Source organism: Panicum hallii, chromosome 2 (genome assembly GCF_002211085.1).
Source record: "Panicum hallii strain FIL2 chromosome 2, PHallii_v3.1, whole genome shotgun sequence".
Classification (NCBI taxonomy): domain Eukaryota; kingdom Viridiplantae; phylum Streptophyta; class Magnoliopsida; order Poales; family Poaceae; genus Panicum; species Panicum hallii.
In genome coordinates this window covers 42,877,286-43,015,159 of record NC_038043.1, presented here as the reverse complement: position 1 = coordinate 43,015,159, position 137,874 = coordinate 42,877,286, and the positions used below count along the sequence as shown (strand labels likewise).

General features: G+C 48.0%; 14 protein-coding genes and 1 long non-coding RNA gene across 22 annotated transcripts; 7 read left to right on the top strand and 8 right to left on the bottom strand.

Moving 5' to 3' along the window:
* Window positions 1-6,124: 6,124 nt before the first annotated feature.
* LOC112879535 (glycine, alanine and asparagine-rich protein-like) lies at window positions 6,125-9,564 on the top strand. The gene is made up of 7 exons (XM_025943812.1): window positions 6,125-6,770; window positions 6,882-6,965; window positions 7,074-7,241; window positions 7,557-7,622; window positions 8,232-8,297; window positions 8,399-8,467; window positions 8,816-9,564. Exons 1-7 carry the CDS (start codon window positions 6,258-6,260, stop codon window positions 9,221-9,223), a joined length of 1,374 nt encoding a protein of 457 aa, XP_025799597.1. The 5' UTR covers window positions 6,125-6,257; the 3' UTR covers window positions 9,224-9,564.
* A 5,799-nt stretch (window positions 9,565-15,363) lies between these two features.
* On the top strand, window positions 15,364-18,786 carry LOC112883082 (motile sperm domain-containing protein 2). Its single transcript, XM_025948308.1, has 7 exons — window positions 15,364-15,662; window positions 15,884-16,036; window positions 16,980-17,126; window positions 17,329-17,481; window positions 17,832-17,954; window positions 18,037-18,178; window positions 18,333-18,786. The coding sequence occupies exons 1-6, from the start codon at window positions 15,534-15,536 to the stop codon at window positions 18,112-18,114; spliced, it is 783 nt and encodes a 260-aa protein (XP_025804093.1). The 5' UTR covers window positions 15,364-15,533; the 3' UTR covers window positions 18,115-18,178; window positions 18,333-18,786.
* A 3,182-nt stretch (window positions 18,787-21,968) lies between these two features.
* Window positions 21,969-25,255, bottom strand: LOC112882395 (U-box domain-containing protein 45-like). 2 transcript variants are annotated; one of them, XM_025947448.1, is made up of 3 exons: window positions 24,703-25,255; window positions 23,640-24,584; window positions 21,969-22,823 (listed from the first exon to the last, which is right to left on the bottom strand). In XM_025947448.1, exons 1-2 carry the CDS (start codon window positions 25,236-25,238, stop codon window positions 23,678-23,680), a joined length of 1,443 nt encoding a protein of 480 aa, XP_025803233.1. In that variant the 5' UTR covers window positions 25,239-25,255; the 3' UTR covers window positions 21,969-22,823; window positions 23,640-23,677. The 2 variants fall into 2 exon arrangements, with proteins under 2 accessions (XP_025803233.1, XP_025803234.1); XM_025947449.1 differs by having other exon boundaries at window positions 21,969-22,820.
* Window positions 25,256-35,456: 10,201 nt separating this feature from the next.
* LOC112881082 lies at window positions 35,457-36,017 on the top strand. The gene has a single exon (XM_025945786.1). The coding sequence runs from the start codon at window positions 35,457-35,459 to the stop codon at window positions 36,015-36,017; it is 561 nt and encodes a 186-aa protein (XP_025801571.1).
* An 8,223-nt stretch (window positions 36,018-44,240) lies between these two features.
* LOC112882645 (probable CCR4-associated factor 1 homolog 7) lies at window positions 44,241-45,290 on the bottom strand. The gene has a single exon (XM_025947740.1). It carries the CDS (start codon window positions 45,152-45,154, stop codon window positions 44,315-44,317), a length of 840 nt encoding a protein of 279 aa, XP_025803525.1. The 5' UTR covers window positions 45,155-45,290; the 3' UTR covers window positions 44,241-44,314.
* A 4,084-nt stretch (window positions 45,291-49,374) lies between these two features.
* Window positions 49,375-53,860, top strand: LOC112879323 (Golgi SNAP receptor complex member 1-1-like). The gene is made up of 5 exons (XM_025943549.1): window positions 49,375-49,705; window positions 50,453-50,680; window positions 50,809-50,973; window positions 53,429-53,542; window positions 53,622-53,860. Exons 1-5 carry the CDS (start codon window positions 49,670-49,672, stop codon window positions 53,733-53,735), a joined length of 657 nt encoding a protein of 218 aa, XP_025799334.1. The 5' UTR covers window positions 49,375-49,669; the 3' UTR covers window positions 53,736-53,860.
* A 2,585-nt stretch (window positions 53,861-56,445) lies between these two features.
* On the bottom strand, window positions 56,446-58,057 carry LOC112879602. Its single transcript, XM_025943941.1, has one exon. The coding sequence runs from the start codon at window positions 57,922-57,924 to the stop codon at window positions 56,662-56,664; it is 1,263 nt and encodes a 420-aa protein (XP_025799726.1). The 5' UTR covers window positions 57,925-58,057; the 3' UTR covers window positions 56,446-56,661.
* Window positions 58,058-62,724: 4,667 nt separating this feature from the next.
* Window positions 62,725-64,446, bottom strand: LOC112879675. Its single transcript, XR_003226133.1, has 2 exons — window positions 64,319-64,446; window positions 62,725-63,423 (listed from the first exon to the last, which is right to left on the bottom strand). It is a non-coding gene; the product is annotated as an uncharacterized LOC112879675 (long non-coding RNA).
* On the top strand, window positions 64,371-68,975 carry LOC112879674 (phosphatidylinositol N-acetylglucosaminyltransferase subunit A-like). Its single transcript, XM_025944036.1, is given in 12 exon segments — window positions 64,371-65,054; window positions 65,712-65,840; window positions 65,959-66,440; window positions 66,442-66,529; window positions 66,812-66,874; window positions 66,876-66,967; window positions 67,393-67,483; window positions 67,620-67,736; window positions 67,883-67,989; window positions 68,182-68,273; window positions 68,345-68,431; window positions 68,539-68,975. Coding segments are annotated over 10 exon segments (1,257 nt in total). The 5' UTR covers window positions 64,371-65,054; window positions 65,712-65,723; the 3' UTR covers window positions 68,353-68,431; window positions 68,539-68,975.
* Window positions 68,976-69,482: 507 nt separating this feature from the next.
* On the bottom strand, window positions 69,483-73,248 carry LOC112882045 (endoribonuclease Dicer homolog 4-like). 3 transcript variants are annotated; one of them, XM_025947016.1, is made up of 6 exons: window positions 72,997-73,248; window positions 72,693-72,813; window positions 71,484-71,589; window positions 71,117-71,339; window positions 70,811-70,913; window positions 69,483-69,961 (listed from the first exon to the last, which is right to left on the bottom strand). In XM_025947016.1, the coding sequence occupies exons 3-6, from the start codon at window positions 71,562-71,564 to the stop codon at window positions 69,751-69,753; spliced, it is 618 nt and encodes a 205-aa protein (XP_025802801.1). In that variant the 5' UTR covers window positions 71,565-71,589; window positions 72,693-72,813; window positions 72,997-73,248; the 3' UTR covers window positions 69,483-69,750. The 3 variants fall into 3 exon arrangements, with proteins under 3 accessions (XP_025802801.1, XP_025802800.1, XP_025802799.1); XM_025947015.1 differs by having other exon boundaries at window positions 72,693-72,804; window positions 72,997-73,238; XM_025947014.1 differs by lacking the exon at window positions 72,693-72,813 and having other exon boundaries at window positions 72,997-73,238.
* Window positions 73,249-76,859: 3,611 nt separating this feature from the next.
* LOC112880704 (sugar transport protein 7) lies at window positions 76,860-80,751 on the bottom strand. The gene is made up of 4 exons (XM_025945447.1): window positions 80,197-80,751; window positions 78,282-78,601; window positions 77,588-78,214; window positions 76,860-77,497 (listed from the first exon to the last, which is right to left on the bottom strand). Exons 1-4 carry the CDS (start codon window positions 80,339-80,341, stop codon window positions 77,021-77,023), a joined length of 1,569 nt encoding a protein of 522 aa, XP_025801232.1. The 5' UTR covers window positions 80,342-80,751; the 3' UTR covers window positions 76,860-77,020.
* A 6,128-nt stretch (window positions 80,752-86,879) lies between these two features.
* LOC112883359 (ATP-dependent 6-phosphofructokinase 5, chloroplastic-like) lies at window positions 86,880-92,364 on the top strand. Of its 3 annotated transcripts, none has more exons than XM_025948647.1 (14): window positions 86,880-87,031; window positions 87,469-87,800; window positions 87,913-87,994; window positions 88,135-88,231; window positions 88,580-88,677; window positions 89,301-89,396; window positions 89,482-89,583; window positions 89,663-89,737; window positions 90,203-90,343; window positions 90,452-90,568; window positions 90,648-90,752; window positions 90,856-90,936; window positions 91,628-91,756; window positions 91,872-92,364. In XM_025948647.1, the coding sequence occupies exons 2-14, from the start codon at window positions 87,493-87,495 to the stop codon at window positions 92,037-92,039; spliced, it is 1,599 nt and encodes a 532-aa protein (XP_025804432.1). In that variant the 5' UTR covers window positions 86,880-87,031; window positions 87,469-87,492; the 3' UTR covers window positions 92,040-92,364. The 3 variants fall into 3 exon arrangements, with proteins under 3 accessions (XP_025804432.1, XP_025804435.1, XP_025804433.1); XM_025948650.1 differs by having other exon boundaries at window positions 86,885-87,031; window positions 88,135-88,208; window positions 88,566-88,677; XM_025948648.1 differs by having other exon boundaries at window positions 86,903-87,031; window positions 87,474-87,800.
* A 27,579-nt stretch (window positions 92,365-119,943) lies between these two features.
* On the top strand, window positions 119,944-124,353 carry LOC112883178 (putative F-box/FBD/LRR-repeat protein At3g49030). Of its 2 annotated transcripts, none has more exons than XM_025948434.1 (4): window positions 119,944-120,065; window positions 122,614-123,417; window positions 123,511-123,663; window positions 123,745-124,320. In XM_025948434.1, exons 1-4 carry the CDS (start codon window positions 119,982-119,984, stop codon window positions 124,114-124,116), a joined length of 1,413 nt encoding a protein of 470 aa, XP_025804219.1. In that variant the 5' UTR covers window positions 119,944-119,981; the 3' UTR covers window positions 124,117-124,320. The 2 variants fall into 2 exon arrangements, with proteins under 2 accessions (XP_025804219.1, XP_025804220.1); XM_025948435.1 differs by lacking the exon at window positions 119,944-120,065 and adding an exon at window positions 120,249-121,601 and having other exon boundaries at window positions 123,745-124,353.
* A 345-nt stretch (window positions 124,354-124,698) lies between these two features.
* Window positions 124,699-128,235, bottom strand: LOC112882769 (probable methyltransferase PMT2). Of its 2 annotated transcripts, XR_003226707.1 has the most exons (8): window positions 127,885-128,235; window positions 126,824-127,476; window positions 126,530-126,740; window positions 126,107-126,401; window positions 125,621-126,010; window positions 125,457-125,534; window positions 125,006-125,366; window positions 124,699-124,856 (listed from the first exon to the last, which is right to left on the bottom strand). XR_003226707.1 is itself a non-coding variant. In XM_025947917.1 (7 exons), exons 2-7 carry the CDS (start codon window positions 127,466-127,468, stop codon window positions 125,138-125,140), a joined length of 1,848 nt encoding a protein of 615 aa, XP_025803702.1. In that variant the 5' UTR covers window positions 127,469-127,476; window positions 127,885-128,235; the 3' UTR covers window positions 124,872-125,137. The 2 variants fall into 2 exon arrangements, 1 of the variants encoding a protein (XP_025803702.1); XM_025947917.1 differs by lacking the exon at window positions 124,699-124,856 and having other exon boundaries at window positions 124,872-125,366.
* A 4,651-nt stretch (window positions 128,236-132,886) lies between these two features.
* LOC112882665 (gibberellin-regulated protein 6-like) lies at window positions 132,887-133,838 on the bottom strand. The gene is made up of 4 exons (XM_025947772.1): window positions 133,696-133,838; window positions 133,535-133,588; window positions 133,373-133,400; window positions 132,887-133,210 (listed from the first exon to the last, which is right to left on the bottom strand). The coding sequence occupies exons 1-4, from the start codon at window positions 133,768-133,770 to the stop codon at window positions 133,029-133,031; spliced, it is 339 nt and encodes a 112-aa protein (XP_025803557.1). The 5' UTR covers window positions 133,771-133,838; the 3' UTR covers window positions 132,887-133,028.
* Window positions 133,839-137,874: the final 4,036 nt, after the last annotated feature.

Below are 137,874 nucleotides of genomic sequence, written 5' to 3'. Positions count from 1 at the left end.
TAGGGTGGTGAGGCATCTTGTCGCCTAGACGCGTCTGGAAAAAAGAGCTCTGGTTGGGTGGCCAAGCCTTTAGGCACACTGTAGCACAGTGCTGCGTCCGTGCAGCCCCCCAGTCTACTTTCACTTCACAGTTCACACACAGTTGATGATTGCTGTTGCGTGCACTCGACCAGCACCTACACATGCAGTGTGGAGATACCAACGAGTTCTAAATCTCCTGCTATAGTTTTCACTATAGCCGCTATAGCCCTTTGAGGCACGGTATAACTATTTAAACTCATATACAATTTAGCCGCTATAGGCTGATATAGTCTCATTTAGCCTAGCTGTTCTTAGAGTCTAGCCGTTAAACCTCTTAGAGCATCTTCTTAGAGCATCTTCAAAAATCTTTCTAAAATCTACTTTCTAAATCAATCATTTAGTGAGTCATTTGAGTAAAATGCTGAAATTTTAGTGGGCTTGGTCCATTAAAAAATTTAGAAATTCTAATAAATCTCAAAGGCCCATATGTGCAAAAGGTAGTGATATAAATTTAGTTCTACCTTACTAGTGAAGGAGTGGGATGACCATATATAAATATGGAGATTGTCTCCACTCCTACAAACTATGTGATGGAGGAGAGAAGATAAAACACCACACGCGCGCGGATGCCACGCCTCTCTCCTCGCCGGGCCGGGCCGGGCAAAGGGCGCGGGCGGGCGGCACCTGCGTGAATGGTCCGTCGAAATCCGACCCCTCGCCTTGCGGGAGCGCAGCTTTCTTTTGCAGTTTTAATTTTTGGTGACTTGATTCCTAATTCTGCAAAATATGGAAGTCTAAACCCGGTTTAGATCCCGATCACAATGGGATGTCGGTTTGACTTCCCTATGACTCATCGGCCTCCACCAAAGACACACCAAAATTTAGGATTTATGCCTCTTCTCGTTGCTGCGCCGCCACCGTAGTCTTCTTCATCCCGAGCGCCAGCGTGCACCGGCGAACAGGAGAGCAGGTCTCCGGAACACTTCGCCTTTTGGATCATGCACCGGGAGAGGGCGAATAAGATTATTGGGAAGCGCTTTTGCGCGACTGCTCAAGATCTTCACCACGGCTCATCTTCTGCTCAACTCTGTCGCCTCATGGGCCAACCGCCTTCGTCGTATCCAGCAGCGGCGATTCGTCGTCGTCAATCCTCCAGCCAAAACTCAGTACGTGTTCTGCGATCTGATCTGTTCCTTAAACATGTATCCTGAGTTTCTGACTATACTGTTTATGCTGACTAGTATGTTAGACTTATGCATGCTACTTCCTGTGTTCATCGTAATTTATTTGATACAGAATTTAATATTGCATCTGCCTATATTCTCAATATAAAAATCATTCTCTGTATCTTTGTACTCTCCAACAGCTTTTCTATATCTTGTGCGTAATCTAGAGAGCAATTCTCGCTCTCTATCTTTAGCTTGCGAGAAATCCGAAATAGAGAATGTCTATATTTAGATATCCAATTGAAGAAACTGTTGGAGGTTAAATTTCTAACAAAATCTCTATCTAAAGATATAAAGATATAAAAAAAATTTTGGAGATATTCTTATCCCGCTATTTTGAACATACCACCCCACGCCCGGCCAAGAAGCATATCGCTTTCCCGTCCCGTCCTGCTGCATCTGAGGCCATCTGCGAGCAGAAATACCCGCCAACCCTACGCCCCGCCGCCGCCCCCCGCCCGCGGTGAAAAGGAAACGGAGTTGAAGTAGTAGCGTAGAGTCTGCTCGCCAGTTTTCGGCGCGTTGGATGGGACGGGCTCGATCGCTCTATCACGGGCGCACGCACTGTCGATCACTGGCTCGCTTTCGCCGGCTTTTTTGCACGCCTAACTCCGCTGCCCGCTCGGACGACTGGGCACGGCAGGTCGATCGATCCCCGGCCAAGTTCGGCACAGGTACAGGGCTTAGGCCGGGAGGGGTCAGCGGATCCCTCATATAGTTGCTACTACTAGCTTCGTAACGAACCTGGTCAGATGCTCTCGCCTCGCTCTAATCTATAATATAGGTCACGAGATGGACTATGCGTCCTGTGTTTATTAGTGCCCTGCAGCTGCAGGGGGATAACTCATAAGAGTGTGCCGACAAGGCCGGCCTTGTTTGCATCACCACTACTCGCTCTCTGTTTCTTATTTCCGTTGTTGCATCCATGATCCATCCATGCATTCGACGACCGACCATGCTGGCAGGTTGACATATTCTCCTCTCGCTCCCTGCCAAAAAAGGCTGCACCGTTGACCTGTGACGCGTCCGTCCACCAGCACAGCAGCCTAATAGCTCAAGTCGGCCAATGATGATACAGATGCAGTAGTGCGCGGTGGCAAGACACGGTCAAGGACTCAAGGTCAACCTAGTTGCATTCGGCCGTATGCTTATTGTTTTCCACGTTGGTACGACAGGACGTGGACCGCAGGAACGTTGTTTGCATCGCATCGGCCTGCTTAGCCCTACCACTACCATGACGGGCAATTGGACAGGGATATATACGGACAACCACAAGTACTAACCGCTCGATCCGTCAGCCTAACTGCATTGGCGTACATGCTCTCAAAATTAAAATGTCTTAGCAGCAGCACTGCACAAGAAAAGGTCTGGCTGCCCGATCGAGAGATGGATCTTGGATAAGGGGAAAAAAAAAAGAACGAACGCGACGCGATGCCTTGTTTACAAGATTGAATAAACTGAGGGTTCAAACCCGTGTGTGCACACCTCAGCTATGGATCGCTAGCAAGGGCGGATCTTAGGGAGGGAGCTAGGGGGACTCAAGCCCCTCTACCTTCCCAAGATTAATGGATATCTTCTAAATTTTCCTCCATATTTGGAAAAAAGAATGAAGAAGAGGAGGGTCGAAGAAGAGAAGGGAGATGAGCCCCCTCTTAACTTCCTAACTGGATTCGTCAATGATCACTAGCTAGCTATGGATCACTAGATAAATCCTCGGTAATGTTTAGTAAGAATGCTAAGGCACCTGACAAACATCAGCTGATGGTAGGTCTGGACATCAGCTTTTTTAAGTGCAAATTTGTTCGTAAATGTTGGCAACTGATGAAACTTGAATACATGAGGTTGAAGCTAGTAGATTCCAAAACCGCAAGTGAGGTAACAAACTGTATACTTTCTATGGAGGAGAATAGAAAATATGAGACCATCATCCTAATGTAGTCTTGGTGGGATGCAAGAAACAAAGCAAATGCTGGTGAAAAGAGAAGAACGGTAGAAGTAGTAGTGCATCAAGCAAGGAACATGTTTTGGGAGGTAAGTGCTAGGCTAAAGAAACCAATTGAGAAGAACCACATAAAAAAGCGAAGAAATGGAATCCACCACCTGAAGCTCTCAAAGTTAATATTGATGGTGCTTTCTTGATGGAGAAAAAATCTGGTCGATGGGGTTTCACTGTAAGAGATAAGAATGGGGCTGCGGTAATGGCTAGAGCAGGGAGATTAGATTCAGTTCATGATGCTTTCTGTGCTGAAGCTCAAGCTTGCCTAACGGCTTTAACAGCTATCTCGGCTCAAGGTATGACAAGAATTCAGCTGGAAAGCGACTCGCCTAACTTAGTCTCTGCACTGAAGTCAAGTGCCTTTGATCAATCATCGGCTGGTTTTTTGCTTAGGAAGGCAAGGCAAGACAAGTTATCCATTTAGATTTTGTGGATGTTGAGGTTTTGTTTACTCCAAGATCTGGTAATTTGTGTGCACATGGGTTAGCTCGCATGAGTTTGAGTTGGGACTTGGATCAGCCGTGTGTTTGGCTTGATTCCCTCCCAGAGTTTGTAACCTCTTTAATGGCTTGTGATTTTTTTGAACCTCAAGCTGGTGATTAATAAAGCAAACAGTTTTACTCAAAAAAATAAAGCTAGGACTACTAGTGGAGTATAGTAGAAGTGCACTGCCCTTGGCTGTGGCAGAGCTCCATAACCACAACGTTAACCTTGTGCGCGTCCCGGCGGACAAGTACGCGTGCTCAATTTCTCCTTTATTTGCAGTTCCACTGCCAACGTACCGCCAGCTGCCGTGCGGCGAGGCTGACAGCGCAAAGAGGGACATTGCAACGCCGGCCTACGGAGAAGACAAGCAGCTTTCGGCCTGTTGCTCTCCTCGTTATGTAATCTAGCTTGAGGTCCAAGAATAAAATGGTAAAATGTTATCTGATATTTGAACAATAATCTGATTCAGATTAGCTTATTCAGATTATTTCAATAATCTAGAATGATCTTTTGTCATGGTAAAAGTGGTAAAAGTATACAGCAGACCATAAAAAAAACTGAAATAAATTGTGTACCTTATTTCAAATTATTTTTTAGTCCAAAGTGGCATTTTAATATTTTATCATACTGTTATTGGACCATAAGCTAGATTATATAATCTAGGAGGCAAATAAATATAGGCTCCCCTCTTTGTCTTGTACCAATCTATATATCTTCAACATATATGTATTTTAATTCAATTTAATCAGTATTTTGATTTTTCAAATTGTTGCTCGATTACCTCGACAAAAGAGATATACTTCCTCTATTCCAAGTATATTTTGGTTTGTTCCAAGTCAAACTCCTTTGACTTTGACTAAGTTTATAGAAAATTTGTTAACATCTAGAATGCTAAATAACTAAATTATGAAGACATATATCCATGTTGGATCTTTTTGCACTAGTATGATGGTGTAGATGTTAGTGTATTATTTTCTATACGGTTGGCCAAAGATAAAGATGTTTAACTTAGAACAAAATAAAGCGATTTAAATTTTGGAACGAAGGGAGTCTTAATCATATGCTAAGAATATATATGTGTAGTTTGTGTAGCTTATATGTATTAGTTAGGAGTACAAAGACGATTGTAATGCTAAACACAGGGGTTGTGCTTCAGAGTTTTATAGGGTAACTTAAGTTAGCGTAGCTAGTTACAAAAATGTGGGTATAAGCCATCATATCTTTTAGTACTTTTCCTTTGCCTCTATTCTTGTGTTTCCTTGCATAATAAGCCTAAAAAATAACCAAGCATGGTATGAAGAGAAGTTGTTGTGTCGTAACCAAAAACTCTAGCGCCCAAGCCTGAACATGCACCACGATAGTTTAGGAATATAATAATTCGTTGGGTTGCCATAGCACTGTATGTAGTTCGGCTCACAAAAATGGACCTCGAACTCATCACTACACGTATCTTATATATATGAGTCTTAAAGTGAAAATAGTAAATTAGTTGGCACCACTGATCTACCCACTCCAATTTCTAAACGCATGAAAAACACTAATAATTAACATTTTTCCTCTCCCATGCTTCCTCTGTCATAACCACATCCACATCTTTTTATATAAAATCCTCAAATCAAGTTCAATTCAAAACTCTCTTGGAACCAAGTTTTCTAGAATCAACCCGAAAGATTCCATATCCAACTTGAAATTTCTAAATCGAATGATTATACTCTATTCCAAGTTTCCATCTTAGATGAAATTTTGCATTGACTTGAAAATTCTAATAATGATGCCCCCAATTTGGCTTGGGCACGAGCAAGCCCATGCTTGTAATCAGCTGCCAAGATTAGACGACCCTTGTAACTTCAACATGCAAAATAGTTCCTCCATCCTAAAATGTTTAAGCCAAAAGCAAGTCGGTCCATCACCTCTATTTATACATTTACATAGTATTTCAAGTTGCGAGGCCCTCGGTTCATTTCTTTCAACCTAAATATGCTGTCAAGTCCCGTCTACTGCAATTAGCAGCCATATGGGCAGGCGGAATCTTGGCTGGGCCCGGGCCTGAGCCTGGTTCTCTTGATCTGCTTGAAACTATGGCTTGGTTCTAACAGGGATGCAATTAATTAGCTAGTCTGCACAGAAGATCCACCCGTTGTATCAGGATGACTACTGTCAACCACATGACACGGTACAAGTTGCAGTCATTTTACTCTCACAACACGCTGAATCAGACACTTGATAAAGAATTGAAGAACATGATTAGTCACAGTGTCACACACTAGTCGATTGGTCATAGCCGTCTCAGAGCAGCTGATCATCATCCATTCCATTCCGTCCTGTTCCATCCGGTGGAGTCGTAAAACAAATAGCCGCCGCCCCCGTTATAAATAGCCGGCGACACCAACCCGGCGTGCTCCTGGTTCTCTTTCTCTTCTCCCTTGGAGCCACCAACCTTTCCTCAGCTTGGCCAGCCAGCCAGCTTCCCTAGTTCCCTGTAACCCTAGCCGCCCGCCCGGCTCGTAAACCCTAGCGACCAGCAAGGGATGCAGCCCACGACGCGGGAAATGCAGGCCATGGCCGCCGCCGGCCAGATCTCCCTCGACGACCTCCGCGCGGCCGGCGGCGTGCACGACGACTTCCTCGACCAGATGCTGGGAGGCCTGCCGCCGTCGGCCTGGCCGGAACTGGCATCCGCGGCGGGAGCCAAGGCGCCGGAGGGCGGAGCGGAGGCGGAGGGGATGCACCAGCAGCACCACCAGCAGCAGCAGCAACAGTTCGGTGGGGGGTTGTACGACGAGTCCGCGCTGCTGGCGTCGCGGCTCCGGCAGCACCAGATCAGCGGCGGCGGCGGCGCGGAGTCCGCGGCGGCGGCGAAGCAGATGGTGCTGCAGCAGCTGGCTGATCTGAGGCACGGCCACCACATGCTGCTCCAGGGCATGGGCCGCTCGACGGGCGGCGGCGGCGGGGACGGCGGCGTGCTCCTCCCGCTCTCCCTCGGCAGCGGCGGATCGGGAGGCGATGTGCAGGCGCTACTCAAAGCCGCCGCCAATTCCGCCGTACTCATCCATCGCCTTCTTGCCTCAAATCCACTTGCTGCCTTTTTCCGCCCCGTCAAGAATCTAGAATCTTTTGCAAAAGTTCGCGTTTTTATTCGGTGTTCGTTCCAGGGAGGAGAGGCCAGCGGCGTCTTCGGCGGCGCCTTCGCCGGATCGCTCCAGCAGCAGCAGCAACATTTCCAGCCGCATCCACAGGTTCGCAAGATCAAGGAGCCACATGCGTACATGGCTTAATGCTTTAAGCAACACATGGGCCGCCTCTCTAGTCTCTAGTAAGCACGGTTCTTTGATTCTCGCTTGCAGTCCCAGCAGCAAACAGCGCCGTTGCCGGGCCAGGGCTTCGGTGGAGGCGGCGGGGGCGCGTCGCAGCCTCAGGCCGGGGCTTCTGGCGGGGGCGCGGCGGCGCCACCCAGGCAGCGCGTGCGGGCGCGGCGCGGCCAGGCCACCGACCCCCACAGCATCGCGGAGCGGGTGAGCTACGCGACGACGCTCCTCCCCCCACCCCACCCCAATTGCCGCTCTGCCTTTACTATCAATCACGTCGGCCAGCAGTACTTAATTCTTAATTTGGCGAATAAATCCGCGGCGGCGGTTGCTAATCAGCCGGCTGTCTGTTGTTGCTTCCTGGATTTGGATTGTTCTCCCTCCGTTCCGGCTCCCGCCGAAACCCAACCGCTGCCATTCCTTTGTCCGTTTCTTCGTTCTCATATTCGTCTTCGCCATGGTGTTCACATGTTTATCGGTCTCACCTGATGCTCCAATCGTGTCGTCGTCCCCGTTTCGCAGCTCCGGAGGGAGAGGATCGCGGAGAGGATGAAGGCCCTGCAGGAGCTGGTGCCCAACGCCAACAAGGTACGTACGGTGAGCATAAAGCTCGATTGCATACTACAACACGCTTTGAGAGAAGAGAGGGAGATTGCCAAGGCCTAGGGTTTTGGTTGTTGGAAGATGATGCTGGCAATAAAAGGTTTCCCCAATCACTCGTAGCGAGTTTGTGCCGAGGAAAACGGGGGGACTGGACTAAACAATGGAGAAGAAGCTAGACAGCAGCTTTACTAGAGTTCAATGGGCATGGAGAGCTGTAGGACGGATGGAGTCGTCAGCCATCAGCGGATTGATGTAGCTGCTGCTGTGCCTGTGCGGAGGCGTGGCCGGTGGTGGGCGCGCGTGCGGGGCACATTTACCCGCACGTCGGCCTACTTGACCAGCACCGTGCTCCCTTGGCGACCGCGCGGGGACGAAGAGGGGCGTGGCATGGCTTTTTCCCCGCCTAGAATTCCTGCCCATGTCGCGCGCGGCGCCGCTTCCGAAGAGGGGGAGAGAGGCTGCTCTAGCTTTAGCGCGCGCGCTCTTTTCAGCTGTCTGTCCATCCTCCTTTTTGTTCTTTGCGCTTGGCTTGCATTGCATCCTCACCGCTGCGTGTTTTCTGTTCTGAAAATATTATGGATATGATGCGTGCAGACGGACAAGGCGTCGATGCTGGACGAGATCATCGACTACGTCAAGTTCCTGCAGCTCCAAGTCAAGGCAAGCATGAAATGTACTAGTATTAGTGTAGGTGTAGCACCATTGATGCCGTTGATGGAGGTGCTGACATGTATGTGATCTGCGTTTACCAACCCACGCAGGTGCTGAGCATGAGCCGGCTAGGTGGCGCCGCTGCCGTCGCGCCGCTCGTGGCCGACATGTCCTCGGAGGTGACTATCTCTCTCTCTATCTTTCTCTCTCCCACTTGCAGTCGAGTCGATCGAGTGGCATGCAGCTTCTCTCTCTAGCTTTCTCCTGCTGCCGTGCCAAGTTTCGTCCCCCTCTCTCTCCTCCCCCCAACTTTTCCCGCACTCGAAAGAATCAGCGGGATGTGAACAAACTTTTCAGCGCCACGGCTGATGGCTACTGCCATCGCCACAGTGCCTCGCGTGCCGCCGCGCGAAATGACGCGGCTGCCCCCGCGCGAGCGGCGAGCACCACCACTTCGTAATCGTAAGTTCGTATTCGTCGTACACGCGTGCCTGAATAATCTCCGGGGCCACGTGTTCTGCGTGCAGGGTCAAGGCGGCGCGCCGCCGGCCGCGGCGGGGAGCGACGGCCTGGCGGTGACGGAGCAGCAGGTGGCCAAGCTGATGGAGGAGGACATGGGCACCGCCATGCAGTACCTGCAGGGGAAGGGCCTGTGCCTGATGCCCGTCTCCCTCGCCTCCGCCATATCCTCCGCGACGTGCCACATGCGCCCGCCAGTAGGGGGGCTCGGGGTCGCCGCCGCCGCGCACCACATGGCCGCCATGCGCTTGCCGCCCGGCATGAACGGCGGCGCCGACGCGGCTGCCGTGCCGGCCTCCCCGAGCATGTCCGTGCTCACGGCGCAGTCGGCCATGGCCAACGGCGCCGGCGGGGCCGACGGCGAGGGCTCGCACTCGCAGCAGCCCAAGGACGCCGCGTCCGTGTCCAAGCCATGATCCCGGCCGGCCTCGAGAAGACAACAGCCGCCGTTTCACTAACGGCGAAACCCTGACACTCCTGACCTGACGGCGTCGGCCTCCAGTTACGGACTTCCCCATCCGCGGGTCTCGCTCGGCTTGGACTCCTGGGAACCGCGGGCTCCCTGACGGGCCCATCCGCGCCCCTGCGGGCCCACGGGCTCTCGGCACTGCAGCCGCGCAGCGCAGCAGCCCTCAGAGTCACCTTTTTATTTTTCTTTTCTTTTTCCTCCTTAGCCTCACCATTATTTTCTTTTCTGTTTAATATTAATTCCTGTATTCTGCTGTTTTTTTCCAGTAAATATTAATTAATTAATCCAGGGCTGGTTCTCCTGCTGCTGGCTTTGTGCCAGCTTTACCCCTTTCCTTTCCCGCCATCCGCATCAACTTTCCCCCCTCCTTTTCTGTTTCCTGCCCTAGCTTTGCCTGGCCCCACTTCCAGTCTAATTTACGCACAAGTTTGTCCTTTGCGGTTGGACGGGGAATTTGGTCTCCCAGCTTTGGCTGCAAACCCTTTCTTTTTCGAATTTATTGCGTTTTTTTTATTCCCAAGTGTATCCTGCTATATTTTCTGCACTACTCTATCTTGGGGTTGTTCTCCGGCCCCACCAGCGAAGAACAAAATGTGCTGGTATTCTAGCCTGGTAGGGACTTGGAATCTTAGGCTGGGGATTAATTGTTTGTTTAAGTGATCGTTTGTTCATGGCTTAATCCCCAAAAGTCTGTTGGACTCGGAACGTTCCCGAAAGGACCTATGGGGGCAGCAAGGAATCGAGAAACAAGCGGGGGAGGATGTGCAACTAGATACGGTAATTTGCTGACTCAAAGCCACACACCAGGGGTGGCTATAGTTCACCTACCTACTACGGCCTGAGCCACTTGCTCAAGAAATTTAAATTCTATCTCCTTTCCTGCAAGAAGAGTGATGTGTCTTGATGCTGTTTTCAATCCGGATGGGGAGGAGTGCCCATGAAAATTGCGGAGGGGAATATTTCTAGTAGTGTTAAGTGAACTCATGAAAACACGTTTACCCACTAACTCGCCGTTATCCGGCCGTGTAGGGAAGAAGGGCAGCTAGTTTGGAATTTCATTAGAGAATGGCTATGATTTTTTTTTTGTAATTTACCCTTTCTTTTTTTATATTTTTGTTGGTTTCCTTCGTCCCCCAAATTCTGCCCTAGCTGTTGGCCTCCTTAGGATTCAATTGGAAGCATCGCGCGATCAAAATTCCCCAAAGGTTATTAACACCTTTTTAGTTAACGGAACTAATTCACGAAAGATCTCACCTCCATGACAACTTACAGGTAATAAATCATTGGAGAATACAACTTTAGTTTCTATAAATAAGACTTACACTCCTACATAGCTAAAGCTATCTTTGGATATTATCAACACGCTCCTCGATCCGCCCCGGATCAATTTCAGACCAGATGCAGCATCACGTACGTGTCCTGACGAATCATATCAGGCTACCTAGATTATTGTTGACGAGATTGCACCACTTGTCCCGTTGACGTTCTTGTTCCGGCAAACAATATCCGGCCATGTTGTTGACTCCGGGAGGAGCCAGCGTTTGCTAGCTAGATTCACATGCTCCGCCAGCATTATTTCTACGTTGAAACTCACGCGATGACACGACACCATCATCGCACTAACGCACGGCTAGGCAGCTGGTAAAGCTACCGGCCGAGACGTGTGGTCGATCGCTCAACTGCGCCGGAGTCAAGTCAATTACATGCATGGCACGCCTGCACGTACGTCCCATTTCGGTATACGTCGACCGGGTGCGATGTGGAAAAGAAGGCAAGGGTATTTACGCCTAAGATTCAGAGAATTCATTTGCAGTATAAGTGAGCATGAGGTCCAACCTCATGTTCTCTATTTTTGTGCCTTAGGCTGTCTCCAACGGTATCCTCTAAGATTCCGTTCTCTATTGCTCCAGCAGCGTTCTCTAAATGGTCCTCTAAAATAGAGAACGCTACAGGTTTCCTCTATACATAGAGATTCTCTCTCCTCTTCTCTATTTTTTCTTTACGTTTTAAACACTGAATTAAATAAAAATAAAATATGTCCATAGCATTTGAGGTGTGATAAATACGTACGTATAAAAATTTGGAACAAAATACGTTTCTAATATAGCGTTTAATGTATAGAGAACGAGATTTAGAGAACGTTGTTGGAGAGAAATGAGATATAGAGGAGAGAATCTTATAGAGAATTCTGTAAATGAAGGATATAGAGAAGGATATAAAGAACGACGGTTGGAGATAGCCTTAGTAATAATCCTGTGTTCTTCCAGTAGTGTAGCATCTAAACACATTTTTGTAACTTTTCCGCGTTTTGGATTCTTGTAGGATTTCAATTGCGTATGTATTCTAATCCTGTGTTCTTCCTATTCCTATGTTTTAGGAATAATCCTGCGTTCCAAAGAGGCCCTACAAGATGAGGCTAAAATTACCAAATTACTAGGTTGCCACTGATGGCAAAGTACCAGTGATCCCGAACCTAGCATGACATCACACGTAAATGTGTTGTCATAAAAATTTCCAAAATGATCAAACGATGTAGAGCGGTGAACGTCGCCATATGCTTCACATTAAAATTCAGCTCAAACAACTATTTTAGACATCACCATGTTATGGTTTCCTTAGATGCCTCTTCTTCCCTTCTTTTTCAGGCTCAAGTCGTTGTTCGGATTGAAATTTTTGCAGAATGTTTGATGTCTTTTTTAGGTAATGAAGGGAGTAGAACTTCCATGCTTTGCACTAACCAGATATTTTCCCTGTCGACAACGAGCAGCTCTCTTCTCCCCGCGATCAAGTTCTCAGTTTAGAGTAAGCCCTCCTGTCCCTGCCCGTTGACCAACCCACTTATTTACGGCCACAGAAGATCACCGGCCAAGGCTGCCATGCATTGCCAAAGGCTGCAATCATGACACTACATATGGAGCGCGGAGAAAGTCAGTCGTCAGTCGGCTCCGCTAGATAGATAGTGGGGTTGCGTAAGTCGTACTGCTCCGCACGCTGTCGATACTCACCTTAATCTCGCGACAACGCCAGAAAACGACCGATTAGAGCCAGGATTAGCTTGGCTATAAATCTTGCTAATCGCAGACCCATGGACATGGAGCTAGCGAGTACCCAAGCAAATTAAAGCAAGCGAGCACGCTCCCGGCTTTCTCAGCTGGACTAGCTTGTTAGTGTTTGCCGATGACGTCGACGTGCATTGCTGTTCTAGTATTTTCCAAAAGCTTCGCCGATGATGCATGCAAGACAGCAGAGAGGACCCAGCCACCAGCACGGCGTCTCGAGTGCCCGGAGTCAACCATGCAGATTACCAGATTCGCCGCCGGTAATGCGCACGCATTTGCTCAGCTAATCAGCCGTTAAACAAAATGTTTTCACCGATCCGGGAGATCAAGCGAGGAGCGAGGACGGCGACCGGCCGCGATTGATAGCCTAATAATGCAGCAGGGGCGCGTGATGGATCGGATCAGCTTTGGTCGACGTCGCTACCGGCGCGATCGCAGTCGCAGGTGCAGGCCTGGGAGAGCCTTTTTCTGCCGCGGGAAATGGTGATGGCGACGGCCGGCGAGGGCGATGCGGTCTCTGTGCGGACAGCTTTCAGGCTCTCGCATCAGCTAGCCCGCCCCCATTAGCCCCCGTTCGGCTAATCCCCTTTTCCTACACCGGTGGCCCTCCTCGCCGAATCTCTCTCTCGATCACGCGCGAGAGATCTGCCGCAGCGCCGGCCGGCGTGCCAACACCTGGACCACGACCACGAGTGGCACTCAGGCTTCCGCGATCAGCTGGGCAAGCGAGCTGAGGTTGGTGAGGTGAGCGGGTGGGGCGAGTGGCTTGGGTTTCACACACTGGTTTTATTTTCTGCTACCCTGTGGGCGGCTGGGGATCGGGTTGGGGAAAGATGAGATCAGCCTAAGATCAGCATCGGCCGGCCGGCTCGATTGCTAATTTAATTATTGTGTACAAGCGAAGTCAATCTTGACTTGGATTGTTATCTTGTGCGTCCAGCTTTGTCCGGCATGCATGCGTGCTCTTAGCTGGCTTGTTCAATTTAGAACTAGATTTGTTTAGAGATGGTGACAACCAATGTCAAACCTAGCTGCTCGTACAGCCCGATCCATTGGGTTGGGCAATTTGTTATCGCTAGCTATGGCTGGGCATGCACCAGGGCTAGGAACCCTAGCTCCGTGCCAAGGCGAGTCCAGTCAGCCCGCAATATGCACCGCGTGCGCGCGTATGCAGGAGTAACAGTGTGCAGGCCACCGCGTGTGGTTTCTTTTCGCCTATCTGAATGAACCGGATATTCGCTCTGTAGCCTGTATCTGTTTGCTACTGTCGGAAAATACAGGTTCATGTTTTAGTTTCAAACTTCACTATTCACATACATGGTACAGCCTGCAATCTGAATTTACGCTTGAGATTGTTTTTCTTTGCCTTTAGTTGCAAGGAACCTCTGTTAGTAACAGATAGTCGAGCGCATGTCTTGAACAGATCGAGGCTGGAATAAAGAATTCGTCATCTTCTACGCAGGTCTGCACATAGTACATGCATGATCTCGTTTGCTCGTACGACAGCGAGCTTTCAGTCCCTGGCTGGCTGGCTGGCTGGCTAGCTTTGCGTCCGCCGCGCCGCCCAGGGAAACTTTTCAGTCCTCTGCGGCCGCGGGAAGTGACCACCGCCTCCTGGCGTGTGGCGGGGATGGCACCGGCCACCACCGTCTACCGTCTCCGCGCAATACGTGACCGCCCGCCTCCCGTGCACCGCCGCACCGGCCGCCCTAGCCCTGGTACATGCATGCTGCCGAGTCGCGGGCGCCGTCCCGAAGCAGAGCTCGGCGCCGCGTTGACGTCGAGAGAGGCAGAGGAGGTCTAAGGTGCGTTCGATTCCTAGAGTCTAAAGGTTAGAGGTGTCGCGTTAAAGAGAATCTTTTCATTTAGAAGTATTAAATAAAGTCTAATTATAAAACTAATTGCAGAATCTCAGGGCTAATTCACGAGACGAATCTAATAGGTATATTAGTCCATGATTAATTACTGTAGCATCACTGTGGCAAATTATGGATTAATTAGACTCATTAAATTTGTCTCGCGAATTAGCACCTATCTATGCAAAAAGTTTTATAAACAGATTTTATTTAATATTTCTAGATAGCAAGATTCTCTTTGATGTGATGAGTCTAAACTTTAGACGAGAGGAAACGAACGCAGCCTGAGGCCTCCAAGCGCCGAGCACACAGATGCCACTCTAGTGGGACCTGCGCGTTCTGGGTCACCGGTCGCGGCACGGTCGACCGCTGGGCGATGGGCGATGGTGCGTTTGGAGCGAGCGGTGGGAAGCACGGAGCCGTGGCCTCGCGACGATGTGACCCGACGGAAAATCCTCGGACTCGGCCGACGCGAGTCTCGCAATCTCACAAGTCAGCGACACCCAAGTCTACTACGGTACTAGACTACCGTTTCAAAAAAAAGTCTACTACTGCTCCTCGGCGGCGTTCGCATCGCAACTGCGCATGGGCGGTGCTACGTGAGTTGTTGGCAGATTTGTTACCCCAGCTCAAGATCACACCTTTTTTCTTTGCGTGGCCCAACCCAAGTCCTGCCGGTTCTGTGGCTCGGCCCAACATCTTCCCATTTCTTTGCGTGCCAGAATTCCCTTCGGGCCCACTCGACTGCGCTGCCCGCGTGACCGCGTCAAATGATGCGGCCGGCTTGACGGGAGCCACCGGGCTGGAGTAGTGATCGGTAAGTTGGGCTAGCCCAACCCTGGCTAGGAGAGTAGAGCAAAGCAGGCATATGCCAGCCATTTAGCCCAAAACCTAACCCAGCTAACGACTGCAAATGCCAACAATGTTGCATCCCTACGCGTGCAGTTGGTCCTCCTGTTCTCGCACAGTATGTTGCATCTTCTCCAGTTTTGCTGAGCATCATGTAAGAGACAAGCTGAAATACGTTGAGAAACAGATGCTAGAGCCTAGGCAATGAACGAGCAAGTTTCCCAAAAAAGAAAATAGATAAAAATGGACGGTCTCCGGCGCTCCTGGACGTACACGACGCGCCATCGAGCCGCCGCCATCAGCTCGGCCTTCAGCGTGCGGGCCGCGCGAGCCAAGGCGAGAACGGACAGGATAGGACGCGCTGGGGCGTGGCCGCCCGCGGGACGTTGGCCTTGCGCTCCCCCTCTTCCGTCGATCCGGTTGCCCCTTGCTGCTCCCAGCCCCCCACAATCCGGCGTCGCAGGGTCCGAAAATCGCGGGATCCCGACGGAAGATGGCTGCCTCCTGCTCCTTCCGCTCCGTCGTCCGTGCTCCTCCGCTGTCCCGGAGCCTCGGCAGGAGCGCGGTGCGCTGCCGCAGCGCCGCCACGCCGGGGGCCGGTGGTGCCGCCTCCACCTCCAAGGTAACCAACCCAGTGTACGTTCGCAGGCACCACGCTGCCCCCTCGCCTCTTGACACTTCGAAGATTCCTGATCATCCCCCCCCCCCCACCCCACCCTCTGCTGCGATGATTGGCGTCTCTTCACACGCTACCTCGAGCCATCAGCTGTGGGATGGGGTGTGTAGCTGAGACTATCTGTTCACCTGTTTATCTGGCGTTTGTTGCTTGCTTCGCGTGTGAAGCTTGTCCTCGAGGTGAAAGAACGGCTGGAGAGGGAGCACCCGGGCCTCCCCACGGGCAGGAACGGGAGGGACGATGATGACATGATCCTCTGGTTCTTGAAGGACCGCAAGTTCTCCGTCGACGAAGCTGTCTCCAAGCTCACCAAGGCCATTGTATCCTATGAATTATGTTCAGCAGAAACATTTATGGTTTTCTTTCATTACAATTCTCATCTTAGCTTTTCTCTGCGCTTGAAACTGTGTGTGCTAAATCCATTATCCATGATACTTGGTTCTGAAAGTGTGGTACAATTTTCTATAGATAATTCTTTTAAGCAGCAGCTTGTAACATATCACCAAAAGCAACTGATTAACTCAGAAGGCTTTCCCAAGCAACTTCTATAAGTTCATTGTGCAAACATTTTGCTATTTGTTACTTTTTGAGTCATTAGTGCATCTTGAGCTGTGCTGAGTTCCGACGGTCGATTCACTGAAAGTAAGTAGCATTAAGTTCTGGAGAAAATTGGGCTTAAGATTGGCACAGCTGAACTATAACTATTTATTCCCTTCTAGGGTTGATTATAGCATAGGAAAATGGAAAGCACTGGAATTGGCAAAGGATAGATATGAATGTCAAAGAAAAACAAAGAAATGAAAGAAGTAGGAAAATTATAGGAATGGCGTTTTTGGATAATTTTCAGAGATACACAGAAGTTTAAAGATTAGTATGTATGTTAGAATGATGGATAGATTACAATTTCCCAAGCCCAACTTATTTCTTTGGACTTAGCAGCTTCTTACACAAAGGATAGGAACTAGGCACAGTTGAACATACAATCTTCATCTCTTCTACTTATACAGACTTGTCAAATTTCCATACTCATGTTCCAATTTATTTGCTTGTTATCACTTATCTTTGTTACAGGGGTTTCCCATCCTTGACCTTTGAACCTGGATTTTGTTCCAAAATGTAATGTTGATCTGAAATGATACCCTTGACACCTCAAGATTTATGTTTTGCAATATCATGGAAAGCCTAGCAAACTCATTAAATTCCTGTCATGTGAAAATTTTATTTATGCATTTTATACCTTAAGCTTTCTTACATCTGCATTAGAAATGGCGTCAGGACTTTGGTGTATCAGAATTATCAGAAGAATCGGTGAAAGGCTTGTACCAAACTGGCAAGGCATATGTACATGATTCTTTGGACATTTATGGCAGACCTGTGCTAGTTGTAGTAGCAGCCAAACATTTTCCTTCGGTGCGCTTCTTTTGTTCTCAATCTTGATTTGGAAATGCTTAACAAGGATAGTGGCTAAATTGTTTCCAATTGTTAAAATAGCACAAAGAACAAAGGACAGCAGTATGATATGGCAAACTATCAGGATTTTTTCATATTGGCTCCAAAACCACTTGTCTTAGCTAGTTTTATTCTCAACAATATTCTGAATATGCTTCTGCAGACACAAGATCCAGTTGAAAACGAGAAGCTATGTGCCTATTTGGTCGAGAAAGCAATAAACAGACTTCCATCAGGAGCAGAGAATATACTTGGAATCTTTGATCTGCGAGGCTTCCGTGTTGAAAATGGTGATCTCCAGTTCTTAAAGTTTTTGGTAAGTTGATAGCTTATAGACTTAACTAAGCATCTCTGATTACCATTTTTGCTGTTTAGACTATGGAGGTATGCATGCTTACTTTGATTTCTGATGATATAAAAGGATGTCAAAAGTGGGCAGCGGTGCCGCATTAGTGATTCATGTAATGTATACATCTGTTGCAAGAAGTAATTTCTGATGAATAAAACGAGAAACTTTTCTGCATATAAGGCACATCAGCTCAGAAAGACATAAATGATGCTGGAGTAATTCAGAAATGGATTTTTTTTTCTGTATGCCCAGCTAATGTTAACATGTAAACATGATATTTTGTGCATGCATTGCAATTAACTCCATCCCATTCCCAGATTGACGTTTTCTACTATTACTATCCGAAGCGGCTTGGCCAAGTTCTTTTTGTAGATGCTCCATTTGTTTTCCAACCAATGTGGCAGGTTGTTAAACCTCTTTTGAAATCATATGCCTCACTGGTATGCTCTCCCCCTCCTCCCTCCTCAGAGCTTTTCATCAAATGATACAGGTAATCTTACCCTCTATTGCTATTATTGTCAGGTGAGATTTTGCGACTCTGAGACTGTGAGGAAAGAATACTTCACAGAAGAAACCGTGCCTCCTGATTTCCGCTGTTAGGTGTCTTGATTTCTTCAGTAGCAAATCACTATCCAGGAATGGCTCTGACCGGTTTTGGTTGCAGGTCAGTGCGGATTTTCCCTTGCCTGCATTTGTTCTGAATTGATGTTTCTCTTATCAGTTGAAAGCTTTAAGCACTGAACTGTGTGCAAAATATTTTTAGTGCTTTGAGTCTCCTAAAAAACTAAGTTGCAGAGATATTGTCGGTGGTTGCTCAGGTTTGGCCTTGTTTGCTTGTCGGAATGACACATGAAGCACCTCCATTCCTCCAATTAGGAAGTGTCAAGGGACGCCATCAGTTTTTCAGTCTCATCGCTTTGTGCCCAGGAAATAGAAGACGCAACTGAAGATTGTGAAGACAGAGCCCCACCTGGTGCCACGAGAATGTCTGGATGAAAGAATGAATCGAATCTCCAATGGGTGAAGAACGTTTTGCCAGCAGTTCAAGAAGGCTCTAGAGTAGAGGTCATGGTGAGAATCCAGAGCGCTGCATTGCTGTTTGCCTGCAGCTGTCCTTCTATGACATAAGTATATAAACACACTGTCTTGGGTACTTTTTTGGTAACAAATCTTAAAGCACGAGGATGGTTTTTGCCCGAGAATAAAACAAGGAAAACGAAGATAGCTTCAGAGGTCCTCCATTCTGAACATGCATTGTGTTGTTCTCGAGCACAGACGGCTCCATGCTTCGTCACTCTATTCTGTCATCCTTAGTTGATTCTGCTCTGAAGCCATCCTCCCCGTGTAGAATTCAGCAGGTCATATCATATAGTGACACAAAATCTCTTTTGCTATTGTAACATCAACTTTCACGAGGTCAAAGTAAATTATCTGTACAAGTTTAAGATAAGAAATGTCTGCTCTGCACGCCGGTAAATGATACTGCTGGTTGACCACAGCGTCAGATACCGTGTTCCCCCGACTCACTCATCATGAGCCCGAAGCAATGAGCGCTCGCGGTCGCGGTCGCGGGTGTTGGCATTCCCTCCTCTCCCGGCCGCCCCCCGCCTCCCTTCCAACAACAGCAAGTCAGCAGCCCATGCAGGCTGGGAGAAGCAGGCTTGGCAGAAAGCGGCAAGGCAGGTGCCGATCGGTGCGACGCGACCGTCGAGGTGTAATGTAACCCTGGAAAAAGGGTGCGGCAGCAGCACGCGCGCATACTGTGAGTTTCTGAGACGCGCACGCCCGACCGGCGCTCCAGCCCGGCAGTATTCGCAGGCGTAGCGTAAAGGCCCTCTTCCGTTGCACCCGCCTGCGACTGCGAGGACTGCAGGACCGGCGAGCGCCGGCTGTACTGCGAATACTGCCGGTCGATACGCGGCCGGCACCGCTGGCCGCTGCTAATGCAGACGAATGCCGTTCGGGCACAGCGTGGCTGAGATCCGAGGTACAGCGACACCAGTTCTTGGAGCGAAGATAAAATCCTGAGGCCCTCGCAGGACGAGACGATGCGCGCCAGGCTCAGATCATGCATTTTACACTCTGCTCCCGTCCCCGTCCCCGTCCCCGTCCCCGTCCCCGGCGGCGGCGGCGGCGTACGGTACGACGGGTGCTGCGTCGGTTTCTCGCCGTACACGTTTGTCTGCTGACATGCGTGCTACTCTGATCAGCAGGCTGGCACGACGATGGCATTGGCATCCATGCGTTAGGCTACGGGGCGCCCCGCCCCACGATAGCTGGAGCATAATAATTGTGCGGACGCCGCACTCCCTTAGCGCCCTCGCGCTAGCGCCAAGCACGTTTTACAGGGCCGGCCAACCACAACCAACCAAAGGGCAAAGGCGATGACACCGAGCCCGGCCGGCCGGCGGCCAGCGGAGACGTAGGGACGGCGAGGATACGATACGACGATCCCGTGCGGCCGTGCGCGGTGGACAAACGAGTGACTACGCGCACCAAGAATCCCGGGCTCCCGGCCCGCCGCTACCTTCTACTCTATATGCGTGGCCAACGAATCCTACTGCTACTGCGACGCACGGACGCATGCCGGTGGAGCTGTCCCTGCCGTGCCGGCTGGCCCGGGGGCCCCTTCCTTCCCGCGAGCCGCCTGGATCTATCGGCGCTAGCCCCCGTCCCCTCGCGGCGTCGCCCCAGATTCCCACGGCCCCGACGCCGCCATTGCCCACCAACCGCACCGACCGCACGGCCGATCGGCAACGAGAAAAGCCTATGCGCTATTTACGAGCCTGCCGCGCGCGGTCCATGATTGCTCGACCCGTCCGTCCGCACCTACGGCCCTACGCGTACAACCAGGACGTCCCGTCCCAATCCCAATCCAAGAGCTAAGGTAGCTAGAGTGAGCGAGCGATCTCACTGGCGTCCACCACGATCTGCCGGGCACAGGGTACTGGAGGGGACAACGAACGGACTCCATGCTCAGGCTCAGAGCTGCCGGTGATCAGCCCGCTGTGCGCTCTTCTGTTGACGCCCTTATGGTCCGCATGCAGGCGCTGTGCGTTTAGCTAGCCTCGGTTCGATCCAGCTCGATTCAACAAAAACACAGCTCTGATGTGCTAGTTAGTTATACGTCATGTTCTTGTTTTATATTCCTTTCGTATCAAAATATTTATATTTCCTCCATATCAAAATATTTATTATTATTAATTTTTTTTATAACTTTGATATTCATCTTATTCAAAAATTTATTACAAGCATACAAAAAGTTAAGTTTTTTGAATAAGATGAATGGTTAAAGTTATAAAAAAATTAATGACGATAAATATTTTTATACGGAGAGAGAGCAGTAGGAAAGGAAGATCTTTCCCCACTTCTCATACAGGGGTGTCGATGTGCTCGCACGCGGGACCATGTGAGCGGCAATATAATGCGGAACAGGAGGAGGATTGAGGGAGGCAGGCAGGCCGCGGCTGGGCGATACCACATTATTACTCGTCCATCGCGGCAGCATCTTCTTTCCGGTGTGTGTGTGCGCCTCTCTGGTCCCGTCGTCGAGGCTACCCGATCACCCACCCCTTCAATCATCCGAGACCGCCCACCCCCCACCACATGATGATTACTACGACACTACTACTCGCTCCTGGCTACATAGTAAGAACCAGAGCATGGGCCGCGCGCGAGCGTGTTTAGGCTGTACAGTGTGCGCGTGTCTTCTTCTGTTTGTCAACAGTGTTTTGACAACACCAGAGATTAGCCGATTGGTTTAACACTAGCTATGCAATGAATCTTGCCGTAAAACCAGTATCAGTGGAAGTTTTATAAGAGTTTTATGAGCATTAAATATCAGCAAATTTATTGATATGATATGATCATTTATACGATACGAGGAGGGAGAGTTTCATGAGATGAAGGAAGAATTTCATCCCCATGACATTTGTCCAGCTCGGTTACCAAGTTCTCAGTTTTGGTAGTTATACAATAAAACTATACACTAAGACTGGCCTTAGAGCAAGTGTTATAGCAGGCTAGTAGGCTCAATAATGATGTGGAGGAGAGAGGAGAGGAAAGAGAGAAGAAGTGGACCGTAAGCTTGCAACCGGCTTTAACATAAAATTAAGGAACTTTGTGAGATAGTTTGTGAGATAGATAAGTAGGTTGTATATTAATGGTGAAGAGCTAAATATTTTTACGATAGTTATGAGTGGGCTAAGAGATTGGCTGCAAAGATATTTACGTGTGGCAGCCAGTTGTATGGTTAACCTTGCTTAACGACGGAGTTCTGCGTCGTGGAGAGATAGCTGGACAAAACATCATGCTCTAAAGCCACATCGCATCAAGTTATAAAAAAAAAAGTAACCCTATTTTTCCCCTTTTAACAAACCGAGACACTGTCCAAGCGACCAGCAGGATCATGACTAAAATGGAGTGAGGAATGTGAATGAGCATGGACCGACTCATTTCCCAAATCAAACACCTCTCAAGTCGTCTCCACGGCAAAACTGGAAACCCTATGATACACTCAAGTTGTCCGTTTGGATTACAATTGTTTCCAAAACCCCTCAAGGCTAGAAAGGTGTGCAAAGTTATGATTCTTCAACTTGGTGCAAGGTGCCACGAATGATTAGACCTGATGCAAAGTGACCGTATGACTCCCAAAGCATCATGTTCTGTGAAATCTGCCCTTAACCCTTGTTAGGGTAAGCTGCAGCTGCCGTCATGATAGCGGTATGAGGCTTCAACTAACCTTAAAATGCCCAACGCCGCACATGAAGAAAGCTGATGAAGCAGGTGACCGTTTTCAGGTCGGCAAAGACGAAATGATGAATGAGCCAGCATTAAAATACGAAAACTTCTACGACCTCTTTCTGGTTCTTCTAAAACTCCCCACTACCCTATCACACACCCCAACACGAGAACATGTGCACACATCTAAAAGAGCAACGCTGACCGCTAGATGTATGACTAGACTACTTAACCTATTCCCATTTACAAAAGCGAAAGAAGAACAATCGAAGCGATTAACAAAAGGGAAAAAAAAGCAATTCGGAGAACAACATCTCAAAGCCAGCTCCTGTCCGTCGCCTGAATTCGAATCGATCCATCCGAGCACGTGGTCACCATCAGCAGGCACGAGAAAAGGTGCGACGAGCAAGCGAGCAGCCGATAAACAAAGTGCTTAGGCTAGCCCATCTTCTAATCACTCCGCTCTGCAGGCGCTGCAAAGATTCCCGGTCTCCGACGCATGCAGTGGAATGCAGTGCGGAGGGCAGCAAAGTCTCCTCCTCATCACTCTCCTGGCCTCTTCTTCCCTGCTGCAAGAAAAAAAAAACAGGTTCAGAGAGAATTTTTTACTGTCTGGCCCATCATCAGAGCAGTAGTACAGTTCAGCAGGAGGTAGAATAATCGAGGCATAAACTATGCCATGGGTTCGAGAGCTGGCTTGCAGGAAAAAGGAACAGGGATACTGACAGTGGATTAGTCGTAACTTGTCTTACAAGCTCCAAAGCGAGGGTAATGATGTCCTGTCTCCAGCTTTTGGGTAGGGACGACAACAATGGCTTGGCCTAAACTGTTGGGGATCGAGCTTTGCTTTGCCACAAAGCAACAAAGCTGCTGTTAATGGCCATGGCAACCCCCAAGGTCGAGGTGAAGCGAGGCGCTGACCGATGCTGCCGAGGAGGAGATGATGAAGAATAGAGAGAGCTTCTTGACCTTCTTGCAAGCCGGTTTCCAAGGTGGGAAATGGCTGATGTTGCAGTTCAGGACGGTTCCAAAGCTAAACTCCCCTTGTGGTTGTTGTACTTGCTGGTAGTGGTAGAGTGGTCAAGAATTAAACAAACTGAGGAAATGTGTTTGGAAAGTTTGTGGAAACGTGTTTGCAAGGGACAAATGGAAATTTCCGTCGCTGATTAGACCGCTTGTTTACTAGTAGCCTTTTGTGAGATAATGAGACAACGGTTCAGTCAGTGACTGTAATGGCAGACAAAATGCTAGATCAGTGTTGATATGGTAGTTGAGCGATCAACTGAAGATGCAACGACATGCTCGAATGCGGTCATTGCTCAAAGTTACTAGCGTTGTGCAGCTGTTAAGGGACGGCATCATCAGGGCAATGGCTAGTTTTTTACCTGTGTTTTTAGTTCCGGTGGGGGCTTGGCATGATCTCCTAGAACGGCAGGCTCTTGGAGGTTGAGGACGCCGTGAGGGCCTTGAGGCTCTCGGCCGACGCCGGCGCGAGGTCCTGCGGCAGCCGCGCGCGGCGCACGATTCGGCGCATATTGCTCTGTAGGCTCTGCTGCACCAGCTGCCTCACGGCGCGCTTCTCCGCGCTCATGCACGCGTCCGCGGGCTCCCCGTCCACCGCCTCCTCCCCGCGGCACCCGCGCTCCTGCGGCGCCGACACCGTCGCCACGACGCCCGAGGCGTCGTCGGCCACCTGCTTGCCCTTGTCGGCGCGGAGGATCTCCAGGATCCTGGACGCGCGCTTCTGCGCCAGCGCCGTGCCCACGAGCGTGAGCTCCAGGAGCGCGGACGTGGCGCCGGCCTCGGCCATGGCCGCGCGGTCGCCGTAGCTCCGGTGCGCCAGGACCATCAGCACGTAGGCCGCCTTCTCCTGGCACCCGGGCTCGTCGGCCCAGTTGAGCACGTCGACGAGGGACGGCACCGCGTCGGGGGCGCGGCTCACCGCGCGGCGGCCCTCGGGGCAGGCCGCCACGATGTTGCAGAGCGCGGCGAGCGCGCGATCCGTGATGGGCGCGTCCCCGATGGACGCCACTAGCGCCGGCGCGAGCCCGGCCGCCAGCAGGTGCGGCGCGTTGGCGGGCGCGATGGAGAGGTTCAGGAGCGCGCGCAGCGCGTCGTGGCGCGCCTGCTCGGTGGAGCACGCGCCCTGGAACGCGCGCACGAGGAACGGCGCGGCGCCGGACGCGCCGATGACGGGCTTGTTGGCGTCGAGCGCGCTGAGGCAGAGGAAGTTGGCGACGACGGCCTCCGTGAGCGCGGCGGACGCGCCGGCCTCCGCAATGCGGAGCACCTTGTGCACGGCGCCGGCCTGCACGATCGCCGCCTTGTTCCTGAAAATCATAGCGAGCAACTCAACGAATCAGAAACCAACCAAACACCCAGATGGCCAGATCTGACCACGAAGCAGAGGAACAGAGTAGCACGAGAAGGAAAACGCGAGAGGCTCACGTGTCATTGCCGATCCCCAAGTTGAGCAGCGCGTAGAGCGCGGCGGCCGTGACTTCCTCCCCGCCGTCGCCGCCCTCGTCCAGCATCGCGACGAGCGGCGGGATGGCGCCGAGCATCGCGAGCATCTCCCTCGCGGCGGCGTCGTCCTTGGCCTTCCTCCGCACGGCCGCCGCCGCCTCGACGCGGGACATGCACGCCTCGCCCCCGGCGGCCTGGAGCGCCCCCACGACGCCCTTGAGCTCCTCGAGCGCCTCCACCTTCCTGGCCGCCGCGTCGGCCTCGTCGTCTTCGCCGCCGCACTCGGAGGGCTCCTCCGCCCTGAGCAGCTCCGCGAGCCTGTCCGAGCGCGGGCGCGGCCTCGGCATCCGCTGCGGCGACCGGTACGGCGTCCGCCCGCGGCAGGAGCCGCCCCCATCCCTGCCGCCGCCTCCGCCGCACGTGAGGACCTCCAGCACCTTCCTACGCAGCGCGGCGGCCGAGAAGATCGGCCAGAGCCGGAACCCGCCGGCGTCGGCGTGCGCGCACCTCGCCACCATCGATCGCGTCACGTTCCTGCCGCGGCGCGAGCGAGCTCCGTCCGCAAGTCACATTGGCCGGCCGGCTGGTCGGAGGCGGGCGGGCGAGACACCTGGCTGCGCTCGGCCGCTCGCGACTGGCGTCCGGAGGAAGCCGTGGCGCGGCGGGGTGAGCTGGGGGTTTATACGCGTGGAGGGGTGACCGAAGGGGCCGTGTGGTCAGCGGGGTGGGGTGATTTTTTCTTTAGAGGAATAGAATAAAGGCTAATAAATGGTGTGAGATTTGAGCCGAGGACCTCGAGCTATTGTTAATGGCGTGCTTTACTGGATTGGCTTGTTTGTGGTTGTGGGCATACGGCGGCACAGTGTGCTACCAGTGAGGCAGGCCTAATTACAGTTGGATCTTCCAGGGGAAGGAAGACGATGAGGAGCCTGATAAAGAATTGTTGGCAGCGCTGTCAACTTGGCTGCAACCAGGTCGGCGAGTGACCCTTAGTTAAGTAAGACCTTGCACGCGACGCTCCAACTTGAACTTGATGGTTTGGCCGGTCGCTGGTTTGGCAGGGCAGCTTGCACCCCATGTGTCCACGCATCGCACTGTCAAATTAGCGAAGGCTAGTTTCCCCGACGATCTAATCCACCGCCGATGCCCCGTCCCTGCACGTCGCAGCCGAAATCACGGGCATCCAAAGGGGGGCTCGTCAGTCGTCATGCTTGCTGCGTGTTCCTGATTTCCTCGTACCAACTGGCCCGCCGCGAGACGCGCTCTTGAGCTTTAGCCCGAACATCCCGGCGCGGCACGGCATGGCGAGCGCGGGAGGCATGCGCCGTGTGTTGACGACCGCTCACGGAAGAGATGGACCTCACGAAGTCACGAGCCGCGCATACGCTCGTGCCGGGCGCCGGCCGTCCATGGTTCGCCAGCCCCAGCCTGATCTCCATTGATGGAGAGCGCAGAAGCTCGCGGTAAGTAATAAGGAGGCATGGCGGCCACGGCTCACGGTTTCGACTTTCAAGCGTACACAGTGTCACTTTTGACTGCAGGCTCATGGAGCACAAGCACTACGAGTCTACGACCACTGCAGCATTATTCATCTGCTGTGACCATGAGGTAGCAGGGATTTTTTTTTCAAAAATAAGTAGCAGGGATTATAAATAGGTCAGCGCAAGGAGCAGGCGAGCGGCACAACCATGGGAAGCAGCAGCATGCCGATCTGGCGCTATGAACGGCATGCGCTCGCCACCGACGCAAGTCACCTCCGGTCAATGCGCGCGCATCAAAACCAGCTGCATCCAGGAACGGCATCGGCAACGCAGCCGCATCGGATTGTGGAACAGCTCGAGCGGTGGCACTGGCAGTCGTACTGCCGTCCAGGTCGCCAGGAGGACCTGTGTCTGCAGTTCTGCACTGGCCGGTACCGGCTCATCCAGCGCCGATCGTGTCGTACGGCTGATCAGCTTTTTCACTCCGGGCGGCAGCAGGCAGCGCCCAGTAGCCAGCCAGCCATCCGGAGTACGAGATCGCGCAGCTGGTTGCGGGGGCGATCGTCGAGTGAGACGACGGCCGTACGGCCCCGCGTCCGCCACCGCCACCGACGCTCGCAGCATTTAAGGCGGCAGCGGTCGCCGGTCGGTGGCGACGAGCCGAGCGGCACGAGGCTGGCGCGACGTGAGCGATACCATCTCCCGCGTGCGGCGACGAGGCCAGCCAGAAAGATACCGGCGCACAGGACTCCTGCGTCGCGTAGGGCTTGTCAGGATGAGGATTCCTGTCCCAAATCCTTGGAGATCCGGACGATAGAACGCATGAGCATGGGCGCATGGCTGCTGCACCCCTGCCTTCCACGGCGACGTCCACCGGTTCGCCGTCGCCGTCGCCGTCAGGCCGGGCACCGCGGCCGGGAGAGCACAGCAGGCGCGGGCGCGGGGTGAACCGTGAACGTGGCGGCGGTCGTCCACACTTCACAGGAGCCGGAGGCCGCCGGAGCGGGGGCGGGTATTGAATTGGTCGGCGTACGTGATGGGTGGCGGCTTTAAATTGGCTGGTGGGTGCACAGGAGCGGAGCGGAGCGGCGCAGCGACGCCACGGGGCCGTGCGATCGAGACCACCCGGAAGGAGCCGCACGAGAGCGACGCGTACGGCCTGTCGGGGGCAGGGATGAAAACGGTGTCAAAGGATCGATCAGACCATCAGAGAAACGTGATAGATCTCTCAGGATCCCCTAACCGTCAATTAGCTCGGTAATTAACTAACTAAACAACAATGTTTGACTGATCTAGATAGAAATCGAGAGAGAGAGAGAATGACGTACCCCCAGTGGACGAACCGGCTTCGCTGGTGTTGGCCATGGGGTTGAGGAAGTCGTGCCGGAGTCGTGGACGAGGATGAGCGAGCGGAGGCGATGCCGTGCAGCGGCGGCGGCACTTGGTGCAGTGGCGGCGACGTGGATGCAGAGGCGGCGGCGGTGCTCGGCGTAGAGGCGACGGTGGCACTTCCCGTCGCTTCAGCACCTCCCCTTGGATCGGGTCGCTAGGATTTTAGGTGGGGATTAGGCACGGCGACGAACTTCGTGTGTCGTGCCCCGGCCCCCACCTCTCTATTTATTTTGGCGCTGCGCGACGGGGGCCCACCCGCCATTGGGTTGGCGGAGCGTCCCCGATCAGGGCGCGTAACAGACTCCGGATCGGTCGTTAGACCGATCCGGAGTTTGAGATCAAACTAACATTCTCCCCTTTGATCTCAACTTACTCACTCACTTCTTACGTCCGATTTCATTCAGATCAGTGCATCGAGCATGCCTCGTCTCAACAGTTATTACCGCTGGATTAACAGCCACAACACACTTTTCTGTTTGAAATAGAACCGTACTTTTGGGCCCTTACTGTCCAGGAATCATAGGCTTTCCCGTAAACCCATGCCGGCTAAGTGTTCTCTGAACACATTGGGTGGTAAGCCTTTTGTGAGCGGATCCGCTAACATTTTCTTTGTGCTCAAATACTCAAGACTGATTGTATGATCCTGGATTTGCTCTTTAACAACATAAAACTTTATGTCGATGTGTTTGGCAGCTCCACTCGACTTGTTGTTATGAGCATAAAATACTGCAGGCTCATTGTCGCAGTACATCTTTAGTGGTTTTTCTATGCTGTCAACCACTCTTAGTCCGGGTATAAATTTCTTTAGCCATTTAACCTGCCTCGATGCCTCGTAACAAGCTATAAATTCTGCATACATCGTAGATGATGCAGTTACTGTCTGTTTGGAGCTTTTCCACGATATAGCTCCACCTGCGAGAGTAAACACATAGCCTGACGTGGATTTTCTATCATCCTTATCTCCCGCAAAGTCTGAGTCTGAATATCCCTCTATCACTAGAGATTCAGATCTCCTGTATGTTAGCATGAGGTCTTTCGTTCCTTGCACATAACGCAAGGCTTTCTTAACAATTTTCCAGTGTTCTATCCCTGAATTGCTTTGGAATCTGCCAAGTATCCCGGTGACAAAAGCTAAGTCAGGGCGCGTACATACTTGAGCATACTGTAGGCTTCCGACAGCTGAAACATATGGTACCGCTTTCATCTGATCGATTTCGTACTGATTTCTGAGACACTGAAATTTCCCATAACAATCGCCCTTGACTATAGGAGCAGGTGTTGGCTTACTCGCATGCATACCGTACTTCTTTAGTACCTTTTCTAGGTATGCTTTCTGCGATAATCCTAAAATCCCCTTGTTTCTGTCTCGGTGAATCTCAATTCCTAAAACGAATGAGGCTTCACCTAAATCTTTCATATCGAACTTTGAGCACAAAAATTTCTTTGTCTCTAATAGCAGATCAATATCGCTGCTAGCAAGCAGGATATCATCCACATATAAAATGAGGAAAACAAATTTTCCATTCTTAAATTTCGCATAAATGCAGTTGTCCTCCTCATTTTCTTTGAAACCAAATTTTCTTACGGTTTCATCGAATTTTAAATACCACTGTCTGGAGGCTTGCTTTAATCCATAAATGGATTTCTTTAGACGACATCCCATCTTTTCTTTTCCTTCCACGACAAAACCTTTCGGCTGTGCCATGTAAACGTTCTCATAAAGATCCCCGTTGAGGAACGCCGTCTTTACATCCATCTGATGTAATTCTAAATTATAATGTGCCACTAACGCCATTATAATCCTGAAGGAATCCTTGCATGAAACAGGCGAAAATGTTTCATTATAATCTATCCCTTCTCTTTGCGTGAAACCTTTCGCCACAAGTCGCGCTTTATATCTTTCTATATTCCCTTTGGAGTCACATTTTGTCTTGTAGACCCATTTGCAGCCTACTGTTTTGGCTCGTTTAGGAATTTCTTCTAGATCCCAAACATCGTGGGTACTCATCGATTTCATTTCGTCTTTCATGGCTTCCAACCACTCAGACGAATGAACGCTTCTCATGGCTTCTTCAAACGAAGTGGGGTTACCCTCCATCTGTATTTCCTCGCTATTATAGATTTGATAATCACTCGAAATAGCGGGCTTTCTTATTCTTTGAGATCTTCTCGGTGCCTCAGCTATCGGCACTTCTTCCACTTGGGGCTGCTGCTGCTCCCCTGATGCGCGGCTATCGGTTTTGTCGGATCCTGAAGGACAGGTTCCTGGTTCTGACTCGTCGCCGCAGCTGGAGAACTAGCAGCAGGTGCTGGCACCGTAGGTGACGCAGCAACTGGTGAAAAATTAGCAGCAGCAACAGGCAACACGAAAAATGGATCTTGGATCATCGGAGTAGGTACGAAAACCCGCTTCTCCTCAAGATCAATCTTCCGAGCTACCGTGCTCCCCCTCATCATCTGATCCTCCAAAAAGACAGCGTGTCTCGTTTCTACGAACTTTGTATATCCGTTAGGACAGTAGAAACGATAACCTTTCGACTTTTCTGGATAGCCAATAAAATGGCAACTTACTGTCTTAGGGTCTAACTTTCCGATATTTGGATTAAATACTTTCGCCTCAGCTGGACAGCCCCACACGTGTAAATAGTTCAGTGTAGGTTTTCTCCCTGTCCATAACTCGTACGGTGTTTTAGGCACCGACTTACTCGGTACGCGATTAAGAATATGAATAGCGGTTTTTAACGCCTCCATTCACAAATTAATCGGTAACGTAGAGTAGCTTAGCATACTTCTCACCATATCCATTAGGGTACGGTTACGTCTTTCAGCGACTCCATTTTGCTGAGGCTCGCCCGGTGTAGAGTACTGGGCTACTATTCCATTTTCCTGTAGAAACCTTGCAAAAGGTCCAGAAACTTGGCCATACGGGGTGTGACGACCGTAGTACTCACCTCCACGGTCAGATCTTACTATTTTTATTTTAAGATTTTGCTGATTCTCTACTTCAGCCTTAAAAATCTTAAATTTATCTAACGCTTCCGATCTTTCTTTGATTGGATAAATATATCCATAACGCGAATAGTCATCCGTAAACGTTATGAACGAATCATAACCATCCACGGACTTTATGGGAAATGGACCACAGATATCTGTGTGCACTATCTCCAAAACCCCTGAACTGCGTTTAGCTCCTTTCTTTATTTTCTTAACGTACTTTCCTTTAACGCAATCGATGCAATATTCTTCATTTGAAAAATCTAACGGATGGAGAATATTTTCTTTAATTAATCTCTCAATTCTCCCCCTCGAAATATGGCCTAAACGACAGTGCCATAATTTCGCTGAATTTTCGTTGTCGCATCGTTTGCGCTTATGACTTGCGTCGTTAGACGTGCGTTCAATACTTGTGGTATTGCTTACAGAATTTACAGTCTCATGCATAGGCAACATATAAAGTTTGTCTTGTCGGATGGCAAGACCAACACACTGACTTTCAAATAAAATCTCACATTGTTCTTTGCCAAAATGACACTTATAACCATCATCTGCCAAACATGATACTGAAATTAAATTCCTAGACAAAGAGGGTACATAAAGAACATTATGTAACTGGAGTTTAAAGCCGTTCTCTAATTCTAACGTGAGTTGACAAACTGCTTCAACGTCGGCTCTAACTCCATTGGCGACTTTCAGCCATCTATCCCCTCTTTGTAGCATCGCCTTTGTACTTATACCCTGCAAAGAATTAGCAACATGAACAGTTGCACCTGAGTCAATCCACCAAGTAGATTTAGAATAACTTACGTACAGGGTCTCATCGATAAATGTGATAACATCCTCACCTTTCTTAATTAAATGCCGTAGAAAATCTGGGCAATCTTTCTTGTAATGTCCCGTCTTGTGACACCACATGCATTGATCTTTTTCAATATATGGTTGATCTTTCTTTCCACTCTTGCCTGGGTGAGTCGAAGAAGAAGAAGAAGTGGAACCTCGTTTGAACTGAGGTTTCCCTTGTGGCCTCGTATATTTATCTGAAGAGTTATTTCTTTTATTATGCCTAACATAGTTGAGCGTGTCACTATGCGAGGCTTTGAGTCTTTCCTCTTCTTGCACACACATCGCAATGAGCTTCTCTAAGTCCCATGTGTCTGGGCTGATGTTGTAGTTAACAACAAAAGTCTCAAACTCTTTCGGCAGAGAAGCCAGAACTAAATGGACAACAAAAGCATGAGGAAGCTCCATGTCCATAAGTTTTAGCTTAGATGCCATATTGCTCATTTTCAGTATGTGCTCTCTCACACCACCGCCAGTGTACTTATCATTAACTAACCTCTGAATCAGAGTCTGAGCATAAGCTTTTGAAGAGCCAACAAATTGACTCTCCACTTTCTTTAAGTACTCAACTGCGGTGGGGCAATCTGGGATTGCTCCCCTGATACTGTCTATGATGGAACTTTTGATAACCATCAAACACTTTCTGTTGGAAGAGATCCATTTTGCTTTCTCAAGATCAAATTTCATTTGAACACTTGCATGTTCTCTCTGACGAGCCTGCCAAGCGGCAGTCGTCTCTTCCGGGTCCCTCACCAGTTCCGCAGGACAAACGGGAAACGGTGAGGTGATGGCGAAATCGATTTCTGACAATGCGAGAGCCACTTCTAGCTTCTGTGCCCACATCCCGTAGTTGGAACCATCCAACGGCGGTATAGCATTAATGAAGGTCATGGCATTAGATCCTGAAATTTAAATCAAGAAGGGTGAGAACTGCTTTTTATGAAATAATAATTGCATATCTCAATTTTAACGTTGGTCAATATTAAGATATTCAATTAACTAGCTGCATTAATTCTAAAACACCGTTGGGCAGAATTAGAGCAAATGCATGGAAAACTTACTTAAAAGATTATAATACTGCTATTATCAACGTTGGTCAGAAAATAACAATATTATAACTATAGAAAACTGAAAACTGACTTGAAAATTGTAATATTGCTATTATCAACGTTGGTCAGAAAATAACAATATTATAACTGAAGAAAAAAAATCTGAAAACTGACTCCTTTAATTATAATATCTCGTTGGGTCTAAAATAATTAAAGGATATAACTTAATTAAATTGGCAGCGGAAAAAAAAAATAAATAGTTCTAACTTTCAGAAACATTCTTACTTCTTTCTCTCTATAGAAATTATCACGTTGGTGAAATTAAAATAGAGATTAAATCATGCATTAAGTGATTAAAAAACGTTTCTGAGAAAATAACGAAAAGTCTTACTGTGCAACTGACCCAATACGCCAAAATTGGGCCCAAAACGGCCCATCGCGGCCCGGCCCAGCAAGGCCAACGCGCGCTCGCGGGCGCTTCCCCGCGCACCAGGCCGCAACCTGGGCCTGGGCCGGGAAAGCGGCTTCCCGCCTGGGCCGAAAGTGGCCCGCGCGCCCGTCCTCCCTCTGCAGCCGTCGGATCAAATCCGACGGCCGTCCGGCCGTCGCGGCCCGATCAAAACCGTCGCGCGGCTCCTCTCCCCTCAAACCCTAGCTCATTTCTGCCTCCTCCCTCGCCCGCGCCTCCCCGGCCACTCCCCTTTCCTCTTCCTCGCGACGGCGACCGAGGCGACGGCGCCGCCGCGGGCCTCCTCGCCGGCGAGCGCGCTCGCCTGTGTGTGAGCGCGCCGCCGTCGAGTGGGCCCTAGGTGGTCAGCTCGCCCGCGCGCTAGGCACGGTGAAGGACAGGAGCTCGAGAAGCTCGGGATGGTGCGGCTCGGGTTGAATCCCGGAGCTGCAGTGGAGGCGGCGGCTCTTGCCCGTGGAGTAGGAGCTCCCGGTGGCGAGGTAGGTACCCTCCTCCTTCTTTCTTGCTTGATTGGGGATAAGGCTAGGGTTAGGGTTAGCACGGGGTTAGGGTTTTTGGGCTCGGGGTGCAAGGGATCTTTCACCCGAGGGGTTTGGATCTTGCTTTTGTTGTTGTTCCCTTGCAATTTCTCTCGGATTAATTCAAATCCTCTCCTTCTAATTGCTTTTCTTACTGACCCGAGGCTAACTACGATTAGATAGGCTAAACTGATACCATTGATAGATCTCTCAGGATCCCCTAACCGTCAATTAGCTCGGTAATTAACTAACTAGACAACAATGTTTGACTGATCTAGATAGAAATCGAGAGAGAGAGAGAGAATGCCGTACCCCCAGTGGACGAACCGGCTTCGCTGGTGTTGGCCATGGGGTTGAGGAAGTCGTGCCGGAGTCGTGGAAGAGGATGAGCGAGCGGAGGCGATGCCGTGCAGCGGCGGCGGCACTTGGTGCAGTGGCGGCGACGTGGATGCAGAGGCGGCGGCGGTGCTCGGCGTAGAGGCGACGGTGGCACTTCCCGTCGCTTCAGCACCTCCCCTTGGATCGGGTCGCTAGGGTTTTAGGTGGGGATTAGGCACGGCGACGAACTTCGTGTGTCGTGCCCCGGCCCCCACCTCTCTATTTATTTTGGCGCTGCGCGACGGGGGCCCACCCGCCATTGGGTTGGCGGTGCGCCCCCGATCGGGGCGCGTAACAGACTCCGGATAGACCGATCCGGAGTTTGAGATCAAACTAACAAAACGGTCTAAGACTGACTTCAACGGGCCTCATGCAAATGCATTTGCAAAAGACACTGTGCGTACCGTATACAGTGAATGCATGCGGCATGCAAAAATGAGGAGCTCCAACGGGGGACATGCATCGGGCTCCGTCAGTTGACTCCCGCGTAAACAAAAAATCACCCTGGTCGATTGGCGGGAAGTGAGCCAAGTAAATATATAGAATGGCGGGAAACTTGGCCCGGCGCTCGGGCACTGTCCAGTATCCACTGCTCCACGCTTCGACCCGTGTGTACGAGTTGCAGCATCCCCGTCCCCTCTCCGGCCAGATGCGACAATGAAAGCGGGCTCCGGCGAACTTCTCGTGGTCCCAACAAGTCATTAGCTCCGGCGACGATACAACGTAGCGTGCAGGTTAGTCCCATGGACTCCCACCATCAGGTTATCCCGGCAATAGATTATTACTTTAAGCATAGGATCAAACAAATGTTTAATACTCAGGTTATCTCAGTGATGGCCTCGAGGTACATTCGTCTGTCGTGTTATGGAAGTAATGTTGATCCGAGGGATGATGACGATGAGATCTCTGCGGCCGTTGCTCTATCGCTGGTTCCACGAAAGCGCAAGTGGGGAGGCTCTGTTCCGGGCCACAGGGTATATAAACGTGATAGAGCTGGGGCAGACAAAATATTAATGGCTGATTACTTCGTTCCACGCCCTTTGTACAACGAGGATCACTTTAGGAGAAGGTAATTTCTAAATTTTTATTGGGTTTGTCATTAATTGTTTATTCTCACAATATGTCAGAATGTAGGTTTCGGATGAAGCAAGATTTGTTTCTTGAAGTTGTTAATCGTATTGCTGCTGCCAATCCGTACTTTCAAAAGAAACCTGATTGTGTTGGTGTGGAAGGTTTCACTCCTATCCACAAGTGCACGGTGGCCATCAAGATGCTAGCAAATGGAGGTCCAGCTGATTGTTTAGACGATCATTTGAAAATGGGTGAAAGCACTGTCCTAGAAACCGTGAAGAAGTTTGTTGAAACTGTCATTGAAGTGTTTGGAGATGAGTGGCTCTGACCTCCAACAGATGAGGAAGTGCAGCACATTCTTCAGGTGAATGCAGCTCGAGGATTTCCAGGGATGTTGGGTAGTATAGATTGTATGCATTGGGAGTGGGCTAATTGTCCAACATCTCATCATGGCATGTACAAGGGGCACAAAGGAAAACCAACTGTTATATTAGAAGCTGCGGCAACAGAAGATCTCCGAATCTGGCATGCTTTCTTCGGAATGCCTGGTTCGCATAATGATATCAACGTGCTGCAACGGTCACCTGTGTTTGATGATTTGGCTAACGGAAGAGCTCCTGAAGTGGAGTTCGATGTCAACGGCAACACTTACAGTTTAGGATACTATCTAGCAGATGGAATATATCCAGATTGGGCTACCTTGGTTAAGTCTTTTGGTGCTCCAGTAAACAACAAACACATGACCTTTTCAGAAAGACAGGAATCCTGCAGGAAAGATGTTGAGCGCGCCTTTGGTGTCCTCCAAGCAAGATGGAAGATAATTCGTTATGCTGCAAGGTTGTGGAGTCAACTTGATCTAAATGCTATCATGAAGGCTTGCATAATTTTGCACAACATGATTCTTGCTGATGAAAGAAACTCAAACTTGCCTCACATTGCCAATGAGGACTGGCCTGGACCAAGAGATCCACCAGTTAACAATGTAGCCGAGATGATGGATGCTTACACATACATTAAAAACAAAGATACTTGTTTCCAGCTTCGAGATGACCTTGTGGAGCACATCTGGCAGATGAAGGGAACGGCCGGATGGGATGACTGATCACATCTGGGAGCTTTAATTGAATGGCACCATCATTGTATTTTGTGACTGGTAGCCTGAATGACATTGCCCATGTATTTTGTGACTGACAGCTTGTATTTTGTAGATTCTAAGACTAGTATTTGGTGAACTGGTAGCAATAGATTCTAAGACTAGTAGCCTGAATGACCATGCTATTGTATTTTGTGATTGCTATTGTAATAGCCTCAATGTCAAAAATATTTCTATTATAGACCATACTTGAACAAACAGATTTTTTCGCAGCAGTTAGAAGAATCCATACAACACAACATAAAAGTTTCAGGGTACATGACATACAAATTAAACTAATGAATTCGAAATTAAGTAGTACATAAGTGCAGAGTAATGGAAAACACAATTGTTCAAGTAGGCAACATGTTGCCGTCAAGCATTATTGCTGCTGGAAGATTTAAATCCGCGACGTTCCATAATTTCTCGCTGCATGCCGATGTAATAATCCTTGAGATGTGGTGCGACTTTTTCCAGATCAACTGCCATGATGCCTGCTTCAGCTGTGAGCAGTTGAGCCTCGTTTTGCTTGGCCAACAGCTCGTGTTCCTGCTTCCGAAGCAACAAAATGCTCCTCTCTTGCTTGTTTTTTCAACTCTATGGCATCCTTCTGGAGTTTGACCACCTCTCTTTGTAGGTTCAACTTCTCATCTTTCCTGTTTAAAATCTGTTGTAGTTGTTCCTCTTCTTTGAGCTGGTTCTTCTCTCTGCTGTCATGTATGCGCTGCAGGACTTCAAATGCAGTGCTGGAAGATGATTCAGATTCCCTTCTATTTCTACGTTTGGCAGAATTTCGACCCTCTGGCCTATCATGCACATTGTTTTCAGATGGAAGTTGGCCCTCGCAACCTGGTCCATCGACATTGTCTTCATTGGTTTTCCCTCCACTGTTGTTGAGCTCCAGTAGCTTGTTGTTCCATTTTGCTTGGTCCCTCAAAATTTTCCAACAGTGAAGGAACTGGAATGGTTCCTCTTTTTCGTACATGTTGATTTCATCCTCAATCTAAAGATACGTTGAAGGTTCAAAATTTTAACAGGTCACAAAAATATAAAGAATTTGTTGGAAAATCATTTACATTTAGAAAAGGTTCACATACCCTGTCTGCTTCGTTCTTACCACTCTCATGCCTCCGATCAATAATAGACTTTATGCCACAGAATTTGTTAACACATTTTTGGATCAACAACCATCTGTTCTGTATAGCATTTTGACTTCTTGTGCTACCCTGTGGCTTGTTCGCATTGAAATACTCATGCATCCTTTTGTAGAAACCGCCTTGACTCTGTCCAGTACCTACCCATTCAAAAATGTTACATGTTAGGTTCAAAATCAATTAGGAAGGTTTATTAAATACACTAATAATTTTACCTATTATGGGATCCATACTGATGTTCAACCAGGCAGAGCATAAGACAACATCCTCTTCCTTGGAAAAATTAGTACCCCTTCGAGGAACTTCCTTTTCCTTGCCCTTTCTTTTGGTTGTTGGACGGCGAACTTCCTCTATGTCCTAATCATTGCCTCCAGCAGTTCCATAATACGCTTGTGTAGGGCATGGTAATGGTTGCGTTGGCATAACAAAATTGTACTGTGAAGAATTTTGCACCTCCTGACTGCCAGGATACTCATAATTCTATTGGGATGTAGCAAACTGACGTAGAAATTGATCAGAAACATAAAAGGGCTGTCTCTGAGAGCCTTGTCCGGCGAAATTATTGAGGTATTGACGGTCCATATTGTAAATTACATGTATGCATAAACATCAGTTGGAACACAATTAAAATTTTAAGTACTAAACAAGTATGATTGTAACTCAAGGATGCAAAAGCAGCAAGAGAAGCGCTCTGCCATGCTCGGTATTGCAGCAAAAGCGGCATCATTGACCAATCCCCGAATCAGCAAAAGAAAATAAAAAAAGGCAAATGAGGGAAAAAAAACATAGCGCATCTAGATCTAAAGCAATGGTGAGCTAAAATAAAAGTGAATCTACCGATGGATCTTGCTGTCCCCTAAATCCTATCGAAGCTGTACGATTGGGTACACCTAAAATATATCTGCAACCGATGGATCTTATTTTGCTCCACAATTGGAAATAGAAAGCGGTGTACCTTGGCTCTTCAGGATCCGGCAAAGCGGCAGCAGCTGTGCTGGTAGTTGATCTTGTCGCCGGCCGTCGGACAACCGCGTCGTATTGACTACTCTCCCCGAAGCGAACTAGATTCACTCTTTTCGCCAGGCCGGAGTCGTCTTCCGCTTCTTGACGGTTGGTGTGTGCAGAGATGCGTTGAGGAGAGAGATGATGTATTTTTACATTCCCTCTCTCCACAAGTGCAAAATATGTGTCAGATATGCATGCTCCTTTGGAGATTCGTTTTGCAATGCACAGTGTCCAGCGTCATGCATTTTATGATATTATATTGCTTCATATGCATTTGCATGTTGCCCATTGAAGTTAGTCTAAGATGTGTTTCTGAGTTCATAGTTTTCCTCGAAAATGAAATAGCATAGTACCACACAATGGCAAATGAACACGGCAAGTTATCGATATTTGACAAATCATGCTTCATACTCTCTCGACTCTCGACTAATTCGGTTTGAATGTTTGGTGAAGGAGTTCGATTACACGGCTTGTAATGGTGAACAATGGATATGTTCCAGTGATCTTAGCCATCAGCTCGTCTGCGTTACGAAGCTTTGCTGTACTGTAGCGCGTACGCACGCCACTTTGACTAGTAAAATCGGAGAATGATACTGTGCCAGGCAGAGTGTCTCTCTCCTCTGCTAATCCTTGAGGTCGAAGGCTTAAAGCAGAGGAGCGGCTCAGACCTGCTTCAAAGGAGCTGAGTCACCTAGCTCGTAACTATGCGAGTTTCTTTTTTATTTAGAAGATAGTCTCGTACACATATATCAACCTAATCCAGTAAACATCTCTAAGGTTGATACAGTACGTGGGAAGATAGCTACCGCACATCCACCGAGGAATGGGCAACTCCTGCTGCATACCGGACTTTTGAGGTACCACCGTACCAAACTACCAGTACACCAGCAGCATTGCAGCGTCCTGTCCCGAAGAAAAAGGATCGATGTTAGTCTGTGTGCAGTGGCGTCTCGCCCCGCGCGTTCAGCTTCAGCACGACCGTAACGGTGGATCGCGTTCAGCCCAGCGGCACCGCCACCGACACCGACACCGGCGAACGGTCGGCCCCCCAACAGTTAACAGCAGCAGCGCGAATGCTCTGCTCCGAGTCCTCCTCCTCTCCTCTCTCCATGTGCTGGGACCGAGCGCCTCGCCGACACGAGTGCGTATGGAGGAGACGGCGGCGATGCGATTGTTACTGAAAGTGTGTACCCGCGGTGGGACTTGGGAGCACCCGTCCTGAACCTTGATGAGGTCATGAGGATTTTTGGGATCCCAAATCATTGGGGAGCCGAGGGCGCGGCCGCGGCCACCAACCCGGCGCGTGACCCATATATGCCCGCGCCGTGGAGGGCGACGCCCAGCGGCGCGGGGACGGGCGGGCGTAATGGCAGACGCGCCTCCGCTTGCCGACCGGGAGGGTATTGAATGGGGGCGGCCTCGAATCCGAAACCAGGCTGGTGGAGCGCCACGCACAACGACGCCACCGCTCGGCCACGAACGAGGGTGAGGGCATGCACGCCATCCTCGCACTCCGTGGTCAGGAGTATATAGTCGGGCACAAATGCTCGATGGGGAAGGTCACTGGTGTCGACAGATGACAAGAAGATCCATGGGTCCGGCACTTTGGGCATGTGGGTATACGGGCAGGCTGTGAAACATATGGTATCATGTTCTGGATTAAAAATAAGTTCTCGTCTTATCGGATGGTTGGACACTAATTAGAAGTATTTAATATAGATTAATTATAAAAATAATTGCATAAATAGAGGCTAATTCGCGATACGAATCTATTAACCTAATTAATCCATCATTAGCATAACATTATCAAATTATAAATTAATTAGATTTAATAGATTCGTCTCGTAAATTAGTCTCAATTTATATAATTAGTTTTATAGTTAGATTATATTTAATCCTATAAATTGGCATAGACATCACATGTGACGCTGCCTAAGATAAGATAAGTCACTGGATTGAAACACCCCTCAAACGTGCTGACTGAGCAGGTGAAGTGAAGGCAGGTCAGGTCAGATCATATCGGCTGGGCGACAATAATCCCTAGGCAGCAGCATTCTAGGGCCCGTTTAGATTGCAAGTTTTTATAACTTTTGGAATTTTTTGATACTGTAGCACTTTCGTTTGTATTTGACAAATTTTATCTAATTATGGACTAACTAGGCTTAAAAGATTCGTCTCGTGATGTACAATTAAACTGTGCAATTAGTTATTTTTTTACATACATTTACTGCTCCATGCATGTGTCCCAAAATTGATGTGACGGAGAGAGAGTGTAAAAAGTTGGAACTTTGAAGGGATCTGAGGCCTAGAACCACAACTACTGTGGGACGGGGGGTGAAACACTGAAACCGAAAGCACACCAGGACCCCGGCATGTGCTGCCCTCTGGCCTCTGCTCCCCGCACCTACTGAAGATGTGGGACGGGGCGTGCGTGGAAGTAAGAACCGTCTCGCTGACCGGATCCATCCCGGGGCACAGGGGATGGACGCATTACGTGAAACAGTCACGAAACTACGGAGACAGCAAGGACGTGATCAGCACACACGGAATCAAAGTAACATGATCGGTGGGAGGCTGGTTTTGACTTGCAGGCAGGCCTCCGAAAACAAGGGGATCAGGCTTGGCGTGTACTATCCTCAGCAGGAAGAGGCCATGTCGCCTCTCATGTTGCTCAACTCCTCAGCTTGTTCCACCCAGCCATGGGAGCCCAGCACCTGTGGGCCGAGTTGCTGGCCCAGCAGCTCGTTGCGGCAGCAATCCAACTCCACTGGCAGGCGTCGATCCCGCAAATGGTCCAAGCGAAACATAATTTCAAATCAACCGGCTTCAGAAAGATGCTACCAGTTGTTTTACACATTCAGAAGATACAGCTGATCGGCACGAGTGATTCAAAGGAGATACTGTACCACATAGACATGCAAAAAAAAAAGTGCAGCAAAGGTTTCAGGATAACTGAACACAAAGGCAGGGTGCTAGAGATAGTAAATAACCTTATTCCTAGTCGCTGATACCAATTTCTATTGTTTTCCATCACTTACAGAGTTCAGAGCAACGAAACAGCCAGTACCAATGTCTCAGCGGGAAGCCTAAAAAGCCTTCAGAGTGGCGCAATTCACCAAAATCACAGGTCCCCATCATCAAAAAAATAATAATAAAACAATCACATGTCCCCGAATTGTAACATTCATCCTGGACAAGTTCAGATGCATATCTCGTCGGACGCCGTACAGGTAATGCTAGCTCAATTGACAGGATACATGGAATGTCTAGAAAAGTGAAGCTTTTAATTTCAATAGCATGCAACCTAAAACTAGTAAGGCATGCATCATGATAATGTTCTTTTCAGACGGTAAAAGCGACTTTACCCTGAAAATAGGTGGCACTTGCCAATAAATAAACAAAATCTACTGATAATGAAGAGCTCGTAGTCATGGAAATGACAAATCACCAACACCATCATAACGGAAGACCATAGAGAGAGCTATATACTCAAAGACATACTCATGAAACAGCTATATGATAATCATAATCAAACATGTCCTAACAGTTTGGGGGGTTTTCTTCTCTCTTCTTTTTTTTTTCTTTCGGTGATGTTTTAAACAGTGTTTCAGGATGTACTCAACCATATCTAGGGAAGTATAAAAAAAATATCACAACATGAGATCTAGTAAACAAGGCCCATAGACCATAGTAGCACTAGAACAGCACAGTGTAGACAAAGACGCTACAATACGAGTTCAAGAAAAGCAAACAGAATGGTGAACTGATCGCATTGAGCATAGCAAAACCAAACACAATGGGTGTCAAAACCTCGTTCAAAAAGGATGTTCATATTTAAGTTACTATAGAAGGATTTCCTTTGGCCAATTTCTAAGATCATACCAAAAGACCTACATAGAGTCACCATCTAGCCGGTACAGAACCAGTTTATAATTGATATGCACCACCTCCACAGGCAACGAATGACAATACACATATTTTTTAGATTCAGTTGGCCGTTAGTTGGTACCAGGAATTTTCACCTGATGCCAATAGCACTGTTTAGTTCATCTCACTGCTATTTGAATCTTGTGTTCTTTTGATTGGTGGAACTCCAAAAAGATGGACAACAACAGCCACTGGATGCAATGCAGGGCATTGGGTTAAATGATGTGGGATTATAAATTGCGTATAGATACAAATTCCATGTCTCCATCGAAAGTCAAGTGTAAACATGAAGTTCCATTAAAGAGTACATGTGAGTGTAAGCTCCATCCAAAAGTTGATGTAGATTTTGTGAACCAACAGATAATAAGTGACATTAAAACACTGAAATGTCTTCACCTTTAGGAAAGGGTATAGAAGTGATAATAGTGAGTCCATAACTCCATATACCAACCTTCAGTGTTGCTCCATGATCATGTCAACCTAGATTCCATAAGATTCATATAGACAAAGTAATTGTTTCTTTTGATTTGAAAATGTCACTGCAGCACTTGAATTGGTGCAAAGTATTACCACCAAGTTGCTCCAGTACATTCCATCAAATTCACAAAGTAAAATCAGATAACAGAAACTCTCACACCTAACCTAAATACGAGTTTTATGGGTAGTCACAATTGAAGAGAAGATTTTATCCTATTTGGTGGCAAGCAGAAGGAAATCACCAAACACACAAGCATCAAACAAAATTATCCAATATTCATAAATAATTAAATTTATTCAGTAATCCATGCTCCGTGAACACTGGTAATATCTAATATCAGTTCAAATGAAGTGAAATGATACATCAGAGGACTAATGCAGCAAAGTTTTTAAAAATTTATTAACAAGAGAACTGCCATCTAAATCCATAAGGCAAACATCAAGAGAAGATTTGATTCAGTCAGAAAAAGAAAACTAATTCTCCATGGATTATATGCAGTAAAGACTAAAGAGGTGGTAACTGCTAGATATAAAAAAGAAGGTTAACAAATTGGCAATACCAACAAAACTATGCAGATGTATACCATCCATACTTTGGCATACTGTTTAAGCAACAGCTTTCTAAGACAGTGCATAATCGAGCTCTGATTAAACAGTTTGGCAATGACCATGATGCACTCACACAGTTAAAATTATAAAATATAGACAAAATGCTGGCAGCAAATGATGAGATCTACTACAATGGACAACATGCCCCCATAATGAAATTCAAACTTTAAAGTACACAATTTACAGCAGCCAAGACAGTACTATATGGATTCAGGAAAAATAAAAAGGAACACAATAAATCGGTTACCTGGCTATTTGCAGGATTAAATATTAGATAATTCACATAATTCTTTTTCAAGATGTCCAAACTGAAACTTTCAGAGAATGGATTTTTTATGAACAATATAACGCATGCGACATCACCTTGTCACCTTATGTGAAATGTTTTTTTGCTCTTGGCACTGTGTAGTTATTCACTGCTATTTGGATATGAGCCTTTTTGGCCAGTGGAATCCTAAACTGATGTAGCGATGTGTATAGTTCAATTCATTAGTTGGTTCATGTCGCCCACTAAGCTCCCAAAATTATGCAAAACAACAGAGGTGTATAGTGCACAGTTTTTGTGGTGTGGGAACTAGGGACTGCAAAACTACAGTCATATTGCCTCCACAAAAAGAGAATGTAAATTGGCTGTTATAGAAGGGTATAGAAATCAGAATAGTGCCTATAAACACCCACGATTCAAGGGTAACTCAGAAACCATGTAACTCATGGGCTTTATATATCAAAGGACAAGTTAAAGTGTTCCTTTTGCTACTGCACAATGTTTGACACTGCAGATGATGACTTGGTATAATTAATTACCATAGCATTGTAGACTTCGATAATGTTTTGAGTCTTCAGTTGGTGAATTGGTGATTACTGTGGCATTATAAACCTCAAAGAGCAGTCAACAGCACATTCCATCAAACCACAAAGCTAAGTCATACAGTACAAACCACCTTAGCAGCCTAGCTGAAGGTAGTTTGATGCGGAAATCACAATTCAGTGAAAAGCCATACCTATCCAGGGCAAGCAAAAGGAAATCATCAGAGTCACCAAACAGATTTCTCCATTCCCATAAATAGTTCATCTTTTTATTTAACTATCCATTGCTCAGTGAGCAGAGGTGGTCTCCCCACCCTCAAAGCCAAGCCCATACAACACACCAGCATATTTCTCGGTTAACCCGTTGAAGTATGCCTCCTTGAGCTTCTTGAAGGAAAGCGCAGTCAGAAGCGAATCGGACCCTGCCTGGTGGCAGATTCCAACCCGGGCGACGTCGAGCAGCTCAGCAAGCTTGTTCAGCCCGCCATGGAGGCTATTGCAGAATCTCATGAGGTGTTTGATGTCGTAGATCACAGGGAAGTAAATCTTGATGAGATCGAAGAATCCCGAAATCGTGTCAGGCAGGTTTGTGCCGGTGAGCAGCTTGAGCAAGTAGCCGAAGTCGTAGCCGCTGTGAAACGTTACCCAACGCACATCGGAATTCATCACGACACCGGAGGACATAAGCAGCTCCGCGAAGCGGCGAGCATCGGCTCCATCCGCACCATGGCGGGCGAAGTCGATCCCACTGCGGCGGAGCAGATCGATGGAGTCCGCGGCGGCGACGTCGGTCCGTGGGTCGAACCCTCGGAAGTTGAACTGCCAGACGCAGGGTCGGCCGCCTGGGCCGAGCGCCGGCAGCCCTCCATGCTCGTCGGAGAAGGTGAGCCCGAGCTGAATAAGCTTAAGCATGTCGACGTTGGCCTTGAGGGTGGCGTAGTTGAACTCGGCGGGGGATTTGTAGGTGCCGAGCGGGCGGCACACCACGCCGGGGAACTCCGTGTCCATGGCGACGTAGGGGTAGTCGTCGACGATGTCGCGGATCACGGCGAACTCGGCCTCGAGGTTGTCCGCCCAGACCTCGCGGATCTCCACATCGTCGGGCTTCTCTGCAGCGGGCGTCGCCATCGGCTCGGGCGCATCCAAGATTCGAGCTTTATTCTCCTCTCCTCTTCAGTCGCCGGAGCTCTTTCGGCAACAACAGCTAGGGTTCGCGTGGTGGAGCGGGAGCGGGAGCGGGGGCGGGGGTGGGAGGGGGAGGACGGAGGAGGGGGACGTGGAGCCCACGGGTCAGCGGCGAGGGGTGGGGGCTCCCATGGGCGGGGCGGATGGGGGTGGGGATGGTGAGATCCGGCAAGGAGAGGAGAGTCCGATTGGGGAATTCGGGGGGAAGAAGAAGAGCGTAGACTCGAATGGGGAAAGTGGGTGCCGTGCGCCGCCGGCTCACGATTGGTGCCACGTGGCGGGGCCCGTTTTGCGGGACCCGCGGGCATGATTGCCCGGCCGGGGCCGCCGGGCGTGCCGACCTGCGGCTTGGCCGATCGGCCCTCCCCCATATATCTAGAGCTGTTTCTTTGCATAGTCAAACCGAACTTGTTGACACGTCATATTAAGAAGAATTTAACTTTTACTTTTTTCTAATTTTTGGAGGATAATCAGGACATTATCAGAGTAAAGACTTTTATTCATTTAGTTTCGACTTGAAAAACTATAATTATTAACTGCCAGAAAAAAGGAAACTTTACTCGCATGGTGCTTTATAAATTTTAATTATGGTGAACTTATATAAATTTCAATACCTAGATAAGAAAAGATTACCTCCTAACATAAGTGTTCATTGGTATACCTATGCTGGGTTTGATAGATTTGAACTAACATAGCATAACATAAATGCATACAATTTTAAACTAACATAACACAAATATATGTATATAGATAATTTATAAATTTAAAAAACATGAATGTATGAATGCTTTAGAAAATATAACACGATGCATTTAAAATTACTTAGAAATATTTAAATTCATAAATTCTAAAGGAGGAGAAATGCCTAGTAAAAAATTATCCTAACTCAAGCATCAAAAGTTTGTTCTTGTAGAAACAAGACGCTAAATAGGATTATTTTATTTTGAACACCTCAAATAAATTACTCAAACTCAAGGAACAAACTTTATTCAGGTGAAAAAATATTGTGCAAAAGAAACAAAACTTAAAACATCACTAACAAAGCATCCAAACTAGATGAAGAAAATTTGTTCAAGTAGAACAAAACGTTGTACAAGAAGAAACAAAATTCGAGTAGAATGAAATGTTGAAATGAGAAACAAAATTATGAACGTACAACAAATCATTCAAATTAAAGGAACACAATTTTTTTTCAAATGTAACAGAAAATTGTACAAGAGAAACAAAAATTTGTACAATAAAAATATTTATCTACACTAGGAAATTAAAATTTCATGCAAGCAACAAATCGCTATACATATGGAACAAATAATCCAAACTCAAAAAATAAAAAAATATTTAATTGAATGAAACTTATAAAAAAGAATAAAAATAAATATATATAAATCATTCATAAAGAATAAAGAAAGTCTCTTTAGGGACAATACAACAAAAATAATTCAAAACAATACTATGCACTAGAAAAACATGAATGAAGAGAAAACCCTCATAAGTGTGGAAAAATAAGAAGAAGATTAGCAAACTAAGCAATGTGGAAGAAGTATTAAAATCATCCATATGATTATTCGGCACATGATCTATCAAAAAGTGTATCACACGTCTCTGCATACCGGAAACAATGTACTGCACGTGTTATCCTCCTATGCTGCAAGTGGATTGATCAAAATCTTTAGTTGTGCTTTGCATATATGTCTGGATGTAATCAACTTGTGTTCTTATGGTTCATCTTAATGTTAGGTTTGTCTTATATATGTAATCAATGCTTCATGTTAGGATTCATATGATAGAAAACCTTAGCTAGTTTCGCTGCCGATCCATGCAGTGATAACTTGGACGGATGCAATAAAAGAAAAACTATGATTGTCCATCATTACAATATTTGATGTGTTTCAATGGCATCAAGTATATGTCCATAGCCGGTAGGCACTTGCTCTCTTGTTTTATACAAAGCTGGCTCCAGTTGAGGCCGTTGTGTCACGACATGAAAAATTTAATTTTGCTTCTCCATCGTCGGAGGGGGAGTGCGACTAGCGCATCGCGAGACTGAAGGGTTTTTACTCATCTACCAAATTGTCACTAGTTTCATTTGTGATGCATTAAGAACAGTCGTACCACACCATATTTGAGTAATCACATTGCTCCGGAGTTTCCTCAGATTAGTGAATTGAAATGGAACACTAAAGAAAGTAAGATGCATCATTAACCATTTTTTTTAGGGTCAGGGGAGCATCCCCACCTGAATTTCATTTCAAGAGCCTTTTGAAAGCCAAAAGTCTTACAACATGGATCTTCAGCAACATAGGGAAAATAGATATATGGGAATACAATAGGAAAAGAGATACACAACTCGCTAACTAACCAAAGGAAATTCATATCACAAGCCGAAAAACGACCACCGATTGTCGATTAGCACCACCACCGAGCAACATACTTACTAGCTACGCTGTGGCCATTGTAGCTACGCCGCTCCACTACCGCCTTCCATATGAGGGACCACCCAGTGGAATGAGGACTAAGAGTGGTGAAGATCACACAAACCACAATTTACAGGACACAACGACCTCCTTTGAATTTGATGGCGACACCTACAGCACATCCAAGCTCCACATACAGCCATCTAGTGCCATCCAAGGTGAGGAACCCATGAAAGAGAATGACGGAAGCGGTGGAAACACCACCCGACAAATAATTTACTGGCACCACCAAGGAGAACGCCAACGAAGCAGAGGTGCTAGAGGAGGACACTTGCCGAACTATGATGGCAGCCAACAGCCAGTGCTAGTCTCACCGATGAGGAGTTAGGAGAAGGTAAAGCATGTGTACCAGCAGCAGGCGGCAGACCTCCAAAGACAGTGCCTACAAGTAGGATGCTACATTGACGATGCCACCACCGTTTGCTCAGAAGAGCAGGATTTTCACCCAGAGATCTTGCAGGAGGAGCATGACAACACCTTTAAAAAGGTAAGCGGCGCAAACGGTGTTGTCGTTGTCAACCTGGAGAGGCGGGCGTAGCTTTCACCAAGCTCTCTTGCCCTGCATGCTGCAAGCAGCTATGCCATCACACCAGCACCTGCCCAGCGCCGCTGGGCAGCGCTGGGCAGGAGGGGGCTGACTCTGCGAGAGTGGTGGCTAGAGTGGGGGGCTACCGCTCCATGGCGAGCACCCTGACTGACAGCCAGCGCGGCTCAAGGAAGCAAGACTGGGCGCCATGCGTGCGCAGGGACGCTGTCCATGGCCAGACCCGTGCTAGACGTCGTCGGTCCCGGAAGCCCCTCGTCATTGTCGGTCCCCGTGCAGGTCCAGAAGGACCGGATCCGCCCTTCAAAAGCCCGATCCGCGCTCCACCGGGGAAGACCATGGCCGCCGGCGAGCCCAAGGAGCAGGATGTGGATGCAGAAGAGAGGAAACTGCAAGAGGGGGAAGGGGCAGATCCGGTCGGGCGCGGTGTGGATCTGCCTTGCACCAACGCATAATGCCAGCCGCCGGCACTGTAGCTCTCCGGGCACCAAGCTTGTCTTCGGGTTGAGGGAGGAAAAAGACCATGAGAAAACGGCTCGTGGGCGGAGGCCCTGCCGCCGCCGTTCTTGAGCCTGGGCGTACGTCTGCATGGAGAGCTCTCCGACCGGTGGCGTGGTGGAGCGAGGGAGGGGGACGGCCTGTGGGCGGCGACGGTCCGCCTAGGTCGCCCTTTAGGCAACGCGGGCGCCGAGACGTGGTTTATTGGCTCGAAATGTTATAGTCTGAATGACCAGTTCGAACCATCATTAATTATTTAGGATAAGGGTTTAGACATGGTAGAAAACTACCCTTATCAATATTCATTGTATGAGGATCATCTTTTTTATTTAATTGCTATTATCCTCTATTAATCTTAAGATAATTTTATTGGACAGTTATGACTTTTATATTGTGTTTTACAAAGAAAAACTCATAATTAATTGATCATTCTGAAATACATAAACTGATCAAAAGTTTAAAAAATAGCCCGCGGATTGTTCTAAAAATAAATAATGTTACACGGATGGATCTCCTCTACGGTACTGTTGAAGGATTACTTTCACATCACACACCCATCAAACTATCCTCCTGTAATCGGTAATCCTGTGGAAACCCCGTCACTGTCACGGCTAGTAAGAACATCCCACTGCATCGCGACGGCTCGGCACTTCGGCAGCGGAGCGAGCCCGGGCCGGGCGCACCCGACCGGTTGACCCCGCCACCCGACCTCGCCAAACACATCGGCGCATCGTGCTCGGGCACGCATCACCAACCACCCCTTGCGCCCGTCCTCTCCCCCTCACCGGCCCTTCCACCGATTCGCTCGCTCGCCGCCCGCCCGCCCGTGCGCGCGCGAGATCCAGACCAGACGCCGCCGCCGCGCGCCGACGGGATCTCTGTCCAACCGACGGGACGAACCGGTAGGACGGCGCCGAAGAGGACGAGGAGGAAGCGGGGGCCATGGAGGCGTCTTCCTGGGACGCCCTTCGCAAGCAGGTGACCCGCCCCTCGAATCCCACGCGCGCGTTCTTTCCCGTTGCAGTCGCACGGATCCTTTCGGTCCTGCTCTTGCGGCCGCGTAGCCCCGCGGGTCCCTCTCTCCACCTGGAGAAATTTGGGATTCTGTCATTACCTGGGATCTGGCTCCTGTCAATTCCGTGATAGGGTGGGGACTGGGATCCATGGGCGCAGAAGTGAGGAGGGACGAGTTAGAGGAGGGTACTCTGTTAGTCGTTGAATCCTTAGGCTATTCGTGCACGGAGCGAATGCTGAGCCCAGAAAAGTTGAATTGGATTTAATATTTTTGTTTCGACAGTCCTCTAGTCTAGCTGTTCACTTGTAACGCCGTTTAGCGTTTTTTTGTTGGCCTAAGTGAAGCGGTAATCTGTAGCAATGTGCCACTGATTGCATACTATACTGTCTAGATTTTGTGTCATGCAGTGCTTAATGAACCAGTTAATGACTTGCTCTATCCTCATGACGGGAACATGCTATTTACTGGTAATATGATTGTAGAGGATCTTGATCAATCTACCTGCAGTGGCACTGGCCTGTTTTTTCCAGTTCTATGTCTTTGATTTCTAGTTTAAAAGTGTTGCGGTAGCCCACGATGCTGTACTGTATTAGTTCAATTATTTATTCCTTTATAGTTTTATGATGTAGGCTAATCCAGTTTTCTGTCATGTCTGGTTATTGATGTGTAAGGTTTACTGTGGTTTAAATGTTGTATATCTCTCCTTGCAGGCGAGGAGGTTGGAAGCTCAATTAGATGACCAAATGATCGCATACCGTAAATTGGTTTCTATGAAATCGGATGGTTCAGAGAACGATATCGAGTCAGATATAGAAAGATCATTGAAGCAATTACAGCAAGTAAATTCGCAAATGCAAACTTGGGTATCATCAGGAGGTTCTGAAGTTCTTTCTCATACTCTGACTCGTCATATGGAGATTTTGCAAGACCTTACTCAGGTTCTGGTTGCCTCATAGACTACCTACTTTCATTCATCATAATTATTTTCAGTGTATGGTTTAAGAAAGCACCAAACATGACACGACTGGACTTCCACTGACACAATGATTTGGTTCTTCTGATATAGGAATTCTATCGGCTTCGATCAAGCCTCAGAGTGAAACAACAACATGCTTCTCTCCTTGACTTGAGAGATTTTGATAGAGCGAAGTTTGATGTTGAAGAGGCATCAGACTCAGCTGATCAAGCTCTTCTCAGGGAACAAGCTGCAATTAGCAGGAGTACTGGGCAGGTATGAATACCCTCCTGTTCAGGCATCCTTCAATTGTTTCTCCTATGTCTTCTTGGGAGAACAATATGGAAAACCAAACTTTTGGACTAGAACCTGCATTTTTCTTCCTATTGGGAGATGATTTCATGGCATAGGATCAAATAAAGGAATTCACTACATAAAGTTGAAGAATCATGCACTACCACTTCTTGGAAAGTGGTAGAAATGGAGCCTTTTACACTTGTGATGAACAATTTATGTGTTTTGAATGAACTTGTTTGACATATCAATATCTTTGACGAGTAATTCTTCAACCTGACTATGATATTTAAACAGCACTTGGTTGTTGCCTAGTTTCTAGTATCTTTCTGTATAATATAAGAGCTTTGTTTTTCGAATTAGTTTTTTCATCCAACTTCCCTCATGTGTGATAGTTTGTACTTCGGTGGAAACAAGTAGAAAACTTCAGAATCACTCTGTATTATTGTTGAGAGGGAAACACCTACGAGTTCTTGACTAGTTTCTGGACATACCTAAAAACTTTAACAAAATGGTGAACATAACATAACGACTTATGGTTGCCAATTGGACCCTTAAAGGCTGATTGATTGCATTGTTCAGTATAAGTTTCTAGTTTAGTGAGTTCTCAGGTCAGGATGTAGGAGATTGACCCACTTGTGTGCTCAGGTCAGGACATAGGAGATTAATGATTTTTACCATGAACTAAAAAACTAACAAGCATGGAATAGATTAATTCATGACACGTGGCTATGGAACAATTTTGATGGAGTTCAAGCACAAGTAAAATTCATGTTATATAGCTATATTGATGGCCGCTCCTGCTTACTGGTTCGCAAATCCTATTTTCAGCATGTTGGCATTCTCTGTTCTTCTTGTCAACACTTGAAAGGGCAATTCTTTTGTGAGAAGCTGACAACTAAATGCCACTTGTACATACCATTAACGTTTCCTGTCTAAAATTATACATCCAACAGAAAATCAAGCATGCTTAACTGTTGAGGATATAGTTGGGGTGGAATATGATTGAAATATGTCCCTTTTAAATATTCTTCTCTGTTCTGTTCGAAGCTGAAACTGCCATGAAAAATGTTGTGATGTGGAAGCTTCAAAGGATAGTTGGAGTTACATACCACGTGTTGTGGGTAGTAGGAGCTAAGACCCCGTCAAAATCTTGTAGTGTCTGAACATGAATGGCCTATCTACAAAATCCAAAGATTCTGCACACTTGGCTTACAGCCTGCTATTAATGTATGTAATGATGTTGTCCTGGGTTCCTAGCCAGGTTGTTTAGGTGGCCTCAGTAGCACTCCTCATGTCCTGGGTTCGACTCCCGGTGGGAGCGAATTTCAGGCTGGGGTTAAAAAAATCTTCTCGCCTGCCTATACGCCAAAGCACATGGAAGTGGATCGGCCCGGTATTGACCCGCTCTCACACGGGGAATCGGTTAGGGCTACGGTCCCCTATGTAAGGGTGGGGCAGGGGTTCGGGGATTTTCTCGGTCTGCGTGAGCAGACCATCTTCTTACTTTAATGCTCAGGGGGCGGTTTGCTCCTCGCAGGCTGAGTTTTTTGTTTGTTATGTAGTGATGTTGTTTATCAAGTTGTAAGTATCCTCATAGTTGGACTAGTAGGAGTTCTGTCTGTTGAGATAAATATGATACCCTAGGAGTTTCTGCAGTTCTTCTTGCAAATATTTGCTAATTAGCTGACCGAAGACGCTTCTTGTTGCACTACCCATTGTTGGGGCTCAAACTTATGTGTGACAGTGTGAGTTGCTTCATTGACTCGGTACCCTGCGTATTGCAGTGGGACTTGCAATTCCCATGAACAAATGTGCATGATGGAATAGGCTACAATGAATAGAAGTTGTAGTTTATATGGGACCTGAAAATTGTATGGTTAAGATGCAAAAAGTGAAGTAATCAAGTAGCTATAAAAATTGTGAGTGATGTGGAAAACCTAGCAGCTATAAAAAAGTTGCTGGTATTGGGAATCAATTGTCTACTGACCCGGAAGATTTTGTTTGTCTTCACATTTATTGAGGCTACTCTCCAGTGTGCGACCGAACGGCTTTATTGTTATTGTCACATTTATTGACCTTACTAATCTCCTCTGTACTTATTAATCACCCACTTACCTCTTACCACCTCAAATTGTTAACTAATAAAATTATTACTCTGTTATTCAAGTGAGAAGTAAACCTGAAACCACAAGTTATATACTTATCCAGGAACAGTCAAAAGGCACACATTGGCCTCAAACAATTGTGTCAGTTCATTTAAAGTATCTCATTTGAGCTTAGAAATCACTTGCTAGATAGCAAACCCGCCAGTTTAATTGCTTCAGGGAAAGCCTTCTATTCAACTTTTGTCTAGAAGGATATACTTGTTTTTTCAACTTCAGAATGGTGAATACTATCGTTTGTATGCCTGAAAAGTTATATTTTATGATATCAGATGGATAACGTGATATCACAAGCTCAAGCGACGCTAGGCTCTCTCATGACTCAACGGTCAACATTTGGCAGCATCACTTCAAAGATAAGCAACGTCAGCAGCCGGCTTCCGACGGTATGTGTCACATATCCTATGACCAAAACAGCTCAATCCGTGTTGTGTACATCTCACAAATTTCCACTCAACCCGACAGATTAACCACGTCCTCTCGTCCATCAGAAGGAAGAAATCCATGGACACCATCATTCTTTCGCTCGTCGCCTCCGTCTGCGCCTTCCTCATCTTCATCTACTGGTTGTCTAAGTAGTTTTGCCAGAGCAAAAGGTATTACAGTGTTGTACGTTTGGGATCACACTACCGGTACAGATAATCTTGATTGGTGTTTGTACAATATTGGTTGATTCAATGCTATTACGATTCGGGCGTGCTGTAGCCACCGTGTCTCCTGCTATGCAACTGCAAACCCTAGTCTGAACAGAAATGTGCCTCGTTTACTTCAAAGGTTTGGTCGAATGCAAGAGCTCGGAATAGCTGGCGTCGCTTGGCTAGTCCCATGTTGCACAGATCTGGGATTAAAGGTGGATCTTGACCTGTGGCTGCTGGCCGCTACCCTGCTGCTTTTAGTTCGACGGTGCTATTGGCTTATTGCACAAAAAGGCATGAAATGGGTTTTATAGTGAGCAAACTATTTTCAGATTGGATCTTCGAACCAAAAACGGGAACACCTCATGTAAGTCATGTCCCATTCTGGCCTGCAGGGTTTTGTCCAAGCCAAGGTCAGGTCAGCCTGGTTCCCATCAGACGACAACCTACACGGTGTCGCTGTATGCTGCAAACAGGGACGCCCAGGACTGTCTCGTGTCTACACCCTTCCGAAACTATACCTTCCTTTCCCCAAGGGCGATGATGGTTGACGAGAGATCTCACTCAGCTCAGAACCAAGCTAGGCGACGCCACCACGCCGGGAACGTGGAGGCGTTCGTTCGCAAGAGGCCAAAGCGGTTTTTAGCAAAACAGGCGACTAGGCTCGTCGGCGGCCGCCGGCAGGCCCGGCGCCACCCCCCCCATGCGGCGTCCCCGGTGCCATCCCATCCGGCCGTGCGCTTTGGGGGGCACACGGGTTCCAGGCTTCCAGCTCGCGCCCACGGGAAAGGACACCGCGCGCGGGTTTGGGCTGAGCTGACGGCCGCTTCCACTCCCTGCCGGCCCGGCCGGCGGCCGCAGATCCCGGCGCCAGCGCCGGCGTGGCCGCGCCAGGTCGTACCGGGCCTCGAACTTTCGATGACGGCATCTCGCGCGAATACCCCAACATGTTACATGCGCTTGTGCGTGATGGTGGCTGGCCCGCCGCTGATTGTTTACTAGCAACGCTGGCCGGAGCGGTCGACCATGTGGCCCAACAGTCCCGAATCCGTTCAGCTGTCCCGACCCTGCCGCGGCGGATCGCCGGCGCTGTTGCTCGACCTCAAAAAAACGTGGCGGTGTGGGCACTTCGAACATACGCGTGCTTCCAGCTACAGCCGCAGACGCTCGCTTGGCTTGGCTTGGGTTCCTTCTCCTTCCACCCACGAGGCCCGCCAGAACTGCATGCAAAGGGAGCTGAATTTGGAGAGCGGTTGCTCCCGTGACAGCCACACGATGCTCGGTTCCTTCCTTCCAGGATGGAGTCGATGGACACTACTAATACTAGCAGCCTGACCCCGTGATCCGGGTCAACCATTGCGTGCTGATCGTCCAGGACGACGAGATGCCTGTGGGGCTGCCGTGCTCGATGCGTCACACGGATGGAGATGGGTGCTGCGCTGATCCGGAAACGGGGATAACCGGTCGCAGCCGGCCGGGGCTCCCGGTCAAAGGGCGGCGCGCCGGTCAGAATTTTCTCAGTAGAGTAGTTTGCACCGGTCCATGGTGTTTCCCTCCCTTGCAAGGCGCCGGGGCTCTCGACGTCGTCCAGCTGGGTTCCAAGCTCCTTGCAAATTGCGATTTGTGGCCACTCTGAGGTGTTTCCGGACGCCAGGTTTCTCTACTTGTTATACGGCCGTGCACGTCTGAATCTGGGCTGCCGCTAGTTAGAAAAGCCCTAGTTTTGTCAGCTTCAGCTACTTAAAAGGGGGGGAAGGTCTGAATCCGAGCAGCTTCTGCATTTGTATATCTGGTAGCCCATTGACAGTGCAGCATCACTTTGTGTTCTTTAACAGGAGAGAAACAAAACTGTACTTCAATACCATCAACCTCTTCCTACGGAGGAACAGCGATTCATCAAACCCTTCTCAAAGGCCTTCCGAGCAAGCTCTGATCAACTAGAGAATGTTCTACGTCAACTCACTGTCGTTGGGTCTTTGTAACAAAACCGAAAGCGCAGCACTTGGTGCACTTTTCACGAAAAAGGAAGTGGGGAGCCGTCAGCGCAGTTCCCTCGATTTAAATTGACACCAGGACCCCAAAGCCCCAACCTCCAACTACGAGGGCATTTCAAAGTACCATCAGCCAATTCGCCAATGCTGACGCCCCGTGACAGCCGACCGAGAATCGCATCCATAGCACTCTCTTCCGGCTGCAGGTAGCACTCATGGCACTATGGGGGAGCCGCCACCGAATTGTCATTGTTTAAGCAGGCCTTAACCACCAGCCGGAGACACTTAAGCAAGAGAATAACTGACAACCACAATCCCAGCGAGGCAGCACTCCAGCAGCAAGCATGTGGACGTCGCGATCCGAACAGCCCGGCTCTTGTCACCTATCAGCCCATGATTGGGGATTAAGCTCGCGACTGCCAATAATAGCCGAGCAATCCAATCTTTTCCAGCAAGTGGCACGGGAGACATGGAAAACAAAGCGCGGCAGCTGGCTATTCTTCTCACCCAGGAGATCTAGTCATCCAACCACTAAGGCTAACCACTTATTTTAACTCTAAGTTAAGATGCTATTCGAAGTCCACAATGCGCTACCTAATGCAGAGAACGAGCCAATGATCTGCAGGATTCGAAGAGAGCGAACCGATGATCACGCACACAGTATTGTTTCTCACTTTCTCTAGATGTTCATTTCTATGGAGATTTGTAAAAAATGGTTTGGTCAGTGGAGCAAGCACTCAAAACTGCACAAGAACAATGCCCGGTGAACAATTGCAACTTACAACAATGGGAAGAAGAAATCCTCACTGAATCGAGGACCAATCATCAATCGAAACAATGCCGGCGAGCCGCTTCCGCCGCCGCCGCTAGCCCACCACACTAGTTCTTCCAGGCGTAGACGAGGAGGGAGAAGCCGTCGCCGCGCTGCAGCTCGGCGTCCTCGGGGCTGCCCCAGTCCATGACCGTGGAGCCACTCGCCCACGACGCGGAGGAGGACGCCACTGACGCCGACGAAGAGGAGCTCGCCTTTGCCAGCCTGCGGGCCTGCCCCCTCTTCCTCCGCTTCTCGCCATTGCTGCTGCTCTCGCTCCAGTCCCCTCTCCCCCACCTGCCAACGTAGCCCGCCCAGCCGCCTCTCCCGGCCTTGTCTGGCAGCTCCTTCTCGCTGGCGTCGGCCGAGTCGCGCTCCTCGCCGCTGCCGCCGTCCGCGAGCTCGAAGCGGAAGACGAAGACGGCGTGCGCGGGCGGGGCAGCGGCCGCGGCGAGCGCTGCTGCTGCTGCGGCGGCGTCGGGGGGCGAGGCGTCGCGCGCGGGGAAGAGCCAGTTGTGGAGGTCCCAGGAGACGAGGACGCGGTCGCCGCCGCCGAGGTCCACCTTCTCGGATCCGCGGAACTTCCAGCGCAGGCGACGGACGTGGAGCACGCGCTCGCCGTCCACGGAGACCGACATGCCGACCTCGGCCCTGTCCCGCTGCTCCCTGGGCTGCCCCTGGCCCTGGACGCGCGAGACGAGATCCACCGAGATCTCCCGCTCCTTGCCGCGCACGAGGACGCAGGTCCGGTGGCCGCGGCCGGCGCCCGCGTCGCGCATGGACACGTGCTCGCGCCTCGAGACGAGGACGGCCCCCGGCCCCGGCGGGCGGCGCGCCCTGGTCTTCCTGTACGCCTCCTCCGCCATGTCCCCCGCCACGACCGCCATCTCGCCGTCCACGACGACGGCGACGAAGTAGCCCGACGAGGGCTCGGGGGAGCCCGAGGGCGGGAACCGCGCGCGCGACAGGTCCCAGGCCAGGTCCACCCGGCGGTCCCGCACGCGGAAGCGCTTGGACCCGCGCCGCCGCCACAGCAGCCACGGGCGCACGCGCACGGCCACGGTCGCCTCCTCCCCGTCGTCGTCGTCCCCGTACTCCACCCCGTCGTCGCACCCGTAGCCGGAGGACGGCGAGGCGCCGGCGGAGACGCGGAGCACGGCGCGGAGGCTGAGCCCGAGCGCGGCGCGCGACCAGGACAGCGCGGCCAGGCCGAGGCGCGTCTCGTAGACGGACGTGGCGAGGCTGGTCCCCGCCCCCGAGGAGGCGGACCCGGACCCCGACGGCGCCGCGGCCGCCGCGCCGCGGAAGCAGGCCGGTATCGCGTCGGGCATCGCGTCGCTTGGCTTGGCTGGCCCTTTGGAGGGGAACGGAAATGGGTGAGCGAATCGCAGCGAGAACCACGAGATTTTGGGCTTTTTTTTTTCCCTCTCCCCGGGGCGCGGCCGGCTGGGTTCGCCTCGCCCCCTCGAGCAGCAGGTTGGACTTTGGACCGGGCGCGGCGAGTACATATAACTCCGCCGCGGTGGGGCGGTGTCGCGTTGGACTGGACCCAGCTGGGGTGCGAGCGCGACACCTGCGGCGCGGCGCGCGAGTGCGATGCCGCCACCACCACCACCACCACCACCACCGGCGCAGAGCTTGCTGGCTGGCTGGCTGTCGCGTGGGTTCTGAGCTCGTCTCTCCTCGTTGCTAACTAATTTTGATTTTTTTTTGACAAGGGCGCGACCGAATAAGGCCGTGTTCATATTACCGGGGGCGATGGCAACGGAGTTGTTTGTTTAATTTACTCGGGCTGGTTGCGACGGGCGAGTTATTCAATCAGGTGCTGGGCCGAGTCTTAGATGGGAGCTTACAAACAAACAAACAAAAAAATTGGTTACAGAGCTCAATCTTAAACTTAGAAAAAAAACGCAAGTCGCTTATCCGTGGGTTTGACGTGCAAAGATGGCTCCTTTCTAGATACGAGCCGATATTTCAAGAACGAGGATGATATCAAGTTAGCAGCTTGACTTGAGAACTTGAAACTAAATAGGTAGGATTGGAGGAAGATAGCTATCAGATAGCGTCATGCCATTAGGAAAACCGTTTGGTATTTTCCAATAAAAATGCAGAGATGGCCATCCTTTTTCTCTGTAACATTGGCTAGGCCAGCTACACGGTGAAAGAGCTACACAGCCCTGTGCCACGGCGCATAGTATATACCTCACTATGAGATGGAACAGGACGGCAAAGCTTGACTCGAGAACTTAATGAAACTAAACAAGTAGAATTGGAGCAAGATAGCTACCAAATAGCGTCATGCCATTTGGGAAACCGTTTGGTATTTTTCAATAGAGATTCAGAGATGGTCATTTTTTTTTTAACATTGGCTAGGCCACCTAGATGGTGAAAAGAGCTACGGCCATGCGCCACGGCACATTGTATAACTGTGAGAATGGAACAAGATGACAAGCATAGACTTACCCTGTATGATTGCAGCACCTATGGTGGCGTCGATGCTGGGAGCTGCAGCGCAAAAGTTCTACACCAAACTCGTGGCGAGAAAATCTCAAAGAAATCAAACCATTGGTAGCCGCATAGCTTTTTTTTAATGGCGTGCCAAAGCTTTTTAATCAATTTAATAGGGGCCTGCCATCCCGCAGGTGCGGCATGACGAGAGGTATGACCGTAGAATGTAGAGTACGTGTGTGTCTGTCCTATGCAGTTATGCCTGCTCCAGGTCGAGAAAACGAACATCTGAACATCTATAGAGGCAGAATTCATGCGCTTTGAATGTTTTGCCGTTTTGGGCTAGGAGCGTCTCGAGTCTGACCAAGCCATTTCAAGTTAGGTCAACTCCACTACCGTCACCTAACTCCATCTACTAACCCCCTGAACATGACGGAGGCGTGTGCGTGCTTGTGCTGCCGGGCAACGACGAGTTGCAAGCTCCGTTTCACGGGCCATAGGAGAGCACACGCGTACATTGTTCCATATGCGGCAGTTTCTTTTTATAACACATGCATCCTCGTGGCACACTGATTTTCTCGAAGTCGAAGGCACGCCACGTACGACTTCGCTGCGACCTCGCGAGCCAAATCGCAAAGCCGAGAACTTTGCGCACCAACTCTCTGCACTCGGCCGGCGGCGTGCATCATTTGAAAGGGCGCTCCTTTTTACTGGTTGCCAGGCTCCATGCCTTCGCCGCCCCCCCCCCCCCCAAAAAAACAAAAAAGGAGGAGAAAAAAACTGATCATGAGGGCGAGACCGACCTCATCATGCGACACGGTACACACGGTCAGCCGGCCGGACCCTCGATATGATCCGTCTGTGCTGGATGCGCTCGTGGAGTCGGATTGCACGCGTGTCGGTCGCGACATGCATGCACGGAACATGGTCGATCGAGCCAAAAAGATGCGCCAACTGGAAGTCTCAAAAGGTAGGAAAAGGGACACGAAGCGCTGCGAGAAAGAAGCGACCATGGGGAGGTGCAGCGAAACGAGCCGCGCGCATCGACGCCGCCGCCCGCCCCGCTAGTAGAGAGCGGAGCGCGTGAGAGCTCAACGTGCGCCCGTGCTTAATTCAGCGCTGATTCTTCGTTGCCCGTGGACCGGGCCCGATCGTCGTCGGACCGCCACCGCGCCAGGTAAGACCGGGGAACGGAGCACGGAGCGAGACGGACCGAGAGGAAGAAGCGCCGAACGGTCGTCAACCCTCCCGCCCCGCCCACCACCGCGGACAGGAGATCTCGCGGTGGTTTTCTTGGGACCCGGCGCCTCCGAGTGTCCCGCGATCCGTGTGCCGCCGGTGGCGCGCCGTGCGCGTGGACGGAACCAGGTGTGGCCCGCGCCCCGGGCCGGCTATCGGCTTGGCTGCAGGAGGGGGCGACGACCATCGCCAGTTCCCCTCACCACCCGTCGATTTGACCACCGCTCGCGTGCCGGCCGTGGTTTCCTCGGAGGAACGGCGGCATCGCGGACCCTCCCTGTGCCTGCAACTGCATGCCGTGGTCCGGATGCCGCGGGCGTCTTGTGGTCGAATGTTGGACCGAGCCGGAGCGCCAGCCGGGGGCCCGCCGGGAGATGGGATGACTTAGACCGTGTCAGCTCTCTCCTGTGTTCACCAGCTCGGCTCCGTCCACCTGCTTTCAATTCAAGATGGAGACGGCCGACGACGACGAGTACGTGTTTAAGAAGCCCGTCTCGTCGGCCCCACTGTTCCATCATCTGAAGCTGCTGGAATGAATGCCGTGCCATGCCCTCAGTCACCGGGAACGTGGGGAACGTGGTACAGTGCCACGTTACCGTACCGGGAACGCGGGAAGATGGGTATATTTTTGTTACAGTAGTGTTAAAATTACGCTTGAGCAACGTACCACGTTCCACGTTTTTTATCCATCGATCCGGAAATTTTTATAACTGTGACCATGCCATGCCATTCTGCTATCGCAACGCACGGCCGTTCTCGACACGCCCAGGCCAGCACGGACGGACGGCAGACGAGTGGTCGCCAAGTACAGCGCGCCAGCCTGTGCCCGGCCGGCGCGGCCGCGCTGTGCCGCGACAGGAGCCCCACGGTGCCATACCACCGCCGGGCACTCCCACTCCCCCATGGTCGCGGACAGCGACCCGCGCGAACCGACGGGCCTGGAAGTGGCGCGGATCGATGGCCCCGCGGCTCGGGTGCCGGTGCGCGACCAGCCGGCAGGGGCGTAATCGCAAACGCCAGGGCAGGCCGCTCGCCGGTGCCTGGCCCCAGACGGTGGCGCCCGAGCCGGCAGCCGTCGTGCGCGCGAGGATGCGCATCTGCCACCACGGCCCGGGGCTCTGACAGAGAACTGGTCGATGGGATGGTGTATTCGCGACATTGACCGAAACGAGATGGCGGAGATCTGCAGAAGCACGGATGCATCCGGTTCAGGTTGAAACCTGGGTGTTTGGCCTGAGCTGCTGTTGATACGATCGAGCTCTGAAGAAGCGCTGCACCGATCGCGACCAAATCACCCGCCGGATTCAGATCCTGTTACCAAGCATTTGGTTTGAGTTTGACCGGATGCAGCACTACTGATTGACAAAGTCGACGAGACATATATGCATCGAGCTGTGACATCCTTTTTGCTCCTTGTTCGGAAGAACCTGTGTCTGTGTGATGGGTCCGTGACAGCATTCGAGTTTCTGGGTGTTTAAGTTAGTGTAAATGGATTTGTAAATGATAGTCTTGTTAATGATTAATGAACAGTGATTATATATATATATATATATATATGGGCTCAAAGGAACCGACGCGCCGATTCGGAAGGGACACGCCCCTTCCGAACAGGCCTCTCTTAACGGACGCATCCTGTCCTGCTAATAACGGGATTAACTGACTAAACAACATGTTAATATGTTAATCGTGTGCTTAACGCTAATTGACCATACACACTAATTATTTCTAACACTGGGAAGATTACTATAGCTCGTACTGCTAAGCTCGAGGTTCAGAAACAAGTAAGTGGCTGAATGGGTACCCAGAATTGCGAGGATAATTGTTGGGTAGCAGATGGTGCACGATCATCACCTCATCTTCACGCTGAAAACATATCTGACCATGTCAAAGCACAAACGACGACTGATGCACGCATTGAAGCTGCAAATGAATAAAATAAAACGCCAGGGAAATAAAATCAGCGAGTTGACGCGGAAGCGGAACCACACAACAATCTGCCATGACACATGATTACGCTATCACCACACTGCTCGACTGAACAGCCGTACTACGCACATGCTTGACAATTTATATCACGTTAATCAGCTGTTTATCCTGTTTAGATTATCATTTATCCTATCCAAAATGTTGTATAGCTAGGGTAAACGACTAAACGATGGAAGTTTAACTGTTTAGGGTTTAAACCGAACACAAACTATTGTATACAAGGGCTTTTTCTATACGCCGTATAAACGATGTGTTCTCTCTTGCCCTTCATCCCACCACCTCCTCTCTTTACATTTTTTTAAAATAAAACAGGGAGAAGAGTTGCCAATTTTAATAAAAAGAAGAATAAATCTAGACCGTGCAAACAACAAAAAATAACACCGGCCAGTTGGATTGGGATATTAACTCGTGCCGTACCACGGCAACTTAACTCAAACACTCAACAGCCACTCTCAACATAAAAAAAAATACCGATCGATTGGATTGGAACATCAACGCGACCACACCACTTCACTCGACAACACCACTCCACTCGACAGCGGCAGCAAGATCAAGACTAAACACCGGCCCCACCAGCAATCACACTCTTAAAAAGCTGCCTTCGCGTCAACAGGGACCCAGAAAAAAAATAGACCGCACCGTCCTCTCTTTACATCTTGATGCTCAATTGCTTGACGTCCCATCTTGTCCTTCCACTCTTGTCTCCGTCTCTCTGAGACTCCGAGAACTCCTCGATACCACATTCCATAGCCTTAATTAGTTTCATAAAAATGCTGACGCTCCTGCCTCTGGGCGTGTTTACTTTTGAGTCCACAAAAATCTTACAAAAATGTGTCTGTAAAAATTGGCAGTCCTTCAATAGAATCTAAGAGTTTGAGACCAAGTATACTTAAATGACAATAAGTCTTAAACCATATATCCGATTTGCAAATTGATTGTACCAAAATATTCGTAGCAGTTAGATCTAGAAAACCACATATCATTTGAATTTATTTTAATAAACAATAAATTATTAGCATATGGCCCCGCACATCATATGTAGAGTTTTGGCTAGTTTTAGTATGGCCACGATCTAAACTTGTTTTCACCCTTTTCTGCTGGGAAAAGTTCGGTTTACACTCTTGAACTGTCAAGAAAGTCTGATTTTCAACCCTCAACTGCAAAATCAAATAACATAGGTCATCCAACTAATACAACCGTGCAAATTAAAAATATATAATTTTAAACTAAAAATTTATTGTTTAAAAATAAATTAAAAATTTATTTATTTTGTGAAAATTAAAAATATACAATTTTAAACTAAAAATTTATAAGTAATTCATTTTAAATAAAAAATATAATGGGTATAATTTTTTTTCTAAAAATATAACCTATCTATTAACACTCTACTTGTCAGTTGTTTGGATCCAATTTTTTATGTTCGTAATATTTGGTTACTTGTTTATTATTTTTAATAAATAAATTTTAAATAGAGCAATAATAGATATGTTACATTGAGCTATGGACCACCTGTCATCCCTGCTGATGCGACCTCAACACCACCATCTTCTTGTGCGTCTCCCTAAAGCCCCATTTGGCACCGCTACGGCTATGGCTTCTTCGAAAACAAGCTCCAACTTCGACTCGTCTGGTGGAGCGGTTTTTTTGGTGAAGCTAAAGCATTTTAAAAAATATTTGGTAAACGGCTTCTCCTAATTGTTTAAAATGCACAGAAAAGATGAAATATCCATAATACCCTTAATTTAATTTTTACTTTTTTATCTTTCCTTCTTTTTTATCTTCCTATTTTTATTGCCCTTCTCTCCAACCTTATCCGCTCACGTCTACCACCTCCATCTTCGCACCCGTCGCCCGCCCCATCGGAGAAAATTGTATATTTAGGACTCCAAACATCACGCTTCGCAGTCTTGCCATTACTAACATTGACTTTGTAAAATTGAGATTCCAAACATGTGCAACTTGATTCTACTGCTATTAGGTGTATTTTCTCTCTTTTTTAATTTTCTTTTCATGTATTTGGCATGTGAATTGGCCATTTTACCCTTCACTTACATGGATGTTAACGGGAGTGGTGTGCCTTCTTGCTGCCTTGCCACCGCTGCCCTGTGCAGGCAGGCAGGCTGGCTGGCCGCCGCCACTCTGGGCAAGCAGGCAGGCTGGCAGGCCGCCGCTGCCTGGACACTACTCGGCAGAGCAATTGTGCATTAGAGCCCCTAAAATCTCAATCTTTGCGGTGAAGCACCCTACAGCTGCGTCCCCTCACCTCGACAAGGAAGCTGGACGGCGCATCGTTGCGGCCAGGCAGAGCGCGGGCGCATCGGCAGCATCCGTAACGAAGCGCGCGCCGACTCCGAGCGGCCAGTTGCCGGGGCCCACCACGGAGAGCGTCCCGGATGGGGCCAGCTCCACGACCGTCCGCGCTACCTCCGCCGCCGACAGCCGTGCCCGCGATGCCGCAGACACCAGCGCCACTGCGGCCGCCGCGGCTGCCACCACCCTAACCCCGCGCCTCGCGGTTCTGGAGGGGGCGGCACGCAGGGACGCCGGCTTCTTGGAGAGGACGGTCGCCGGGGTTGGGAGCGTCGAGGAGAGGAGGGATGACGAAGACGACGACATGGCGTAAGATTGGAGGTTGAGATTTGGTGGGGGATTTTTGACGGCTGCTGCCCAAGCGGCTGTGTTGACCTGCCAGCGTGCCTGCACAGGCGGCGATGGCGGCTTGCAGCCTGCTTGCCTGCAAAGGGCGGCTGCGCCAAGGCAGCAAGAAGGCATGCGACGCTTAACATAAGTGAGGGTAAAATGGTCAATTCATATGCCAAATAAAATTAGAAAAGAGAAAATACACAAATCAAGTTGCACATGTTTAGAGTTCCAATTTTGCGATGTTGACGTTGGTAATGGCACACTGCTAGTGAAACAACATAGTAAAGAGATCATAGTGGTAGTTTGGATGAATCCAAAATGTTGCTAAATGCTAAACTTATCATCTGTTCTAACTTATATTTATGTGGATTTTGGTGTTGATCCATGTAATAAGGTGTTGACTACTAGTACTTCTTTGTAAAGAAATCATGGTTGGCATTGCAAGGTAGGAAGCAGTTATGTAGCTATGACACTGTGCTTTCTCTGGAATGGGGATTTTTTTCCAGCACTTTTAATCTCCATTCTCTTTTCAATTTTCATTATTTATTAAGTTTGAGATGCATGCCATGATATTTGTAAGCTGATGTAGTAATTTACGGATCACCTTTCATGGTTTGTTTTACACAAACAAGTATGATTATCCGACTATTAAGCTTTATTTTATTAATAGGATGGTATGGGTTTGATTATATGGTTCACTATCTTTTGCTTTTCTCCAGTGTCACTTCCCCTTTGTAAACCCCCTCCTATTGTCTATTTGTCTTGCATCATGGTATGCTTTTTTTTTTGTTTTGAATTTCAGATTTCAAACGCAATGGATTGGCAAAAGCACAGGATACTGATGGTGTCCGACTTTTTCTTCCCAAACTTTGGTGGTGTTGAAAGCCACATCTACTATCTGTCGCAATGCCTGCTTAAGCTTGGCCATAAGGTCCTAATTTTCCTCATGAACTGTTTTACTTGGATCAAATAATAGGAACTATATAAACAGTCAATTAAAAGCTATCTTTTTCTTGAAAAATATAAGACAGTTTTGTTTGGTTTCCTAGGTTGTTGTCATGACACATGCGTATGGAAACCGATCTGGAGTACGTTATGTCACAAATGGTTTAAAGGTTTATTATGTACCATGGAGACCATTCCTGATGCAGAATACACTACCTACATTATTCTTGACATTTCCAGTTGTAAGAACCATTATTATACGTGAGAGGATTTCTGTCGTGCACGGACATCAGGCTTTTTCTACATTGTGCCATGAAGCATTGATGCATGCCAGGACGATGGGGTACAAAGTTGTCTTCACAGATCACTCACTTTATGGTTTTGCTGATGCTGGAAGCATTCACATGAATAAGGTGCTGCAGTTTACTCTTGCAGATATTGATCAAGCAATATGTGTTTCTCGTACAAGCAAAGAGAATACTGTACTGAGGTCTGGGATATCTCCGGAGAAAGTTTTTATGGTTCCTAATGCCGTTGATACTGCAATGTTTACTCCCTCCCCTGAGCGCCTAAGCTGTGATGAAATATATTGTAGTGATCAGTAAGTTAGTGTACCGAAAAGGTGCAGATCTTCTTGTGGAAGTAATTCCAGAAGTATGTCGTCTATTTCCAAAGGTGAGTCGTAGCTACATCACTCTGAATCAAAATACTATAGGTTAGTGCATGCATATATACTAGGGGAGAAGCCTTTGTTATGGAGGATATAAATACAGACTGTCTTAATATTAAAAATTTGTCAATTTTTGCACCATTAAAACCAAGTGTATGTCGTCATTGGACTTTAATGTCCAGCTGTCCTCGTCTAGTCTTCTTGCATCATTACTTTCTTGATGTATGCAATGTGTTGGATCTGATCAGGTGCCTGTATTTTGTAAATAAACAACTCCATGGACTCAGGTTCGCTTTATCATTGGAGGTGATGGTCCAAAACGTGTGCGACTTGAAGAGATGAGGGAGAAGTTTTGCCCTTCAGGATAGAGTTGAAATGTTAGGAGCTGTGCCTCATGCTCAAGTACGGTCAGTTCTGATCTCTGGTCATATATTTTTAAACAGGTAAATTTTCTAAATTTTCATCATTTCCTATTAATATATGGTTTCTACCTTTTATAGTGCGTTTGTCCCTCATTTTCTCATTGTATACAGGTCTTGAACCATTTTGAATATCGGATATCTTTTCTGCACTTGCAGTAGAATTTTGACATTCTTATATCAGATTAATGAAGTGCTTTATGATCATGTGGGCTGTCAACATATATTTGACAAATGATTTAGTGTCTGGGAAGTGTTTTTAGGAGTTTGGAATTTACATTAGATGGATCATGGGTAAACAGAAGTAGAGCTATTTTCCTCATCTTTTATATTCTAACCTCTTTGAGAGAAAACTAGATTGTTCATGTGCCACAGATGAAAGAAGTGCGACCTGTATGTGGATAAACCACAGTAATAGTGAAACATAAACTTTTTTTTTTTACTTTCAGTTCACTTACGGAGGCATTTTGCATCGCCATTTTAGAAGCAGCTAGCTGTGGACTGCTGACTGTAAGCACTAGAGTTGGAGGTGTCCCAGAGGTATGTGCTTTATGATACTCCCTCCAATTTTAAATACATGACATTTAGGACTGTTGACAGTAAGGTTCTCATTTATAGAGAATGACTTTAGTCAGATGATTTCAGAGTTTCCTGCAAACCATTCTTTCTTTTTCAGGTTCTTCCAGATGACATGATAGTACTTGCAGAACCAGCTCCAGAAGATATGGTAAGAGCTGTTACGAAAGCTATTGACATGCTGCCTGGAATAAATCCTCAAGTTATGCATCTTCAGGTGAAGTTTAACTCTCAGATCTCTACACATTGTATAAATTCATCATTGTACCATGTCACTTGTGAGCATTTTACAGGAGCTTTTAAAATCAGAGATCAATTTGCAAGTTTTCTGATATTCATTCAATTGTCTCTAATGTGGATTAGATGAAAAAAAAACTTTATAGTTGGGATGATGTGGCCAAAAGAACAGAGATTGTTTATGATCGTGCAGTGCGATCCTTGACAACAAATTTGCTAGACCGCCTTCCCCAGTGAGTAAACATAAACTGTCAAAAACTCACCTTGTTTACAACAGCAAAATTATTTTGTATCATTTTCTGCTGTTCCAATTCTAAATCCTGCCAGATAATTTTTGGGTTTAGGCCTAGGCAATGTCACCACATATTTGCACTGACACCAAAATTGATATATAACTCATTCATGCACCTCTGTAATGGTATTAGATATCTCACTTGTGGAGTTTGGGCGGGAAAATTGTTTTGCCTGGTTATATTAATCAATTACCTACTATGGTGCCTTCTAAGAATTCTTACAGGTAATTGTGTACCCACGCTATTTTTTCTTTTTGAGATTTGAAGGAATCCTTATATGAGTTTCCCTCCACAGCCTGCTGAAGGTATTGAAGAAGTCCCAGATATAGGGCCACTACATGCTCATTTAGATTCAAGAGATGATTTATGAAGTTTGGAGAAAGTGAGTTAAGAAGCAAGATGTGATCCTACTCAGAAATTTCTTTCAATGTTTCTAAAAGAGAGGACACCATTCCTCATTTGTTTTTGTTTTTTTTTCATGCTGGTTAGAGCCTCGGAAGCAGACATATCTGAATATATAGTTGGGTTGGCTAGTTAACTCTATCAGCCATGCATGAGCACGAATCGGAACTGTGTCTAAAGTTCAATTGCAACATATCAACCCAGCTGTGCATTGGTGCCAATGTTGAAATGAGCAACATCATTTAGGAGCGCAAGTTCTCATTTACAAGCAAGCCCTACCATCAATTGCGGCTGGGAGTTTATGCTAAACTAGCTATTGGCAGATATGATCATTGCTTTGTAATTGCCTAAGCTATCTTGGGCGCTGAAGTTACGGCTGATCTCTTCAGAAAAAGGGTATTGCACTGCTATTAACCTATATGTAGAATCTTGTTCCGTCACCTCAGAAAAGACAGGAAAATTCGGTCGTGTAAACATGCTACTCGAGAAATATTTAACTACATTCAATCTATTTGCCGTTGCTATATTGACATGTTCCTCTGGTGATCTGGTCAGTACGAGTTGGACGTAAGATAATAAGAAAATTGCCCAATTTTCATACCTTTTATGTGAGCACACATTACTTCTTTGGGGGTGATGAGCGGCAACACAAAGTTAGTCGCTTACAAGTAGCCAAGTAGGAAGTAGGAACTGAATGAAGGGATTTACCTATCCATCTCATGTAAATGAAGAGCGATCGGCGATCTATGGTACTGACAATATCTTTTTCCTTTGAAAAATGGAAATAAAAAGAAGTGTGGCTTTTGGAGGTTGAACTCAAAGCTTCGACGAGCTCAATTGTTGAGGCCTCGTTTTGCGCGCACACAAGACTGCTCTATGGGAGGCTGCTGATGCATCTTCTGAGCTGGAGGCGCGTCCCTCTGCTGGCTGTTGCTCCCCTAGGCTTGTGGTTCCAGGCAGCTGCAGGTAGCCTGCCAGTCGGAGGTCAAGGAGCCATGGCTCCAGATTCAAAAACTAGCAAATGCAGATGCTGGTACTCACTGCAAGGATAACTGGAAAATCAATGTGCCCCAACAATCATCACAGCATGATATGCACCCCAGGAATGAAGTTTAACCATGTACAAACCAAAAATGACTAATCACGGGGAGGGATCCACAGGCCGATGCTGATGTTTTGCCACCACACGGCAACATGATCAAGATTCAAGCACGGCTAAGCACCAACGAAAGACTAATTATACCACCTGACCCTAGGTTAAAAGAGCCATGTACATATTGCAACGGAAGCAAGGGTTGGTTAGAGCAGCATAAGGGCTGGCGGACGCTCTCCTTGGGATGATGCATATGCATCCGAAGATTGCTTGATATGTCGAAAGCACTCAAGGCACCACAATGCCCCTTGAGCAGCATGGTCTTGTGCGGCTTTCTTCTTAGGCTTGGGGTCACCGAAGCACTCTATGACAGTGTTGACGAGTCCCTCTAAGCGGACCGTCACCTTGCAAGTGAACCTGCAGAGTTAACGTGAAAGCAGTCATTGCCATTTCAAACCATAATTGTGAGTCTAATGGACAATCATGAATTATTCTATCACACAGATGACAAATGATGACCGCTAACCGAATTTCAGCCACTTTACAGGTGCTACTTAAGGAATTAAAGGTAAACATCATGATTAGAATACTGGCTAAAAAAGAAAAGGAGGAAAAAAAATGTCCCCATTGCCGTTTCCTATAACCAGAAATTTTGGAAAAGTTAGACAATTCTCCATTTAATACTTTTTGAACTGATTATATTGTTATTTCTCATACATACTAACAATGATTTGGTTGTTTTATTCTCAGAAACAATGCTGCTTTCTTTTCACCTTTGTTTGTTCCTTCAGCCATATAGATTGGAAAGAGCTTTATAGTGTTTACATGCCACTAAATTTCCTGTGATATAAGACAAAAACTTGCAGGTACCCTCTACTTATGGAACTTCAGCTATTTTCCCGGTTCTGGACTACTCTTGTGTATGTGAATTTATGCAGCAAGAGTAATTTTCATGCATTTGCAGTGATCATATTCCAGCATTCGCATTATAATATCTCCCAATAAAATCCAACATAAAAGGATATTGTATACAATGTTATGGTTCATCTCTCTCTCTCTCTCTCTCTCTCTCTCTCTCTCTCTCTTGGGGGGGGGCCAGAAACTACTCAGGATATTAGGCTGTTTCTATAGCATTTTTTGGTAGCATAATACACAACAATGTTATACACATGGAAAGCGCATGAACATTAAATTTAACATTCACCAGTTAATAGGAAAGCACATGAACATTAAATTTAACATTCATCAGTTAATAGGAAAACTCACAATATGCTGTGAGGAGGTCCTTGTTCTTTAAAGTCAAATGATGGTTCTTTCCAGCCAATTGCAGCACATATTTTTGGCAGTCTCAACCTTGCTGGTTCATTACCTGTATAACCTTTGAATTTCAGTAAAACAATAGTTTTCAGGAGAAGAAGAAGTGTGGCTTTAGATATCTGATGAAGGAAGAAGCAAGAACGCTGATGCATATACACTCAAGTGCATGCCATAGCTCCTCGCCAACTTTCAAGAATGAAAGAAACTAATGCACATAAAGCCCAATCGTATCAATTGTCATGTAGTACCAATCACCTGTAAATGAGATACTACGAACGCGCCCCTCACTGCGACCATTTGCTTTACCAGAGCTTTGCAGTGCACAATCAGTGAGTACATCCATGGGATCATCGCCAGTAGAAACTTCAACTGGAAGACCATCAGGAATATTGTTCTCCATGTCAGAGACTTCAATTTCCTGTTGTGGTTGGACAATGGACCCTGAAAATCCAGTCCTCCTGCGCTTGACTAACTCAGCCTACAAGGACAGCAATTGATAACATCAGAATACAAACATATAGATTTAATCTGCTGAGATTAAAAAAAATAAACTCAAGCATGCTGCAGAGAATTCGAAAGGAAGATGGGAAAATGGATGCAAGAGATTTTGGCGATCTTTTACATTTCTATCTCGGAACTCCACTTCCTCCTCTGAAGTGTTGATTGGCACGGCACTGGGCTTATGCTTCATGGGAGGCTCCATAACCACTGAACTGAGAGGAGTGATCCTGATAAAAGGCTGGTTAGTTATATGCCATTGTTGCAACAGAAGTGTATTGAAATTTGAACATCGTAAAGGTCAGTGGTACAAACAGCAATTGTTCTTCTAATGAAAATTTATCCAAAGACATAAGTCATTATTGAAACTGTTTACAATCTAACAAGAGAATCATATTTTGTCACAGTAACGATACCTCATCAACACAGACTAGAATAATTGTACGTTCAGTAGCAGATGGTACAGAACTAACCCTACGGAAAACATTTTGCCCCTGGTGATCATGCACCAAAAACATAATAACCATTGCAAATTCCACACCACCACTATGAGGTATGGTTAATGTCATTTGGTGTATCATTTATCAACAGAACTAGTACAAAAGTTTCTTGTTCAGAGTGTGTGAAACTTTTGTGAGGATTTCAGCAAAAAGAATAGGTCTTTCATGAATCAAATTAAATTTGAAGGAGCTTTGTCAACTTTATAATCCATGTGATAAAAAAATTAGAAAAGGTTATGCGCGCGTGTGGTGAGGGAAGGGAGTTAGTACTGACATTATTGCACTACAGACTACTAGTAACAGTAATGACGACAGAACAACTTGCACTAAATAACAAAAAGACAGCCACACTAACACAGCAGCCACACTAACACAGCCGACCGTTGACAATCCTGATAAGATTCGACCGTTGTAATCTCTATTGGACGAAATACTGCACTGAGCGGGTGATGACAAAATACTGCATGTGCGGGCAATTAAAGATTTGGTTCCTGCTTGTTATAGAACAAATGCCATTTCTGGTAACCCAGTTGCACTTATTCACAACCTTCAACCCCCCACCACACACACACACACACACACACACACACAAAGTTTTCCAACCTAGAAACCATCAAGCTGTCTGCTCGTTGTCATACCGTCTTACATCAACAAATAGACAGTAATCTTGATATTGCAAAAGAATTGTAGTCACTCACAATAAAGATGCAGAGGCATGTATCGAACTATGAATCGGGATTTTATTTTACCCCGAGCAAATATGAAATGGTATCTTTTTAACAAATACTATGAATTAAGAAGATTTTTTTTGGTACGAATTAAGAAGAATTTACCATCAGAAAAAGATGCATCAAACGTAGGGAGAGGAAATGTCTCCAAGGATGGACGAAGATCCTGATCCTTCTTCAAACCCAAGGGGATTGATGTCGCGCGCTGAAGTGGAACCTAATCGAACTACGGGCGGTTAGGTTGGACTAGTGGGGGCGCACCACGCAGCACACAAATCATCCACAACCAACTGATATGGTGAGAAAGAAAGGGTTTCGGATCCCATTTCTTAGAGTCAGAGCAAAGAATACGTCCAATCCTGGAACGAAACCCTAGACCAACCCATCCAGGCGAGCTTGGGTTGCTTACCGGCGAAAGTAGAGATCGATCCGACTTCGGAATGACGGATCTCCACCCGCGCGGGTAGAGGAAGTTGGAGACGCCGCCCGGCGGAGGACGATTTCGGTGGAAGAAGGGCCTGGTTTGCCGCGCCGCGCCGCCGGCGTTGAGGTCGCCGACGTCGAGGCGCGAGACGGGACGGGAGAAGAGTGTGAGCGGGGCTATTTAACTATTTGCCGTCCTTACCATGGCGCTCTCTTATTTTGCTTTCTACTTGTACGAGTCTACCTATTTGCCTATTCGTCCGATGTGATACGCTCTGGATCGACCATGCAAAAAGACATCAGTGCCCCTAACTTATCTAAGTATGCAACACTCTCTCTCCTTCTATCTCTATGACTAGTGGGCCCACTCATTTCTTCCACCTCCGTCATCTTCTTCCTCAAAAATCCTCCTCTCACAGCCGCAGCCGCCTGAGCCCACCACCACTAGCACCAAAGATGGCCGGCAACGGGCGCTCTCCCACCGGCCGCAGCGTTGTGCTGTTCCCCTTCCTGTCTGGGAGCCCCACCACCTCGATGCTCCAGCTCGCGGTGCTCCTCCACGTGCGGGGCCTCGGCGTCACCATGCTCCACGCGGAATTCAACGCGCCCGACCCCGCGCGGCACCCGGAACTCGGCTTCGTCTCCATCCACGAGTCCCTCCCTGATGAGGTTGCCGCCAGCCCCGGCCTGGTCGAGCCCGCGAGGCGCCGTTCCAGGCGGCGCTCGAGGAGCTGGTGCGCCGCGGCGGCGCGTGGGCCTCGAGCTGCTCCGCGTGCGAGACCTGATCCGCGTCGACGGCAGCGATGGCGACACGGTGCTCCGCTTCACCGCCTCCATCGCCGGCGCCGTGCGGGACGCCTCGTCGGCGTCGTGCTCAACACGTCAACGCCATCGAGGGGCCGGAGCTGGCGAGGATCCGGCGCGAGCTGTCCCGCCCGGTGTTCGCCATCGAGCCGTTCCTGTGGGTGCTTCCCCCAGCTCTGGCGGCGGCGGCACGGAGGAGCTCCACGAGACGGTGAGGCGGAGGGGCAAGGTGGTCGCGTGGTCTCCAAAGCACTGTGGCTCTGACACCAACAGCGAGTCGCCCTCCACGATGGCGTGCGGCTGCGGCGTGGCAGAGCCGTATGCGACCATTGATGAGCAACCGGCGACGCCGATTTGTAATTGAACTATTATTTAACTACCGGTCAATTGTACAGGCTTCAGAGGAGTTCTTTGATTTTGATTTTGTACGGTCCAGCCACGCCTCCCGCGCCGCACCACCGTGAAGCTTCTCCGCCGCCGCTGCTAGTGCTGCTACCTCACCCGCCACGCAGAGGAACCGCGTCCACTGCTTTTCGCCTGGACGAAGAGAACGGAGGTGGAAGAAATGAGTGGGCCCACTAGTAAGAGATAGAAGGACAGAGAGTTTTGCATACTGAGATAAGGCAGGGGTAACAAGATCTTTTCGCATGGTCGATCCACACTAGTTCAGTGAGTTGATACGCTACGTTGGATAAATTGGCAAATATGTAGACTCGCACGAAGAGAAACGGTAAATACATAGAAGCCGAATAAGAATGATTTTTGAAGAAGTATCGTCCGTAAGAATGTTAAATAGTTAAATATTTCGACTGGGGGAGAGCGGAGTCTTCAGCGCACGTCCAACGGACCTGATAGCAGGTTGCGTTAAAAGATCCACGTAGAAAAAATTGTCGATAGATCAAGCAACTCTTGGATAGCACGCTCCTCCACGACAGCGGGTGAAATCGTGAGAGGAGCGCGGGGAAGGCAAGCTCGGCCGGGAAGAAGGCAGGGCCCTGGCACGGCCGCCGTCGCGCGGACGAGCCGTGGTGCAACGAGGAAGGAGCGTGGCGGGGGCTGATGGGCGGCGTGGAGCTCGGTGGAGCTCGAGCGCGCCCGGAGGGAGAACGCTGCCGCCAGTGCTGGGGAAGCGGGAGTGCAGGCCGCCAGGGCCGCGAGCGAGCGGGGCGGGCGAGGTGGCACAGGGAGCGGGAGCGGAGGAGCAGCGCCGCCGCTGGTAGGGTCCAACGAATCCCCTTCCAATCCCTCAGATTTTCTCTTTCCGGTTTTGCCCCTGGGCCTAGGCCCACGCGACCCCGCAGGACCACGCGGTGGACCCTAGTCCGACTCGAAGTTCGGTTCCGGTTCCAACGCACCGTGCCGCCGTCTCACCGGTATATACCCCCACGCCGCCTCCACCACGATTTCGTTCGCTTGTCGAGCTCGGCGCCGGTGACACACGAGGCGAAGCCGATCGTCCGTCCCCTCGTGCACCGGCGGCAAACCTCAAACCCAAGTGAATCACAGCTCCGCACGCCCGGTACCCCCCGTGTCGCCATGGCAACATTGTTCGCCCGGCCCGCGGACTGCTTCGCTTGCAGTGCGTTCTTCAAGCCTCCTCTCCGGCTCATGCAGCAGCGGAAGTCTCAGGCCACGGCTTCCCGGCCTGTGCCCGGGCAGTCGCAGCCGGCGCGCGGACGGGCGAACAACAGACGACAGCGCAGGCGCCAATCTCCTCCGGTGGCCGGGGCCGGCTCACCGCCGCACGAGCGCGCCATGGTGAACGTCGTGATCCTGAAGCGTGGGGAGCAGATCCTGCCTGTGCCCATGGAGGCGTCGACGGCAGCCACCCCGGCTTAGGGGCCGGGCTTCGCGCATGCGAAGAAGGTTGAGACTGCGCTGGCGGGGAAGGATCACCGCGGCGTGCACGCGAAGCAGAGCAGCACAGAGCGCGGGGAAGGAAGAGCCGGTGGCTGTGGCTGCCGCAGAGCGCCACGGCGCCGATGCCACGAAGGCAGAGGCCATGGTGGCCGCCGCGCGACGGACCCTTCCACAGGCGGAGGAGGCCGAGCAGGCACCCTTGTTAGACGCGACCGCTCAGCCGGCTCCGTACGCGGGCGCGTCATTCCTCGTGGCCGCGCCCGACCCAAGTGCCCTGCTCATCCCGGTGCTCTTGTTGAAAGCCCGCGGCAGGGGCGCTCGGCCTCGGGTCCGTGCGCCTGTCGACGAGCGCGCACGGTGCCGTCGGCTGCGGCAGCATGAGCTTCGAGCAAGCCGGGAGACGAGTCGTAGGGCTTCCGAACTCCCAAGAATGCATGTAGATTTAGAAATTTAGAGCATATTTAGGATCGTCCTAAAGCGACACTTTTATACTCTGTATGTGATTTCAGAACAAGTTCATGTGTCACCTATGTGATCCTTCAAATTCCTACTCTGTATGTGAATTTTTCTTTCAATTTAAAGATTGAATTGACAAAATCATCAAGGCTTGAAGAGCCTTTTTGCCTTGTTTCCTATGGCAGCAAGATACGCATACGATGTCTATCTATGCCCCTGCAACTATGGTAATATAGACTCGCGAGGCAACACCCCCCTACACCCCCGTGTCGCTCTCCTGGCGACTCGGGGAGCGACCGTCACGCTGCCGCCCGGCCCTCGCCGTCTGCCTCCGGTGGCCGCCGCCACCGCCGCCGGCGACCGTCCGGGCGGCGACGGCGGCGGCCGGCAGCTGAGCTGAAGCCGGCTTAGCTCGCCTCCTCTCCCCTCACTTCTTCCCCCGCCTCCCTTCCCCCAACCTCCAAACCTTGACGTTGAAGCTCCGCCGCCGGCCAGGCCAGATCCGGCCTCCTCCTCGCCAGATCCGGGGTCCGCCGGGCCGAATCTGGCCATCCCCGGCCGGTGTTGCAGCCTTGCCCCCCGCTCCGGCCGGCCCTGCTTCTCGGCGCGGGCATGGTCTTCGAGGTCGCAGGTGGCCGTGGGGCGCGGCTGTGCCGGCGCTCACCCCCGCGGGTGGCCGTGCTGCTGCCACGCACAGGCATGCACACCACCATAAAAACTATGGTAATATAGGTGAGGAGAAAAAGAATAACTGAAGACGTTTGCACTTTTACCGCTGTCGCCACGCACAAGCATGCACACCACCATAAAAACTACAAACAACTTTTCACATAAGCTGGATACAGTAAACATCCTCCTAAAACTCACTCTGCCTCGTCATCTAGTGGTTTTCACTTGTGATTCTTGCTGGCAGGCGCAGCGTTGCCCTCGGCTGCGCCCCAGCCGTCCTCGAGCGGCATCTCCGGCATGACCTTCTTCCAGAACCAGTGCTTGCGCCAGAGCAGCACCATCTCCTCGATGGGCACGCCCTTGGTCTCGGGGAGGAAGACGTACACGAAGACGGTCATGACGGTGATCCACCCGGCGAAGAAGAGGAAGATGCCGAACTTGAAGGCGCACAGCATCGACAGGAACGCCTGCGCGATGGCGAAGGTGAAGAGCAGGTTCACGGCCACCGTGATGCTCTGCCCCGCCGACCGCGTCTCCAGCGGGAAGATCTCGCTCGGCACCGTCCACCCTAGAGGCCCCCACGACCACCCGAACGCCAGCACGAACAGGCAGATCACCACCACCACTGCGATCGAGTAGCTCCGGGACAGCTGCTTGTCCACCCCGAACTTCACGCCCAGGATCACCGCAACGATCACCTGCATTTGTAGAACTCTTTAGCTCATGCTACGCAAACGATGTGCATTGTGATTGATTGCGATGCGTAACGCAGCGAGATATAGTCAAACCTGGCAGACGATCATCTGGATCCCGCCGCTGATGAGGAGCTTCCGGCGGCCGAGGCGGTCGACGGTGCCGATGGAGATGAGCGTGGAGGAGAAGAGCACGGCGCCGGTGAGCACGGAGGAGTAGAGGGACGCGTTCCCGCCGAAGCCCATGCTCTGGAACAGGACCGGCGCGTAGAAGAGGATGGAGTTGATGCCCGTCAGGATCTGGAACGCCGGCATGCACACGGCCATCACCAGCTGCGGCCGGTTGCGCCGCTCCAGGATGTTCCGGAACGGGTGCTCGATGGTGTTGGCCAGCTCGCTCGCCTCCACCATGTCCGTGAACTCGGCGTCCACGTCGGCGGTGCCGCGGATGCGCTCCAGCACGCGCCGGCCCTCCTCGACGCGCCCGCGCTCGATGAGGCTGTTGGGCGTCTCCGGGAGGAGCAGCCCGCCCAGGGTCATCAGCAGCGCCGGCGCCGCGGCCAGCCCGAGCGACAGGCGCCACCCCCACGGCTTGATGTTCTGCGTGCCGTAGTTGATCAGGTTCGCCGTGAAGATGCCCAGCGTCGTCGCGAGCTGGAACATCATGTTCAGCCCGCCGCGGAGGTGCGCCGGCGCCATCTCCGACAGGTACAGCGGCACAGCCTGCGCCACCAAGAGCGCACTGTTACTCGGAGCCAACCAAGCGATCAGAAGCTCGTCGAGTCCGCACCTGGTTGCCGAAACCGATGCCGACGCCGAGCATGATGCGGCCGAGGATGAGCATGGCCAGGTTCACGGCGGCGACGTTGAGCGTGGCGCCGACGAGGAAGCTGACGCCGCCGCAGACAATGCTGGCTTTGCGGCCGTAGTTCCTGGTGACGGGGGACGCCGCGAGGGACGCGACGAGGCCGGCGAGGTAGAGCGAGGAGGTGAACGCCGCCAGGCCCTGGTTGTCGTACTTGCAGTAGTTGTTCTGGCTGCCGGAGTTCTTCCTCCGGAACACCGCCGGGAAGAACTTCTCCAGAAATGGGTCCATGGAGGTCACTCCCCCTGCAGCATTCGGTCAGTCAGATTGGCAGAACTTCAGAGTTCACAAATGTGTCCCCATGGTACGTGGAAAAACTATCAGCGGCCCGACGCGCTTAATTCTTCAAGAAAAGTGTTGGTGTCTCATCTTTTTGTCATTTTTGGGTCGTATTTGGAACAGAGGGGAAAAACAGAAAACTAATTTTTTTCCCCCCTATCCATACATTTGGAGAATCTTGCATGCCAAAAGGCCATTCTATCAAAAATGCGGTCTAACATGTGGATCATAGAATTGTAACTACGTGGTACTAGTAAGCATCTTCAGTATCATGTGCCAGACTTTCCGTTTCCACACCACTAGCTGGACTTAACAGAGTGTTCACCCGATGAACTCAACTGTTCCCGCATCTCCTCAAAAAAAAAAAAAAAACTGTTCCTGCATCTTCAGAGTACTATTGATTTTATTGTTCTTTTCCAACAGTGAACACCTCTTCTACTTATTGTAGATAATATCCATTGACGATAAATATTATTCTTATAATCACACGGAGCTGGTGGCCATGTATGCTGATCTCGAGGATATTTCGTATCTGTAGTTGCGATACGATAGAGTAGTTATCACCGAGTCAACTGGGTCCTGAATGCGCATGTGACGATGTATTGACTTCATATACAACATTCTTTTTTTTTAACAAGAAACATGGTACTTTCTAGCAATAGGATTTTTTTTTTTGCAGGTTTTGTCCTCGCCTGAGCAGCGATGGCTCCAGTCAATGGACGGACTCTCCAACCACTCCCGGATGTAAAAAAGTTCACAAACGCGCGGGCATGTCGTCTCTGCATCTCTTCCCCGTTCCCTACCGTGCATCATCTGCACTCGTGTTATTTGGACCAACGACTCAGTGGTACTACGACTGACCAGTGGGGCCGCTGGTCGGTCTCAGACATCTGGTCCTCGGTTCTGACGAGGCGCAACCGATGCTCGTAGCTTCAACAGGGGTTCGTGAAGCGCGAGCGCTCATGAAACACGAGCTGAAAACACCTTTTCGAGGTCAGGTCAAATAATCGGGCATGCAGGTACAGAGCGCGTGCGTGTACGGTATGGAATATGGATCATGGGAGCGGACAGCAGAAGCGAGACGCGCCGGGGCAGGCGGGCAGGCAGAACGCGCGGCCGCCAGCTCGGACGGCAAAGCTTTGCAGCGTCCGCGTGTCGCCTTCCCTGCGGCCTTGTTCCTCACTCCTCCTCCTAGACCTACCCCCAAATTCTACCCGAACCCAATCATCCGGCCGCGGCAGTGGGGAAATCCAAAAGGGCCGCGCGACGGGGCGCTGATGCGTGGACAGCGCAGTACGTGCCAAACTGCTGCGGGAGCGAGAGAGACGGGCACCTCGCACCTGGCCTCCGCCGCGGGGCCAGCCCAGGCGCGACGCCGCTGGGCTGGTGGCCGGTGCTTTGCGCGCGGCCAACAAATCCGAGCGAGCGGGGCTGCTAGAATGATTGCGGAGCCGGCTGCCGGCGGTGGTGGTCCGGCCGGGCCGTCCTTTCACAGCTGAGAATTAAGCAGAGCGCGGCGCGGGCGGACGCAGACAGTCGGCGGGGGGAGAAACGTACGTACCGGAGATGCCGATGTCGTAGCCGAAGATGGCGCCCCCGACGGCGGCGACGAGGCTGGTCATGGCGACGGCGAGCGTCATGCGGCCCTTGTACTGCGCCGCGCGCTCCGTGTGCACCCCCAGCGCCGCCACCCCTCCGCCTGCCATCGCTCCCCGCCGCTCAGCTCCTCCTCCTCTGCTCGATCTCCTCCGAGGACCGGCTGGAGTGGGCCGAGAACGAAGAACGAACCGAGCTGCAGCCACCCACCGCGCCCACGCCACACCGAAGCAGTGGTCCAACCAACAGCGAATGCATATAGGAGTGGAGTCTTATCTCGCTTCCCCTCTCTGGCCCCTCTGATGGTAGCAGCGAGCGCTTGACCTCCCTGCCAGCTCTTGACCGGCACGGGGAACCGATAGGAGGCGAGTGATGAAGTGAACGCGGAGAGCGTGTCCGCCGCTGCCGGCAGCAGGTTGGGGGATGGGGATGCTGTTGCCTTGCCTACGCTACACAGGCAGCGAGAGCAGGCGAGCAGCTAACGTATGCGTCGGCCTGGCCGCTCGGCCGTTGCGTTGAGTTGACCCACCTCCCGCGTGTCGCTCTGGTCTCTGCTCATAAATGACCGGGGGACGGGAGCGGGCGTGACGCGCGTGGCGACGAGCGGCGCCTCCTCGCAGCCGCAGACCCCACGGCCACGGTTCCTCCCCGTCTCCACACGACCAGCGGCCACCGTGTCAGGGACGGCCTGTTAATCTCTGTCCTTGTTACCGGCCGGGAGATCGTCCCTCTGTCACCACTCTGCCGCTGCAGGGATGTTTCGGTGCCGCGCAGGGGGGCCTCGACGAGTGCAGGTCAAGCCACTAATATACTCCATATCCTATCGGCAACTGCGACTCCGCACAGCGTGTCATCCCGTTATTGGCGAGCAGTGCTAACTAAGCATGGTCAGCGAGCTGCAGCTGCAACTTGATCTCAGTCAGAACGTGCTACTTGCTCGGCAGCGTGTCATGCCGCTCACGGAGCCACACCAATCAGGCCGCGTCGCGGTTGACTTATCCCTGCCCTCGCCACCCTAGCTCAACACCAGCGTCACTGCCTTTAATTTTAACCAAGTGTACTCTAAGGCTATGCTGCGCTGCAAGTTGATTAGTACTAGCTCATGATCATTTAATTCGCAACGAGCTGCTCATCCAGTTGCGCCGGAGTCGGCAAGGGTTCGACTTCCGGGGGCCCGACGACACACGTTCTACGCTGCTAATTTTAGTTAGTCTGTACATCCATATCTACGCATGCGTGCGTGCCTGTAAACCGTCTCCCTCCCGTCTGGGACGGCCATTTGCTCACTTTCATATGGTACATCTGGATGCATGCAAGTGCAACACCAGTTGCCATTGCTTGCACTTGTACACCTCTCCCGCGAAAGTGGTTTGGACTTTGGCAGCCTCACCTCGACTCTCGAGTCTCGAGAAACCAAGGCGCACCAACATCTTCAAAAAAACAAAAAAGGCGCGCCAACACACAGCGGCAGGTCGATCACTGCTACACGTACCCGTTGTTTTGTCCGCTTCACAGAAAACACGTCAACACCCATCTCACAGGAAGCTAAACGCCGGCCATAAAAATGAACCGGCGGTAGGTCTCAGCCGTGCTTGTTCTTTTTGCCCAAGAGCAATTGTGTACATATGGAACACCAACCGAAAGCAAATCAGGGCCTGTTTAGGCATTGACTAACCGGGGATATTTCGGCGGCGCAAGTGCGATAATCCAAGCGTGCAGGACCTGCTTTTGGACCAAAGCCTCCACTTTTCCCACCAGATACAACACCGGCTGCTTCCGACTGATCGCTCTCCCTGTTGCACGGAGAGATTTGGTCCGCGAGCCGGCAGACTAGGAGTGGTCGTGCTCGTCATGATCGCGTCCTCCTTTTTTGACGCGCTGCAGATATCCCAGGATAACCCCCCGTGCATCGGCAATGCCAGCATCGCTCTCTCTTTTGCACGCTCGTCCTAAAGCGATCCCCTTTTCGTCATCCGATTCTTCTCTGGTAGTGTTAGATCAAAGAATTCATGTTTTCGTCACGCATAAAGCAAGTGATGGCGGGACTGTTTGATTTCCCGCGTGCCTCAGCCTGCGTCGCACCGACCGAGCCAGGCTCTCCTTGGCCAGGCTGCTGCCATGAAATTGCTCACCGTTTGGTTGCCTGGGCGCACGAGTTATCCTTGCACCGCTGCTCTCTCCTCTCATGCAGCTCGCGCACCCCAGCCTGCATCGTGCCGGCCTGGTCTGATGGAAACGCTCGATTCCTACGTTTCCCGCGGGCTTGAGGCGCATCTTGCACCACGGGTGATGCGAATCCGTTAGGGTTTGTTCCCGATCTTTCGGTGAGAGGGGATGGATAACTCGATTGGTGGATGGAGACGACGTTCACGGTTCGACTACAACCTTCCAAGGATGCTGCGCCTTAGCAACCGATACACCACCTCCAATGGCTGCTGCGATCTTGTGGAGCGCAACACCCGGCCACTAGAACATTCGTCCTGCAAGTAATCGAAGAACAAGCAAGAACAAGTAGAACAAGCAACTCAATTGCAAATATGAAGATAAGAACCAATCTAAAATCACAAAGGTGGGGTTCTGAATCGAGTAGAACGGATAGTCTAGCCGATACACGCGTCTATAAGCAAGTAGCAATGGCTAAACTTTCAACAAAACAAAACCCCCATCTGTTTATGGTGGCTATGGAGGTATATGAAAGGGTAGAGGATGATCAGGACGTGGTGGAGATCGTCCCTAGACCCTAGGATGCACCCCTGTTGGGCTTTACTTGATACACACCCCATCGGGCCAAAATCAGGTGACGCAGCACCGTGGACAGAAAAGGTCTTTGTAGTAAATAAACGATTGCAGCCGTCTCGGAGAAGATATGGACATGAGTCTGGATCCATATGAAAGTAGACTTTATAAGCTTTCCGTGAAGTCCAAGAACTCCCCAATTGGAGTCCGTATGAAGCCGTGGCAGCTGTTACGACTAGGTTCTATCCTGCAGTCCGAATCCAACATCCAAAACGTGTTGGATTTGGACTCTTCCTTTCCTTGCACCAAAAGTGACGTGGTGGCCTGGTGGACAACATTGGGAAGACTTGGACTTGGTCCCCAATCTATTCTATTTCTTTGGTCCTCCATGTTTTCCATATAATTTCCACACACGGCTTTATCCAATCAAGTAATTCTGAAAACGAGAATGCACAGAAATCATAGTGCAGCATTAATTGTTCAAATGTATCAAATTTAATCTTGATATGGAGTTGATTCACCTTTGAACAAGAACGTACTAATATAATCGTATCTATGCTAGCGATGTCCTCGTCAGCGGGAGCCTGGCTCGGCCACTGGCGCAGGCAACCAAACACTCAGAAGCCGCATGCCAAGAGCTGGCCGGGCTGGAACCAGTCAACCAAACAGCCCCGAAGCAGAGGAGCAACCTTCTGCTCCAGAAACTTCGTGACAAGGGACAAACCTAGCCGAAGGTTCCACGCAGCTAGCTAGCTACTATGTGCTTCCACGCAAAATTCCTCACGCAGGCCAGGTTAAGGTTATTGCCACCCCCCGTCCATTTCAGTTCCGTGTTTTTCTGACCATGACTCGCGTTTTGCGTTGCGTGTGCCAACAAAATGACCATCCATGGCAGGGTTTTAACCAAAACTAACAGAGGTTCAGAGTCAGGCCACGCCCGTGTGTGTTTACTCTCTGATGGCGCCACCCTGATGTCATCCGATGCGTCGAGATATGTAGCTCGCCCAACGCAAAGTAATCTAGAAGCAACGAAAGGCAGATATAACGGCCGCGGCGCCGGCCAAATCAGCCCGACCAATTCTCCAGTTTGCACGGCTCTAATCGTCCCCGTTAGCTAGCCAGCCAAATATCTCGCGGACCACCACTTTTGTTAGTGCGAAGCGATCCAAGTTGCACAACGTTACCATCGGTCGGTCACTCACCACCCGTCGCCATCACGTACTCCCAAGACTAGGCTAGGCTAGGCTCCCGCAAAGTCTCCCGAGACCTGAGCAGAGCCGCCGCTCTCAGGAACAGGCACACGCCTAGTCCCGGGAGGCCAGGAGCCGCGGGAGAGAGATAGGTGGCGCTCCCGCTCGCTCCGAGTCGTCACCCGCGCCGTGCAGCCTCGTGCGGCCGGCGGAGCGGACAGGTCTGTAGCCGCCGTGTGAGAGCGAGACTGTTCTTCGCTAATCTTTACTGGCCACCGCTCGGGCCACCGGTGCCGGCGAAGTTCCGATCCCCTGACGCTTGACTTGGCTGATCGGAGACGGCGAGTCCGCGGGCGAAGCATGAAACGCAAGGGGGTGACAGGGCCGGTCGGTCTCCCCTGGCCCTGAGCCTGGCGTGAGCTGTGTGTGACGACCTCAGGTGACGGGTGTTACTGCCGACTGCCGTGCCCGTGTTCGTTTAGCGGGTGGCTCGTCTACACACTCGCCCTGCATGACTGCATCCGTGCGCACGCATAAGCGCCCGTGCCGAGTCGAAGCTCGGACCTGTGGATGGGCATACTGTCACAAGGAGCGTAATCATCCGAGTTACGCTTGGTTGGTCGTGGGAAGTCGTGACGCTGCTTGCCATTTCTCTTGCCCGGAACGGATACACGCTCATCTGAGCAAGGGAGCAGAGGCTCTGGTATGGGCACCATGTTCCAGACTAAACTTGCTTAACATGCTGAGACTGCCTGTTTTAGGATATTTTTTGTTGGATTTTTGCACCTGCTTTTACTTTTACAAAACTTAAAAGCCAACCAAAGAACTTAAACGCGCTAGGTGCTTTTGCCCAAAATCAGTTTTCCCCGTAGTACAAATGCAAAAGTACCTACCCCTGCTTTCAGTGGCTTTTGGGGCAAAAAATTACTCACCTACCATTGATTATGAAAAAAGCGGTTCATTCTATCCCACCTCCCGTCCCCATCCGCTCTATCCCGCCTCCATTCCCATCCCGCAACCTGCCCCCCTCCTCCCACCCCCCGCCCGGCGCCTCCCCGCCCCGCCGCGCCGCCCGCCCCCCGGGCCGCCGTTGCGCCGCCCCGGCCGCACCGCTCGCCCCGCCGCCACGCCGCCCGCGCCCTGTGCCTGCCGCCGCACCGCCCCGGCCGCCCCGATGTCACGCCGCCCGACGCTGCGGATCCAGAGTACCCTGGCTGCCCCACCCTAACGCCGCCCGCCCAAGGCCGCGCCACCCCGGCCGCCCCGACATCGCATACAGCACACAGTTTTTCACAGCACACAGTTTTCCGCAACTCACAACTGCTCTAACCAAATGGTCTTCAGCTTTTCCCACAGCACACAGTTTTCCGCAGCTCACAGCTGTTCTAACCAAACGGTCTTCTGCTTTTCCCACAGCAGATTTTTCACAGCAGCTTTTCCACAGCTCACAGCTCATACCAGTTTTTCCAAAAACCACAGCCTAACCAAACACACCGTTAGTTGGTAGAGTCGATCCAATAAGATTTGGTTTTGCAGGATGAACGGGCTTTGGATTTGTTTCATCCAGTTGGACTGCGTGCGCCGGGTGAGCATACCCCCCGAGCCCAAAACGACCCCACACACACCACTTGGGTTTTCTGGTCCATCCGGACTGCTTCGTCAAACAATCTGATCCAACGGCCCAGGATCTGCTGCACCTGTCCCGCCCGTGCCCCTGAATTGCCGCCTTGGCCTCGCCGGCACACCAACCAACGAGCGTAAATTTCATATATGCCATTAAAAATTTAATTTATCTCTTTTATGTTATTAAAATTTAAATCATCCCTTTAATGCCATTAAAAATTTAACTCCATCCCTGTTACAGCACCGTCGCATAGCTGTTAAGTGAGCGTAAAAAAAAACAGCATTACCCCCTCAGACCGCCACAGCGAGCCTGGCAAAACTCCTCCCGCCGCTTTTCGCTTCTCTCGGGCTCATCATCAAGAATCAATTTCTGCACTTGCTGCACTCCATCATGTCCATATCAAGCCTCATCTTCTTGGATTTGTCCCAAATTGAAGTCCATACGAGCGAAGGCGGATCGGCAAGGCCGCACGTAGCTCGCGACGGTAACGCTGACCTCAGGCGCGGCTGGTACCTCGCGCGAGCGCTCGCTCGATGCGCCGTGGCTGCCTGATGCACGCTGAGGCCCGCGCACGGGGTGCGGTGCTTGATCAGCGGACCGGGAGCGGCGCGTCCCCTGCGCTCGACCGGAAGCTGCGTGACCCCCGAGCGGGAGCAGCTCGAGGCCCGACCATGAACGGCGCGCCCCGTGGGAGCGGTGCTAGGCGCGGCGCTCGACCGAGAGCAGGTGCGCGACATGGGTGGGAGCGGATCAGGCGGTGCGAGGGCTGGTCGCTGGTTGGAGCCTAAGATCTGTGGAAGAGATTGGGATACAGCCGGCGATCGGTGATTGAGGATAGGATTAGGAAAGGGTAAAATTAGAAGAACGACGATGGCTACACCCGTTTTAACGGTGAAACTGTATATTTAACCTTCATGGCACGTAAAGGGTGAAGTTAAATTTTTGAAAGGAGCGTCTAAATTTCAATAGCAGATGAACTAAATTAATTTTTTTAATGATATACATGGAATTTACTCACCAACGAACCCCCAACTACCTACGGCTGGTATACCGCGCCCACGCCGTCCCCCCTCCTTCCTTCCGTCCGCGCCAGCTGGAACGCCGTTTGTGGGCTTCTCGTGGGCCTCCCGACGTGCGGCGTTCTTCTCTTCTCTCTTCCCTCTCTCTCGGCCTTCTTTCCAAGCAGCAACGACTGGGGAGAGGCGCCGCCGCCCTGCGAGCTCTTCCTCGGGCGCTCCGCCGGCGACAAGGTGTGCCCGCCCTTTCCCTTCCCTTGCTTTCCTGCTGTGCGAAATCGAATACCCAAACCCCCTAACGTGTGCGCATTCGGATCTGACCATGTCCTATACTGGGTCCGCCCCTGGCTCGAATGTAATGCACTTTTGCTGTGTTATGTTGATTTTGGTTTGCTCCAGCCTCTGCGAGTGCCCCTGGTTAGGTTGTTATGAAGATAGATGGGCTGTGTGCTCGATCCCAGTGCCAGCTTTGACTTCATCACTAGTACTGATGTTTTTTGAGTTTTGCCAAACTGCCAGTGTATTTAGTCGTTCAGGTAATGGTGTTCTGCTTTGACTGGGGCTCTTATTGTTCTTATTTGGGTTACTACCCATCACTCATGAAATGTGATCATGTTTCTATAGGTCTGTTAGCATCAATTCACATTCAACTTACTGAATTTCTGCTGCAGATTAGTGGGCAAACTGTAAGCTTCATGTCCTTATCTGGGATGACCGTTGCGTTTAAAGCAAGTTGTAGTTCTATTACACAGCAACAGTGGTGGCATCCAACTAGGGACCAACGTCAATATGGTTTCACCTCCTTAGGCGAGCGAAAGTTCAGAAAAAGACCTGTGCTGCTGCCTGTTAAAGCTATTTCTGGGAAGTTAGACCTAGATTTCAGTGATCCTTCTTGGAAGCAAAAGTATCAGGAAGACTGGGATAGGCGTTTTAGTTTGCCACACATTACTGATATATATGATTTGGAGCCCAGGACCACTACATTCTCTCTGAAGAAAAACAGGTTCATTCCCGTTCGCCATATCTTTGTTTGACTTAATAGCTCGTTTAAGCATCTAAACAGGAAAATTTAGCTGGATCTCATACTTCAAGAAATCCATCGTTTATTCTGACAGAACTCCCCTGGGTGATGGTGATGTCTCGTCAACTGATATGCGGAATGGTTATGTAAATAAGGATGATCGAGCACTTTTAAAGGTCAATATTGAGCACATATGACATGACGTATAACTTGTTCATCACTCGCAGATGGCTACATAAAACAAGGCATGGTCTCGAGAAGAGGCTTTGTTTTTTCTACTGGTGAAACTATCGCTTACCATAATGTGTTTATTTAGGTGATAAAGTATGCGTCTCCTAATTCTGCTGGAGCTGAGTGCATTGATCCTGATTGTAGCTGGGTGGAACACTGGTATGATCTCATGCAGCACATTGGTTAGTTTTCTTTTTTCTAGGGGGCTGATTCGCCAAAAGTATGAATGTTTCCATGAATGCTCTATGTGTTGCTAACTTATGTCATTGTTCACCTTTTATCATATAATGTGTATACCTGATAGAGAACGATCGACAGTCTCTATATTCTTGTTCTTTGGTCCTGCTAATTGTACAGTGTTTATTTTCTTGTTTCTTTGTTTTCTCATCTTCTTCACACTTTTAGACATTCAAGTTCCCCTGTTAATAAAATACTAGCAGCTTTCCAGTTGCTTAAGAAAACAGTTTTGTTTTAAGAATGAGAAATAGATCAGAAAATGATTGTTGCTTTCCATAGGGTTCATCGTGCAGGCCCTCGTAAGGAGATATACTATGAACCTGAAGAAGTAAAGGCTGCCATTGTTACCTGTGGAGGGCTCTGCCCTGGGTTAAATGATGTCATTAGACAGGTATGAGTTTGATTCTTTTAACATTGCTCAAGTAATATTGCATTGTTTTCATTCTCACTGTGTAGAGTCCATGATGCACTATCTAGGCATTTATGGCACATTTACAATTGTAAAGTTATAGAATTATTGACCATTTTAGGAGTATGATGTGTTTATGGGCTATGACAACCCATTTGATCTGAGCTAACAAGAAAAGTGGGAGACAAAATGCAGATGAAAGTTGGTTATTGAATGTATATGTGAATGGCTATGCGTTACGAAAGAGTACCATCCATCCACTTCTGTTTCTGAAATAGTCGGCATCGAAAGCCGGGGCAATTTCCTAAGCTAGGGCTTCAGCTTGTAGATGTTATTTGAATCCTGAGTAGCACACTTTCATGTGCATGCTGAATAATTAAAGACTTTTTAATTCAAACAACTCTGAATCTAATTTAGGACAGTTATTCAAAATTTCAAACATGATTTCCCTACATTTAGTATTTATTTGACATACCCAGAAATAATCTGGCAAAGGGATATTTTTACATGCATGTAGTTTAAATTAATGTCGCATACTGTTAACAAGATTATGGATCCACGAATAATCAGAACTGTATTTGTATATGGCTTACTTATATTTACAGATAGTATTTACCTTGGAGACCTATGGGGTGAAGAATATTGTTGGAATCCCATTTGGTTATCGTGGATTTTTTGAGAAAGGCTTAAAAGAAATGCCGGTAAGGATGCTTTTCCATTATCCCTTAGGTGCTAAAGGGAGTTAATGTTCATGGCACTGTTGAATCATTTGGTGAAAACCTTCAGCTTTCACGTGATGTGGTGGAAAACATAAATCTTTCTGGAGGAAGTTTCCTAGGTGTCTCTCGTGGAGGAGCTAAAACTAGTGAGATTGTAGATAGTATACAGGTAACTAATCTGAAGTGGAAGACACCATATTCTGTGTTGCAGCTTCAATAATGTTTCTGTGATCATCTTATGTTTATAGGCCAGAAGAATTGATATGCTCTTTGTAATTGGTGGAAATGGTAGCCATGCAGGAGCTAATGCTATTCATGAGGAGGTTGCTACTCACTCTTCCTTTCATACTTCTAAGAAATTTTTTGGCATGTTTGTAGTATTTACATTTAGTTTCATTCACTTCAACCTAGTAGCCAAATCCATATATGACCTAGTTGCACTACCTTGGTATGTTTTGCAATACTGAGATAAAAGTTAGCAAGTTTCTTGAATTTCACAGTTAACAAAATTGAATTGAACCCTATTTTATATCTAAAACTACAGGTATGAGTAAAATAAAACAGGAGTGTGTTTCTCTCATCCACGGAGGTCACTTGTGCACAAAGTATTCCAGTGGCCCAGTGGGTGGTGGGTGTGATTTTTCACAAAGTCCTGAAACTAAACTATATTCTATTCTGTGCATTACCTTGGTTAGGATTCAGGAAGAGTTCCAATGAATCATCTACTCTCAGACATATGTGACTATTCATGCATGATTTATGTTTTTTTTCCTTTTTCTGGCTTGCAGTGTCGTAAGAGGAAACTGAAAGTTTCAGTTGTAGCTGTTCCAAAGACAATCGATAATGATATACTTTTTATGGATAAGACATTTGGTTTTGATACGGCTGTGGAAGAAGCCCAGCGTGCTATCAATTCTGCCTATATAGAGGTAGGCTGCTATTGCTCAGTTGTGTGTTTCAAAATGCATATTCAAATGAATATGGATTCTACCTACTGTTTGCACTTGCTTTACCTGAGTTCTTCCCTCTGTCTCTAGGCGCGTAGTGCGTACCATGGAATTGGGTTAGTCAAACTAATGGGAAGAAGCAGTGGGTTCATAGCCATGCATGCTTCTCTTTCCAGTGGACAGATTGATGTTTGCCTAATCCCCGAGGTCTGTAAACTCTGAACCCTATGATGAAAATTTGGCTTTGCTTCACATCTACCAACAAAAGATTACAATATGAATGAAGGTATCTTTCACACTTGACGGAGAACATGGTGTCTTGCAACACCTTGAGCATTTACTTAATACAAAGGGATTTTGCATGATATGTGTCGCTGAAGGTGCGGGGCAGGTAAGTTGGCGTTGTGGTTTCTACTTCAAAAACTTTGGTGACTGAAGGCTACATGTATGAATTATGAAATTTGAGGAATGTATTTCTTTGACTCTTCGACCAGGATTTACTGCAAAAATCAAATGCAACTGATGCTTCAGGAAATGTGATACTTAGTGACTTTGGTGTCCACATGCAACAGAAGGTATCCTCATCTGAAACTCCTTACGCATACATTTGTATCTAGTATATTTGAAGATCAGTATAAGGGCTGGTTGTGAGCTGGTCCCCAGACGGAGGTTGCACCTCGGTCCTGGGATTCATGCAAAAGTAACAGTGAAAATGTACCACATTAAAATACGATAAAAACTTTCAAAAAGTGCAGCCTATCCTAGAACCACTGTGCCTGAGTTAGGTTTGTTAGGGGTGTGGACCTCCGGTTTTCAGTGAATCCTGATTGAAGTTTTACTCTTAAGCCTGGTGTACTTGCCACAATCAAGTTCTTTTCTTGATGTTTTACCATATGCATGCGATTAATTTTGAATTGTTGATTCTCCTCAAGTTTCATATTTGGGGACATACCAATAATATAGGTCTGATACCAGTCTTACCAGATTTATAAAGTGCAAACAGTAGTTAAGATCGCATCAGTTGTTTTTTCATGGCCAGTATGTAGTTTATGGAACTCCGTTTTCGCTATGCATACCAAATACATATGGAAAATCAGTAGATAAAATCTCTAATTTTCTATAAAGTGCTAGCATAACTTGTTTCAACTGGCAGATCAATGTGAAGATTACTGAACTCTTTCTTCCATATGGTTGTTAGCATTGTGTTCCATTCTAAACAGTTTTCCCTTTTACAAATTATTCAATAGCGTTGGTTTCACCTTGCAGATCAAGAAGCATTTCAAGGACATCGGTGTTCCAGCTGATCTAAAATACATTGATCCAACATATATGGTTCGGGCCTGCCGGGCAAATGCATCTGATGCTATTCTCTGCACCGTGCTTGGGCAAAATGCTGTAAGTTGATTTCTTTCATTGTCTGCTGGAGTAGTACTCATATGAATGTAAGAGTAAAGTTCTTATCCATCTTAATTAGTTCAACTGTAAGAAAATTGTATGAATGTTCTTTTAGGTACATGGAGCCTTTGCCGGGTTCAGTGGCATCACATCAGGTGTTTGCAATACACACTACGTCTACCTTCCCATTCCAGAGGTCATCACCACGCCAAAGCATGTAAACCCCAATAGTAGGATGTGGCACCGCTGCCTGACATCTACGGGCCAGCCTGACTTCCACTGACTCTACCTTGCCATCACCACAGCGCAAGGTACCAGGAGAATTGTCCATCATGTATTGCTAACGGGAAACGAGAATAAATCCCTTGTGGCACCTAATTTTCTTCCCGGAAACTAGAATAAATCCTTCTGGCACCAAAGTTTGCGTGTGAAGTTGGAGGAGGTCGTAGTAAACTTTCCAGAGTCGCCCCTTGATCATTCTGACCTAGAAAACATACTCTTTCTCTTGATTTGCCCCAGAAGGGAAAATTTTGTAAAATGCTATCTATCACTGCAAACGATTCGACCATAAATCCCATCACGAAGAACTTTGGAGACTACGAAATCCAGATGCAGCCTGATGAGATGTTTTATTGACGGTAATTTACTCTCTAATGGACAATCTGACTGGGAAGTGCAGCATCCTCAGCAGTCCGAGATGGACAATCTGACTGCCATAAGCAGCCAATGTTTCTTCAGCATCATTCGGAAAAAGGCATACATAGATCTGGGTTTTTCGAAAGCCCTGTCGGAGGATCCATTAAGAAGCGGAGCTACTGGCGCTCGGATGTTCAATAAGAATTTTTTCATTGGATGCTCCGTTGCAACATTCAAATGTAATTGTTGCAACATTAGAGGTCACCACTTGCAACATAAAAGTACCATATATAAAAAAAAAACTCCTACCATCCGATTTTGGGATAAAAATTCCAACAACAACATGCATATCATGTTGCCTGCAACATTCAAAACTTTGTTGAGCAGGTAAGATCTTTTGTAACATCTAGAAATACCGTATGCAACGTCAAAAATAACATATTTAGACATAGTTTGCAACATCAAGAAATATGAAAATAATTGCTCGTTATTAACTAATTCCTACAGAACAAATCCCAATGGAAAATAGCATCCTTCATACAGCAATCAACGTAAAAAAAAAGAGTACGCATGAGAAAGAGCTCTGCAAGGATACAACACACCCATTGTAATATCCGGGAAGAAAAAAAATCTAATAATCATACGTTGCAACATCAATATTCACTGATCGCAATATTTAAAAACAACAATTTCAACATCCGGCCAGCTTCTTTACTCCGTCGACGATAGGCCGGTGGTGGACATGTACCTCCTCTGCTGTAGCCATGGGAAGGCCAGGCACTACATACTCCTTGTCCGGCGGCTGAGGATAGTGGGGAACAGGGGCGAAGCTAAGTTATAGCTCGCAGGTGCTGATGCACCCATGGAAATATGCAAAAATAGTGATAAATTCTATATTTTCACCGCATATGCACCTTACACAGCTCAACTTAATGCACCCACAGGGCAAGTGCATCCCCTTCGATTTGCTCTAGCTTCGCCACTGGTGGGGAAGGAGGATCCCATGGATTCCACCATTCCTTGATAGATTTGGCGAAGACGGCAGCTGCCCGAGTCCTAGCTCCTCTACAGATCACAGAGAGAGAGAGAGAGAGAGAGAGAGAGAGAGAGAGAGAGAGAGAGAGAGAGAGAGTAGACATAGAGAATGATCTCTCAGTTCAGATCTCAAGCAAGGAGGAAGGAGACCTCGCAGCTCTGTGTTGCAGCTGCTGCCTGGTCACAAGAGCTCTAGCTACTTGAGTGAAATAGATATGCTGGAGTTCAAAAGGGAAGGAGAGAGGAGCCATCACAGTGGGAGATGAGGATGGCGAGAGACAGGGAAAAAAAATGAGAAAGCGGACTTGAGGCGATTTACCCACCGGAAACCTCGGGCACTCGGGTCTGGTGTGCGGGGCATAAGTGAAATGCGTCTGATCTCGTCGACTCGCGTCGGTGCGACCGGTCTGAAGCATTTCTGATTAAGTTTTAGATAGCCAGGTAGGCAAGCTTTTGAACAGAGTATCCAGTTCGCACGAGCGACAAAAAATTGCAAAACTGTTAAACATTATGTACCCTATATCATGACTTCACGAGCCACCACGGTATCCTGGTTGCCTCAGTGCTAACCCTATAAGGGTATGGTGCTAGCGTAAACGATCATGTAGGGCTATTTCCATGGCCGACGGAGCCCCCAAGTGCACCTCACGGCGCACCACCAGCATCTCTGATGAGCTCCTCCACCGGCTCCACCGACTCCTACAACAGAAATGACGCCCGGCGTTTCCTTTGTCAATGGAACAAAACCTGTGACCTCTATTACACGGCGACTCGCGAGATCAATCGTCTCAAACTTTACTTGGAGGCCACCTAGGCAGCCTTGTCGGTGGCTGAGGGTGAAACATTGGCTACCCGTGCAATGCTGGCTGACGCCGATGCCCGAGTGGCAGATAAGGTTTTCTCTTCAAGTATGACTTCCCCCCCCCCCCCCCAATGACCTTTCTTGCCTCAATCCTTCCTCCTTCTGCTTGTAAGCTCTAGAGGCCCAGCTTCAAACCCTACACCAGGCAGCAAATGGAGCGGTAGCTGCCGTAAACGTCAGGGGAATTTTGCTTGCAGATCGCCTGCAAGACATCCCCAACCGCGCCAGGGAGATCGCCAATCATGGAGTCCGCCAAGGAGCCGCAACTGCTATGGCGACAGTGCAGACTCAACTCGGACACGAGCTTCATTTTCTGCAGCCGATCTTTCCTGAAGGAGAGGGCCAAGCAGACCTCGAAGAGCTTGTTGACGAGCTTGATGAAGCTGCCGGGGCCATCAGCGACGTAGTTGATGCAGATTGTGTAATAAACAAGGTCTTCTATGTCCATTAGGCTGTAACTTCATCCATTGCAATGAATGAACAACTTTTGTTGGTACATATCTCTGTATGTCTTTGATTTTTTGCTCTAAAGGCCATACTTATCATATTGGCTATTTCTCGGTCGATGTTCCCTTTTTCTACATTAGCTCTTATGTACCAACCCAAACACTTCGGGAAATATTTCTTCAAATATTTTTCATTGAACGCTTTAGTAAATTTCTCTCCCTCCAAAGTCTGTATAATGTATGCATTGCCAGGCAGACACTGATTTATCCCATAGGGACCTTCCCAATTAGGTGACCACTTCCCGTATCGAACATCCTTTGTTCCTATCGGCAATATCAATTTCCAAACCAACCCTTCTTCCTAAAAAGCCTTAGGTTTGACCTTCTTATCATAAGCCCTGGCAACCTTCTTCTTATTCACCTCAATGTTCTCCAATGCTCATAGCCGATACCCTATCAAATCCTCATTTTCATCGATCATCAAGTTCTCATAATCATTGGCCGTCAGTTGATTCTAGAGGGCCAATCACCTTGACCCTGTCTTCAATTCCCAAGGGAGAACAACCTTATGACCATAAACCAACTGGTAAGGTGAAACTTTTTATGGCACTATGGCAAACCATCCGATAAGCCCATAAAGCTTTTGATAAGTCATGCCACTTTCTCAGGTATTCATCAATCTTTCACTTCATTACCTTGATCAAGCTCTTATTTGACGCCTCGGCCTGCCCATTAGCTTGAGCATAATACGGCGAAGAATTTAGCAATTTAATTCCTAATCTAGCAGCAAAGCTTTTGAATTCATTAGATGTAAACATTGTTCCTTGATTAGTAGTTATCGTTTGAGGAATCCCAAATCGGTGGACAATGTGCTCCTTGAGAAATGCAATCAGGTCCTTTGACGTCGCCGATTTCAATAGGATCGCCTCCACCCACTTGGTGAAGTAATCCGTTGCTACAAGAATGAACTTGTGCCCTTTGCTTGATGATGGGTAGATCTGGCCGATCAAATCTGTCGGTGTTTTTCCCGCTAGCCTACCTAGGGTACCCTAAGGTAGGAGGTTATTTGGTGAGGGATTGCCGGATCTGGATCCTGAAGGTAAAAGTGAGGACACAAGATACAGATTTAGATAGGTTCGGACCGTTAGAGTAGCGTAATACCCTACGTCCGGTTTATGGTATTGTATATTGCGCCCTGCACTTGGGTGTTGAGTTGCCTGTTGACTGCTCTACCGATCTAGGTAGCTCTGCCCTCCTTTATATATCCCGGAGGCTGGGGTTCCTAGTCGGTTATAAGGTAGGAGTCCTAGTAGGATTACAGGGTAGAGTTCTAGTAGGATTACAGAGGAATCCTAGTAGGAGTCCGATTTCATTTTCCTTGCTAGTAGCTTCTTGCGGGTACCTAGGGATCTATCCCTGACAAGCCCCCCAAACTCTTCGTAGCCGAGTAGTACAGGCTTCCGAGTACCGAGGCATCTTCGAGTTCTTTTGAAACTCCATCTTGAAGGTGTCTTACTAGTACTTTCTTAGCTAGCTTAAGGCTGTGAGGTACTAAAACCCCGAGTAGTCTTCAGTCTCCTTTTATATCGGGTGCAATGAAAATCGCACTCCATATGGAGTAGCCCCCGAGCCTTAGGTTGAATCGAAGAATCAAGCTGAAAGTTAAATTAGTCTTGAATCTTATTTCCCTTTGTCTTCCAAATAGATTTGAAAAATAAGTCGCTGATGACACGTATCCTGCAGCCCCTGAGTCTTGAATCCAAATCCCAAGGTTTGGAAAAAAGTTCCAAAAGAACGTGGCATACGGTGTAGAATACGCTCAAAACAGATCTTATCCCTAATTTAATGGCTAGATTAGATCTCTGGGTTAAAAATTTGAAAAACCGGATAAAATCCTTGAAATAATGGTTAAGCAGTTATCTTCCCGAGATAAATCCTCAAAAGCCTCTTAAATCGGGTTCTTCTGCGAGTCTTCCGAGTAGTTTTGCGGCGTCCAGCCCCCGAGCTTACGAGCCAGGTGCGCCGTAGGAGCCACACCAAGTAGATATTAGCATTCAGCCGCCGAGCCTAGGAGCTAGCGGAGCCATTGGAGATGTGTCGAGCGAACTGAAGAGTTGTTGCTGAAACTCGATCTGTTTGTAGGTTCGTAGGTGTGTAGATGAAGCAGTTGTCTTGTTGTTCACAGGGCATGCTCTGCTCTGGGCTTTGGAGCAGTCTGGCAGCACCACGACTACTTCAGCCCCCAAGCTAGATAAGCCGGCGGATGCTGCGATGGCTCGCCGTGCGACCTAGAGAGTCGTGACCTGAAAAAAGATAATGCAAAAATTATGCAGCATAATGCGAAGATAGCAAAATTTATTCAGTGTGAAATAAGCTTATCGTGTCCGGCTCTTGTTTAGGCCATGTAAATCTCCCACGTGTATGAGATCTTTGTCCTGTGTATGCATAGAGGCGTAAGGCGTGATAGAAGAGCTGAGGTTTTATGGATTAAGGCATATGCTACCCGAGTGGATTAGTGACCGTTAAGAGAAGACAATGAATGCAAAAATAAGTAGTCATCATTGTGACAAAAAGAATGCGCATTGTGCAAAAAGTAGTCAGCGAGAGCGCGTGTTGCAGCGCGCATGTCTGTAGGGTGTAGCAAGCTGTGAGCACGAGACAACTTGGTGTACCAAGCGCGTGGGCTGTTAGTCGTCAAACCCTAGAAGTAGTCGATCATGGTGTAGCCCCCGAGGGTAATTTCCGTCGAAAGGCGTATCCAAAATAGTAGTCGATCCTGTGAAGAACAAGTTGGAAAAGGTATAAGTGACTTAGCTTGATTCGTGGAAGATTGTCAACGAAGTCGTGGCGGTTGTTGATGAAGCCAACTAGTCAGAATTTATCCCTGACTAGTTGTCGATGTTGTGAGGCCCGTTCTCAACTAGTTTCTAGTCAAGACGAGTAGTTGAAGTAGTTGCCGGTGTGTCAGCGGTGCGGCGCGAGCTGTAGTCGAGGTTGATGTAGTCGTTCGCTCAAAGATCCGATCTCAAACTCGACGAATCAATCCGCCATGGAGTGGTTAATCTTGATGAAGAGGTCCTTCAGACTCGCCTGATGATCTCAGCGATTTGCCCCATGGTGGGCGCCAACTGTCGGTGTTTTTACCACTAGTCTACCTAGGGATACCCTAAGGTAGGAGGTTATTTGGTGAGGGATCGCCGGATCTAGAACCTGAAGGTAAAAGCAAGGACACAAGACACAGATTTAAACAGGTTCGGACCACCAAAGTAGCGTATTGTATATTGTACCTTCGCTTGGGTTTTGAGTTGTCTATTGGCTGCTCTACCGATCTAGGTTGCCCTGCCTCCCTTTATACATCCAAGGGGGACGGGGTTCCTAGTTGGTTACAAGGTAGGAGTCCTAGTAGGATTACAGAGAAATCCTATTAGGAGTTCAACTTCATTTTCCTTGCTAGTAGCTTCCTTGCGGGTACCTGAGGATCTATCCCTGACAAAATTGATACCCCATCCTCTAAACGGCCATAGCTTTACTATCGGATTCATAGCTGATGCCAGATCTCTTTGGATGTCACCAAACGTATGATATTTCTGACATCCTCTGTAATACCTAAAGCAATCCTCCAACATCGTTGGCTAAAAATACCCGCTGCGCCGAATTACCCACTTCATTTTATAAGCCGATTGGTGAGCACCGCTAACACCTTCATGCACTTCATCAATAATCAACTTCGCTTCCTCTTCCAGGCATATGAGCAACACACCATCAATCATCCGATAGTATAAATCCTCTTCCAAGAGGACATACTTTAAAGCCTTATATTTCAACTTCCTCGATGCCCTCTGCGACGGATCTTTCAAATATTCTAAAATCTCTTTCCTCCAATCATTGGGTAACACGTCATCGAGCAAAATACTAGCTTTTCGCCGATATCCAGACATGAACTGGGCTAGCCGATTTGCCTCCTCATTCTGTGCCTTGGGTATATGCTCAAGGATTACTGACATAAATTCATCCAACAATCGTCAGCTCTCCTCGCAATAATCAAGCAAATCCTCATTGTTGCATTCATATGTACCAAGCAACTGACTGATTACCAACTGTGACTCCCTAAATTTTTCAACCGTATCGGCCTTCACTTCCCTCAATAGCTTGATACCCTTGAGGATTACCAGGTATTCTGCTTGGTTGTTAGTACAGTCGGGGTCGATGGGATAGGCGAATTCAAAACTTGCCCCCCCTGAGGCGATATCAACACCAATCCGACGCCGCATCCTTGGTTGCATGAGGACCCATCAAAGAACATGGTCCACAACATCGATTCTACGAACTCTTCTTGTTGTCCATGATGCCGGGTGACAAAATTAGCTATAGCCTGCCTCTTGACCGCTTTCGCTGATTCGTACATAAGATCAAACTCAATGAGTGCTAAAATCCATTTGCCGATCCTCCCTTTCAAGATCAGCAATGACAACATATATCGTACCACATCATCTTTGTAGACAACTGTACACTCGGCCGACAATAAATAATGCCTCAACTTTGTGCAAGAAAAGTAAAGATATAGGCATAACCTTTCCACTGGCGGGTATCGAGTCTCCGCATCCAAGAGCCTCCGACTGAGATAAAATATAGCACGCTCCTTTCCCTCAAACTCTTGGATTAGAACTGAACCAGTTGATTGCTCATCAGCCGATAAATAAAGTTTGAATGACTTGCCTTTCTGTGGCGGAATCAACACCGGTGGAGACTTCAAATAATCCTTAATATTATTAAAAGCTTTCTGCTGGTCTTCACCCCACACAAATTCCTGATGGGCTTTCAACTTCAGCAGTGGAGAAAAGCCTGAATCTTTCCGAATAGATTCGAAATGAAACTCCGGATAAAATTTATTTTGCCGATCAGGGATTGTAGCTCGGTCTTGTTGGTCGGTGGAATTGTTTCGTTGATTGCTTTGATGCTTCTCTGACTGACCTCGATATCTCTTTCATGGACCATAAATCCAAGGAACTGCCCCACTGATACCCTGAACGCACACTTGTTTGGATTCATTTTCAAGCCATACTACCTTGTGCATTCAAGACTTTACTATAGATCCGCCAAATGCTCTTTGTACCCTCTTGACTTGACCACCACATTGTCAATATAAATTTCCACAATTCTGCCGATGAGTTTATGAATAATGTAGTTCATTGCCCGTTGATAGGTGGCACCGGCATTCCTCAGATCAAAGGTCATAATGACCCATTCATACAATACGATCGCTCGTGGACATCTGAAGGTAGTCTTCGGGATATCTTCCTTAGACATCAGGATCTGATTATACCCAGGATTACCATCCATGAAGCTGATCACTCTGTGCCCTGATGCAACATCCACCGACACGTCTGCTATCGGCATCGGGTACCCATGCATTGTAGTAGCTTTGTTGAGGTTCCTGAAATCAACGCAAACGTGCAATTTTCCATTTTTCATGAAGACAGAAACTATATTAGAAATCCATTCAACATACCGGCAAGGTCGAATGAACTTAACCTCATACAACTTGGTGATCTCAGCCTTATTGTCCTCATGTAGCTTCAGTTTGAACCTTCTCGGGGCCTTCTTATATGGCCGATATCCAGGTTTTATTGGAAGCTGATGTTCTACAATTGATCGGCTTAGTCCTAGCATCTATTAATACTCCCAGGCAAAACAATCATGATATTCTCGTAATAACTCTACCAATTCACGTTTGAATTCAGGGTCCAATTTAGTACTTACAAAATGTCGGCCTTGGTCTATCTCCTACACCAATATCTACTTCTTCTAATTCACCAGCCGACATAAATTTGTGCCCCAACTTGCCCTCTTGATCAAATTCTTCATCCATTAAAACACATCTCCAAAGCCGACTTCTTGGATCGGCTTTTGTCCTTGAGCGGACGTTTTCGGGCACTCCCCCTTGGCTCGTTTACAGGCAGGATATCGGCCGATTTTCTAGGCTTATCGGTCTTTTTCTTCGGGCGCCATATCTTGGCGGCCCCTGACTCTATCTCAAGCTGCTCTCGCTGCCTTAGACGTTGCACCCTTCTCTTCTAAGAATGGGTCAAGCCTCCAGGACACCATCGCGGGTTCGATTCAGTTCGGCTTTGCCTAGCCGATTGCTCTTGCGGGAAACTCAACCTTTCATGCACTGGGACTCTTTTTTTGCGACCGATCACGATGATCGTACTCTTTAGATCGCCTGTCGCGCATCGGCCTTCCTCCTTCCTGAGACCAGTAATCAATACAATCGTGGACAAAGCTACATTGCCTCTTGTAGTTGTGGTGATGGTCCTAGCGTCCATTGCACTCTAGGCAATCTCAAACCGAGGGCAGCCTCAATCATTCATTCCAGCAGTGAGCGAAGAAAGGACAATGCCAGTGTGACTTTTGATTGCGCTGTTTTGCCACTCTGCGCCTCCGGTCCTTCTCTTATTGACGCTTGTACTTGTTCAGCAACATCTGTGATGTTACCCTTGGATGATGTGCGCCACGTCTATTGTCTTTCTGAGCATGATGACCGTCATCCTTGACCTCATCGGCTAGAGCCTAGACTTTAGGATCAACTGACCAAGATTCTCTTGCCCTTTGTGACATCAACACCTTGATTTTCCCTCCCACGAGTTCCACCATGTTAGCACCTGAGGCCGGGAAGGGGTGTTGATCGATCTTCATCGTTTTCTTGCTTTCTTCAATCTGAATCCTTCCTTGTTCAATAGCTGACTGGATCTGTTGATGGAACACCTTGCACTCATTAGTGTTGTGCGAGTTGGAGTTACGCCACTTGCAGTACTTCTTATTCTTCAACTCATCGGCCGATGGGTTGGTTTGGGGAAGCTGGATTTGCTTCTCCCTTAGTAGGAAATCAAATATCTGTTGGCCTTATTATGTCGAAGTTGTACTTCTCTATGTCGGTCTTGCCCCACGGGCACAGGGCTGGCTTCATGTACTTGGTCCACTCGGCCGATCCGACTTCATTGTCCTCATCAGAGTCTGATTCTGCGGAGCTGATGTGTGCCCCCTTCTTCTGGTATCAGCTTCCTCTGGAGTCTTGATAACGGCTTTCATGAGCCTATACCATCTGGATGATGTGCCCCAAACTCTCGAATTCCTACACTGAATACTTGTCCTTGATGGCTGGTAGCAACCCTTGAAAAGCTAGTTCCGCGAGTTGCCCATTGGTCAAGTTCAAATTGAAACATCGGTTCCTCACGTCGCGGAATCCCTGAATGTACTCTGGAACCGATTCATCATTCCTTTGTCTGATAGGCCCGCCAAGCGCATTTCATGAAGGTCGATGAAGAAGTACTTATGGAACTGCTTCTCCAAATCGGCCAAACTGCGAATAGAGTTAGCAGGTGGGAGAGACACAAACCAAGTAAAGGCCGATCCGGACAAAGAAAGTGAGAACAACTGAACCATTAAGGCATCTTCCGTGGCAGCCTCTCCGCATTGTGCTAGGAATCGGCTAATATGCTCGATGGTCGATATGTTGTCTTGGCCGGAGAATTTGGAGAAGTCCGGCAGCCTGTACCGATTAGGCAAAGGTACCTGATCGAATTCTTCGATGTACGGATGTTGGTACATGTATGTCTGGCCTTTGGGCTTTAAGCCGAAGTGGTGCTGGATCACATCAGCTATCCTGCTGGTCCACTCCTCCTTCGGTGTGATGGGTTGAGGAGTTGGGGATGCTTGGCCCGGGATCAGCGTCTGGGCGGTCCCCTGTGGTTGCCCTTGGTATTCTCTGTAATCTAACGCCACGTGGTACCCTAGGGGATGCCCTCCATCGGCCTGATAGTATACAAGCTGAAAGTATAAATCAGGAACGTCCTGTACATAGTACCACATGTTGGCATGAGTCTTCGGCTCATCCCTAGGCTGCTGGCTGCTTGAAGCTTGTGGTTGCCGATACCCTTGTTCATGCGGCATTAGCATTTGCGGGTGATGCCCCCCGCACATAGGAGTCATCGAACTCTCCGGTGGTGGTGGAGGAGGTTGACGAGGATAGCCACTCGCTGGGTGAGGAGCGGTGTACGGTGGCCCACTCGCCAGCTGCTGCGGTGTAGCAACTAGAGGCGGCATTCTAGGAAGCGTCTTCCTGTCCACTAGGTTCTTGCCTTTATCCTCAGCCGATAGGCGCACCTGGAAGTACGCGGGACCCTTTTACTTACCCGGGTGCCCATCAGCCACTTGCTGGATCAAGTTAGCCAGCGTGTTGACCAGAACTCCAGATTGGTTGATCAACGCGTGATGTAAGGCCGTGTTAACCGTGTCTTGAAAGCTCACTGCACCAAAAGTCCCAGCCGACGGATCTATTGGAGTCACCATGATAGATGGCGTCGGCAGTTGGTTTTTCTGGATCACCTTGCCCCTTGTCTTGCTAAATGACTCCAACCAGAGCTTGGTGAATGCATCTCTGTTAGCCTCGACCAGCTTCTTCTGTTCCTCATTGAGATTCTCTAAGAAGACCTCGATGACGTCTTCCGCGTGGTGGTTCTGTGGCATGGTGAAGTTGTTGTTGTCGTGTCCCACTTGGCATGCCAAAAAGCATGTTGCCGCAAAAATAGGATGGTGAATCTTGCGGAGCACGACACGCTAAGCCTTAGGAGCTCTGCTTATCTCCACTGCACGTCCTGCAAATCAGGTTCAGGACGTGCTAGTCAATTTGACCTGCAATTAATAAGGGAAAAGAAATTTAATCAGTAAAACAACATGCTAGAGTTCCGAATAGTTCCAGGAAACGCATCAGCCGGGACGTCTGATGCATGAATCCATACATCAGCTGTAGAGCCGATTCCATAACTGATCAGGATTAAGAAATAAAAACCTTAAGATTAAATGCTTACATTTAATTAAACTAAATTTATCATCATCATTAGTCGAATCGGACTTAACCGAGGCAGCGTTGACAGTAGGACGATTGACGGTGGGTGAGTATCCCGAGCGACTTAACCGAGGCAGCGTTGACAGTAGGACGATTGACGGTGGATGAGTACCCCGAGCGGGAAGGAAAGGAAACGGTGGGAACCCCTGTTTAGCGTCAACACCGTCAAGTAACTGCTGTCCAATTTTCCTTCGGACCATTCTGCTGTCATTTGCCTTGATAAACTGTCTGAAACACCCCCCCCCCTCCAGAAAGAGCAAAAACTTCGGCTCGTGTCAGGGTTTGGCAAAAGCAAATGGAATGAACAGTACAGTGTCGTATGTCAACGGAAAAGATATATGGTAACACAATATGCTTTTTCAAAGCAAACACGAAAAATGTGTGGCCAGAAGCTATACTGTTTGGTCATATTTGCAGAATCTTCCAACGGTAACTGATCATGTCCATGCACCAGGCAGAGGGTTCTCCGATGGCAGATCTTCAGCAACAGGGCCTGCAACATCCACTGCGTGCCAAGGACCGAGCAGCACTAATCCACCGTCGCCCAAGCCGAGTTCCGTGCCGGCATCCCTTCAATCCTGATGTGGATCCCGTCACCAGGACCAGCGAACAGTAGAGAAGCGGCCCGCAGGCGGATGCCGGCGAGGACGCCGCCTCCATCCTCTTCTACCTCCTCGCCGAGCCCATCCACGCGCCGCGGTCGAGGAGCTGATTGTTAGCTCCCGACGGATTTGGAGGAGGAAGATGAGCAGACAAGGGGAAGAACGGGAAGAACTGCTAGCAGAGAGGAGGAGTGATTAACAGAATTTGGTCAGGTACAAGTTGTTTGATGATTCTCCTCTCGGCTCTACTTAAGTTCTACTTAAGCATTACATTCCGGGCCGGACCCATTCTGGGCCGGTGACTCGCACGTTGGGCTTAGCAGGCCTGGAGCTTTGCCTCCTGTTAGCTTCTTCAGGTGGCTGATGGGCCGGGCTGCTGACACTGATCCTAGAGGACCCGCCGCCGCCGAGGCCCTCCTGTCATGGACGCCGCCTCTACCACCACCTCCTCCTCGACCTCCTCTCCGCGCCGCCGCCCGCCTGCCGGGCAACCGTGGGCATGGGCATAGGCATTATGGCGCGGCGCCTCTTCCAGTGCGACCACCTCGTGTGCCGCTGTAGCGATGCTTCGTCGCGGGAGGCCCGCTCCGCGTGCGCCGGCGCGTCCCCCTCCAGCGTGGGGCGCGATACAGGCGGAGCTGCACTTCGTGGAGGCCTGCTTCTGCCGGCGCCCCCAACGAGTACGCTGCCACGCCTTGCGGAGCGGGGCCTGGAACAACTTGTACCGCTGCCGCGCGCGACACGAGAGCGTCGGTGCTGGCCGCAGCATTTTCCTGTACCGAGTCTGCTTCACGGACGAGCGCGGCGTCGAGTGCCCGCTGTGCCACGGTCGTACCACCGTGGCGGTCAAGTGTCCAGGCCCGCGATGATGAGGAAACCTCCGTTTGCGCGCGTCCGGACGCGGGGCTTGGCGTCGCGGCCAGCCCAGCCGTCGAGCTGCTCGAGCACCTGGCCATCGCCGAGCAGCATGTCACGGTCCTAGTAGCGGCGGCCGGCGGCAGCTCGGACCTCCTCCCTCTCCTAAGCAGCGGAGGCGGCGACGACGACCTCCGCCTCGCCTTCTCCTCCGATGCGTCACGGCGTGCTGGTGGCGGCAGGCTGTCCTCCCTCTTGTATGCTGCATCGGCGGCGAATCGATCTCTCCGTCTTTTCCTCGCGGTTCCGCGGGCGCAAGCGCGCGAGATTGTTTTGCCTCCAGCCTGCGGTTCGCCATTCCCTGGTGAGAAGGATAATTCTTGTGCAAAGCTTGGAAACATTGGCAGCCCTTGGATTGGCTTTGGACGTTGCTCCAGAGGAGGCTCGTTCGTTCGGCTCGACCGCTCGACAGGGACGACGATGACTACAGTCGGTGAAGGAGTCCCGTAGGAGTCACTCGCTGTGGGAGCGAGCGAGTCTCTCGTTGCCGCGGGACGGTGAATGGATTACTGCTACAGCTTCACCCATCACCGTAGGGACATGAGTAACCAAGGGCCTGAGTGGTTGTCTTCTCCCACCGGTCTGGCTCGCATCAGAGATCCAGGTCCTCTGTGGCCTGGCTGGGAGCATGCACCAGCATCATGTTTGAATGCATGTGTCAGTAGAGCCAGGCCACACTGAGAAGATGATTGGTTACCCTGATGAGTGAAGAATACCTGCACGCCAACAACTCTCGGAACTATCCCACGCACTCAACGCTTATCATGGGAGCCAGGTTCTGCGGAAACGGCCGAAATTTTTGCACCTCCAGAGCCAGGCCCCGCGCGCTCGGATTGCATCTCGCCGGCCAGGCTGGGACCCCAATCAGGTATCCAATCAGGGGGCCCTTGCACCCCATGGGCCTGGCCAGGCCTCATCCGGCCAACCAATCAGGCCACAAGAGTCCCAGACTCCCAGCCATCCAGGCATTAGAGATGCTTCAGAACCAACCAATGCAATAGAAGTAATTGATGTTGAACATTTCATTGATCACATCACCACACCTCTACCAATCCCTGTTTTATCAGCACAACCTGAACCTTCGCATGATGATTTAATCGAGAAGGAACAAACACCGGGAAAGAGCTATATATGTCCAATTAGCACAGGACTTCTGACGGAGGTAGATCCAGGTACCTCCCTGCCGAGTGGGGTCCAATTCTTCAGAGAACGACTCCGCGAAATGACCAGGCGTACAGGTACTCGGCTGCACGGTGGGCAAGAACGTTCGGGATCAGGATCTAGGCTGACTTGGATAGCTATGGTATCATGTATCTTAACCGACCCGTTTTCTTGTATACAACCCGAGTAGATCTTGACCTAACTTGTAACCCACGGCGACTCGGCTATATAAGGGAGCTGTGGGGGTACCCATCGAAAAAATAACGCAACTAGCCTACTCATTCCACGAACCGTAAACCAGTCAATACAATCTAGAAAACAAGACGTAGGGTGTGGCTCGAACCTGTCTAAAACCCTTACATCTTGGTATTACCATCCAGTTCTTGGCTCTGACATCTCCCTCACCTACAAATCTACAACCTGAGCGTACCCCGGGTAGACTTGCCGGAGTACAAATCCGACAACTTCCTAGCAAAGAAAATTTTGAAAAACTATCCCTTCAAGCAGCTGATTCTAATGCTGATCTTTGTCATCGTCTTGCACAATTTTGCACAGCCTCTTATAGAGTAGAGAAGATGACGGATACCAAAGAGTTGGTGGAAGCAGGAGGCCCAAGAAATAATAGCTTGCTCGATCAAGGTGGGGCTGGCACCGGTGCAGGGGCTGCTCAGGGTCGCAAGTGCGACTGCGAGCGAGCGCGTCGTAGAAGGTCCACTTGCAGCCAACGAGCAGCTCACCCCCCGCCGCAGCCCTCCTTGTCCATCTCTGGCGGTAGCCGCCTCCGACAGTAGCCACGCTAATCCGTCGCCTTCCTGCGTCCCCACCCAGATCCTAACCCACCGGTTGTCTTTCCAACCGTCGGCGACCGGCGCTCCTGCCACCTCGCCGCGCGGCCACTCAACCAGTCACCACTGCCGAGCCTCTCTGTTTCCCCCAACTCCTCTTCTAAGACCGTCAATTATTGGAACCCTAGCAGCCCTCGTCTCCGAACTCCGACCGCTGCTGCACGAGGAAGAAGAAGCATAGGAGTTTGGGCCCACCTGCAGCGTCGGCGAGGCTTCTGCGATGTCTCGCCTCACAATAGCGCGTGTGACTCCTAGTATTTGCGCTTGTGCAGTTTCCGAGCATGTAGGTGACCTAGGTTAGGCAGGCCCGGTCCTGAGAATTTGGGAGCTCAGGGCAAGACTTAAAATATGAGGCTTTATGATGATGATGATGATGATGATGATGATGATGATGATGATGATGATGATGGCAGCAATGATGATGATGATGATGGTGGTGGTGGTGGTGATGATGATGATAATATATCTATATGTAAAATGTTACTGGTAAACATTCAATGTGCATAAAAAATATTCATATCAAACAACATTGTATACATATTACATAAAAAAAATTTCGCTTTCCATTCTAGATGTGAAGTCATTTTAACACATAACCTTTTTCCAGTTCACGTAAAGGTATGTATAAGAAAAATTGGATAAGACGATACTAGCCACACCTCTGTATTGTTTGTTATTGACAATAAGAGTATCCAGTATTGTGAGATCGCCGCGAGAACCATGATCAATCTCAAGGATAGAAAGCATAAAGATTAGCTAGCTATAACACTATTGAAAAATCAGAAAAAGAAAAACTAAATGGAGAGGGCTTCGCATGCTATGCCGCTAAACGACAGCTCTACACGGCGACAACTATATATCGCGCGGCGACAAAATAGCCATTTGTTGTGCACACGGCGAGACGCGCGAATTCGGCCCGTTAGCATTTCGGGCCAGGAACACTGTGATGATTTTTGCTATCGCATGCAACAACTGGGTGGAAGAGAGGGGACTGGATGATGCTATGCGCAGTGGGCTGCCAAGCCTCCAACTGCGGCCCATGTAGCTTGCAAGCAGACCAGCCCAAGTATTGGCCTAGATGGTTTTTATTTCTTCTTCTTTTAATTTGACTGCATTTGTCCTTTTTCTTTACTCATTTTTTTCCTTTCTGGTTGCTTTCCTTTAAATTTTTCTTCAACTTATATGTATTTTTATTTTTTATTCCTTAGCTCTTTCTTATTTCTTTTCCTTTTTTCCTTCCCATCCTTTTGTTCACACCGATCCGGACAATGACCTGCATGTTCCAATTCATGTTTGAGGTTCATGGCCCATTATGACAGTCTTTTTATCTTTTCCTTTTGTTTTCTTCCTTTCCTTTCTTTTTATCATTTTGTTTTCTTCTACTCTCCCTATAGTTATCATTATCTAGTTTGTAAATAATTTTTTCAACGATTCGTATCATTCATCTTTATCTCTTATAAGTGGATCTTAACAAGTTTGCATTAGATCTTAATAAATCTTTATTCTTGTGTTTTATTTTTCCTTTCTTATTGGTTCCTAATTCTTTTCATTTCTTTCTTCTAATCTACTTTCTGAAATTCTATTTATCTTTTTAGAATTTGAAGCATTCATCATTATCTCTTTTTATTGGATCTTAACAAACGCATACACGATTGTTCGAATAGTCAAAATTCATTGTTATGTGGTACATATGGATTATTCGAGGAATGAAAGTTTATTGTTTTGATAGTAAAAGGTCATTGTTTGCGATGTGGACTGATTTGTTCACGTTATAGATTAATTTATTTATAATATAAACTCATCTTCTTCATGTTAAATTACTTATTTGCTTTATAAACTAAATTGTGAAACGTTATGGACTCATGTACGTTGAATATAGCTTTATCAATATAGACTAATTTTGTTCAATATGTAGAATAATTTGTTTGCATGTGTGCTTATTTTGTTCACCCTGTATAGTTTTGTTCGTTGTGCTAGTCTGCTTTGTAAACTATAATCATTCAGTGATGTGCGCTCATTTGCTCACATCTAGACTTATTTGTTGACTACACAGATCCAATTTTATTCGGGAAATTTGTTTGTTTGTTGCATAAAATAATTTAATCGCTAGTAGGTTGATTTTTGTTAAATAGACTTAAACTTCACATACCTGTTTTCTTGGTTCTACTACTAAGTATACAACATCTAAGTCCTGGCACGTGCCATAATGGGTTGTTGTCTTCACGTTGTGCGGAAGAATAGCCAGATTAGTCTTAGTTAGTCATTTGGCCACTATTTTTCTTTTGATTTGTTGCTGGGCTGACGTATCCCTTGTGGACAACAAACATTTTTTGACACTAAATCAATATCTAATCATTTCCATAAACCAACATACCATGCGCCCAACACCCAACTAGTCTGTAACATAGTTTTGCAACATACATTTTAAATACCCCATAATAGCAGAAGTAGTGAAATGGTAGGTGCACCAATATCTAACTAGTAACTTGTTAGACTTAATTCAAAGCCTTGTGATGCATTTCCTTTCACTACTAAAAATTGGCTTTACTCCCGTATAATTAGCGCAAGCACCTCCAATCGTGCAGTCAGTAGACCCAAGACCACTTGCCTAGCTTCTTTACCACTCCACTTACACAACACATATGACTCTAAATGGAATACTTTCCTTTTAAACTAATCCATGGAAGGCTATTTAGTCCTAGTTGGAGGCTCTAAACGGGACTAATGATACTGGTACCTTTCAATCCTGGTTGGAGATTCCAGCTGGGACTAAAAGTCTTTAGTCTGGTTCGGAACTAACATTCCCTCCCGCCCCCTAACCATTAGACCTAGAACTAATGCCTAGATTATTACTAGATCGAAATATGCCCGGGATAATGCACAGGATCGATGTGCCCCTCTCTAGTAGCGTTTTTATTCGATTATTTTCTTTGCAACCAACCCAACGAGGTGGAGCTTATGCGCAATCTCGAATTTCATTTTCATCCGTAGCCCCATTGATCTGGGACTGATTAACAAACCTTGGTACAAACAACAAACAACTACTCATGGAAGGCGGAAAGCGGAGGAGCGCTCCGGTGATAAAAAATAATTTCATTGCTTCGGCAACACATAGCTATGCGCACACCGGTTTCATTAGGCTGTTAACTAGTGGGCCATTATGACCTGTGCAATTCAAAACTTTCTAATAGAAAGATGTAGGAGCCCCCGATATGAGCCCCCCTCTAGCCCTCTTTCTCCCACGCGGCCACACTTTCTTCTCTTTTGGTCTCGGCCTTCCTTTCGGCCAAAAGGCGAATGGCGCCGCCCGCCAGTTCTTCATCGTGCGATTCTCACCATCAGGCAGGGTATGCCCTAGTGGCGGACCTAGACTTTAAAAATTGAATGTACATGACCTCTAAAAATATTTTTGTACTTCATCACATTCTAAATAAATTTTATTATGACCAGCTTGAAACATAAGTTATTTTACAAACTAAATGATTATTTTCAAAATAACTTTTATGCATCATTACATAAATATTATTTATTTACATGGTCATGATATGATCATTTAAATTGAGAAATGATGTATTTTAGATATAAAATGTACAAGTCAATATATATGTTGTATATAGTATGTACTATTCTTTCGAATCTTCCGCTTCTAGGGAGTTTCTAGATTATTTTTTCTTATGTTGATTCTATCTAAAAAGTTCGGTATGGTTCAGCCCATTCTATCTCTCTTTAGATGATAACGTTTTAAGATCAGATGAAAAAGATTTCACATGTCTTGTGTATGGTCATCTAGTACTTTAATCATTTTATAACCTTATCTACTTAAATACCATAATATCATAATTAAATTCCACATGACAATAGCACATTCAAAATCCTTTGGAATAAAATTTTGACCTCTAACACTTCTTAACATTTTCATACATACCACATATCCTCCTTTCTTAAAAAATCTCCCCGCCATCCTTCACGATGCTGGCTGTCGAGAACTTGACCTTTGGCCCTTTGCAACGACGAGGGTGCCCACCATACTAGCATGCGTGCTCGTCCCGACACTGCGGTCTCATGAGTGAGCCAACACTTCTTTTGCTTGCTAATTATTCGCTCGTCGATGTTGTCACCGACTTTCCTACATGGTTACCATGTGATGCATGGTTACCTTGCGAAGACCGCCTCCGTGTCGGCGATGGCGTGCTCTATTTCATCCTGCTCACGTCATTTCCCTTCCCATCTTGCTAATCATTTGTCTATAAAGAAGATAAGACGGCCTTGATTCCAAGTTGGAGGAGACTACAGTCTAGAAGTGAATTCCCTCCATTTTCAATTTTGTATCTGATAAGAAGTGTACCGGCTAAAATCAATAACGAACTAAGGAAAAAGTCCGCTCTTTAGAAATAGATAGAGATATTATTTGAGATGTTAGGAGCCGGTACTTAAATAAAATTGTATGATAAAAATTAATATAATATAATTTTCTATACTCCATTTTAAGAACATATTCATTTTACTGCAAAACACTATGCTAAAAAAGATCAATACCAGTAAGATGTTCCAAAATCCAAATGGTGGATTATAAGACGTTAACCTTTTCAATATTTTTGATACTGTTAGTCGAAACATCATCTATTATGAGCACTAAATCAGCCGGTTGCTCTGAACATGATATCATTATTTTTCTGAGTCACATACTCACATTACTTAAGCCACATTCTAAGGTCGAGTTGGAGAAGATAGCCGGTTCCTAAATTTGTTTTTTAGATATATGTTTTGCGGATATGTGACCTTTTGCTCGTCGGAATTTTGCTAATTAGTATTTGTATGGAATGTTATTTTCTCATCTTATTCGCTAAAGTTTTATATTGTGTGTACCCGTGTAAACTTTGGATCAATAGCTAATATTGCCAAGATTGGCACTTTATGATAATGATTAGAGAAGAGCGCAATTTTATTGGTATAACATGTTTTAGGTAAGATAAATAAAGCATTATTGAAAAGATGATCAACTAATTTTATTATTTCATCTATTATATTGAAAAGTAAAGATAGCTGTATAAAAAAGAGAAAGAGAGGTAAAGAAATAAAACATGTCATGACTAGCAGATTTATACCCGCTGATCTGCTGAGCATTAACGGTTTACCCCTATCCCTCAGTAGGACTACCAGAAAAGCTCGATACTCGCGAACTATTCAAATTTGATTTGCTAAAAACTCAATTCAAGTTGGGCTATACTAGAGATCAAGCCGAGCTTGGGCCTAACCTAGAGCTCGCGAGCTCCAACGATGCGAGATCGAGCTATTTTATGAAGCTAGAGTATTTCTATTTACATGGCATGTGCATGCACCCGTACTATCTCTATTAAATTTACAACCATCAAAAGTTAAAAAAATATAGCTAGAGGCTACAACCTTCCGTTAGCCAGCGAGATGCTGTGTTGCACAAGCTGGAAAAGGCATAAAATAATAAGACTAAATGTCTAGATATGCTTCTCTTTTCAGCTTCTCTTTCCATTCATTCATCAAATTAAATTCGTCTCTTATATATGTGTCTCCTTATATATCATTAATGCTGCTACTGTGGAGCTGCTCTATCGTGGTATTAAAAAATTTAACCTAAATTCTAAATTAAGAGGGCTATCAATTTAGTCTTACGGCAAGACCCCTCCCGATTTGTGGATATTGGAAGACAAAAAAGGAAAAAATTAGAGAAGTAACAAATCGAAATAGGAAATAATAATTTGAAGACACCTCCAACTCCGGCAACCTTATCTCCTCCAGTGACCTCTTCATCTCCGACGAGCCTCATTCAGGTTAGGGTTTCGGAATTGGGTTAGGGTTTTGGGTTGGGGGACGGAATTGGTAGCTTCTGGATCTAAGGGATTCACTGGGGAGGAGGCTGTCGGATCGGCAGCGGTGGTAGGTCGTGGTCTGTGAGACCGGTGGCGATGGCGCGCGCCGGGTGGGTGGTTGTTGACGGTTTTTAATGTAACACCCTAGGTGTTAAGTGCTAAAACAAAGGAACTTAAACATAGCTTCATTGCATAATGACCTGAAGAAAAGTTAAGCAAAGCAACTCATATGCGTGTATGTGCATGTGTATGTGTGCAGATATGCTTAGTATAGGGTGTTTGTGTACTTTTGCATACTCAACTTGGCATGCCTAAATGTACCAACACATCCCTCTTTTAATCCTCTACAAAGTTTCTATAGAAGACAAGTTCAAATTTTGAATTTTTACACATGAAATGACGAGTTTTAACCTTTTTATGGTTTGGAATGTTGCTGTCTTGGGGCTGAAGTTTAAACTTTATTTTCATTGTAAATTGAACTTTTGGCCAATGTAAAACTTGCAGTTCAATCTTTGTGATTCAATGTTGTGCATTTTTGTTTAGTAAAAACTTTATTTAGTAGTTCAAAACTGCAGTCAAAATCTGGTCAAACCCCCTGTTTTAGGAGTTTAAATTTTAAAATCTGGGCTGAGCTTCAAACCCCTTTTTATCCCAAATATAGAGCTCCAATCAATTTTCGTCAAACATCAATGTTGTAGATCTTTTGTTCCTCTACAATTTTTGTTTTGACCTTTTTCAAGTCTCAATGCGAAATTTGAAGGAATCCTGCAGTCAAACGCCGTTGACCGGCATATCTCTCTGTCTCTCCCTCCCTTCCCCGACCAAAACAGAGCAGAGCCGCCACGTCGCCGACGATTCCCCATGTCCGCGCCACGCCAAGCCAACCGCGGCCACGCTCGCCCGGGAAGCCGCTGCAGCAGCTGCGCGATCCCCCTTCCCTCACGCCAAATTCCACTGGGCCAAGGGCACCATGGCCACGCGGCCAGAGATGCCTGCCGCCGCCCAACGACAAGGCGGATGGCCGCCGGCCTTGCCCAAGCCGCTGCTCGGGCCCCTGCCCGTCCTTCCCGAGCTCCTTGCCCATTGCCTGCCCTCGCCTCCTCTCCCCAGCCCCTATAAAAGCCGTGCCGTCTCCCCTGCTCACGCCCGAGCTGCACCACCGGCGCCACCATTGCCGCCGGCGCACCCTCAACACCGGACGCCCTCCGTCTAAACCAGCCTCCGTAACGGGTTCCCCACCTTCCACTCCACCTCCCCGAGCTGCCATTCCGCCGCCCCGGCCACCACCTCGCCGGAGCCGCAATCGCCATCGCCGCCTCTACCACTGCCACCGCCGCCGTCCCACCTCCGGCCACCACCAACCCCGACCAAGGCCACCCACAGGTATCCCTCGCATCCCTGGTGCTCACCGGTGTGATCTCGTCGCCAGCCGAAGCTCCCCCTCGCCGAAATTCCACCCCCACCACCGCCAGCCACCATAGGGACCACAATGCAAAGATGAAACTTTTTCTAGGGTCCTTTATGCATAAAACAGGAACCTGTTTGTAAGGCACAAATCTGTTTAAATGTTGTTTAGATCTGCAGCTTGTAAAATCCTTTAAAAATTGTAGAAACGTCATAAAAATGCAAATTAAAATTTATTGGGTTCCTTGTTCTGAGATCTATCACTTTCTTTACAGGTTCATCATGAGTTTCTAAATAACTTTTTTTCTCTAGGTTAAATGTTAGCTTAAATATCTTCTCTTTGTATCTCTTATTCTAGGCTAGTGCTGTGGCTGAAATCTCTTGTGTGCTTAAATCTTGCTTAATTATGTTCTCTAGCTTTACTTTTTGTTAAATCTTGTTTTATGCCTTTGTTAAATAGATATATTTATTTAAGGTGTTCTACTATTAGGATAGGCTTGAAACTTTTACAGTAGACTCTTCTTATATATAAGGGCTATAATAAAGATTTAGACTTTTTGCTCCTGTTAAACATGCTCAAATGATTTATCTAGATTTAAATGCATTCAATAAGTTTAAATAGTTATAGTGCTTGGAAAAATCTGAAATTTTCAACGGAGACCATATTTTATGAGTTTGTTCTTCTGGAAAATTGTGGAGTCCAGATACACAATATAATTTCAAATAAAATTAAATCTTGACTTACGCAGAGTTGTTTTGTTTAATCTATTGTGCTATATTAACTACACACTAAAATTTGAAAAATTTACAGTAGGATCTTTACATGCTTCTACATGTTTTGTGAAATTTTGAGTGCCAGCACTTGCATGTTTTGATAAATTAATCTAAGTTCTAGCAGCGTGGTCTTGCATTAATTTTTAAATTTAAACTACTGCATAAAAAGATCTGGAAATTTGACAATGAGCTTGTTGCTTGGTTCTGTGCTCTGCATAAAATGTTCAACAACAGAACCTATGTCTAGCTTCGGTTTATGTCTTTCTTTGTCACAACTCATGCATATGCATTATCATGTAGATGGATCGATAACTGATGGGTATATCTTGTTGCCTGAGTCTGAGAGTGTCCAGAAAGAAGCGGAGGTCAATTTGATCAGGATTTTTAAAGACCCGGTCCAAGGCTAAGAAGAGCCCAAGGCTAACTCGGAGTAGGGAGGCAAGCTCCGGAGCATAACCCTTATTTTTAAAACTATACGATGTTTTACTTCTATCTACTTGTGCATTTTAGTTTATAGGAGTTTACTTAAACCTTAGTTGCACGATTCTAGTACCTATGCATGAATACTAGTATGTGTAGGTCGCTAGATTCTATGATAATAAGGATTCGGCAAAAGTCAAGTGATTGTCCGTCACTCGTGAGATATAAGAGTTGCTTGTAATTAGTTATATTGGAATCATAAGGTTGATGGGTGGGGCTTGGTACGATATTCATGTTGACGATTGATGCCCCTTCTGTGTAGCATAAATGGCTAACGTCAAGTGTGTGGTAGTGGTGGTTAAGCTTTTGAACATACTAATCACATGCTGAGAATATGGTAATAAGTAAGCGTTGTACCGAATTGACACGATGTGTGAACTTTTCCCCACTCTCTTGACATCGTTCCTATGTTGCCACATGGTGAGTGCCGAGTCGCCACGACACAAGGGTGTCCAGGAACCGTTGGGGCTTTGTACTCAAGAGGAGTGGGTTTTGTTCAAAAACTAGGGATCGAAGGGAACCGTTGCCATGTGTGGCCCGTCGTGGTGTGCATGTGTCCTGTGTTTTAGATCTCCTTTGCAAGGTTAAAAATTCGATTTGAATCGTCCGCTTTTCACGGTTATTGAATTTGCTTGACCTTTTTACCACATTGAGTAAGAGGAGAAACAAGGATGATGGTTACTAGTTTTGATGTTGTATGAGTAATTAATTTTCCACCATGTGTAAGGATTGGATAGTTGCTTATCTAGAATGGTTAATCCACTAGAACTTGATGCTTAAACTTGAAAGTAAGGACTCACTCTTAGATGCTTTCTAGAAAAAACAAATTTCTCATCCAAAAACCTTGCATACTTAGGAGTCGGCTAAGTATATACCAATAATCGGATAAATCTTGCTGAACATTAGTATACCCGGCCTTGCTTGTGGCTTTGTTTTCAGGTGAATATTTTGAGTACATAATTGCTAGCTTGACATGGCTGTGTACCCTTCCTCCTGGTTGGTCGGTTGAGTGGGATGCGTCCCTGGCTAATGAGGATCGTGGTGAATGATGTTGTGTATGGGCTTTATCATGATATCTGGTATCGTCGTTATAATTATCATTTTATTTCCGCTACACTGTTAAACTCTGAAATACCTCGCTTTATGATTTTGAACTTGAATTGTAATAATAATTATTCGTGGACCATGTGTTGTAAAAGATATGGAATGTTGTAATCTCAGAGGTCACCTCCGAGTGAGTAGCATGTATGCTTTGTTTCGATCATGATTCAGTGATTGCATCGGGATGTACCCGACAGACTGTTAAGTTCCAAATCCAACCATCAACTTCTGCATCTTTCAGTATTAAATAAGTCACCAAATTTAGCTATAGGTTTAATTCTAATTGGTTCCATAAATTTTGGTGAATGGAGACATGCAAGTACCCGTAGACGGAAAACAAGAGAAGACGCGCATGAACGCAGAAGAGATGCACAAAAGATCCCATCTCACGAACTGCCAAAGATGATAGGGCTCACCTAGCAGAGCAAACCGCCTTACTAGGACGTGAATGACCAAGGATCAACCTTAGCGCGCACCTGTCAGTGTACCAGAGAAAGGCGGTGCCAGGGAGGCTCCACCTGGGGTCGGGTTCAGCCGAATCTGGATGCCTTCTAGTAGGCTCAGCCTTGGCGGGAAGATCCCCCGCGCTTTCCCAAGAACGGTTGCTAAAGTTTCCATACTAAGAGGTGGTGGAAACTGACCTATCCTACCTAAAGGAGGAGGAGAGCCTCTCATTTCACACAACATATTTTGGAGAAGAAAAGAGCAGAGGGACTCCACTTTAGGCCTACTTTGTAACATTAGGATAGGGAGTGTGAGGAGAAGTGTTGAGAAGAGCCGGACTTGTCGGCCCTCTTCTACATTCTACCTCGACGGATACGAGCCACTTGAGTAAGTATGAGATTTCATATATTTGTGAGATATTGGTAACCTCACTCTCTTGTTATCGTTTACGGGATCATCGTTCGTTCTTGTAGCCAATATTCTAGTAGAGGGCCCTTGATAAAGATGGGTAAACCCTACGCACCGCTAGAGTAGTAGTCGATGGTATAAATGTGGTGTTTAGGTCTTAGATTACCTTTGTTTGCCTTGTGCCCTACGGTGTTGCGGGGTAGGCGGCAGGTGTTGAAAGCCATGTCCGTCCTTTGTATTCCCCCACGTTCGGGTATGGTGTAGAGCTATTGGCCGGAGGATCCTGGCAGATCAGGATCAAACCGGTGCCCAAAAAATACGAGTAGTAGCAGAGTTTAACCTCCCTAGACCTTATCCTTAGAGAACCACACTATCCTTAGAGAACCACACTATCCACGCTATTCTCTCTCTTGTTCTTCAGGGTATACTGGCTAGAAGACCGTTACACCTCATTCCTTGAGAAAATATGATACCATGAATACTCTTCAGGTGAGATGCTACAGCGGTATATCCGCGTTTGCGGATTTATTTGTAAACGTTAAGAAATACCAACAGTGGCGAGGAATGGCAGTGCCGGTGCTGGGGAATTTGGTGGAGGAGTGGGAGGAGAGGGTGGTCCTCGCAGCATCGAAATGACGCCGGCGAGACGGGGCTAGCGGAGGAGCTCGCCGCAAATATGGACGGAGGGAAGGAGGAGGGGTAGGAGAGGGAAAGGGGGAGAGAGGAAAGGAGGTGACGCCGGTGAGGAGGAGGTCTGCAGAGGGTGGGATGGGGTGGGGATGCAGGCCGCTAGGCGGAGCAAGGTGAGGGATGACGAAGGCTCTTGTTTTTTTCTCATGATAAAGTGATAGGCTCAGGGCCTTGGGGGTGGAGGGCTCACCGAGTCGTACAGGGATAGACCTCCAAAAGTTAAAAAGGAATGGTAAGACACAGACGTCTGGATAGGGAAGAAAAATTGGATGCTCCGACATATGTTTCAATAATTGATTTTCGATGTTGCAACTATTATTTCTGCATATTTTACGGTGAATGTTGCATGAAATATAGTGTTCATATTGTGGCGAGAACTTTCCTATCCGAGGGTCAAACGATTTAATTAGTTTTTTTCATATTTTTCAATATTGCACCTATATATGTTTTTTAATATTGCACCTATATATTTTCGATATTGTAGATATTTTATTTCAATATTGCAACGGAACGCGCGACAAACCTGAAAGTTAAATATCTCATGCTCAGATAAACCTGGGATCGGATGGTCCAGCACCCCAGCTTGAGATGGCAGGCTCGATCGAGCTCGGCTCACTGACAGCCCTCCCGCAGCCGCTCAGGGCTCACGGCTCACGGCCTCAGGTTCATCTCCTATTCTCCTCTGTTTCTTAGGTAGTGTTTGGATCCAAAGTGCAAAAGGGCAAAAGGGTAAAAATTTTGCCATTTGCCAAAAGTGGCAAAAGTTTTGCCATTAGGGGTTTGGATCCAAATGGCAAAAGTTTTGGCAAAAGTTCATTTAAATCTCTTTTCTCCTTTTTGCCATAGGGTGTTTGGGTCCAAATGGAAAAAAAAGAGCAAATTTTTTGCTGTTTTCTTTTGCTATCTGTTTTTGTTGTTTCCTTTTTGCCATAGGGTGTTTGGGTCCAAATGGAAAAAAAAGAGCAAATTTTTTGCTATTTGCCCTTTTGCCAAAGGATCCAAATAGGCCCTTAAGGTAGTGTTTGGATCCAAAGTGCAAAATGGCAAAAGGGCAAAAATTTTGACATTTGCCAAAAGTGGCAAAAGTTTTGCCATTGGGGGTGTTTGGATCCAAATGGCAAAAGTTTTGGTAAAAGCTCATTTAAACCTCTTTTCTCCTTTTTGCCATAGGGTGTTTGGGTCCAAATGGAAAAAAAAGAGCAAATTTTTTGCTATTTTCTTTTGCTATCTGTTTTTACTGTTTCCTTTTTGCCATAGGGTGTTTGGGTCCAAATGGAAAAAAAAGAGCAAATTTTTTGCTATTTACCCTTTTGCCAAAGGATCCAAACAGGCCCTAAATCCTTTCCCTTCTCTCGGACTCTCTCCTCCCTTGATCTTCCTTCCCTGGCGGCGACGACTAGGCGAGCGGCGGCGACATTTGTCACGACTTCGCCCAGCCCTATGCCGGCAACAAGCATCCACCAGGTATGCCTGTCCCTTCTCTTTCCTTCTGCTGTGCGAGACGGAGCACCCCAAACCCTGAAGTATGGTATTTGTACTCGGATCTGACCATGTCGGTGCTGCTGCTGTGCGAAATTCGAACACCCCGAAACCCTAATTTATGCTATTTTATATTCAGATCTGACCATGTATCTTACCTACTAACTTCGATTATTTTCGTATTCAGGTCTGACCATGTCCTACGTTGGGTGTGCCACTGGTGATCCTGATTCTCGGCATGGCGAAACATTGAGCTATTTAATCCCATGCCTTCCTGAGGTATTATCTATACGCATTTCACTATTCATAGGACTTTGCTAGCTGGATATTGTTTATAACAGACATAAGATCCTTTAGTGCTGCAACTGATCACAGTCCCACTCCGAGTGAATTAGTAGCTTGACTTTGCTCTAACTTCTCTGTGCAAAGACTGGTAACATCACTACCACATTTACATTATTATCTATACAATTTTTATTTGTGAAGGGTAGATAACCACAAATTCTCTGAAATCCTCGGATCAATATTCTCTGAGATTATCGGATCAATACACTTGCCACTATTTTCTCACTTGTCCTAAGTCCTGACATCCAGAGCCTGAGCGTATCCACCAGTAACGAGGCATGTGACTGTTGGTGCTGTTTGATAGTTGATAGAGCTGCACGCTGTGTTTGATAAAAATATACAATGTAGTCAGCACAGCCTACGATCCCCCAGTTGCTGGCTGTCCTCTTTGCTGGTTATCGAGAGGTTCAACTGTGATATCTACGAGGCTTTGCAGAACAGTTATAGCGACAGAACCATCTGAATCTTATAGTTATAAGTTGCTCGTTCTTGAAGTACCAAAAGTCCAAAATTACATTCGTCTTCTCCCTGTGAGTACATATTAAATATATCTTGAAAAATATAGAGTATGCCAAAATCACTTGCCATGAACTTTAAGACTGCCTCTAGGTTCCTTAGAAGGTACAAACTAATAAGACTTTCGCTTTTTATGTTGGCCAATGGGCATAAAGAATGGCAAGCATCATTGAACTCCATTTTCCTCTTGTTTGCGGGATGAAATTTACTTTAGTTAGTCCAGAAGCGGATTTGTTCACAGTTTGTTAGATGCTTGGTCGTTTTTCTCCGGAGCCGAGTTGGTTTTGGTCACAATTTACAAGGGTTGGTCACAGTTGGTTTTGTTCACTTGTGGAGCTAGGGTAGTAATTTCTTGGTCGCTTGTGGAGCTGGGTTAGTCACTCTCTCTTAGTGCACTCTTGTTTGGGTTGTGGTTAAGGGCGCAGACTTGGCGATAGGTAGTAGGTGTTTCTTGTGCTTTGCGATGCCTTGTAACCACCTTGGCTTATGGTGGTAGGTCCTGTGTGACCTCCTGTGTGAGCTTTGCTGCTTGCGCTCCGAGGCTCTTCACAATGCTGTGTCGTTGTACAATTTCTTCATCCACTTAATGAAACACAAGCTCAGGAACGATCTTGAAAAAAAATTAATTCCTTTTCCCTCTTAAGCACAACAACTGTAAAACGCCAAGTACTATTATTGGAACATCATTTTGAGCTGGCCTAATCATGTGAAGCATGCATATTCATGTGAGAAGAATGTAAAAAGTGGTCAGTCTTTTTAGCCTAATGTGAATAAGCAGGTTTGGAGCCTAGTGGAGGCGAACCTGGCCTCAGCAACATCCCCCCTCCCTCTCTCCGCATAGTGCTTGCAATTGGCAGGAACCCTAGACTTACTTACCGGACATGCAGAACAGCGCCAGGGCAGCCCCTCACATGGCAGCAATTGAGGGAAGAATCAACTACTACTGACGAAGAGGTATGGCTATTAGGCAGTTTGGCGACTAGGCTTTAAGAAATAATGATTAGAGAGGCCCAGTCTAACAAATGTGAGAAGAGGTCCTGCTGGACTTCCTGTGTATGCCTTGCTTTCTCTACTCTTGCCTCATCCACTCGCCAAAGCAGCGATGTGGAACCCTTTGTCAGCTTGGCAGTGGCGCAGTGTGGCTCAACACTGCACCTCAGTGGCCAGAGGAAAGTCATGGTTGCTGGAGATTCTGGAGGTGGAGAGGGATGTAGAAGGACACAGGCACGGGTGTGACAGAGCATGGCATGCATGCATCTGTGCTGCACGTCAGTGTATTGGGGATCGCAAGATAAATGTGCGCGAGAAGGTCATGTGTGGTTAGATGAGTCGAGTGGCTGGCTCCCCTGTGAATTGGACCCTTGTTCGATGCTTTGGTTCTGTGATGCTCTAAACCATGCTTTAGCCAAGTTCCTCCGAGCATTTGATTATTCAATCTAGAAAAAAAAATGGTCCTCTCTACTATATTCACTGTTCATGCTTGGTTACCAAGGTTTACATCTGTCTCCAACTGTCAAAACCTCTTGATTCTGTTTGTTTAGGTATTCATGTGTACTATTTGTATCCTATTGCAGCTTGCTATTTGACCTATTTATAACATGCTATTGCACGATTAGCATCTTGCTGTGCATTTTGTTTGATTGACCCAAATGCATAGAAACTCATATCATTGATTGCTCTGATGCAAGTAAGAACAGATATCATAGTAGTTAGTCGGTGGTAGCCATTTGCCTGTTAGTAACTGTCATTTTTTCCCCAGAAAGCCACCAGCAGTTAGGGAAAATTTTCTCTTTGCAACACTCTGCTCAAATTTGTTGACCACTGTTACATTCAATTGCATCAGATACCTATGTAATACACTGCACCTTGTGAGATCATGCAGAGAGCTACCTGGAGGCTGGAGCTTTAATGTTGATATTTCATTTGGTCTTTATTTTGAAATTCTAACCCATGTTTTTGCATGCAGGACATCTGGTGTCATATACATTCCCTAATGCCAATGCGTGCTGCTGCTCGTGCTGCTTGCCTTTCTCGTGCCTTTCAACGTTCCTGGAGATGTTATCCCAACCTCACCTTGACTTGGCCAATGCTTCGCCCGAAGCTACGTTCAGAAGAGCTCACGTGGAATATCGACAGGATTCTGAGAAACCACTTGGGCATTGGCTTGAAGACATTGGAGCTTAATTTAGGTGGTGAATACAGTACCTTTTCTTATGTTGACAGTTGGCTCCAGGCTGCTGTTACACCAGGGATTGAAAACCTCAACCTTATGCTATATAAAAAGTATAACTTCCCATGCTCCCTTTTTTCTGATGGTGTTAGAAAGTCAATTCGGGATCTTCAACTTCACACCTGTGTTTTTCGTCCCACATCTGAACTTGGCCCTTTGAGAAGACTTACAAGCCTGGGTCTGAGTTCGGTTCGTATCACAGGGGATGAATTAGAGTGCCTTCTTTTTAACTCCCTTGCTTTGGAGCAGTTGGACCTCTATAGTTGCAAGGAGATCATTTTCCTGAAGATACCTTGTGTGCTGCAGCAGCTCAGCCACCTGACTGTTGTTGGTTGCTATAGGTTGCAGGTGATAGAATGCAAAGCTCCAAATCTCTCGTATATGGAATATTCCGGAGAAAAGGTAAATCTATCACTTGTACACTCATTGAAAATGAAGAGATTGGACATGCACCATCCGGATGTGATCTGTTATGCTCGTGCTGAGCTTCCATCCATTATGCCAAATCTCGAGACTCTTGAAATTGGTTCAGAAATTGAGGTATAATCTTAAGCCTTTAGGTGCTGCAGTGCAGCGATACATGCATATGACAGTGTTCGTACCCTTTATGTGATTAATCCAAACATTGTGCAGGTGGTTAATACGCCAATGTTGCTTACCAAATTCCTCTACCTCAAGCATCTAACCATTCAGATTGGGGTCAAGACCTTCCCCCAACCATATGATTATTTTTCTCTGGTTTCTTTCTTTGTTTCATCTCCTTCCTTGGAGACTTTGCTCTTGGAGGTAAGGCCCTGTTCGTCCTATCCTTCAAAGATATCTGACCACTTTGTTGGGTATATGGTGTAATTTACTTTTCGTCTTCAGGCAGCTCCGGATGATGTGAAGCATGAATCGGTTTTTGGAAGTTCCTCAGATTTGAGGCAGCTGCCTGAACACCAACACAACTGCCTCAAGATTGTGGAGATCAGAGGGTTTAGCTCTGCAAAGAGCTTGGTTGAGCTAACATGTTGCATTGTCAAGAACGCAGTCTCACTTGAGCGTCTTATATTGGACATCCTTCCTTATCCTGAGAGGTGCTTTGGGGAAGCTAATATAACTTGCTGGCCCATTAGCAATGCTGCGCTCGAGGAAGCATCTAGAATGGTGGCGGCGATAAAAATGTATATTGAAGATAAAGTTGCACCTACAACTGAGCTGATTGTTCTGGAGCCTTGCGCACGGTGCCATCCCCGTTGACGGTACTGCAGATCAAATAGCAGCCCGTAAAATGCTGATGTCTGGAGGGTGGTAGATGGCGTAAGCTATCGCGATTGTGCCATGTGTGACCGTTTTAATTTAATCTTAATGAACTATGCTTTTTTTATTGGATAAGTTATGTTAAGTGTATATGTATTCTCACTTCAAGTTCGGTTGATGTCGTAATTTATTGTAATTGCACCATGTGTACTTGTTTAATGAACCACGCCTTGGTTATTGGATAAGTTGCGTTAAATGTGCAATATATTGTCAATTTAATTTAGTTACGAATAAATCATGATTTGTTTCTTGAAAGATATAATTCAAGCCGATGGAGGCTTCCAAATTTCATTCATGAAACAGTAGCCGGTGATACAAAGACGCGTGGGGGTACGATGTCTCGCCGTGGAGGGACCTAGGGGTTTGTTGGGCCTTGGGCCTTTACTTCATCAGCAGGAGGCATTCAATTCAACACTAATCAAGTTATGGTATTCTAAAATATTCTCTTGATATTTGATTGAATATCATGAAGACGAGACACCCTGCATTTTCACACTAATCAAGATGATCTCCATATTGTTTCAAGATTGGCTCCGCTGCTCTTTCGTGTTTGGCCCCAGGGTGTTGCAACATTAAGCAGCCCTTGTTTCTTCAGAATCATTCAGGAGGGCATACATGGATCTGGGCTTTTCCAAAATACACGTGCTCCTTGATCTGCATGCCACCGATTACAAAAAAAGCTGCACACAAAACAGTACGGGGATCCGTAAGAATTTTTCTGAGATAGGCAAGCTTTTGAACAGAGTATCCAGTTCACACGAGGGCTTTGAAAAGTTACAAAATTGTTAAAACATTATATGGCTGCAGCTATCTCCAGCAAGCATAGTACCTTTGCTGCTTCAGTGCCTACCCCTACAGTGGGCCACTTCCCTTCCACAGGGTGACTCCCTATGCTAATTGCTCGTCAGGTAAGGTTGGATTGCAGATTTTCTCGTGTTAGAAGCTTGGAAACGTCCTTGCTTCAAGCTACAGCCGTCTGATTTCCACCAACCCAATACTGCTTTACAGCATACAGGATCTTCTCGCGCATGAGGGGGCCATCCTCGTGATCGACCATCTTTGTGTTCCACCTCATGCCCTGAGCAAGGCTATTCACCTTAATCAAAACATCGACATCGTCCCGCATTATGACGGCACCTTCTGGCCTCAAGATGCGGTCCATTTCCAAGAGAATGTCTTCCATGCTGCACCTATTGTTGGTTTCAACAAATAAAATAGATCAACAGTCAGCACAGGATATTAGAGCAATTAATTCACTATATAAGGCAAGAGTAGCTTACTTGTTCTTGTACAAGGTGAAAAGACCACTAGCATGGATAAGATCATATGTCCTTGGATAAGTAGAGAAAGCCTCACACCTGGCATACATTGTGTCAAATTGTAGGTTCATGCTCACTAGAACCCAACTTTTGTGAGTACACAATTTGAGTGTGAAATGCCATACCAGTCATGGTATATGCCGATCAATCCTCGCTCATACACAGCCCCCAGGGTAGGCATCTTCGCAATGGTTGGCACAACATTCATCACCCAAGATTTCGGGGACTCTATCGCAGCAGCGAATCCCCCAAAGCCTGCATTCATGTCCATTATATTTCTGTATCTACCAGTAAGTAAATATTTGTTCACAGTGCTATAATCCTTCACATGCTTCTTCCACATTTTATTGTCTTTTTGAAAGGCCTCAGATGAAACCCCTGGAATAAAACCATTAGCAATTCTTGGAGGAACTGCATGAAGCCTGCCTGGGAAGGGCTTGATTGCTCCTCCAGCTAATTCAGTATCATCTTTTACATCTGGAAGGGGTGTCACACAGGCCTTCATCTTCTTGTACCTGATATAGCAGCAGCAAGTGAAAATTAGGAACAAAAAGGAATTATAAAACTGATTGATGTCGCTAGCACTTAGCAAAATTACATGAATAGCATACCAGACATCATCTGGGTTTGTTGATTCACACATCTGCACAGTGGATTCGTCTTGCCTAGAAGGACAAGACTCAGTGTTTACCCTTTTCCTCCATATTGCCATCTCACCCTTCTCTGAGACTTTTTCCCAACATAGAAGGTTAGCAATTTCCTCTATTCTGTTCTGCTCTGCTTCAAGATCCTTCTTTGTGCGCTGCCAACCCTTATAATTCACGTTCCAATTAATTGGAGGACCAGACAGAACCCAGTAGCCACCAGGCCTTAGAACCCTATCAACTTCCATCATGTACATTCCATCTGCGAAATGAGAAAATGAATGAGTTGTAAAATAAAATGTGTAAAACATAGCATGAAAATTCAAAGTATTAATCGTAACAAATGTTTGCTCTGATGCAGAATATGAAAGGATGCACAGTTAGGCTCACCATTTGCTCCCCATGGAATCAAACACCTGGAACAATGTGCCATGTCAAAGGCCCTCGATGGATAAGGAAGTTTTATTGTACCAAGAACACCAATAACAGCAGGGACACCTCTCTCCAGGGCAAACTGCACTTGTGCCTCATGCGAATCTCTTGGTGCAAATGACATGGCCAAGACATTCCTCTTCAACAAATATGCTCCCCAACTGGCTACCTGAAATAGTTTAGTGTGTTAAGACATGGACTAGACTTTGTAACCTAGCTTGGCTTAATATGCACTTTGACATTTCCTCTTACCCCGCAACCAGTGTCAAGTGCAGTCCTGACAGTTCCATTGGCGATTGGAATGACTGATGCCAGCTGATCAATGTACTTATCTGCTCCTTGAGGAAATTGTGTCCCTCCACCAGGGAATCTGAACACATTGCCCTCATATTGAACCCAGTTCTGGATGGCTTTCTCGACTGTCAAGCTCTTATATGGGCAATTTGCGAAAGGAACATAGTCCCGACTCTTCGGCCATGGGAACGGAGCCACATATCCCTTGGGCGGTGGTATCAAACAGTGCAGCTTTTCCTTCTGTGGCGGGCAGTGCCTCTCCCTGTAGTTCATGTTCTCCCGAGGGAACTTCATCGCCCTGTTCTGATCTTGACAAGGGGTATAATCCGTGTATCGATCAGGGCATGGCTTGAACTTCTTCACCGGCGAAACAAGATCACTGGAGCTGCTGCCAGATTTAGAATGGTGTGTGTCGAAGCTGAGGTTCGGCAAGACGGTGCAGTCCGTGCGCTTTGTGATCTCCAGCGCGATGCTGTCCCCCTTGCCAAACCCGCTCTTCTGCCATGCTCCGAGGATGTAGAAGAAGCAGCATATGCCAATGACTATGCATAGGGACACCGTGCTCCTGGTCCTATTGTCGACGGAGCTCGCCTTCACAGCCATGGCTTACCCTGAGGAATTAGACATTAAAGAAGACAACTTTTTTTTACCAACTATGAAGTAGTAGGAGAAAGATTGGCAACCAGGATTAAACTAAATCAAGAAATTTCCTCTGACACGACCATGGGCAGTACTAATATACGAAAGCCGTGGTATTCATCTATCGCATCAGCGCGCCCTAACCACCGAACTTTACCAAAATTGTAAATGCCGTCAGATCCCTAGTTGCCAAGACGAGAACGAAGCCTGTAAAGAATGAACAATGCCAGTAACACGGTCTCCACAGCAAATCATTCATCGCATTGCGGGTTTAGCTAAAAGCATCCAAAGACGCCCCAACGGCGACAGCAGCGGATCTTGGCAACGAGCACGAAGAAGGCATCTACAAGAAGTGGGGAGCAAAGGAGACGACGGCTCACCGGGTGGATCCAGGACAGAGGGCGCAGCCTCCTACGCGAACGCCAGCTTCGGCGGCGGCTGCGAAATCTGAGGCTTTGGCCGGGGGTTTTTCAGGCTGTGGGTTTCTGCGATTTTTCAGAGGCGGCGGAGTGCGGGTTCCCCCACCCGGCGGCTTTTACAGTTCGGCTCGCACTCCCCTTCTTCCTCCACCGACGGACGAACAGTGCCCGCGCCGTAGAGGGGGGTGAGATGGCCGGATGGGGATTGGGGAGAATCGTGAAGAAGTATTTAGCGCGGGCTTTCGGAGATAATAAAGCGGAAAAGGGGTTAAAAACTCGAGCTTTCGAAGGAGCCGTTCCGTGCGGGGATGGAGATGTAGGGCGGCGGGGTCTGGGCGGGTATAGGGTATGTTTGGAACAACGCCTAAGGCCCCACAGCCTAACATTAGCAGGTTGCCACACATGTAGCGTGCCTAAGTTGCTTCATCTTAATCCTGTGTTTGGTTCGTTGCCACGCCTAACGTTAGGCGTACGTGGGAAAAGTGTGGCAGCCGTTTGGACTGCTACCACAACTCAAGTTAGGCAAATCAGTACATGTGTAGTAGCTGTTTGATTCGCTGTCTAATTTCGTTCGCGCCAAACAATTTTGTAAGCAATTTGTGAGTAAGAGCCCAAATCCTAGCAAACCAATCATTACGTGGTGAGTTGTTTATACCATTTTCGATCTCAAAAAGAATCTATAGCTGCATTTAGTTTTTTACACCAAAAGAAAAATACTGAAACATTGTAGCTTGAATGGTGAGTTGTTTATTTCTCAACAAGGTAATTTAGTGCTCAAATCAGTTGTAGATACTTCTGTTTTCTTCCATAATTACAAATTTCTGCATTAATAAGTTGGGAGCATGTCATATCCGCATATGGTTAGACATATGCGTTTAATTACAAGCAAGCAGTCTTGGTTACTAGAAAGCAGAGGAGGGGGCGGGCCAGGGAGGGGGGCGCGGGCTCTGCGCGCGGCCGGCGGAGGGGCGCCGCGGGTGGAGGGGGCGCGGGCGGAGGGGCGCGCGGCGGGCGGAGGGGCGCCACGGCTCTGCCCAGAGAGGGGGCGCGGCCGGCGGCGGCCTGGCGGCGTCCTTCCGCCAGGGGGGTGAGGGGGGAGGGGGGGCGGCGCGCGGGCTCTGCCCAGGGAGCGGGGCGCGGCGTGGCGGCGGCCTGGCGGCGACCTGGCGCAGGGGGGGTGAGGGGGGAGGGGGGGCGGCGGGCTCTGCCCCGGCGGATCCCGGGAGGGGCGGGGCGGCGGCGGATCCACGTGGTGGATCCCGCGGAGGGGGGGGGTGCGGCGCTCGCGGTGGATCCGGGGGGGAGGGGGCCGCGACGGGGAGGAGGACCTGGCGGCGCTCGCGGTGGATCCCGGGGGGGAGGAGGGGGCGGCGGGGATCCGGACCTGGCAACGCGGACTGGAGGAAGGCGAGAGTGTGGCGCGATTTGAGGGTGCGGCACCTGCGGCAATATTTGCTGTGGCGAGCTGGTGGAAACACGCTATAGAAACTGTGGCGCGCTAACCTTAGTACGCTTCCCAAACGGTTGCCTAACAGGATGTGGCATGACTAAAGTTAGGCTGTGGCGCCTTAGGTATCCTTCCAAACAGGCCCATAATGCGGCAGGAGAGACGGGGCCTGGTGCTTCCAAACAGTGACGGCAGGAGAGACAGGGACTCTAGAATCCAGAATCACCTGTCCTCCAAACGGTGCCTGGCGGCCTCGCTTCCGGGTTTGTGAATCAGGGCGTACCTCTGAGACCCGACCTGTTCAGGGCAAAAATGTTTTAGGCTTTTAGATATTATAGGAGTACCAGTATGAAGTTTCTAGTGGCATTTTAGGTATTAAAGGTCCGTTTGGATCCCCTGTCCCGTCGTATCGGATGTTTGAATCCCAATTAAAAGTATTAAATACAAGATGATTACAAAACCAATTGTATAAATGGAGACTAATTCTCGAGATGAATCCATTAAGTCTAATCGGTTCATAATTTGATAATATCGTGTTATAGTTAACTTTGCTAACTTTGCTTTCAGGGTCAAGTTGGTCCCTCAACTTTCAAATTGGTCAATTTAGTCCCTCAACTTTTATTTTTGGATCAAATTTGTTCTTATACTGATGTGGCTCTTCCTACTAACATGATACTGATATGAAAAGTCATTTTTACCATTGGCTCCTCCTTCTCATACTCAATTTTCATTATTGTATTGTTATAATTAATCAATGATAGAATATAATAGATCTATTGTTGTTTCTCCTGGTTTGTTGTCTCTCGTATTTGAAGTGCCTTTTCATATTTAATTTAATCTAGATCATATAAGAACAGCATGCACATATTTGATAACTTTCCGCAGCACTGCTCAACATGCAAATTGTGAAGGAGAGAAAATAGCCAAGGGTAAAGAGGACTTTTCGTATTAGTCTCATGGTATTATGGAGCATCACATTAGTATAAAGATGAATTTAACTTAAAAATAAAAGTTGAGAGATTAAATTGAACTTTTTGAAAGTTGAGGGACGAACTCGATCTTCAAAGTGAAGTTGAAGGATGAGAACACATATTTTGCCAATAAGAAATCTTATCACTTATTAGTAGTCAAAGCAATGTTATCAAATGCATGCCAACGTGCTTAAGGTCATCCGCGCATTGGTCCTTTGTGACTTCATCCATTTCAAGTATATCAAACAGAACTGAAATGGATGAAGATGCAAACGATAAATGCAAAGTGGATGAAGTTTCAATTAGAGTATAATTTGTCAAGAGGCCAGTTATAAAATTAGCCCACTGGTCTATATCAATAAGGCCAATTTGTTTGTAAAACACTAAGAGAGTGTCGCTTTCTCTATGGGACATCATCATATTTGGACACTATTAATTGGCAGTTTTGTCTATATATAGGACAATATAGGAGGAGGGGAAATTCCATTATGCCTCCTTTTCATCTTACAAAATTTCTATGAAAAATCTGGTCAAAGGCACATGTATAGAAATGTAGCAGTGCATCAATGTACAAAATTTCAGGATAAGTTCACGCTTAATTTCCCTTCTGTAGTATCTTGTAGACAAAACCGCAAATTCAGTATCATACAACTGAAATAGAATATATTGATATACTAAAGAAAAAGCTATACCTTTCTGGTTTCACACGGACAAAACCCCTATCAATAATAGCATGGGGATGAGATGACTTTGGGGGGGGGGGGGGAGTTACCATCATTCATCGACAACAAATCAATAGCATGACATTAGGAAAATGTACAATAAGTGGAGTTGTTTCTTCTATATTTCAGGTGATATGTAGAAACTTTATGTAATCTTTGATTAAGATTATTAACTCTTCGCAAAGTGATCAATAAAAACCTGTTTGGCATGCATGTAGAAAACATGCCGGCAAACCATTTCTGAGAGGCAGAGGCTACTCTCCTGTCACAATAAGCAATGTCTTGTGGTGGTCTTAAGACAACCATTTTTAACAAATATTTTATAATAAATATTACTCGTAAAGTTACATTTTGAAAAAAAATATCATATTTGATACTCAAAATGCCACTTATTTGATTGAAGATAGTGCTATTGGGCCTAGGTGCTGCTTTAATTAAACGAACAGATATATTTTTGAAAGACTAAACCAACAAATATTTGGTTGTCTTCGTACGCAAATATTGATTTTTCGTAATACGGGTCGGGTATGAAAACGGCTTGCCCAGGACCCGGAGTAGAGATATTTTTTCTGTTTTTGCTTGTGCGGGGACAACCATCCCGGCCCGACGTTCGTGCCAACGATGATGATGATTTCGAGCGGAACAAAATTCTCGCATACAAATTGACTCGCACAAGCACAAGATCTCTCGTTACGAGAGCACCAGTAGCAGCGCATGTGCAAGCGCGTGGCCGGGGAGGCCGTGACCCACGACGAACGTACTAAATCACGTGGGCCCCACGAGCAGCGGGGGGTCTGGGTGGGTGGACCCGCACTAATGAAAGAGGGGGTCACGTGGCGTGTGGGCTGGGCCACGCGCGCGGCACGGCTCGTGCGCGCGTGGGAGCGTTGTTGAATGGCAGAATGATGGAGTGCGGGTGGGCCCGCCCGCCCATCGAAAGATGGGCCCGTGTGGACCGTGGGTCGAATCGTTAGGCACGGGCTGGGCTTCGCTTCGCCAGGGGGGTCCTCGTCCAATTCCAATCCTCCAACAAAGAAAAAAGGACGACGAGCAGGATGCACGACGACGGCGGCCGTCGCGGTCGCGCACGCATTGACGCATACTCCAGGCCGCCCAAGGTTTGGTAGTCGTGACACGCCTCGTCGTCGGTTAGGGGCGCGCGCACCCAAGCGGAGTTCGTTCACGACGCACCGGCGGATACATCATCCGGTGGTGGTAGTTCAGAATTAGCTCGCGTACCACCGGCCGCTCAGGTCAGGGCCGGAAGCCCGAAACATTGGAGCCGCCGAATGGGCCTGCGTACGCCGCCACGTCGCTGGCGGCCTGTGGAGTGGTGGTGGACAGCCAGAAGCAGCCCAAGCTTGAGAGAGAGAGTTTCTGTAGGTGCTTCTGGTGGGCTGGATGGGATTATGGCCTGCTTTTCCAGGTTTCCCGTAGAGAAAGAAAACACAGAACAGAATAGCGTGGCACAAAAGCAGCAGTGTAGCAAGGGGTGGAATGTAATTCTCAGTTATCAATAAAGTCCAAGCCGTTGCTCTCAACAAAAAAAAAAGAAGCAGCAGTGTAGCAGCAGAGAAAAGTGCACCTGCTGCAGGTTCCAAATTCGAGATCGAGTTGCATGAACAATGTAGAGTTTATACAGTGGCACATCCCACAGCCAGCCAGACCTGCTACATACGTATAACCACAGGCTCTGGCTGCTCTAATTCTATGCAGGCGAGGGCATGAATCGTCAACGGATGGCAAAACAATAGGCTACGTTCTGGCGAGCAATTGTGGCGATGCACTAGATTTGCATCGCGGAGGATTGCAATAAGATCTCTGTGTGGTGTAGCACACCTACATATATATATATATACATGGTATTCTTGAGGGCGTGTGCTAACGGTGTTGTACGCCTTGGGAAGATCGAAGCAGCCTCGAGCGGAACAAGAACGGAAGCTCCGGAGGTTGGTCGATCCTCAGTCAGGGGCACTTGGGCCCGCCGCGCTTGGTCTTCCAGTTGTTGTAGCAGGGGCACTCGCCCTTGTTGCCGTAGTACCCCGACGGCACGCACAGGCAGGAGCGGCAGCACTTGTTGCAGAAGAAGAGGCACGGCTTCTTGTACTGCGTGTTCCCGCACCGCCGCGCACACTCCGGCGAGCACTCTGCATGCCAATGGAAACGCGCGCGCACAGACAGTCAGTCATTATCAGAGGTTACATTACGACCATACAATACAAGCAAACTGCTGCGAATGCTATGGTTGAAGAAGATGATGCGAAAGACGAGGGAAAGGAATTGAAGGACGGGAATGCTGGTGTACTCACGGTAGCTTTTGAGACTGCCCTGTCCTCCCTGCAAAACGAGAACAAGGATCCGCGAGAGAACATGTGTCAGCAATGGATCGGCTCGAAACCATAAAAATTTCGAGTTTGTGAATAAGATGAACTGAAAAAGTGAGATCCGAAGAGAGAGAAGTGCGTGCAGACCTTGCTCACTTTGTACACATTGTCGTCATGCTCATCGGATCCTCTGGCCACCACCTGATGATTCCAATGGATTTAGGAGGAAGAACCGCATGAGCCACTTGAGCGAACTACTTCGAGTAAACAATAATCTCTGCACGTCCATTGCAGTAATCTGATCTCACCTCGTGCTCGGCCATGGTGGCGGCGAGAAGACCGGCGACGGCGAGGAGGACGAGCAGCCTTCCGGCGAGCGCCATTTCGCAGGGATTCCCGAAATAATACCGCTGTGTGTGATGTGGAGTGAAGCAGAGGAGATAGACTTCGGTCTGTGCTGCGACGAGGACTGAGCTGGAAGATGCGGACGTATTTATAGGGCGAAGCCATGGAATGGATGGATCCCAAATTCCCAACTTGTCTCAAGATGGTGTCTGTGGTCGCTCGCTGCGCTGCCCTAGTTCTTTTACCTCGAGAGGATCGGGTCGGAGGGAATCATGCGTCAAAAGGAAAGGAGTGCTTTGCATAACTAACCTATATTGAGCAAATCCTTCGGGGGAAAAAAACTATATTGAGCAAATGATTCTGCATCTAGTAGGATATTTTCAGATCTTTGTTATTTTTTTCTAAATTGGAACGAGCTGTTCGTGCTACTTGATAAATGATAAAGCATGGGACTACGAACATGTTGTGTTGTGTGAAAATGCATGGATGGCGTGGTTCTGAATGAAGGCCGCGATCTGCATAGCGAGTGCAGACTGCCGTGGCACCGACTGAACAGGTTGACGTCTGTCTTGGTGGCAGCACAGAAGAAGAACAGAACAGATTCGTCTGCTTCGATTCGATCCGGAATTCTGTTCAGCGCCGCTAGCTCGTATGAAATGGGGGCGGTGCTGGTGCATGCAAACTACTCCAGCTAGCTCTGGAGCGTTTGCGGCAGCTGCGTAGGCGATGCCAGTTTGGCACAGGGCGCGCGCATGTGCCGCTTAACGTGGACCAGGAGCAGTATGAGGAGGTGCACTCGGACTCCAGAAGCAGCATGGACTAAAACCGACTCCGTTGCATAGGGAGTTCAAATTCAATGTTCTACGTGTATATAAAAAGCTTAGAAGATAACCTTTCCAATACCACGATCCTATATCATTATTAGGTTCGAGTAAATGGGAATCGTCAAAATAAGTGAACGTCTAGAATGTATCAGGGTGCTGCATCACCGTCTTTTAGGCCGTTGGGCCGTGTATCCTGTGGGAGCCCATTACGGGTGCATCTAGAGGATTTGCACGTCCCAAAACACTTTATATTCAGTAGAGTCACCCAAGTTAGGGTTCGAATTTTGCTTAGATTCAATCTGTCATAGAACAGTCGCCGTTCATCGTAACACCCTAATTTTCAAATCAGGAACCTAATTAAATTTTGTTAGATTTGTTGCAAGCTCGATAAGGTTCTATTTAAATTCCTTCGATTTAATAACATTTTGTGAATTATAAATAATTTAGTTAGCCATAAAAATTAATATAAGCAAAAATAGATCTTGTTTGTATCTTCATGTTTGAGAAGTCCTATCTCTTTTCTCTTTTGGCTCAATTTAAACCTCTCTCTTTTTCCTCTCCCTTCGTTCTCTCTTTTGGCCCAGCCCAATCTCTCTTTCTCCCCTTCTCTCTTCTCCCGCATGGCCCACCCACCGGCCCGTTTTCGTGGCCCAACCCTCTCTCTTTCTCCCTCTCCCTTCCTCCACCCGCTCAGCTCAGCCCACCAGACCTGCCCCGTCTCTCCTCTCCTCCCCTCTCTCTACCGCCGGTTGGCGGGCCCCACCTGTCGGGTTCATCCCTACCTCAAGCCAGACTCGGGCTTGACTCGAGTCCGACCAACGGCCACGCTACCTCCCCGCGCGCACCTTGGCCCGCATGTCAAGGCCCCGCAGCCGCTGTCACATCCCGAATTTCAATTCCGCAATTACCTTAGAATTAGCTTAATTAATAAGTATCCAAGTATTTAACTAGAAAATATTAGTAAATAAAAAAAATAATAATACAGGTGAAGAGTGCTTGTACGTGTCTAGCAGACAACGGAACAAACCCCGCGGACAAACTATTCAACTGTAGTTTGATTAACAGCCAAAGGCTCACGTGGTGATTAATTACAACACCTCAACGTTAGCCCCATCTACATGAAGGGAAATAATAAAAATATAATATATATATAATAATAATAATAAATAAATTAAATATTAAATCGAGCTATACAATATAATGGCTCTCCAGACTTCATAAATTAATGACAAATACACAGACTATATTCATTCATGCACCAGACGCAAAACTCCATACGCGCGGATAGAACTCCGTACCGCGCTAGCGTCTCGCAGCGCCAGCACCTTCTCGAATGAGCTCGTCCCTTCCCTCGCCACCGCCATTTTGTGTCAGCCATTTCCCCGACCGTGCGCTGCCATCTGCCTACCTCTCACCCAGAAAGAGAGCAGGAAGAGATGAGGCGTGAGAGAGAGAGAGATGAAACGTGATAAGGAATGGAGAGAAATGAGACATGACATGCATGTGTGGTGCAAGTTGACTACCATGCATTGATGGGAAATGGCAAGCTGCAGAGACACAAGCGCCAGGAGTCCCATGCATGAGAAGAGCAAAGTTGACTACTATGCCTTGATGTGAAATGGCAAGCTGCAGAGGCACAAGTAACCAGCCCTCTCTCTTGAACTATCCCTGCAGCATTCAACACAGAGTAACCAAAGAGAATAGTTCGCGCATGGTACGCGTCGTCGTACGCTCGCTGCAGCGCAACCTTATCTCCTCGCACTGGGCCGAACCGCCTTATCCCGTTTATAAAAAGACAGCGGCGCTGGTTTGCAATCTCTCGCCAAACACTGAAAAACCAATCGACCCTCTCCCAAGAATCACTGAGCTTTCTCCAACTCGCAGTAACAAGGTAGCCATTCCCGCCGATCTTCAAACTCGTTTTTCATTTCCGAAATTAATACACAGCCACACTGTAAATTTTCATATCTCACCCATCCGAACTCCGAATCACCCAATTCTTCTTCCTAAATTCATATAAATTCAAGTGCTATTTTATAATGATGATTGTGTGCTGAGCTTGATTGTCTATGTGATTATTTGATGCGATAAAGAGGCCGTACCTGAGGAAGATCCCGTCGAGCAGAACGACCCTGTGACGGGTGTTGAGAATGCTAGCGAGGACGAAGGCAAGTCTCACTGACCCTTTGATCATATTGATCCTATGAATGATTGCTTATAGTAGAGCCTGGATAGGTGATCATTGCATAGTTGAATGCATTGCCGTTGTGAACCTCATTGACTGCCTTGATTTGCATATTGTGATTTTGAATGCCTTGATATGAGTCTGCATTTAATATTTATTATTCCTTGTTATTGGATGCATGGTTAAATACTTGTCTATGTTTAAGAAGTGATAATAATTTATGGACAAGGCCGTATAAGTACTACCGTTGGTGTAGGCTTACGCTCAAGCGCTATCATGGTGATAGACTTGGGTAGGCGAGTTTTGTGATTAAGGATTTGTGGTTGTGGTGCCATCTCACCTAACCTTTGTTCGTACAACCACTCGACCCTGTATGGGCAAGGCATAGGCTAATCCCACTGGCTATTTCGGTGACCGTCCTGAGATTGAGTTGATTTATATTTGAGACCGAGAGTGGTCTGGATATAATGATGTTGCTGGACGGGTTTATCCGGGATAGGCCATGGCTGGGTGTCGCCTATGTTCGGGCTGTGCTGAGCGGTTCCGGCTTGTGGGTAAAGTGTACAAGCTCTGCAGAGTCTGAAAATCCATTCGAATGGCCGTGTCCTTGGTATAGGACAGGTTACGGTGTGGACATCACACCTAGAGTGAGATGCTTGGAGATGAGATATGCTTCTGGATAAGATTTGTTTGCATATATAGTTATTGTTGTTGCATGGGTATATCCTGATAATTTGCATTACAATTTCGAGTTCATTCACCTTTGAGCATATTTATTTGATCATTGCATTAATTAATTGCTCTATATATCTCCCTCCCTGGCGAGGTGGGACTTGCTGAGTACCTTGTACTCACTCTTTTATTGTTGATGTTTTTAGAAGCCGATCCGGATTACGAGCCTGAAGACTGCGAGTAGTTCGCGTCCGCACCCAAGTCAAGCCTGTGGAGTTCAATGTGGAGTTGTGGTCGAGTCGTAGCGTCTAGTTAGTATGTCTGAGAGTGAAGACCAAATAAATGCCCTCCTGTTAATGATCATCGTTGCTTTAGTCGTCGTTATCATCTTGATGAGGTGTTGTGAATGTCATTAGTGTGTTATACGACTATGTACCACTTGTGTTATGTATTGTGCCGGC

Coding starts and splice junctions, on each gene's coding strand:
- LOC112882769 (XM_025947917.1), bottom strand. CDS start 127,468: ATGGCTGTGAAGGCGAGCTCCGTCGACAATAGGACCAGGAGCACGGTG. Junction 126,741..126,823: donor CACTTGACACTGGTTGCGGG/GTAAGAGGAAAT, acceptor AAACTATTTCAG/GTAGCCAGTTGGGGAGCATA. Junction 125,535..125,620: donor ATCGGCATATACCATGACTG/GTATGGCATTTC, acceptor AATGTATGCCAG/GTGTGAGGCTTTCTCTACTT.
- LOC112883359 (XM_025948647.1), top strand. CDS start 87,493: ATGTCCTTATCTGGGATGACCGTTGCGTTTAAAGCAAGTTGTAGTTCT. Junction 90,569..90,647: donor ATGTTTGCCTAATCCCCGAG/GTCTGTAAACTC, acceptor ATATGAATGAAG/GTATCTTTCACACTTGACGG. Junction 91,757..91,871: donor CCGTGCTTGGGCAAAATGCT/GTAAGTTGATTT, acceptor ATGTTCTTTTAG/GTACATGGAGCCTTTGCCGG.
- LOC112882045 (XM_025947016.1), bottom strand. CDS start 71,564: ATGGAGCCTCCCATGAAGCATAAGCCCAGTGCCGTGCCAATCAACACT. Junction 71,340..71,483: donor TGGAGTTCCGAGATAGAAAT/GTAAAAGATCGC, acceptor CTGTCCTTGTAG/GCTGAGTTAGTCAAGCGCAG. Junction 70,914..71,116: donor TCGTAGTATCTCATTTACAG/GTGATTGGTACT, acceptor AAGGTTATACAG/GTAATGAACCAGCAAGGTTG.
- LOC112879323 (XM_025943549.1), top strand. CDS start 49,670: ATGGAGGCGTCTTCCTGGGACGCCCTTCGCAAGCAG. Junction 49,706..50,452: donor GGGACGCCCTTCGCAAGCAG/GTGACCCGCCCC, acceptor CTCTCCTTGCAG/GCGAGGAGGTTGGAAGCTCA. Junction 53,543..53,621: donor TCAGCAGCCGGCTTCCGACG/GTATGTGTCACA, acceptor TCAACCCGACAG/ATTAACCACGTCCTCTCGTC.
- LOC112882395 (XM_025947448.1), bottom strand. CDS start 25,238: ATGGTGGCGAGGTGCGCGCACGCCGACGCCGGCGGGTTCCGGCTCTGG. Junction 24,585..24,702: donor TTGGGGATCGGCAATGACAC/GTGAGCCTCTCG, acceptor TATGATTTTCAG/GAACAAGGCGGCGATCGTGC.
- LOC112879602 (XM_025943941.1), bottom strand. CDS start 57,924: ATGCCCGACGCGATACCGGCCTGCTTCCGCGGCGCGGCGGCCGCGGCG.
- LOC112881082 (XM_025945786.1), top strand. CDS start 35,457: ATGCCTGGTTCGCATAATGATATCAACGTGCTGCAACGGTCACCTGTG.
- LOC112880704 (XM_025945447.1), bottom strand. CDS start 80,341: ATGGCAGGCGGAGGGGTGGCGGCGCTGGGGGTGCACACGGAGCGCGCG. Junction 78,602..80,196: donor CTACGACATCGGCATCTCCG/GTACGTACGTTT, acceptor CGAATGCTGCAG/GGGGAGTGACCTCCATGGAC. Junction 78,215..78,281: donor GCATCGGTTTCGGCAACCAG/GTGCGGACTCGA, acceptor TTGGTGGCGCAG/GCTGTGCCGCTGTACCTGTC.
- LOC112882665 (XM_025947772.1), bottom strand. CDS start 133,770: ATGGCGCTCGCCGGAAGGCTGCTCGTCCTCCTCGCCGTCGCCGGTCTT. Junction 133,589..133,695: donor CCACCATGGCCGAGCACGAG/GTGAGATCAGAT, acceptor TGGAATCATCAG/GTGGTGGCCAGAGGATCCGA. Junction 133,401..133,534: donor ATGTGTACAAAGTGAGCAAG/GTCTGCACGCAC, acceptor CTCGTTTTGCAG/GGAGGACAGGGCAGTCTCAA.
- LOC112882645 (XM_025947740.1), bottom strand. CDS start 45,154: ATGGCGACGCCCGCTGCAGAGAAGCCCGACGATGTGGAGATCCGCGAG.
- LOC112883082 (XM_025948308.1), top strand. CDS start 15,534: ATGGCTGCCTCCTGCTCCTTCCGCTCCGTCGTCCGTGCTCCTCCGCTG. Junction 16,037..16,979: donor CCAAGCTCACCAAGGCCATT/GTATCCTATGAA, acceptor CATCTGCATTAG/AAATGGCGTCAGGACTTTGG. Junction 17,482..17,831: donor TCCAGTTCTTAAAGTTTTTG/GTAAGTTGATAG, acceptor TCCCATTCCCAG/ATTGACGTTTTCTACTATTA.
- LOC112883178 (XM_025948434.1), top strand. CDS start 119,982: ATGTCCTACGTTGGGTGTGCCACTGGTGATCCTGATTCTCGGCATGGC. Junction 123,418..123,510: donor AAATTGGTTCAGAAATTGAG/GTATAATCTTAA, acceptor AACATTGTGCAG/GTGGTTAATACGCCAATGTT. Junction 123,664..123,744: donor TGGAGACTTTGCTCTTGGAG/GTAAGGCCCTGT, acceptor TTTCGTCTTCAG/GCAGCTCCGGATGATGTGAA.
- LOC112879535 (XM_025943812.1), top strand. CDS start 6,258: ATGCAGCCCACGACGCGGGAAATGCAGGCCATGGCCGCCGCCGGCCAG. Junction 6,771..6,881: donor AAGCCGCCGCCAATTCCGCC/GTACTCATCCAT, acceptor TGTTCGTTCCAG/GGAGGAGAGGCCAGCGGCGT. Junction 7,242..7,556: donor CCCACAGCATCGCGGAGCGG/GTGAGCTACGCG, acceptor CCCGTTTCGCAG/CTCCGGAGGGAGAGGATCGC.